General features: G+C 62.1%; 9 protein-coding genes and 1 long non-coding RNA gene across 21 annotated transcripts; 4 read left to right on the top strand and 6 right to left on the bottom strand.

Annotated features, from left to right (window-relative positions):
* Positions 1–9,820: 9,820 nt before the first annotated feature.
* CALY (calcyon neuron specific vesicular protein) lies at positions 9,821–16,625 on the bottom strand. Of its 2 annotated transcripts, none has more exons than XM_077877084.1 (6): positions 16,493–16,625; positions 12,154–12,308; positions 11,339–11,452; positions 10,710–10,823; positions 10,242–10,585; positions 9,821–9,963 (listed from the first exon to the last, which is right to left on the bottom strand). In XM_077877084.1, the coding sequence occupies exons 2-5, from the start codon at positions 12,286–12,288 to the stop codon at positions 10,265–10,267; spliced, it is 684 nt and encodes a 227-aa protein (XP_077733210.1). In that variant the 5' UTR covers positions 12,289–12,308; positions 16,493–16,625; the 3' UTR covers positions 9,821–9,963; positions 10,242–10,264. The 2 variants fall into 2 exon arrangements, with proteins under 2 accessions (XP_077733210.1, XP_077733211.1); XM_077877085.1 differs by having other exon boundaries at positions 16,388–16,541.
* A 2,292-nt stretch (positions 16,626–18,917) lies between these two features.
* Positions 18,918–22,676, top strand: PRAP1 (proline rich acidic protein 1). 2 transcript variants are annotated; one of them, XM_077877093.1, is made up of 5 exons: positions 18,918–19,127; positions 20,885–20,954; positions 21,497–21,549; positions 22,225–22,334; positions 22,413–22,676. In XM_077877093.1, the coding sequence occupies exons 1-5, from the start codon at positions 19,075–19,077 to the stop codon at positions 22,619–22,621; spliced, it is 495 nt and encodes a 164-aa protein (XP_077733219.1). In that variant the 5' UTR covers positions 18,918–19,074; the 3' UTR covers positions 22,622–22,676. The 2 variants fall into 2 exon arrangements, with proteins under 2 accessions (XP_077733219.1, XP_077733220.1); XM_077877094.1 differs by having other exon boundaries at positions 18,923–19,127; positions 22,225–22,328; positions 22,413–22,675.
* Positions 22,677–24,459: 1,783 nt separating this feature from the next.
* Positions 24,460–28,047, bottom strand: FUOM (fucose mutarotase). Of its 6 annotated transcripts, none has more exons than XM_077877090.1 (6): positions 27,910–28,047; positions 27,454–27,522; positions 25,811–25,951; positions 25,553–25,651; positions 24,919–24,992; positions 24,460–24,701 (listed from the first exon to the last, which is right to left on the bottom strand). In XM_077877090.1, exons 1-5 carry the CDS (start codon positions 27,992–27,994, stop codon positions 24,955–24,957), a joined length of 432 nt encoding a protein of 143 aa, XP_077733216.1. In that variant the 5' UTR covers positions 27,995–28,047; the 3' UTR covers positions 24,460–24,701; positions 24,919–24,954. The 6 variants fall into 6 exon arrangements, with proteins under 6 accessions (XP_077733216.1, XP_077733214.1, XP_077733213.1 ...); XM_077877088.1 differs by having other exon boundaries at positions 25,881–25,951; XM_077877087.1 differs by lacking the exon at positions 24,919–24,992.
* A 2,964-nt stretch (positions 28,048–31,011) lies between these two features.
* Positions 31,012–39,344, bottom strand: ECHS1 (enoyl-CoA hydratase, short chain 1). The gene is made up of 8 exons (XM_077877075.1): positions 39,200–39,344; positions 36,980–37,177; positions 36,466–36,593; positions 35,714–35,813; positions 34,571–34,675; positions 34,008–34,127; positions 32,393–32,460; positions 31,012–31,516 (listed from the first exon to the last, which is right to left on the bottom strand). Exons 1-8 carry the CDS (start codon positions 39,285–39,287, stop codon positions 31,451–31,453), a joined length of 873 nt encoding a protein of 290 aa, XP_077733201.1. The 5' UTR covers positions 39,288–39,344; the 3' UTR covers positions 31,012–31,450.
* A 9,162-nt stretch (positions 39,345–48,506) lies between these two features.
* PAOX (polyamine oxidase) lies at positions 48,507–59,267 on the top strand. Of its 4 annotated transcripts, XM_077877069.1 has the most exons (8): positions 48,514–48,740; positions 49,083–49,569; positions 50,662–50,861; positions 53,045–53,297; positions 54,669–54,781; positions 55,165–55,322; positions 56,095–56,166; positions 57,431–57,719. In XM_077877069.1, the coding sequence occupies exons 1-8, from the start codon at positions 48,548–48,550 to the stop codon at positions 57,572–57,574; spliced, it is 1,620 nt and encodes a 539-aa protein (XP_077733195.1). In that variant the 5' UTR covers positions 48,514–48,547; the 3' UTR covers positions 57,575–57,719. The 4 variants fall into 4 exon arrangements, with proteins under 4 accessions (XP_077733198.1, XP_077733195.1, XP_077733196.1 ...); XM_077877072.1 differs by lacking the exon at positions 54,669–54,781 and having other exon boundaries at positions 48,507–48,740; positions 57,431–57,572; XM_077877070.1 differs by lacking the exon at positions 56,095–56,166 and having other exon boundaries at positions 48,520–48,740.
* A 1,363-nt stretch (positions 59,268–60,630) lies between these two features.
* Positions 60,631–74,984, top strand: MTG1 (mitochondrial ribosome associated GTPase 1). 2 transcript variants are annotated; one of them, XR_013367624.1, is made up of 11 exons: positions 60,631–60,833; positions 61,553–61,619; positions 64,084–64,186; positions 66,950–67,030; positions 67,443–67,499; positions 68,053–68,143; positions 69,671–69,732; positions 70,209–70,305; positions 70,583–70,690; positions 74,149–74,261; positions 74,546–74,676. XR_013367624.1 is itself a non-coding variant. In XM_077877074.1 (11 exons), the coding sequence occupies exons 1-11, from the start codon at positions 60,722–60,724 to the stop codon at positions 74,677–74,679; spliced, it is 999 nt and encodes a 332-aa protein (XP_077733200.1). In that variant the 5' UTR covers positions 60,643–60,721; the 3' UTR covers positions 74,680–74,984. The 2 variants fall into 2 exon arrangements, 1 of the variants encoding a protein (XP_077733200.1); XM_077877074.1 differs by having other exon boundaries at positions 60,643–60,833; positions 70,609–70,690; positions 74,546–74,984.
* Positions 69,883–77,078, bottom strand: LOC144300891 (uncharacterized). The gene is made up of 2 exons (XR_013367625.1): positions 71,732–77,078; positions 69,883–71,508 (listed from the first exon to the last, which is right to left on the bottom strand). It is a non-coding gene; the product is annotated as an uncharacterized LOC144300891 (long non-coding RNA).
* A 32-nt stretch (positions 77,079–77,110) lies between these two features.
* On the bottom strand, positions 77,111–78,885 carry SPRN (shadow of prion protein). The gene is made up of 2 exons (XM_077877068.1): positions 78,728–78,885; positions 77,111–77,597 (listed from the first exon to the last, which is right to left on the bottom strand). Exon 2 carries the CDS (start codon positions 77,580–77,582, stop codon positions 77,139–77,141), a length of 444 nt encoding a protein of 147 aa, XP_077733194.1. The 5' UTR covers positions 77,583–77,597; positions 78,728–78,885; the 3' UTR covers positions 77,111–77,138.
* Positions 78,886–82,841: 3,956 nt separating this feature from the next.
* Positions 82,842–85,920, bottom strand: LOC144300750 (olfactory receptor 226-like). The gene is made up of 2 exons (XM_077877014.1): positions 85,693–85,920; positions 82,842–84,060 (listed from the first exon to the last, which is right to left on the bottom strand). The coding sequence occupies exon 2, from the start codon at positions 84,024–84,026 to the stop codon at positions 83,091–83,093; it is 936 nt and encodes a 311-aa protein (XP_077733140.1). The 5' UTR covers positions 84,027–84,060; positions 85,693–85,920; the 3' UTR covers positions 82,842–83,090.
* A 14,503-nt stretch (positions 85,921–100,423) lies between these two features.
* On the top strand, positions 100,424–101,845 carry LOC144300749 (olfactory receptor 287-like). The gene has a single exon (XM_077877013.1). The coding sequence runs from the start codon at positions 100,424–100,426 to the stop codon at positions 101,357–101,359; it is 936 nt and encodes a 311-aa protein (XP_077733139.1). The 3' UTR covers positions 101,360–101,845.
* The last annotated feature ends 543 nt before the right edge of the window (positions 101,846–102,388 follow it).

Genomic DNA, 102,388 nt, shown 5'->3' with positions numbered 1-102,388 from the left:
CGCCCTGCCTTGACCCCGGGCTCCACGTGGCCTCTCCAGCCCTGCGGACCCGTCCTCAGGACACGCGAGCAACAAACTTCTCCATTTCAACTTCTCGTGTGAAAGAACAGCAGGGCCTGCGGTCTGTTGCTGAACCAAAGCCGGCCACCCGGCGGCCTGTGCCCACTTAACCTGGGGTGATTGAACACAGGCTGGCCCGCTCGCCTCCCTCCTGGGGCCAGGACTGCCCGGGGAGGCCCCCACAGGGGCAGGAGGGGGGCTCTGGGCAAGGGGACGGCGTGAGCACAGGCCCTGGGCAGGGCCAGGTCACAGGAGGAGCTGCCGAGTAGGGGAGGTCCTGTGAACCCCAGGGCTCACTGAGCGGCTTTGGGTGCCAGAACTTTCCTGGGGGCAGTGCTTGGTACCAGGATCCTCCCCGAGGGGCCCCAGCACCCGGTCTCTGAGCTATCCAAAACAGGGGCCATGGTCTGGGCCCCAGGCTGAGGAGCAGTAGGGACGCCGGCCCCCACAATTGTACCATGGGGTGAGGACTCAACAGGCTCACCCGTACCTGCCCTGGGCTAGAGCCACGCTCCCGGGGGCACACAGGGCCCTGGAGAACCCTCGGGGCCTGGCAGGCTATACCCTGGCTGTGCCAGAGAGCCCGGGAGCCCACGCCGAGCTGGGTGAGCAGCCAGGCCTTTTAGGCCCTGGACTCCTGGCTGCGGCCCGGGAACCCCGGGGGCAGTAATGGGGGCCCATGGGCTGAGGCCTCTGGTGTGCAGGGGCGCCCACGTGCACACGCAGCCCCTCCACTCCCTGGCAAACCACGGGCTGACTGTGGTGTTCCTGCCCTGAGCACCGTGCCACGTGGCCCAGAGGCAGCACACGGATGAAAGACAGATGACAGTCTTGTCACTTCAGAAGGCCGTGATTTTTCAGGTCACGGAAGAGCACAGCGGCGCACAATAAAGAGAAAACATCCAGGCGAACCATCTACAGGACCGTTGATGTACTCGGGCTGTGGGAGGCCCAGACGCCTCACAGGTCCTGCGGGCCCGGGGATGCCAAGGAGACTGAGCCCGTGGGGCTGCCCCAAGTCCCTTCTCTGCTCCCCGCACTGTGTCCAGTTAGCTCCCCAGTGCTTGCACGAAGCCCCCTACCGGGCCGGGCAGGCTGAGGCTGGGGGGATGCTAGGCCCCAGGGGGTGGTGCCCCCGGTGCCCTCGCGGAGCAGGGTCTGGAGCTGGCTGTACTCAGTGCCCACACTCCCAGCCAGTGCTTCTCCCCAGGGCGGTGTGACCCCGGCTACCTCCCCGCAGCCTGGACACAGGGGACACAGGGCTGCCCCAAGTCCCCCTGCCTGCCTTGACCCTGTCCTGACGCACACCCGGTCGGTGCTCCGGAGGTCTAATGGGGCCCGGTCCCCCCGCCCCCAGGCACGCCTGCTGCGCCCAGGAGCCTGGCCCCCCGCAGAGGGAGAAGCCGCTGCATGCCCGACCTCCACTGTCCACCTGCGGGGCACCCGAATGCACCCCCCTGGGCAGGTGAGGCAGGAGGCAGGGGGTTTCCTGGGACCTGCATCTCCTGCAGATGCCTCAGAAGTGCCTCAGTCAGTCCTGGCCTGGTTCTCGGGCGGGGTGGGGGCGGGAGGGGCTGAGGCTCTAAGCAGTCCTGGGGGCACCTCACTGGGCTGCCGGTCACTAGGGCCCCAGCTGCTGTCCTGGCCAGCGCTGAGTCTTGCTGTGCCAGCCACTGGGGTGCACCCCATGGGGCCACTGCACAGGCGGCCTGAGGCCTCCGCGGCAGCACCAGGGCTCACTGTGAGACGGGAGATGAAGGCCTCCAAGACCAGCTGATCCCCCACTGCAGCTCGGGCCTGGCTGCTGCAGGTGACTGGGGCCCTCGGTGCCCCGTGAGGCCCTGCAGGTCCTTCCAGGACTCCCCAGGTTCCCTAGCCACCCCGCTGCCACTGCCGCTCCACCTGGCTGGCCTCTGCCCTGTGGGTTCTGGAGACCACTTCTGGGGGAAATCTATTCAAAACACGCATCAGGGGCAGCCCGAGTGGCTCAGTGGTTTGGCGCTGCCTTGGGCCCGGGGTGTGATCCTGGAGACCTGGGATCGAGTCCCACGTCGGGCTCCCTGCATGGAGCCTGCTCCTCCCTCTGCCTGTGTCTCTGCCTCTCTCTCTCTCTCTCTCTGTGTGTCTCATGAGTAAATAAATAAAATCTTAAAAAAAAAAAAAAAAACACGCATGAGGGGCAGCCTGAGTGGCTCAGCGGTTTAGGGCCACCTTCAGCCCAGGGCGTGATCCTGGAGACCCAGGATCGAGTCCCACGTCGGGCTCCCTGCATGGACCCCGCTTCCCTCTCTGCCTGTGTCTCTGCCTCTCTCTCTGTGTCTCTCATGAATAAATGAATGGAATCTTAAACACACACACACACACACACACACACACATCAGGTCAAACTCTGGCCTATTGAACCCCCAGGGGCGCTGCCACCTTCTGCTTGCCCCCACCCACCGCCCCAGCCTGGGGAATGGTGTCTGCCCAAGAGAACGTGCCCGTGCATCTGTGTGTGGGGACATCTGCGGAGAGGAGACAGTGAGAGGACACGTTTGCATGCATGTGTGAGTGTGCATGTTTGTGCACGTGCAGCTCGTGTGCGTACGTGTATATGAGTGTGGGCACGTGTGTGCAAAGTGGGCACATTGTAGGGCACGGAGGGAGGAAGAGTGTGTTCTGGCTGCTGTGTTGCACTGTCCTCCTCAAGCTGCAGCCCTCAGGTCACGCCGTGGGCCCCACATCAGGGTCACCCCCGGGGGTCACACCTCGGGTCAGAGCGGGGGTCCCACTACAAGCCACCCAGGCACCTGCAGTTGTAAGAGGTGCCAGGGTGCTGCAGCCCACCGCAGTGTGGAGCCACCCCCGCCCCCCGCCCCTGTGAGCTGGGCCTCCCTCCCAGCCGGCCCCTGCGCACGCTCCCGTTTCCTCTCGGCAGCAGCTGGCAGGTGCGTGGCAGGCGGACGAGCTCTGTGCTCTGTGCTCAGGGCCCGGAGTGACAGGCTGCTGTGCCTCGTCTCGGGTGGGGACCAGCGGCGCTGCTGAAGGTAATGATGATGGAGCAGAGGCCTCCCACCTGCTGGGGCGGTGCTGGCCTAATGGGGAAGGCGGTGAGCCTTGAGATGACCTTGAGGACGGCCACGACCTAGGAGGAGGTGATAGGAAGCGGGGGGGGGGGGGGCGTGGGGGGGGGGGTGACCGCTGTGTGCGTCCTCAGGAGGTGCCCTGTGGGCGGGCGCTTCTCACTGTGGAAACCACGTCCAGCCAAACAAAATTCCCCTCCTCCTTAAGCTGCACCGAGTGTGCCCCCCACGGTGGGACGGGCCCCCAAGGACGAGGCTGAGCCTGTGTCTGCCGGCTCGGGCGACTTGGGGTTGACTCGCAGAGGACACGTGAGGCGCACAGCGAGCCCCACTGACGGCCGGCGGCGCCCTGTGCTGACCTGCAGCGGGGCGGGACCTCTGGCGGGGCCTAGGACTTCTTGTCCCGCATCCGGGAGCCCAAGAACTCGGGACACGTTCTGTGTTTGGGTAAGAATTGTTTTAACTGTTGGACAGTGTATCTGACGCTGTCGACACCGTGGGGCTCTCCTCCGGCACCCGTGGCTCGTGAAAGACTTTTTGCAAGGTTTCTATAAACTTTGGGTAAGAACAAGACCTCCAGGGCACCCAGAGGGTGTGTGGGACCCTGAGAAAGCGGGGCCTGGCGGGGGCCTGCAGAGCCCTGGGCCTGGCCCCCGGGGGCTGTGGGTGCTCCGGGAGATGGTCTGGAGCTGGCTCTGCAGCCGGGTTGGGATTGCCCAGAAGCCCCGGGCCATCGTAGAGACCTGTTGGTTCCCGTCTGATGGCGCCTTAGCAACTGGCTCTGTTTAGTTTGAAGGCTACGGGTTACCTCAGTGCCCCTGAGTTTTAGTTCTAAGATGTGTGAGAGAATTTCCATTAAGATCCGGTGACAGGGATCCCCGGGTGCCTCAGCGGTTTGGCGCCTGCCTTTGGCCCAGGGCGCGATCCTGGAGACCCGGGATCGAATCCCACGTCGGGCTCCCGGTGCATGGAGCCTGCTTCTCCCTCTGCCTGTGTCTCTGCCCCTCTCTCTCTCTCTCTCTCTGTGACTATCATAAATAAATAAAAATTAAAAATAAATAAATAAAAACATTAAAAAAATTAAAAATGAGAGACTGAATATATATCAAATGTATAAGTTAATAGAATAATAAGTACAGAATAAGGGAAGACACACCAACACAAGAGTAACTAGATTCAGAAGTAAGGTACTTTTCTTTTATTTATTTATTATTTTTTAAGATTTTTAATTTATTTATTCATGAGAGACACACACACACACAGAGGCAGACACAGGCAGAAGGAGAAGCAGGCTCCATGTGGGGGAGCCGGACGTGGGGCTGGATCCCGGGACCCCAGGATCACGCCCCGGGCCCAAGGCGGCGCTAAACCGCTGGGCCGCAGGGGCTGCCTGCTTTTTTCTTTAAAAAAAAAAAAAAAAATTTATTTGACAGAGAGAGAGCATAGGCAGGGGGGCTGCAGGCCGAGGGAGAGGGAGAAGCAGATTCCCTGCTGAGCAGGGAGCCCAAGGCAGGACTCAGTCCCAGGACCCCGAGATCATGACCTGAGCCAAAGGCCGTGCTTCACCCACTGAGCCCCCGAGGCGTCCCCGTTAGTAAGCTTTTAAATGGAGCTTTAAAGGCTGGGAAGCCAAGGAAGCCAGTGGAGAGACCTCCCCAGAATGTGCCACGTGGATCATTCTAAGCTGAACGCACTGGGACCCTGCAGACTCCAGAGAAACTTCCACCTCCCTCTTGACTATGCAGGAGAATCTAAATTGGGGGACCTTCCCAGAATAGGGGTGGTTAACAGATCAGTTCCCTCTGAGTGACCCCTCTGTGAGGCAGGACAGACATGTGTGCCTCATCACCCTCCCGGGAGCCCCAGGCCCCACCGCCTTCTCCTTAGTTCCCGACGACACACGGCCCGCACCTTGTCTGACTCAGAATTTCCACGCCTGCATGGGGTCCCTGTCCCGACCCCATTAAATTGGATTTTCTCCTGCTAATCTGTCTCATCTGATTCTTACCCAAGCTAGAAGGACCTTTGAGAGGACAAGACTTCCTGCTCTCTGACGCTGGTTTAAATTTATAATCGTAAATCATAACATTTTATAAGTCAAAAGCATTTTTCTTTTTTTTTTTCAGATTTCATTTATTTATTCATGAGAGACACAGAGACACAGAGAGGCAGAGACACAGGCAGTGGGAGAAGCAGGCTCCATGTGGGGAGCCCGACACGGGACTGGATCCCAGGACCCCGGGGTCATGCCCTGAGCCCAAGGCAGACGCCCAACCGCTGAGCCGCCAAGGGTCCCCTCAAAGGCAGGTTTAACTCAGCAAGACCACTCCCCGGAGCTTGCCAGGCAGGTAAATCTCCAACAATACAAAGCACATATGCATAAATTATTCATCGAGCATTGTGTTGCAAAATGTTGTAAAGCACCTGGAAAGCCCCGGGTGGGGGGACGCCGCGGGAACGAGGGGGTCTTGGGTCCGATCACACCTTGTGCACTGGCTTCCCGTGGGTTAAGTCCATGTGCTGCAATAAAAAATGCATTTGCAAAAAAAAAAAAAAAATGCATTTGCTCCCGTCCTGGGGTCCCGGGGTCCCGGGGTCCCGGGGAGCAGCTCCCCAGCCCTGGGCACTTCCTGTGAGGCAGGGCCTCTGCTCTCAGGGCACACCTGGCTACGCTGCTGAAGAGGTCGGGCCGGGGTGCAGGCTGCTTGGGGCCGGGGCGGGAGCCAGGCTAGGCGGCGGGTGCCCGCGGGGCTGTGCCCGTGCACCCCCGGCCCCCCCCCCCCGGCCCTGACTTGTAGTCAAGGTGGACAGAGAGGGTGGCCGGGGGGCCCCGATATGGTCTGAACCAGGAGGCAGGCTCCCCAGACCAGGCCCTTCCCTGGCGGGGTCTGTGTCTCTTCCGGGGAATAGGGTTGAATGTGGGACACCCGGTGGTGCACAGAATTGGAGAATTGATTGTCACTTGTGTGGGGGAAAAAAAATCATTACAGAGAAAAAAGTCAAACGGGAGGGGAAAAAGGCAGATGTATGTGCTTGTTTGTGCAGAAAGACGCACAGACAGCTGAGCTAGAAACTCAGAAGACGGGGACGCCTGGGGGGCTCAGCGGTTTGGCGCCGCGGCCTGCAGCCCAGGGCGTGACCCCCGGTCTCGGGATGGAGTCCCGCGTCGGGCTCCCGGCGTGGAGCCTGCCTCTCCCTCTGCCTGGGTCTCTGTCTCTCTGTGTCCCTCATGAATAAATAAATAACTAACCTTAAAAAAAGAAAGAAACTAAGAAGACTGATTTCCCTCAGGGGTGGGAGGGAGTCGGCTCCTTAGGAATCCTGTTAATGTTTTACTTATTACAAAATAATAGGATGTGAGGTGGCTGGGTGACGGCCCGTGATGGGATGAGCCCTGGGTGTGATCACTGACCTCTACTTCTGAAACCAATAGCACATTATGTCAATGAATGGAATTTAAATTTTTTAAAATGTGAATTAAGGGCACCCGGGTGGCTCAGCCGATGAGTGCCTGTATTCAGCTCAGGGCGTGACCCTCGGGGTCCTGGGATCGAGTCCCACATTGACTCTCCGCATGGAGCCTGCTTCTCCCTCTGGCTGTGTCTCTGCCTCTCTGTGTCTCTTATGAATAAATAGATAACATCTTTAAAAATAAATTGTGATTTCAAAAAAAAAGAAAAAAGGAAAAAACAAAACTAATGGATAATATCAATGAAAATGGGGGAAGGACCCAAAACCAGAGTGTGAGCAGTAATAAGTGACTCCACCATATATGAAAGGAATAGAGAGGGCAGCCCGGGCGGCTCAGCAGTTGAGCAGCTGCCTCTGGCTCAGAGCATGACCCCAGGGTCCTGGGATCGAGTCTTGCGTTGGGCTCCCTGCATGGAGCCTGCTTCTCCCTCTGCCTGTGTCTCTGCCTTTCTCTCTCTGTCTCTCATGAATAAATAAATAAAATCTTAAAAAAAAAAAAAGCAACGTGAACAACAAACGCAAATATCCTGCGCACAGCATTTTGACTATCGACCCGCACGTTCCAGACAGAACCCTGAATAAGCAGCAGGCGCTTGTTTGGGCCCTGGCGTGGGTTACCAATGCCGAAAAGGACTCCAGTGGATTCTAAGACGAAGCAAATAAATATATTGAGAGTCACAGGAACCAGCTTTCCGCTGTTGGAGGGCAGTTCTCACACCAAGGGCAGGGGAGCGAGAACCGCGGAGCCGCTGGGACCTTGCGGAGATCCTGGGTACCCCGCATACACCCGCAGTCTAGACGCCGCGTGGATGTACCGCATAGATTACTGTGGGCTGTGTCTACACGTGTGTACATACTCGCACACACATGCACGTGTGTCTGTGCACACACAGGAGGGAGATACGGAGCGTGTGTGCACGAACGGGTGTGTTACAGATCACACGCGCAGTTCCATGCGCAGAGCGCCCAAAGCAACACCCGTAAGCAGCACCCAGATCCTGGTGGCACCTCTGTTGTTGTTGGTTTTTCTTTTTTTTAAGATCTAATTTATTCATGAGAGACACAAAGAGAGAGAGAGGCAGAGACACAGGCAGAGGGAGAAGCAGGCTCCATGCAGGGAGCCCGACGACGTGAGACTCGATCCCAGGACCCTGGGGTCATGCCCTGAGCCAGAGGCAGACGCTCAACCGCTGAGCCGCCCGGGCACCCCTGGTGGCACCTTTGTGCCAGGAAGTTAGGAAGTGCCCAGAGGCTGATGGAGACGTGTCCCCAGGACGACTTCTACTAGCCAGGTACAAAGCAACGTGACCATAAAAATAAATAACGAGAGCACGGATTCCAGCCTCTTGAACGACATGGGAATCGGCGGGTCCTGCTGACGCAAACAAATGAAAGGGGAGACGGGAGAGCTTTTCTTTCCAGTAAACTAGTGGAAGATCAACTAATAAGTGTAGAAAACGTGCCGAATTTAGGCAATTGTCACTTGGAAAATACAGTAGCTGGATTCAGACCAGACTGAGTGCTCTGAGCAGGGAGGGCTGAGGACCAAGGTGTTTCGTAGTCTCAGAGCAGCGTCCCCCGGAACGTGTATTAACTTACAGAGGCAAAGGATAACGTCACGGGGTGCAACCCATCGGAAGCCACCCGAGCCGAGGATCTGTCCCCTTGGGGCGCACAGCCGGACCTCGGTGCCTTCCGGCGGGACACCGACACGGACTCAGCCTCTCCCCGGGATGCGTCCCGCGGCTCATCAGGACAACACGCCTCACACGTGCGAGCTGAGGCCCCTCTAAGGTGACCTGAGAACGGGGAAGGAGGTGGTGGCTGGGCTCCCGGACCGCCTCCCAGCCAGGCTTTTCTTTTTGCTAGGAAGGACGTTATTGAGACAGTTGGGGAAATATTAATAAGGTATATTGATTAAATAAGAGTATTTGTATCTAAGCTAAATTCCTGATTTTGGTCTGTAAAGAAAGTGCCCCTAGGAAATCCGCAGTGAGGTATTTAAGGGTAAAGAGGCAACTTCCTCTCCAAAGGCTCAGAAACCCTTCAGCAGAGGACAGTCACGGGGATGGTGGCTGCTAGAGACAGCTGGCAGGTCACGCCTGGCAGATCCACAGACGGATGGACGGCTGGCTGGACAGACAGGAGCCCAGCGATGATGGAGACAGCCTCAGACCCAGCCCCCCCCGCCCCCCCGCCCCCCCTCAACTGGCCTTGTGTGTCCACGGAACATCTCAAACACCTGCCTCACCCACTTCCTGCTATTCCAAAGCTGCTCAGACCCCTCACCTTGCCTCCCTGGCCTGGAGGCCAGATGGTCCCACATTGTCTGAGCGCCCAGCCCTGTGCCCCCACGCAGGACCCCACTAGGGCCCAGGGACTCTGACCCACGGCATCGGTCGCTGGGCCACGCACTGAAAACGCCTCTTTCCTGTCTGTTTCCTTGGCCTGAGCACCCAGCCCTTGGTGCTGGGGTCTGAGCTCCCCCCTCACCAGGGTGGGCGTCTGGGCCTGGGATCAAAGCCCTCAGGGGAAGACAGGAGCTGGAGTGGGGTCCTGGTCAGGCCTAGCCAGGTGGGAGCAGACTTGAGCCACCCAGCGCTGAAGCGGAGGGGGAGATGGGGGTGCTGTGGGCTGCGCGGAGACTCCTCAGACCTCCCACCGCCCCTGTACTTCCAAGGGAATGGGAGATGGGGTGCTCTGGACGCGGGGAGCCCCCTCGGGCCCCAGGAGTGGGCTCACATCCCCTCTCCAGAGGCCCAGGGCCGCTTGGATCCACGCATTGGCTCACTTCTTCAGTGATGTGTGCCCGTGGGCCAGGCAGTGGGGGCGGGCACCACGTGTGGATGCTGCCGGGAACAGGGGGCTCCAGATGCTCGGTCCATCGGGGTGGGGGGTGGGGAGCACGCACAGCACAGCACGGGAGATGGACCAGCTCCGCTGGAGGTGGGGCTGGGGGAACTCAGGGACAGAGCCAAGGTCCCAAAGGCTCCCCTGAACATCGCAGTCAGCCTCCGAGGGCGAGGCCGCGTCCACGCTGCCCCCCCCCCCCCCCCGGCGTGCACAGGTGCACCCCGCTTCCCAGGGCGGCTCGCTGCCCCCCCACCGCGGCTCTTCAGAATCCTGCAGGGCCCCTCCCGGCAGGAGGGGGAGGCACGCGGGGGTGGGGGGAGGCAGGAGCAAGGAGCGGGACCAGGATGCGCAGGAGAAACAGGAGACGCAGCTGGATGTGAATCTTTACTTAGAGAAAAGCAGCAGAGCTGGAAGCTCAGGGGGCAGGGGCATCAGCGAGGGGTCCCGGAGGCGGGGCACGACCACAGGAGGGGAGCGCGTCGGGCGAGGGCGGTCACGGGTGCCGCCGGGGGCGCTGCCGAGACAGAGGGGAGGCGGGGCGAGAGCGGGCGCTCGAGGCGGGCACACGACCCCCACCGCCCAGGTGCGCGGGAAGGACCGCGCGGCGGAGCCCCGCCCTCCCGCCCACGCCCCGCCCACTCCCGTCCAGGCCCCGCCCACTCCCGTCCAGGCCCCCGCCCTCCCGTCCAGGCCCCGCCCACTCCCATCCAGGCCCCGCCCCTCCCGTCCAGGCCCCGCCCATTCCCATCCAGGCCCCGCCCATCCACCCCACGCCCCGCCCCTCCCACCTACCCGGGCCGCAGGTGCGGGCGCCGTCACTGGGGGGCCGGGGCCGGGGGCGGGGCGCTGCCCGCTGCCTTCCGCGGCGCCTCCTTCTCTCCCGGGGCCGAGGGCTTTCCCGGGGGCTCGGTGGCCGCCGCCCCCGCCGCGCCCGCCCCCGCCGCCGCGCCCGCCTGGGTGGGCGCCTTGGGCCCCTCCTTGACGGCGCGGTAGCTCTCCCCCCAGGCCGAGGGCGTCTCGGTGCCGTGCTTGCGGCTCAGCGGGTAGGCCCCGATGGCGGCCAGGATGCTTCGGTGGCGCTCGGGGTCCATCTCCGTGTAGTACATCTCCAGGGTCAGCGGGGTGCAGATCTTGTGCTGCGGGGGGCGGGGGGTCAGGGCGGCCCGAGGGGTCCTCCCTGGGGCGGGCAGCCCACCCGCCAGGCTTCCGCGGGGACATGGGGGCCCTGCCCACCCCGCCCCCCAGCGGGCCAGGGCTTACCCGGAGCAGGAAGCCGTCGGGGCAGGTGAACTGGTCATACCAGATGGCCTTGTACATGATGAGGACACAGCCCAGGAGCGCCATGGCAAAGGCGATCATCCGCGCGGTGGGCAGCTGGGGGGCCGGGGACAGAGAGGGGCGCCGGGGAGGGTCAGCGCGCTCGGGGCAGGGGCTGCGCTCACCGCCTCTGCTGGGGGGTCCCTTCCAGCTCCCAGACGCCCCCCAGAGAGGGCAGATTTCACAGGGCTTTAGACGCGGCATGCTAAAACTGGCAAAGCCATCATTTAGGGGACTTGAGGGCGAATAAACACGGTGGGAAAAAATATTAGGCACATACACAGCAGAAGTACATACAAAGCCCAGGTCACTCAGGAAGAGACACGTGACCCCGGGAGATGGGCGCAGCAGGAGCCCTGGGCCAGAGGAGCCCCGCGGAGCCGCAGGGTGAGGGCCCCGAGGGGGGGATCCCTGCCCACCTGGCTCCCTGACCACAGGCGAGGGGGCGAGGGGCCCAGCCCACCTGGCTCAGAGCACGGGCTCCCCTGCCTCAGCTGCCTGCTCCCCATCTTCCCTGCCCCCAATCCCCTGGGATCAATCCCTGGGCAGAGTGGCACCGGGAGGGGGGTTACCCTGCGCCCTTCCTCTGGGTGGTTACAGGCCAGCTTCTGGGCCTCCAGGTCGGGGAACTTCTTTGGCTGGTCCGGGGAGGACAGCTGGTATTCCGTCTGTGTCTTGATAACCACCTGCAGGAAGAGGGGAGCCAGGACCACACTGAAATGGGGGACTGGGAGGGGCCCCAGGTCGGTTGCCCTGAGGCTGGGTGCTGAGCAGCTGCCGCACCGTCTAGTGGCAAGGCTGCGCTGGCTACAAGGGCCAGCTGGGGGCAGGCAGGTGGTGCCCCCAGGTGCCACAGGGTCCCCTGAGCCCAGGGCTGCCTCTAACCCCGAGCCCCAGGGCCCCAGGCCGACTGATGCAGGCCCGGAAGGTGGCCCCCGCTCCGCTGCAGCGCCTGCCGCAGGTCCTGCTCCAGGGCACACGGGGGGGGGGGGGGGCGCAGCTGTGCCTCAGCAGATTCCTCCAGAAAGCTGCCCTCCATCAGACCTTGCCCAAGGACCCTGTCTCGCCCACAGGGAAGGTGGAAATTTTTGCTCGGAGCGCCTGCTGGGCACCCCTGCCAGGCACCGTCTGCCAGATGGCGTGGGACTCCCGACGGTCACCCCGCGGTCAGTTTACACAGTTCACAGATGAGGAAAGGGTGACTCCAGGTGACGGGACAGCTGATCAGGTCACAGACTGCCTGGCCAACTAGGGTTGTGGCCCAGACCAGCCCTTCCCCTGCTTGCTCTCCTGCCTGTTGGGGGAGTCCACATGGAAGCGACCCTTGCCCCTCCCCTCTGTTCCGGGCGGGCTGAGAAGAGCCCTCCTTGCTGGCCCAGGCGCTCACCTGGTCAGGGAACGGTGGCTGGAGCTGGCTGACATCCAGGGGGCTGATGAGAGGGACGCTGTCTGTGGTGGCCCCGTCCTGATCCCCTGGGTCTTTGCCCGGCTTCCCGGAGAAGCTGCAGCCCAGCTTCACCATGGTGAGCAGTGGTCCTCGGCCTGTTCGGAGGAGACACCGGTCACTGCCCACTCACCACCCGACCATGGCACCCCTGGGAGAGGGCGAGGGGGCCCCAGCCTGGACCCGGTTCCTCACACCGGAGCCAGGACAGCCAACATCCCAGGACAAACCGGGCATGTTCAGCCATAGGTCTCCTGGCCCCTGGGCCCCAGAGCCATGCGGGGTGTGCCCAGGCACACATGCGGGCCTGCCCCAGCGCACTTCGGAGGGCAGATGTTGTGCTCAACAGAAACCGATCCCGATCCCGCCTGGGGGGCTCGGTGGGTTCAGCATCCGACTCTTGATTTCCGCTCAGGTCGTGGTCTCAGGGTCCTGGGATCAAGCCTGTGTCAGGCTCCCTGCTCAGTGGGGAGCCGGCTTGAGATTCCCTCTCCCTCTGCCCCTCCCCCACCTGTCTCTCTAAAATAAACAAAATCTTTCTAAAAAATCATGATTAATTTCAATAATATCTGGAAAAGTATTTGAGACTATCCAACAATTGTTTATTACTTTAAATACCTATTAGCAGACTAAGGGTAGAGAAAAACATCCTTAACCTGATAAAGGCTACCCACAAAAATCCCCACAGCATCGGGTATGAACTAAACAGTGAAAGCTTTGCCTTTAAGATGAAGGAGCAAAAACGGCCTTTTACTATCAGTTCCATAAGTCATGGCGCTGCAGGTCTTACATCAATGACAAAAAATTATCCCTCAATGTGGGAAATAAGCACTGACCGTAAAAGGGCTACATTAGAATTAAGAACTTCCGCTTATCAAAACGTAGCCTTCAGAGAGTGGCAGCAAAGCGAGACCGGAGAAGGCATGTGCAACGCGCCGACGGCGAGGGACTCGGGCCCATCAGCGAGAGATGTTCAGGTCCCTCTGCCCGAGTGTAACCTTCCTAGGAAATCGGGTCTTTGCAGACGTGACCGCGTGAAGATGACATCATGGTGGATCACAGGAGCCCTACCCCAGTGCTTGGGGTCCTACGTTTGGGGGCACACAGGGAGGCAGAGGTCGGAGGGATGCATTCACAAGCCACTGAACACTGGGGTCCCCAGAAGCAGGGAGAGGCCGGAAGGCTCCTTCCCTAGAGCCCCAAAGGCGCACAGCCCTCCCTAATTCTGGATTCTTGTCTCCAAAGAATCCTGGATTCTCCCACACACATGCCTGTTGTTTTAAGCCACCCGCTGGGTGATTCGTTGGCCGCGAGGAAGCTAACGTTTGGGCAAAACAGCTCAGGTTGATGAAGAAAAATATTAGAAAAACCTCATAGAAAAATGCAGGAAGGAAGATTTCAAAAGGCCACGGATACTAAGCAGGCGCTCGCCTCATTAGCCCACGAGGGGGCCAATCAGAACCGGCTCGGGGAGATGCGCTGAAGCCCCCCCAAACCCAGGAGAGCTCGAGGAGCCCAGGAGCCAAAGCCCTGCAGGGGGTGTGGACTCACGTAAGCCACACACGCCGAACCCTGAGCGGCCCTCACTCCGGGGTGGACGCCCCGCAGGACGAGCGTCCGCTAACGTGGATGGCAGGGCCGGTCCCACGGACACACAACCGCACGCCAGAAAACAAGCCGTAAATGAGGCGTTCCTGCCACCGAGTCCTTATAGCAATGGGGTGAACGGTGTAGCCGCGGGCAGGACCGGCCCAACCCCACGGGAGGAGGCTGGCCCCGAAAGCAGCCGCCGGAGGAACCAGGCTCGGCACTTAGGGACCCGCACTGCGCGGCTCCAGACCAATTAATGCTCCTGCGTCTGGGGAGTCTGGGGGGCCTTGGGGGAGGGGAGCAGCTTCAGGGCCCTGCAGGGATTTCCAGTCTTCACTGGCTGGTGGATGACTGGGGTGCACTTACCTTCAATCATCAGGTTGCACGTTTGTTTTACGTCATCTTCTGAATATTTGTTATATTTCACAACAAAGAGTTCAAAATAAATGAGACCAACAACCAAAGGACAGCAGGCTGGGGGCAGAGGCCCGGCCACCCCACCCCTCCCCAGGCTTTGGGCCCTGGCGTGCGCCTGCGCAGAGATGGGAGTCTCGTGGCACCTGTGCCGGGCTGTCTGCCTACCTCCTCCTTGTAGGACCGGGGTCAGACCCCGGGGGGCTGTGCTTCCGGCCCCGGCCACTGCCTGCACCCGTCCTATAGACTGCTGTCCCGGGCGACCTCACTATCCCCAGACGCCTCCCCCGCAGCAGCCCCACCAGGCCCATGGGGGACTGCCTCACACCCCAGAGGCCAGGCCCTGCTGTGGGTTCCTGGTGTGGGCAGGCAGGGTGGGAATACCGAGGAGCTCCGGCCCGGAGGCCCAGGGGTGCTGGGACGGAGAGTGTGCAGGTGCTGGGCAGGGAGGTCCTTGTAGGACAAAGGGGGGTGGCCAGGAGCCGCATCGTCGGGCCGCAAAGAGGCAGCCGGCTGGGCAGAGGGCACCCCCATGGGGGACTTCCTGGGCGCTCCAGGGAGGAAGGTCCCCTTAGGGCCCTGAGTGGGGGCTCATCCTTGGATCTACGCCCCGGGCGCCGGGCCCTTACGGGCCAGCAAAGCGCCCCCGACTGCACCCCTAGGCTGGAGAGCTTCTAGGGAGTGGGGCTGGCAGGGGGGCAGCCCGGGGAGGACGCAGGGCAGCCGCGGGAGGCCGAGGTGGACCAGCACCCGTGGGAACATCCCAGTGCTGGGGAGAACAGAGGGCCCGGAAGCCCCGGGAGGGGACCCCGGAGGGAGGGCCTGACGGGCTGCGGAGGAGGGGGAGGCCGGGGCAGCAAGTGCGCAGCGCTGCAGGGGCGGGAGGGCGGCGGGGCCCTGCGGCTTGCAGAGGGGGGCGGGGGGCGGGGGGGCGCGAGGTCGCCCTTAGCCCCAACCTCCGGCTGGCGGCCGGCCCCGGGACAGGTAGCTCCGTCTCTGGGGTCCTCTAGGAGCCAAGCCTCCTCCGACAGAGCGTGACGTCCGTGTGACGTCATCACGGGTTTCCATGGCAACGGAGGCCGGGAATGACACATCTTCTCCAAGGGAAGGAGCCATTTGGGGCCTTCGGGCCTCTCCGCGTCGGGTTCCAGGCCTCACGCCCGAGGCGCAATGCTGGGGCAGGGGCGGGCTGCATGTGGGACCCCCCCCCACATCCATTTCCCTCGCTGAGTCGTGGGGCCCCCTGGGCAGGCGGGCTGGGCTCATTCCCAGGACAGGCTCGGAGGTCGCCCTGCGCCTCCCGCCCCCCCCCTTCTGCCGTCGTCCGCTCCCCACTGCGGGCTGCTGGGCGGCGTCTGCGGAGGCGGCGCGGGATGAGCGGGGCGCGGGGAGGGGGGCGAGGGGCCCTGGCGGAACAGCCCGCAGGAGCCGGGCCGCGGGTGCTCGCCCTCCCGCCCCCGCCCGCCCCCGCCCGCCCCCGCCCGGCTGCATCTGCGTCACGCGGAGGGCTGCGCACCTGCGCGGGCTCCTGCGGGCCGGGCGCGTGTCGGGCGCGCATGTGACTGCGGAGCGCGGGGCGGCGCGTGCCGAGCGGACACCCCGCAGGGCGCAAGCCCCCGCCCCCGCGCCCGCCGCCCCCGGCCTGGCTCTCGGCTCCCGCACAGCCCCGGAGGCCCAGGTGGGGGCGGCTCGTCTCTGCACCCGCCCCGGCTTCCCGCGCGCCCGCCACCTGTGGCCCGAGCCCGGGGTCTGCGGCAGGTGCTGCTGGAGCGATGGCGCGGGGCCCCGGCGCTCCTCGGTCCGGCCGTCCGCTCCCCCCGCGCCCCCCGCGCCCCCCGCCCTCGCACAGAGCCGGACCTTCTGGAACGGGCCGCCCCCCCGCAGCCCCCAGGGCTCTCCGGCCCCCGCGACGCCGCTGATGCTGGCCCCGACCCCCGCCCGCGCTGCGCCGCGCGGCCGAGACGGGGTCGGGGCGGCACGTCGGGTCTGCGCGCGGCTGGACACCGGCGGTTCCTCGGGGGTCCGGGCAGCGGCTCGCCCCGCGGAGGCCCCGGCCGTCGGGGGGGCCTGCGGACAGCATCCCGCTGCGGCCACCGGAGACCCCAAGGAGGGACCCCGGCTCCCCCCGGCCGCCATCGGGTCGGCCGCGGTGCCCCCGTCCCTGCACACGCACCTGCACGCGCACCTGCACGCGCACCTCGCGCGGCCGTGCACACGCCCCTGCACACTCGGCCCCCCTCGCCCCCGCTCCACAAGGAGAAATGTGGAAATGGCTCACAGGCGGCTCCGACGGGCAGCTGCTGCACGGCGCGGCCGCAGGACGAGGATGCGGAGGAAGGATGCGGTTCCAGACGCTTCGCAGCCGGGGCGGGGCGGGGGAGGGGCCGAGCCGAGACCGAGGCTGCTGTCGCCTGGGAGACGCGGGCGGAGGGAGGGAGCGCTTGCGTCTGCGGCCACCGCTCCACCCCGAGCCCCCCCTGTGGGAGCTGCGCAGGGGCAGGGGGTGCAGGGGGTGCAGGGGGCTCCCACCCGGACAGCACACCGCCTGCCTCACTGCGTGGGGGGCAGCTGAGCCCTGCCTGCCCCCCGGCCTGCCCCCCACGACCCTGTCCGGGGCTCAGACTGCCTTCTTGCCCCCCTTGGTGTGCCGACGCCTGAAGCCCCAGGCCAGCCCCTGCCCCTGGAGCAAGCCTGTCGCTCGTTCCCCATTGGGCCACCAGGGAGGGGTGCTGGGGTGCGAGCGCAGCTGAGGGGGCTCGGGCTGCTGCCAGCTGGTGGTGGACGGGCCCGAACGTGTGTTTGTGCAGACTGAGGCCTCCCTCCTCTGGGCAGGTGCGAGGACCAGTCGCTAGGGTCCGTGGTCATTCACGGGGCACTTACGGTCAGCTTTGTCAGCTAGACGTTTCCCAAAAGGCCTGCACCGTCTGAGGCCAGAAAAGAGCAGTGACACGGTCCATCCACCTGCCGCCGATGCTTGCTGTCATCTGTTTGGTCACCTGGGGCCACAGGCTGCACAGCGCAGCCACCGGGATTTGGCTCCTTAGATGCTGGAGGTTCCAAGCCGGGGTCAAGGCGAGGGCAGACTTGGTTTCCACAGGCTCCTCTCCTTGGCTGGTGGCTCCTGACAGTCCCCCCATCTGCCTTGTCTTTTCTTAGAAGGACACTCAGCAGAACTGATTGGGCCCCCGAGACGACCTCTTTTTTTTTTTTTTTTTTCCAGCACACACCCAGCTCCGGGATCAAGAGCTGCATGCTCCAGGCCCGAGCCACCCAGGTGCCCCTAGAACGATGCGTTTTGAATTAACTTTGGTGTGCAGTGGGGTCCCGTCACGACTCGCGTGGAGTTGGCTTGCGGGTCTGGGAGACCCGAAAATTGAGAGTTTCTGCGCGCCCCGACAGCGGCTCCCCACGGCTCCGAGGCGGCACCAGACCACAAAACGAATACACTGAGTCACGCCAGAAGCGCTACGGCTGTCGTTTGGATTTCCAGGAGAAAAAGATTAAGAAAGAAGGTCGAGAGGCTCAGGAACGTTCAAAGAAAGCGAAAAAGATGATTGGTCTGAAAACTAAGCTGTACCTGGAACAGCGGCGTGCTGAAAAAATACCAAAAGGACTCTCCAGAGGCAGGAGACGAGAAAGGGCAAACCAAAGAGTGAGGAGAAGACGCCCCCCGAGCAGGGCCTGCAGGTGTCCCGGCCCGAGGGGCAGCCCCCGCTTAAGTCCTTTCCAATGTGACTGAACAGAGGAACAGAGCAAGCCGGGAAGTGGGGAGTTCCTTTACCCGGATTCGCGCTCCGGGAGACACAGAAGCACTAAAAGTCATTCTCAGGGAAGAGAAAGAGGAAAGCATGGAAGGGGACGGTCACTAGTCTGCTTTGCCGGAGTCGCTCTCCTCGGAAACCACCTGCGCGCAAAGGTTCATTGGCCAACGGGCTTACCTGTCACAAAGGCCCAGTAACAGCCTAAATTGAAAGCCACCTTCTGGGGATACCCAGGGGCTCAGCGGGTGAGCGTCTGCCTTGGGCCCAGGGCGTGACCCCGGGGTCCCGGGATCGAGTCCCGTGTCGGGTTCCCCGCAGGGAGCCTGCTTCTCCCTCTGCCTGTGTCTCAGTCTCTCTCTCTGTGTCTCGCATCAATAAATAAGTAAAATGTTTTTAAAAATTCTGTTTATTGAAATTGCTTAAGACATTTCATCACCCTCCCCTTTATTTCTTTTTTAAAAAGATTATTTATTTATTCATAAATAAAGCTGGGAGCACGCAGGACCGTGGGGCCCCTGTAGCAGCACCCTGGAGTTGGGGCAGGGGGGCCCTGCGGGGAGGCCCCGTTCCCACCCAAGCCTCGGCCGCAGGTGCGCGCCCTTCTCTAGGCGCCTGTGCCAGGGTCCGTGTCCATGCCAGGGCCCCGACGTGGCTCCCCCTAAGGATGCCCAGTCCGACTGGGGGGAGCCCCACCCCTTGCCCGTGGCTCCGGGCAAACCCGCTCCAGGAGGAGGCCTGTGCCAGGAGCACAAGGGGTGGGGTGGGAGGTCGGGACGGTTTTCCAGCTTCTGGACCACCCGTCAGCCCAGTTTCAGCTCCAATCCTCCAGGTCACAAAGTAACATCTGGACATTCTGCTGGTGGCGGCCAGGGGGTGTGGGCCCGGGCGTGCGGGTCCCCCGTGGGGGTCGAAGCACCTCGGGTGGGTCCTCAGGGGGAGGGGGGAGCCAGCTGGGGAGCACCAGCCGCCACTGCTGCTGGGATCCCTGGTCTCTGACCTCTGTCCAGATCCGCCCACGTTGGGGCCATAAAGCCCGAGGAACCGGCGGGAGGAGCAGAGCAGATCTGAGTCACTGGATCCAGTTACTTGGATCTGAACTATGGGTCCCCGAGAGCACCGTCTACACTGGGAAGAGGACCTCATCATGAGGAGGTAATGCCCAACGCCCCTAAGCCAGACCCCCCACCCAAACCGGGCGGTCTGCTTGGGTCCGGGAGCCCCAGGCAACCACGTCCTGGCTCAGGCTGGCTCCGGGGAGGGAGCCGGCGGGGGAGGAAGGGGTGGCCTCTGTCCCCAGGCCGGGGTTTGGCTGCGGGCCCCAGGGCGGCTAGAACTGCCCATCCCGTGTCTACCTTGGGACCAGCTTGGAGGGCCTCGCCCGGGACCCCCTGACAGGGCACCCTGTCCCCTGGGGCCCCTTAGCGCCTGGAAGGGGAGGCAGGAGGCGCTGGGTCAGGAGGAGAGGTGGGGGTCAGATGCTGCCAGAGGGGACAGTCCCCTGGAAGCTGGGCCGGGGGTCAGAGGCTGTCCTCCCCCCCGGGGCGTCCCCTCCTTCCTTCATCTCCTGGGGACCCCCTCCCCTCCTCCCATGAGCCTGAGCGCTCCCCTCGCCCTCCTGGTCTGGGGGCTTCTCCTGGGGCCCCCCCCCCCCCCCCCCCCCGGGCTCAAACCAGAGGCCATGCCTCCCCTGCAGGGAGGCGGGTCGCGGCAGGGCTTGGGGTCCCTGGGCCCCCTTGGGAGTCCAAGCTGCCTTCCTGGGGAGAGGCCACGGGTTCCGGAGCCATGGCCACACCCCCACGCTGGGGACCCAGCCGCGACCTCACCCATGAGGTGCTTTCCTGGGCTTAGCTGGACAGCGAGGTGGGGGTGTGGAGTCCGGACACGTCGGCGCGGGGCACAGTTCAGCCTCTGTGGGTGGGTGCCCGAGGGGCAGGGGCCCTCCCGAGCAGCCCGCCCCCGGCACGCCCCCGCCCTTTGGCCCCAGCGTCTGGAGAGGGAGCCAAGGGTTCCTGCGAGGGCCCCGCGCTGGGCCCAGACCGAGGAGCAGGACGGAGGCCCATCGGGCATTTGAGTTTCTTTGAGCAAAACCAGTTAGGCCCGGGCGGCTGCATCCTGCAGACAGGAGGGCGTCGGGGGGCGGGGGGGAGCGGGAACAGGGGGTGAGGGTCATCGCCGATGGCCTCCAGGCTGCCCCGGCCGCTCCCGCCTCACTGCCCTCAGGATCTGTTTCTGGGGGAGCCGAACCCGTATTTAGGGTCCAGGTGGGTGATCTGGGGCTTGGGGTGGCGAGTCCGTCGGGTGCACACTGCGCCCCGCTCAGTCTCCCGTCCTGGCCCCTGGCCGCCCTGGGTGAGGCTCCCAGGACCTTCTAGCTGGGTCCACGGTCGCCTGTCCGGCGTGCATGTGTCTCCTCCATTTGGCCGTTGCTCCCTGACTCCCTGCTCGGGGCCTGGAGCTTGACGCCTCTCCCCGTGCGCCCTCCTGGGCACCCTCAGGGCTTCCTGCGGGGGCGCCCGCACCACCCCGCTGTCCACCCGCAGCTGCAACAGGCCAGGTGCCGACTGGCCGTGCGGGAGCCGCCGTGCCGGGCTTTGGGGGGCAGGACGCGGTGCTCTGAGCACCACCAGCGCCCTGTTCTGTGCCAGGAGGGGAGGGGAGGCCCAGCCAGCATCTCCCCCGGAGGCCGGCAGTGTGGGGCTGTTGCGGCTGCTGGGGGCAGCGGGGCAGAGGCCGTGGCCGGAGGGGCCTGGGGGCTAGTGTGGGCCTGGGGCCCCCGCGCCTGGGCATCCTCGGGGAGAGAACACCACGCGGACGAGGCCAGGCCACGGCAGGGGCGTCCCGGCGGGAGCTCCGTGGGCTGGGCGGCCCGGCATCTCCCCATCCTCTCTGGTTCTCTCTGGTCCCCTCAGGCTCTTCCTGGTCGCCTGGCTGGCGGCTCTGCTGCTGCTGCAGGAGGTGGGCTCGGCTTCCTTGGCCCAGGTATGTGCAGGCCCTGAGCCCGGCCCCCAGGAAGGGAGGTGAAGAAGACAGAGCACGAGGTGGAGCCCCGACGGCAAGGGCCCGTGGGTGCTGGGGGGGGGGGACTGAGCAGGGGCGTCCGCTGGGCAAGGAGGCCCAGGTGGAGCAGGGCCCTGATGCCTCGCGCCCCGCCGGCCAGTGCAGGGCTCATCCTGTCCTCGTGCCCTGCGGCCGGGGGCCCTCTGTGCAGATGACCGTGTGCCCCCACCCGTCTCGCCCCACCCCGCCCTGCACACCTGGGAGAGACCAGGTCAGGGGAAGCCCCCCCTCCCGGCAGCAGACAGCAGGTCGCTCCCCGTGGCACCGCTTCGTCGCCCGCCCTGTGCTCAGCCTGCTGCACGGAGGCTCAAGAGCAGGGCCCTCCTCGGGCCACCGGGGTCCAGACTCAGCCCCAGGGGTTGCCCAGTCTCCCCGTCGAGCCCCCAGCAGGTGGGGTGCCCTGGCCGGTGTGGTCCTCTGCCCTGTGCAGGCCACGGAGCACACACCTGCCAACTCGCTTCCAGGGCCTCGTCAGGACCGACGGCAAAGTCGGGGCCCCTGAACAGGACCCAGAGGGGTGAGTGCCCCCAGCACCCCTTCCACACCCCCTGCTCTGGCCCCGCCTGGGAGCTCCCTTAGCTAAGGGCATTGGTGGGTGAAGGGGGAGGGGGCAATGCTCCAGCCAGTAGGGCCCCCTGGGATCTGTCAGCGACCTACAGGGGCACAGGACGGGGTGGGGGGCCTTCCTGCAGCCCCCAGACCCCCACACCCCGGGCCACAGCCACAGCTGAAGGCGCTGTAGGTCGCACCCCCTCCCCACCCTCGCAGGAGGCATTTCTCCCCAGGGGGCCCCAGCCTGTGAGGGCCTGGCCTTGGAGCAGGGGCTCCTGCCCAGCTCTCGGGGTCTCCAGGGCCTGGAGGTTTGCTCAGGGGACGCCCTTGGAGACCCAGCTCAGGGATGCGGTGGGGACGCCTGGGCTGTGGGTCTGGGTCCCCTGGGGGTGGTCTGGCCGTAGCTCCCCGCGGGGGGACACGGGGGGGTGGGGAGCAGTGGTGCTTGTGCTGGGCCCTGGGGCAGCTGGCCAGCGACCGAACCGAGCCGCCGAGGACCCTGGAGCCGCCGAGGACCCCGGTGCAGAGCAACCGGCCTCGAGCCAGGGCCCCCGGCTGCTCACCGGGTGGTGGGCCCCCGGGTGGGGCGGCCCGGCTGCCTCCCGGGGCGCAAGCAGACCTGACCCAGCTGTGCTCCCAGGGCCCGGGGAGCCCACATGCTGGAGACGCTGAAACACGACAACCAGCCCACGGGTCTCCTCGTGGCCCCAAAGCTGGCAGCTGTCACGTGGGCGACATGGCAAGGTCAAGGTGGGCACCCCTGGGGGGCAGGGTCCCGGCAGGGGAGCCGCATGGGGCCTACTTCCCTCACCCCCGTCTTGTCTGCAGGCTCCGAGGCCCAGGCGGGGGCGGAGGGCACCTGGGGCCGTGCCCCCAGCTGGGACCCTGAGCCGGACCGCGACAGCCTGTACCACCCCCCGCCCGAGGAGGCCCAGGGCCCGGCGCAGCTCTGGCCGTGGGTGCTTCCACCTCAGCAGGTGCTTCAAGGGCCGGAGGAGGACCGAGACCACATCTACCACCCCAGGGAGGCCTCCTAGGGGCCCTGACCCTCCCCAGCTAGAAAAATAAAGCTGCAGAGGCCATGAGTGTCTTTGGGAGGCGCGTCCGTGGTCAGAGCCCACCGTCAGGGGAGGAAGGCCCTGGTCGTCGCAGCTCGGGAGCCCCGGAGGCCCCCAGCCCCGCGGCCCTGCTCCTTGAAGGGCCTGTGCCCTCGGCGCTCCCCGGGCCTGGCGGAGGTCAGCCCCCCCACAGACGGGCTGCCGGTGCGGGCAGGACTCAGGCCCCGACTCCCGGTCCTCACTCTCTGGGTGCTTGTTGGGCGCCCTCTGAGGCCCGGGGCTCCGCACCCCGCCCTTGGGGCCGCGGGCTGGGGCTCGGGCGCAGGGACCGAGCGGGAGGGGCTGAGCCGCACGTGCCCGGGGCTCCCGCGTGGCGGTCACGGCCCCGCCGGAGGGAGGGAAGCACTTGGCGCCCCCGCTCCGCACGCGGGACACAGGGTGAAACATCAGGCAGAGGCCACCAAGCTCTCGCCACTGCCCGGGGACGGTGAGCTCGTGAGGGTGACCTCACGCCCCAGGGCTGGGTGTCCGCCCGTGGGTCCCCTCTGAGGACTTGGACGGCAGCCCACACCCGAAGCTCTGCGTGAGGGCCCATGTGCCTCACCGCCCGGCGTCACCCCGTGTTCCTGATGGAGGGACCCCAGACGGACGGTGACCTCACAGGGCAGCCGGGCGGCGTGAGCACTGGGACCCCGCGCGGGCTCTGAGGCCCGCACAGCCGAGGGCTCACGGTCCCTCCCGTCCCTCCCGTCCCTCCTGTCGGTCAAGGACTGCATCTCTGAGCCGTGTGGGTTCGGGCGGCGCCCGGCTCGGATGGAAGGGCAGGGGTGCCCCGGCCCTGGGCAGCCCGGGGAGTCTGTGGCCAGGTCACGCGGCCGGGAGCCCCTGCAGAGGCCGGGCCAGCTGGGGGCCCGAGTGTGCGAGCCGCGTGAGCAGGAGACAGCGCAGAGGCAGGAGACTCCCACGTGTATAGTTTAGAACACGTCACTCAAGCCTCAGTAAGGCCGTTCAGAGGCGTCTGTGTGGCGGAAGTGGCCGTGGGCTCAGGGTGCCGAGGGTAGGCCCTGCAGGGACCAGGGCACGGTCCCCTCCCCAGGCTGAGCCCCAAGCTCAGCCCAGCGGGCCTGTCTGCCCCCCACGACCTCCGGGACACCAGGACACCAGCCCTGGTCCCAAACACGGGAGCCAGCGGCCCGGGAGCCCCGTTCACGCCCGCGCCAGCACCCACGAGGCCGGAGGAAGGCCTGGAGGGGAGGGGAGGCTTGGGGGAGACCCTGGGGTCCAGAGTAGGGGTGGCGGGTGCTCCCACCCAAGACCAGCCCAAGCCCCAGCCCACTGCCACCCTCGTGCCACCTTCAGGCGGGCTGGCCTGCGCCTATGGGGTCGGGGGGCCCCCCCGGGCCGGTACCACCCCCTCCCCCTGCCATTTCCCAGGACCCGGAGGCTCCTGGTGTTGAGGAGGCAAGAGCCCCGCAGACGGAGCAGAGCCCGGCCCCCAGGGGAGCGGCCCCCTCGCCACCATCTGCCACCACCTGCCCTCCCGCCTGGTCTCCTCCAGGACAACCCGAGCATCCCCAGCCCGGGGGCTCCACCCGCTGCCAGGGCTCCCGAGGGGGCAGTCACGCCCCCCCCCCCCGCCCCCCGGCCTCTGTGGGGGCTGCAGGCCCGTGAGCTCTCGCTCCAAACCCAGGGGCCTGCTCAGAGTCAGGCCACCCAAACCTGCAGGGCGGGGGTGGGGGGAGGCCTCCTTCCCCCCTGGTGATGGGGGGGTCGTCGGAGGGGCCAACGGCTCCCCTGTGCGCAGCACCACACAGGCCTTTGTGAGGATGCGGCTGTTGTTGAAACCTTCATCTCACTGCCGTAAATCGGGTGACCCGGGTCCCCGGCGGTCCCCCCACCCCCGCCCGGCCCCCTGGACCGTGCAGCTAGGCGGGGGCGGGGCCAGTGCTCTGTGGTCCGGCTCAGGCATCCAGCCGCGTCTCTGGGCCCGGTGGTCTAGGGCGCATCCAGGGCCAGCACCCCCTTCCTGAGGATGAGGTTTCCGTAGAGAGCCGTCTCCCTGCGGGAGGGGCGGAGCTGAGCACCACGGCCGGCCCCCCCACGACCACTCCTGCCCCCCGCCACGGGGGTAGTCCAGGAACTAGTCCTCAGGCAAATCCCTTGACAACCCCGTTCCCAGTGGGGCCTCTAGTGTCAGCTGGGGCAGGGGCCGAGGGGGGCAGGGGAGCGCCCCAATCCACCCTGACCCGCAGGACCCCGCAGGACCCCGCACTCACCCAGTTGCTACCACGGCAAAAGCCTTCTTGGCGCGCTCATAAAACGCAAACCTCTCTACCGTGGCCAGGGCGCCCTGGAGGCACAAGGGGTGCGAGGGCCTTGCTCAGAGGACCTCGGGGCCCAGCGGGCGCAGGCGCACGAGAGGCAGGGCCGCTCAGGGCCTCCCTTCTCAGTCTCCCGGCTGGGGTCCCAAGGGTGCTCAGCCTGTGAGCGGGGGGGACTGGACGGGCAGGGACACGGGGGGCGGTGGTGGCCAGCGGCCTGGGGCCCCGTGTCCCTCGGAGTTGGCGCGAGGGCCCCTCCTGCCCCCCTGCCCTTCAGGTGGGTCCTGCCCGAGATGTGCCAGTGGGAGGTCCCGGGAGGGCAAGTGCATCCCCTCGCACAGCCTCGGGCCAGGGATACCCCGCAGCCCCTGGCCCCGCTCGGTCACCTGGGCCGGGCGAGGGACCTCAGGCAAGGACCGGATTGCAACCCGAGAGGGCAGGAGGCTGGGGGCAGCCCCATCCCCAGGGTTACTCTTCCGGGAAGGCTGGGACAAGTGCAGGGGGGTGTGGGGCCCCGCCTTTGGCTCCTCCCAGCCTCAGAGGAGGGGCAGAGGGTCCCGAGGGCCTTCCCGGCGGGGCTGCACCTCACCCCGCAGCCGGCCCCCGACAGGATGGACTGGTAGGTCCCCCACACGGGAGTCTGAAGGCCCCTCTTCCTGTCGCTGGGCACCAGCTCCATGACGGCAGCCTAGGGAAGGAGGGGGCGGCTCTGGCCTATGCATCCGGCTGCCCTGGGCACTTCCAGCCCCCACCCCGCTGGGTGACAGCTCAGGGCTCCTCTGACCGGGACAGGGCCCTCTGGGGACACATGCCCCCCCTCGCCCCGCCACCCTTCAAGCAAGTGGACCTTCTGGGGCCTGAGGAAGCAGAGACCGAGGCCCAGACCGGGGAGGGGCGGTGGGGTGACGGGCGCTCACTGGGCTCTCCACGTAGGTGTCCAGGGGCAGCAGCTGCAGCACGGCCTCCAGCAGCGGTGGGATGCCCAGGCCTGAGGGCGGAGTGTCACCTCAGGTCACGCAGCCGTCCCTGCCCGCCAGCAGTGCACCCGCCCTCCCGGGCGGCGCATGCCCTTTGCCCCAGGCCCCAAGCCCCAAGCCAGCCAGCAGGGATGGACTTGGGCCGGGACAGAGCAGGGGCTGCCGGCCTGACGACACTTGCCGGGGTCGCACTGGCACCACCCTGCCCTGGCCACAGCGCCTGAGGCCGCGCTGCCTGTGGGCTCGCCCTTCCACCCCCCTCACCGGGCAAACCTCAACACTCGCCAGCAAGGGCACCTGGGCCCCTTCCCTGACCCCAGGACTCCCCCCGTGACCCCTGAGCTGCCACCTGTACCCTGGGGCTCTGGGAAGAGGCTGTTCTTGCCCCAGTCTGCCCCCAGACCCGTCCCACTGGTCCCCAAGGTCCCTGCTCCCCGGTAAAGCGGGTTTCTGACTGTTGAAGGAACTTCCGCTGCTTGTGCAACGCTGACAACTGCTTGTGCAGAGCTGGTGACAGCCCGTTGGGATCTCACGAGCCTGCCGCCCTGAGCGCGTTCTCTTCTGCCTTTTTTCCGGCTTTTCTCTGCGGTCAGGCTCGTACCTGGCTCCAACTCCTACCGGCTTGTTTCCCTCTAACACGCAGGGCGTGTGGGTCACGTGGCAGCTGGGCCGTCCCCTGTCCCCCAGCATTCCGGCCTTTCCCTTGTCCCCTCCTCCTTGGGGAGGAAAGCATGTTGGGGCACCTGGCCCCCAGCGTAAGCTGAGGCCCGGCTGGCTCTTCTTCCGCAGGGAGTGGAAGCCATGGCCACTGGGTCGGGGGCCAGCAGCCGGCGAACGGGCCTCAGACCACTGGCCGGCTCTGCCCACAGGGGCTGCTTGACTCTACACCTCACATCTCCGTGCCTCAGTGGCCTCAGTTTTGCAGGGAGGGTCGTGTCGCGGCTCCTGGCACCGCTGAGGGCGGGGAGCCAGCCAGGCCCGGCCTTAGCCCACTGCAGCCAGGTAGGAAGGACAGGGCAGGACAGGTGCTCTCACGCCAGCCCCTACTCCTGGTACTCACTCTGCTACTGCCTTCTTGGTGGAGACCCGGCCCCAGGCCCCCCAGCCAAGCCTTCTGCGCTCCCCCCCCCCCCCCGCCCCCCCGTCCCCGCCGGGTCTCCCCAGGGCCAGAGGGTCTCAGACACAGAGCACGTGGGCACCTGGAGCCTGGGAGGTGAGGTCACCAGTACTGGGATTTCTACAGCAGAGCAAAAGCCGAACACGTGACCTGGGGCGTGGGGGCCAGGGGTGCACCTGTGCTCAGCCAGCCAACAGGCCTCTGGGCCTCAGTTTCCCCACTTGCAAGAAGTTACCGAGAGGTGTCTGAGCCGGAGCAGGAGGCCCAAGGTCACCCCTCCTCGGGCCCGCACTGGGATGCCCTGCCCTGGGTCGCTGAGGGTGCGGGGCCGCGGCTGGGGTGGGGGCAGGGCGGGGCACCTGGGGAGCCGGGACCGCCGCGCCCCGGGGCGCTCACCGTCAGCGCGGAGCTCCTCGGGGCCGCACTTGCATATGGAGGACGTGGGGAAGTTCACATCTGCGAGCACTGAAGGGCCGGCCGGGCCGTGAGACGCCCCCCGGGCCCCCAGCCCCTCCCACCGCGGGCCGCAGACCACGCCCCCGCCCCTCCCCCTCCCTCAGGGCGGAGGGAGTCTCCAGGGCGGGAGGAGCTGCAGGTGTCCCCAGGGCGCGGGTGGAGAGAGCCCCCCCCAGGGATCCGCCCCCGGGGGCCGCCGTCCTGACCGCGGGGCTGACCTCGGCCAGGGCGGGGCTGGGGGTGGGGCAGCAGGGGGAGCCCGGGGCGGCCAGAGCAAGGCCTCCACCCCGGACCCGGCTCCTCCCGGACCCCAGCGGGGCGTGGGGCGGTGGGGGCCCGCGCGCGGCTCGCCGGGTCTGCCCGGGGGTGGGGTCCCGAGGCCCGGTCCCCGCTCACCGATCTCGTCTCCGTGCCCCATGCGCGCCAGGGCGTAGAGCAGCTCCGGGGAGAGCAGCGCGGGGACGCCCTTTAGCACCACCATGGTCCCGGGGCCTGGCGGGGCGGGGCCTCGGGAAGGGGGCGGGGCCTGCGCTCGGGGCGGGGCCAGGCTCGCCGGGAGGCGGGGCCTCGGGAAGGGGCGGGGCCTGCACTCGGGGGCGTGGCCTCGGGAAGGGGCGGGGCCTGCGGCCGGGGGCGGGGCGGCGGAGTAGAGGGTCCCCCCGCCGCTCCCGGAGGACTGGACGCCCCGAGGACCGCGGCCGCGACTCGCAGGCTGACCAGGGCTGGGGCGACCACCGGCCCGGCCTCTCCGGCATCTTCCTGGGCCCCGCGTCCCTCGCCGGGTCCAAGACCGCAGCGCCCCGAGCTCCCCGCTCCCGTCCCCGCCCCCCCTCACTGCCGCCCCAGCCCGCCGGGTCCCCGGTCGCTGGGTGAGGGTGGCCAGACCCCGACTTCTTCGGCCAGCACTGTTCGCAGGACACCCGTGGGCCTGCTCTGGGGGACAGGCAGGAGCGTCCTCTGGGCCAGGCAGGTGTGCCAGGAGCACCTGGTGGGGGGTCTCCACCTGGTCTCCCAGGCGCCGGGACCCCTCGGTGCAGAGTGGGGTGCAGCTTCCCAGCGCGGGACGGCAGTGACCTGACTGCCCTTCCTCCTCAGGACCGGATCTTCCCATCCCCCACCCACCAAGATGGGGTGTCTGGCGGGGAGGGGGGGGAGGGAGGGTGTGGTGGGCCTGGATCCACCCCACTTTCCCTTGAACAGGGGGAGCACCTTGCCTCCAGCTGCCAGGGTCTCTGCCGGCTTGGCCCTTGTCCCTGGAGACTGGACTCTGGGTGCCCGGCTCCCTCCTTAAGCTCTTCAGAGCCAGGCCCCGGGCACACGGGCACACTGCTCTCCTGGTCAGGTGCCACCACCATCCACTGCACTCCCTGCGGGAAGATGCCCACCCTGGGCTGCACTGCACAGCGCCCCTGTTCAGGCCCCGATCCTGGTTGAGTGTAGCAGATTCTCCGGAAGCCGTGGGCAGCCCTGTCGGGGCACCGGGCACTGAGATGGGGCCTGTTCCCTTCCCTTGAACCAGGTGGGCCTTCGCTGGGAATGGTGCTGCCTGGCTTCTGAGTTAGGTCATAAGGGCAGCACGGCTTCCTCCTCATCTTCTCCCTCCTCAGGACTTGTCCCGGGAACCCGGGCGCGGCATTGGCAGGAAGCCCAGGGCACAGAGCCTCCCTGTGCACGTGGTGGCCTTGGCCCCAGGTAGGCCCCACTGGTGCAGCACCAAGCACCAAACGAATGAGCGAGGTCCCGGACATAGCGCAGTGACGAGCTGACCCACTGTGGTGCGTCTGGGTTCCTGACCCACACAGCCTGCCCGATGCCAGAGGCTCCTGGGCCCTGCCGACACTGCCCTTGGCCTTCCAATCCCTCTCGCACACTCAGGCTGGAGGCAGACAGCGGTGCGGGTACCCACGCGTGTGCTCACCCGTGCAGGGGACAGTCCCACCCAGAGCCGTGGCCGGGCTGTCTCCCTCTGGAGCCCGCCTTCCTCCGCTTCCTTCCCGAATGGACTCATGGCCGGTGGTCGGTGCTGTTGTTGTGACCCCCAGCCCTGCGCTGACATGAGATGCTGGGTGGCCTGGCCACTCCTGGGAAGGTTTTTTTTTTTCTTCCTGGTAAGGTTTTATACACCAAAGACAACAAAGCCACACCAAAACCTGATGAGAATCAAGATGCCCGTTTTACTGCTGGGCCTTGAGGAGCCCTGCTGGCCGAGGGAGCCAGCTGGGAGCCAGCCTGGGATCTAGCAGGGCCGGGAACACAGGGCCTTGGGCTGGCCCCGCTGGGCAAGATGGGGCCAGGAGCTGTGCAGGGAACGGGGAGGGAAGGCCAGCAGGCCCTGCACCTGGGCCACCCAGGCAGCATAGGTGAGAAGGCGAGGTTTCGGCTCTAAAAACAAATCAGAATCCCAAACAACATGGAGCCAGCGGTCCATTAACTCCGAGGGGGTGGAGCTTCCATATGGGGCTGTGGCCCTCGGGACAGTCCTGCTCAGGGTTGTCAGCAATGCCATCTGTCTCCCGCAGCAAATGGCACTGAGCCTCTTGGCCGTCCTGCTGGGCACCAGGGCCCACCCAATGCCTTGGAGACTGTGCGTTCCAGGGTCTGCCCTGGTTCTGATCCAGGTCTCGGCATTTAAGCAAACACCCTGGGGGCCCCCTGGGTGGCTCAGCAGTTGAGTGTCGCCTTTGGTTCAGGGCGTGACTCCAGAGTCCCAGGACTGAGTCTCACGACGGGCTCCCCGCATGGAGCCTGCTTTTCCCTCTGCCTGTGTCTCTGCCTCATTCTCTATCATAAATGAATACATCTTCAAATATAAAAAAAAAAAAGGAAGGGGATCCCTGGGTGGCTCAGAGGTTCAGCGCCTGCCTTTGGCCTGGGGAGCGATCCCGGAGTCCCGGGATCGGGTCTCGCATCAGGCTCCCTGCATGGAGCCTGCAGACTGTGTCTGCCTGTGTCTCTGCCTCTCTCTCTATCATAAATGAATAAATCTTTAAAAAAAAAAAAAAAAAAAAAAGGAAAAAGGTAAAAGAAATGCAGATGCGCAATTCTGTTTTCATAAAAAGAGCACTGAGCCATGTCGGTGTATGCAGGTGCGTGTGTGTGCATGTGTATACACAGAAGCACCTAGAAAGCTACGTTCCAGTTAACGGCGGTTACCCTAGGAGTGTGCTGGGTGACTTACTTTCTGGACTTCCCTTCCGTTTGACCGTTGTCACACAATGACAAAAGTCTGAAGAGCGACGTGGCGTCTGCTTACGAGGAGAGGCACAGCGTGATTTCCGTCCGCTGCATGCCAGTGGCGCCCTCCTCCGAGTTTCACATTCACGGGCTGCGAAGCTGCACAGCGACCGGGGGGGACGCGCGTCCATCTCAACACGGCAGGCTGTACGGAGTGAGTCTGGCATCGAAATATCTCAGTCCCTAAAGTCAAGTGAAAACTTACACACACCACTGAGGGCTCACCAGCAGGATTTTTTTTTAGGGTTATTTATTTGACAGAGAGAGAGAGAGAGAGAGAGAGCGCTCAAGTGTGCACACGAGTGTGGGGAGGAGCAGACGGAGGGTCTGAAGCCGACTCCCCACCAAGCAGGGAGCCCGATGCAGGGCTCAGCCCCACGACCCTGAGATCATGACCTGGGCTCAGTGCCGGCCACGTAACCAACTGCGCTGCCCAAGCTCCCCTCGTAAGAATTTGTGTGTGTGTGTGTGTGTGAGAATTTTTGATTAAGAATCTGCTCAGTCAGAATGAGAACAGGCTCCAGACACGGAGTCTCAGGACCGCCGGGTGAAGACCGCCCCCACTCAGGAGAGCGAGAGCCCCGTGCGTCAGAGACTGCGTGCCGCCTACAGGGCCCTTTACTAGAGAATTTATTTGCTTCTAAGACCGTCAGACCGTAATTCCTGTCTTCGAGTCGAGGGTTCAAGGCAGAGGCGGAGGCGCTCACTGGTCTTTGAAGCTGGCCTTTCTCTTTTCCACAAACGCGGTCATCCCTTCCTTCCGGTCTTCCTGGTGGGAGAAGGAAAATAGGCAGAGATGGACGTTCCCGGTTTCCTACGGGCGGAGGCGCGGGCTCGGCCCGTTCTGGGTTTGCTCTCGGTCTGCTGGGCTCCTCTGACAGATTCCCAGGGTGGGGAGGGTCCTGCCCCGGGACTGCCTGCGCACCTGCACACGGCCTGGAACCCCGGCCACCGGAGCCCCCAGGGGTGATCATCCAAGAACCACCGCTTCGTGTGTCAAACTCTCACCCAGGGAGCCTCAGACGCACTTGTTTGGGCCGTTCACTAATTCGCTCCCTGGGTTTAGTGGCGGTCCGCGTGGAGGACCATCCTGAGCGCCACGGAGCAGGACACAGGCGTGCAAGCCCTAGCCCTACACCTTCCCTGCGCGCACGCACGAGCGTGCACATGGTCACACGCACGCCTTCACTTCCTCGAGGGCCACGGCCGTTTCCAAGCTCCCATAAAACACACCTGTCTAGGACTCTAATCGCGGCAGGTGGGTTTCAACACCTGTTACTAGAAGGACTGCCTCTCGCTTACTGTCAAATCCTGCAGGACACTGTTCTGAAGCCTCAGAACACAGCATTAGATACATTCCAACTCCACGCCAAGTCGTTGGAACGATCTAGAAAATTACGGCAGATGGATTGCCTTTAAATACAGGAGGCTGCCGTTTAAGGGCGCGATTCCTGATTCCTGAGACCTTGGTCAAGGATGTAACGCTTCATACTTTGGGCAGTTATTTGCTAATTGTGCTCGTGGGCAGGACGCATCTGATCCAGCTGCGGGGCGGCAGACAACTCATTTACCGCAGCCCTACGGGGACCTCCCCGGCGCGCTCTCTGGCTGGGCCCCGCGTCCATCCACCCCGACGCTCACTCACAGTAGCGAAAGTCGCGTAGAAGAGCTTCTTCTCCAGCCTGTTTCCCTCCGTTAGCGTCATTTCAAAAGCTGAAAAGAAATCCCTTAGGTTATGACCCAGGGGCAGATGTGGGAACAGACAACTCTTCATGGGGACAGGAAACACTCCCCACTGACCCAATCAGCCTCGATTTTGTCATGATATTGTGACCTACACGGTCGCCTACGAAGACCCCCCCCGCCCGCCCCCTGCCCCCGGCTTCCCGCCGGCGGCCCCACAGGAGAGGAACAAGGAATGGAGTCAAGAGTGCGACGGCCAACTCTGTGCAAGCACAAGAGGACTGGAGGGCCAAGAGAATCACATACTACTTATTAGTTTTTAAAATGTTATGTTGAGAGAAACTGTGAGCATGTACAAGCAGGCGCAGGGGCAGCGCGAGGGGCACAGTCACAAGCAGACCCCCGCTGAGCACGGAGCTGGAGCTGGAGCTCGGCTCCCGACCTGACATCACGACCTGAGCCAGGAGTCAGATGCTCTGTGGGCTGAGCCACCCAGGTGCCCCCCCAGAATTACATATATTTTAAAAAGCATTAAAAAATGAGAATGAAGGGGCAGCCCGGGGGGCTCAGCAGTTTAGCGCTGCCTTCAGCCCAGGGCGTGATCCTGGAGACCTGAGATCGAGTCCTGCGTCAGGCTCCCTGCATGGAGCCCGCTTCTCCCTCTGCCTGTGTCTCTGCCTGTCTTTCTTCTCATGAATAAATAAATAAAATTAAAAAGAAAATGAGAATGAAGGATGAAAACCGTAAAAAACGTTGTGCCATAACAGAGTCCTGGGCAGGCAGGGCACTGTAGCCCCGGGAAGGCGAAGTGGTGTCCCTGGCTGAGCACCTGGACGGACAGCAGGCGCCTGGACAGCACAAGCAGCGGGGGCCGCCTCCGCGTGAGCTAACTGCTCATTCTGTGGGGACGCATCACCCACGGCGGCTCAGCCAAGGCCAGCAGCCCGGGGGGCCCGCCCGCCTCCCTGCAGAGGAGCCGCAGACCCGAGCGCCCGGCTCACAGCCCCCCAGCTCGCAGCCCCCCGGCAGGCAGTGGCGAGCAAGCCGGCAGCTGACCCCAGTGCCGAGGACAGCAGGCTCCGTGAAGACACAAGGATGCTCAGTGGGGCCAGAGCTGCCCTGCTGGTAGGGCGGATGGAGAGTCCGGGGCAACAAGGAGCAGCCTGCACTGTCCGCGGTCACCCGGGTGTCCCATGAGCCTGTGCCGCCCGCCAGGCTGCCCCACGGCAGGCACAGCCATTGGCCGAGGACGGGGTATCGTCTGCCAGGTCCCGGGACGTGCACTGGGTTTCCTGGGAGCCCGGCTGGCTTTCCTTCAGGGACCGTCCTGGCCTCCCGGCCATTTCCCTGCACCCCTGCACCCCTGTCCCTCTGCCCCGCAGGCTGGCTCCTTCCCTGGGTCCTGATACCAAGGACGCTCGGAACATTTCAGGACAACGTGTGACGCAGCAAACAAAACCCAGGACTCCACCAAGAGCCAGAACCCCACCATCAAGAGTCCAGGGCCAGTTAGGACGCGAATCTGGACTCCCGGCTGTGGGGCTCCTGTGCCGTCGGGCCCTCGGAGCTTCTCCTACCTGCGTTCACGGACTCCTTGGCCATTGCTGTTACGATCTTAGAATTGCTGGCAATTTTCTCCGCACACCGGATGGCTTCTTCAACCAAGGTCTCCACGGGAAAAATTTTGCTCACGAGACCTAAAACACACACAGGCGGGCGCCAAGAGGAAGCAGCACTGGTGGTGCCCGAGTCACGGTGCGGCTCTAGAGCTGGGGCTGTGCGGTGCTAACAAGGGGCCGCAGAGTCCCCGAGTGGGGCCACCAGGCTCCTACAGACACGTCAACAGGGAGGAAGGGCGGTCAGCCAGGGGCTGGGAAAGGGTATGTGGGCGGAGGGTCTTGGGGATCCCCCACCACTGACCTGGGTGGGGAACCGGGATGGTTTTATCAGGACTCTAAGCACACGTCTACTTTAGCTGCTCTCGTGTCTGTGCGGTGTCCCAAGTAAAACACAGTCAGCCATCCCTGGGTTCTCAGGACACCTGAGATCACCGTGCTCGTTGCCTGTGGGTGTAGCCCCCCACCCCTGCCTCCACTCGGCTCCCCGTGAGGGTGGCTCGTGGGGTGGCCCTGGCCCGCACCTGCTTGCTTGGCATCCTGGGCAGAGATCCGGTCACCGGTGAGGACCATCTCCATGGCCAGCGACTTTCCAACAGCGCGGGTCAGTCTCTGGGTGCCCCCTGCACCTGCAGAGGTAGACGGCCACAGGTCACAGTCAGCTCCCGGCCAGCGCATGCCAAGATGACACGGACACACCTGCAGCCAGCTCCGAGGGGCAGGAGGGGCCCGCTGGGTGGGGCAGGCGGGCAGCAAGGAGGCAGCCCACGAAACCTCAGGGGGGCTCCTTTCCACAGGGAGGGCTGGCACATCGGGGCCCGGCAGCTCAGAGCCTGGCCCGGCCCAGCCTGGGGGGCAGCAAGGGCTCTGCCCCCCGGCCGCCCTGGGCGTGGCCTGTCCCCGAGCTCCCGTCCTTGCTGCCCCCGCCTCCTGCGGACCCGACGCCCTGTGGCAGGAACACCAGCAGTCTGCCCTGTCATCTGCCCCACGGTGAAGCCTGGGCCGCCCCGTGAGCTAAGGGACCACCTGAGGGGGACCCACAATCCAACAGACCCAGGTGCTGCCTCAAGGAGGAGGAGGCCGTGCGCACGGACGGGAAGAGCCCAGCACCCAGCAGAGCTCATGCAGGGCTTTGCTCACCCTCAGCCGACCCCAGACGCCCCTCCTGACCTCACCGCGCTCAGCAGATGTCCTGGGCCCCGGGCTCCACATGCAGGCCAGAGACCCAGGAGCCAGAAGCCTGGAGTCCTCATCAGTGGCCCCATTTGCCCACAGCTCCCCTCACCCGCCTCGTGGGGATGGGATTCCCTGCTCTGCGGAACCCCAGGTCACCAGCAGGAATCACTGCAGTTGTAATGCAGTGGGTGGCCCAGCCCTTCCCAACAGCGTCCGATAAGGGAACAGGCGGTCATCAGGGAGCCCGCACAGCCCCAAGGCCCCGGGGCCACTCTCGGAGCGTTGTGTCCCCTGGGGCTTAGTGTGCTGGTCAGCTCAAGGGGCAGAGGGCACAGCCAGGTGGCCGCCTGGCCGGCGCTCAGGGGACAGCCCAGGTCCCTCGCCAGGTGCAAGCTGCAGACTTCTGTCTATTACCGGAAACGCCCAAAAGCTCCCAAGGCTCTGGAGAATGGACCTGGAAACCTTACGCCAGAGACGTCGTCACTCTTTACCTGGGATGGTTCCTAGCAGGATCTCCGGCTGTGCAAACTGGGCTTTCTCTCCAGCATAAATAATGTCACACATCATAGCGAGTTCACAGCCGCCACCAAGCTGCAAAACACGAGGGCCCGCCAGGCGCCAGTCAGAAATTCAGTCCATTTGCTTACTTGAATTTGCAGTTAAGATGGACACGGCCCAGAGCGTAGCAGAGATTAGCACGGAGACGCGAGGTGAGTTAGCCACGAGGGCCGACGCTGACGCTTCCCTCTGTGAAGCGCCCATGTCACATTCTTTGAGCTCTGGGGTCCCGCAGTCTCTGCGGGGCCGTGGGGCTCGACGGCAGCCAGAGTCCGTGAACCAGCAGGCACCACTGTGGTCCAGTGAACCTGACGGGCTGGCCTCGCCTCACCCCCACGGAGCTTCATTAAAGGATCAGGAGCTGAGCTGCCCTCGGCTTCACTACGATCGACCCAGGGCCTCTGAGGGTCCATGAGCCCAGAGACCCTGACGCCACACAGAGCACTCGATGGCAGCAGAAGAGGTGAGCCTGCGGGTGCGGCGGCCTACAGCCTAGCGGAGGGGAGACGTTCCCAGGAGTCATGGAGGCTGTGGGGAGGGGCTTTCCCAACAACGGAGTGGGAAGCCAGCAGCGGGACAGCCGCCACGAAAGCTGTGCCACAGCGTGTCCTCCCTGCACTTCCGGGGTTTGCAGTGACACTCGGCAGGAGCGGCGTGCGGAGAGGGGACTTGGTCTGACACTCACAGCGTAGCCGTTGACGGCAGCTATGACCGGCTTCTTGACCTGGGCAAGTTGGTCCCAGTGGCTCAAGAACTTGCTCGAGTAACAGTCCTGGAACGTTTGGTTCTGCATTTCCTTGATATCGGCTCCAGCTGGAGAGAGGAAAGGAGGTCCCGGTTGCCAGAGAGCAGAGACCCCGCTACAGCTGCACCCCCGGCCCGCAGGGAGCCATGAGTGTGCAGTGTGTAGGCTCCGGGGGCCGCTGGGAACGGCCACCTGCACGGAGCTCGACAGCCGGGACAGCAGGACAGGGCCTGGACTCGGACGGCGAGGCTTATTCACCAGGCACGGACCGAGCGTCAAGGACCCGAATCCTCTGGACGCACTGACTTTGCTGGCACAGCACACGTTAGACGGGCAGAGCGGCTCTCCGAGCGGGACCTGGCTCCGTTTACACTTCAGGTTTAAACTCCAGGCTGCTCACGCCGCCGCCCGCCCCTCGCACGCCTGGGTGACCAGCGCCACGCCGCCCACGCACCTGCAAACGCCTTCTCCCCGCCCGTGAGGACGATGGCCCCCACGGCCGGGTCCTTCTCAAAGGCCTCCAGGGCCTGGTTGAGCTCCATCATCAGCCCATTGCAGAGCGCGTTGAGTGCTTTGGGGCGGTTCAGCTGGATCAACCCCACGTTGCTGTTCTTCCCCTTCTTCTCCGTGATGATGTACTGGAAGTCAGCACCTGGGGGAAGAAAGCATTTCCACCCGTGTAGGCATCGGAGCAGTGGAATTTACCCGTCAGCAGACAGAGTGACCCCGACCCCAGTCCTCGGGGAGCAGTGCACAGCTCTCAGCCTCGTGGGTGGCCTTTGCCCCAGCACCTACTTCCACACAAATGTGAGCAAGTCTACCCTGTGACTCAGCAGGAACGAGGGATGGGGACATAGGTTCCTTCCCCCTGGGAGGAATGGCAGCTGGGGGAGAGGACGGAGTGGGAGGCGCACACCGCTGAAGGGTGACTGCCTCGGCCCGGACAGGAGGGGTGACCTGCGAGGCCGCAGGTGGGTGTCTGCCCGGTGGCCTGAGGAGCACAGCGCCCCCCTGGGGGCCTGGTGGGGAGGGACTCAGCAGAAGGGCTAAGCAGGCGCGCTCCGAGCCCAGGAAACGATTGCTGACCGCAGGTCAGGACCCACAAAGCAGCTCATCACAGGAACTGAGGGTAACGCCAACATGCCCTGGTAGCCGGGCAGCGAGTGGGTGCCTGGGTGAGGGAAGGAGCTGCAGGGACACCCCTACCCCAGCTCAGGGAGGGCCGAGTCCCCAAGGAGCACTTCGGCCCTGGCCTGAGGGCTGAGTGGACAGGTCCGGCCAGCTGGGGCAGGGAGAGTCTGAACAGACTCGGGAACAGCAGCAGGCGGGAGGGACGCGCTGCGCACAGAGCACAGGACCTCTGCCAGCTCCCAGGCCCCACCTGCACCGCCTCCGTCAGTCCCGTAAGTCCTGCAGGATTTTACCAACAACCAGACTGAAACGACCAGAGCACTTGGTCCTAGCACTTGGTTGTGAGTCCCCCAGAGCTTGGCAGAGTGAGGCAGCAGGTGCTGGCAGGGGTGCCCAGCGGGACAGCAGAGGGGCGGGGCGGGCCCTGGGAGGAGCCTGGGCGCTGATGGGCTCGGGCTGGAGGAGGGCGAGGTGGGGGCGGGTGGAGGAGGAGTGAGGTCCAGGGGTGGGGGTGGAGGAGGGGCGAGGTCCCGGGGTCCAGCAGGAGGAGGGGCGATGTCCGGGGGGGTCCGGGGGTCGGGGTGGAGAAAGGGGTGAGGTCCTGGGGGTCGGAGTGGAGGAGGGCGAGGTCCAGGGGTTGGGGTGGAGGAGGGGTGAGGTCGGGGGGTCTGGCCGGAGGAGGGGTGAGGTCGGGGGTCCGGCAGGAGGAGGGGTGAGGTCGGGGGGGGTTGGGGTGGAGGAGGGGTGAGGTCGGGGGTCCGGCAGGAGGAGGGGTGAGGTCGGGGGGTCGGGGTGGAGGAGGGGTGAGGTCGGGGGTCCGGCAGGAGGAGGGGTGAGGTCGGGGGGTCGGGGTGGAGGAGGGGTGAGGTCGGGGGTCCGGCAGGAGGAGGGGTGAGGTCGGGGGGTCGGGGTGGAGGAGGGGTGAGGTCGGGGGTCCGGCAGGAGGAGGGGTGAGGTCGGGGGGTCGGGGTGGAGGAGGGGTGAGGTCGGGGGTCCGGCAGGAGGAGGGGTGAGGTCGGGGGGTCGGGGTGGAGGAGGGGTGAGGTCGGGGGTCTGGCCGGAGGAGGGGTGAGGTCGGGGGTCGGGGTGGAGGAGAGGTGAGGTCCGGGGTCGGGGTGGAGGAGGGGTGAGGTCGGGGGTCGGGGTGGAGGAGAGGTGAGGTCCGGGGTCGGGGTGGAGGAGGGGTGAGGTCGGGGGTCCGGCCGGAGGAGGGGCGAGGTCCGGGGTCGGGGTGGAGGAGGGGTGAGGTCGGGGGTCCGGCAGGAGGAGGGATGAGGTCGGGGGGTCGCGGTGGAGGAGGGGTGAGGTCGGGGGTCGCGGTGGAGGAGGGGTGAGGTGGGGGGGTTCAGGGTGGAGGAGGGGTGAGGTCGGGGGGTCTGGCCGGAGGAGGGGTGAGGTCGGGGGTCCGGCAGGAGGAGGGATGAGGTCGGGGGGTCGCGGTGGAGGAGGGGTGAGGTCGGGGGTCCGGCCGGCGGAGGGGTGGGGTCCGGGGCGGGGGCGCGGCGGCGGCGTCAGCCCCCAGCGGCCTCAGCCCCCCGCTCACCCGAGGCGAAGCGGCGCAGGGCGGCGCAGCGGGGCTGGGGGCGCAGCGGGCCGCGGACGAGGGGCAGCAGGACGCGCAGGGCAGCCATGATCCGCGAGGACTGCTCGCCCGCCCCGCCCCGCCCCGCCCCGCGGAGCCGCCCCCGGCAGCGCCAGTCAGGGCCCGGCCCGCCTCCCGGCTGGCGTCGCGAGAAGGCGCAGGCATCGCGAGACCAGGGGGCGGCGGAGGGGGGCGTGGCGACGTGGGGGCGGGGCCGAGGCCCGGGAGCGGAAGGGGCGGGGCCGGGGCCGGAGCGGGGCGGGGCCTCTGGCTCCCGCTGCGACCCGCGGGCCTGCCGGCGCCTCCCCCTGACCTCGGGTCCCTGCCCCCAAGCCCCGGGCTCGTTCCCCCACTTCCCGGGCGGCCCTGCGGGCAGGAGGCGGGGCGGGGAGCCGGACGTCGGGGCGCTGCTCGGGAACGCGGAGCCCGCGACGCCCCGGGACGCGCTCCCCGCCGCGGAGGTGTGCGGAGGAATCCGGGGCTGGTGACCCAGGTCGCCCCTCCCCTGCGCCCTGCGCCTGTGGGCCTGGCCGTGCAGTGGCCGCGGACGCCCGTGATCCAGGCCGTGGGCAGTTTAATTAAAGGAAGATCAATTAAAAAAAATAGGGAAGATCAATTTTAACGACGGTTTAGTCTTGGCGATGACACTGAAGCGTGGAGACCGTGTCCCCAGGCCCCCGTCCAGCTCGTGCAGCCCGTGCACGCGGGAGACCGCCCCTCTACTAATGAAAAGTAAATCCCACGCTTTTAAATAATAAAATTCAAGCCAGAATCGAATACTCAGCAACGTGTGTCTCCAGGTTGAGGGTCGAAGGAAGACATTCTCCTGCAACGAGAAACACCCCTGGCCTGTGCTAAAGGGTGTGGGTGAGGGCTGGGGGCTGGGGTCCGGGCGGCGGCGTCCTCCACTGAGGGACCGCGGCAGAGAAATGTATTTGCATTGACCTTCAAAATAAAATTGGCTTATTTTACCAGCAAAAGTAGTTTTTTTCAGGAAAAGCGGAGAATTGCAATTAAGGACATGCAAGCTCTAGGAGAACCGTGGCCAGTGCAGCGGAGCAGCCGGGCTTGGGAGGGGTTGCTCTGACCTCCACTGGACACCAGCAGGAGGTCAAGCTGGGTTGCAGGGGGGTCTGCGTCGTGTGGACCTGGCAATGTTCACCTTTCCTGTTGGGGCCTGCAGTTGGCTCCTGTTGAGGATTCTTCCCTTGGGGTCTGTCATTCACAGATCTGTAATCAGCAGGGAGTGCTGGCGCTCCCCTTTTGACCTCCCAACTCCATTTTGGTCAGGTTTCCCTTCCCTTTTTTTTTTTTTTAATTTTTATTTATTTATGACAGTCACAGAGAGAGAGAGAGGCAGAGACACAGGCAGAGGGAGAAGCAGGCTCCATGCACCGGGAGCCCGACGTGGGATTCGATCCCGGGTCTCCAGGATCGCGCCCTGGGCCAAAGGCAGGTGCCAAACCGCTGCGCCACCCAGGGATCCCAAGTTTCCCTTTCTTAATTGTCATATCTATATATCTGTATTTAGGTAAATTGGGCTTCGGCAAAATTAAGAACTTTTGTGTTTCAAAGGATAGCATGAAGAAGGTGAAAAGACAACCCACAGAATGGAAGGAAAGTTTTACAAATCGTATCTGGTAAGGGTGTTCTATCTAGAATATATAAAGACACTTTATAACCCTGTAAAAAAAAGACAAACCATTAAGAAGTGGGCAAAAGAAGGGAGCCTGGCTGGCTCACTTGGAAGGACATGCTGCTCTTGATCTCGGGGTACTGAGCTTGAGCCCCATGCTGGGTATAGAGATTAAAAAAAAAAAAACAACTTAAAAAAATGGGCAAAGGACTGAACAGAAATTTCTCCAGTAAAGTTACACAAATGGGGGGCAGCCCGGGTGGCTCAGGGGTTAAGCATCTGCCTTTGGCCCAGGGCATGACCCTGGAGACCGGGGATCGGGCTCCCTGCATGGAGCCTGCTTCTGCCTCTGCCTCTCTCTCTCTCTCTCTCTTTCTCTAATGAGTAAATAAATAAAATCTTAAAAAAAAAACTTAAAAAAAAAAAGATACACAAATGGGGCAGCCTTGGTGGCACAGTGGTTTAGCGCCACCTTCAGCCCGGAGCGTGATCCTGGGGTCCTGGGATCAAGTCCCACATTGGGCTCCCTGCATGGAGCCTGCTTCTCCCTCTGCCTGTGTCTCCACCTCTCTCTGTGTCTCTCATGAATAAATAAAATCTTAAAAAAAAAAAAGATACACAAGTGGCCAACGCACACACACAAAGGTGCTCAATATCATCAGTCACTAGGGAAATGCAAATCAAAACCACAATGAGATACCGCTTGGTACATAGTAGAGTGGCTATAACCAAAAAGGCAGTAAGTATTGGCGAGAATGTGGAGAAATGGGAAGACTTATTTATCGCTGGTAGGAATGTAAAATGATGCAGTCACTTTGGAAGATGATCTGGCAGTTCTTCGAAAGGTTAAACAGCGTGACCACGTGACCCAGCAATGCCATCCCTAGGTATGTACCCAAGGGAAATGAAAACACGGCTCTACACGAAAACTTGTTCATGAGTGTTCATAGCATCATCCTTCACCATAGTCAAAACAGTGGGAAAAGCCCAGATGTCTATCAGCGTGAATGGATGAGCAAAATGTGGGGTGTCTGTACGATGGATGCGCTATAATGGATTCAAATACACAATGTTATTTGGCAATAAAAAGAAATGAGGTGTGCTGATTCATGCTACACGGGTGAACCATGAAACTATGCTGAGCGCGAGAAGCCGCACTGAAGGCCGCATTCTACTGTTGAGCCCACTTCTGTAAATATGGACAAATCCACAGACACAGAAAATTGCCAGGGGCGGCAGAGGGGGCGTGGGGGTACTGCTAAAGAGCGAGAGGTCACTTTTCGGAGTGATGAAATATTCTAGCCTGGGTTGTGCTGATGGTTTCACAACATACTGTAAACCAGGAACCTGTGCACTTTAAGTCGGTGAAATGTACGGCATGTGAGATGTAATCAGTAAAGCTGTTTACAAAACCCAGAAAACCTGGTTTCCTTAAGCTACACGGGCAATAACACTGAGTAGTTGCAGCCTCGATGGCCTTGGGCGACCCTCCGGTATCACCGGAGAGCATCATCAAAACCAGGCATGTCCTGCCTGTGTTGGAGCCGCTGCCGGTGGCCTCAGACACCACAGAGGAGTCCAGTGCTGGTCGTGGCCGTGCCAGTTTTGTTTCCAAGAATGTGGGACAGCGATGATAGACCCAGCTACAGGCCAGTGTTGGTTGCAGCTATGGTTTGATTTAGGCAGTGGTGTCACAGTGAAGGGACACAAGCAGTATGAAATGTCCTCTCCTACACCCTGGGGTGCTAAGGTGCTCCCTCCCCCAGGTGTCAGACTCCCTGGTTGTTGTTTTTTTTTTTTTTTTTTAAAGATTTTATTTATTCATGAGAGACACAAAGAGAGAGATAGAGAGGCAGAGACCCAAGCAGAGGGAGAAGCAGGCTCCCTGCAGGGAGCCCTGAGGTGGGACTCGATCCTGGGTCTCTAGGATCACAACCCAAGCCGAAGGCAGGCGCTCAACTGCTAAGCCTCCCTGGTGTCCTATCTCTGCAACCTCTTATGATCCTGATCCTACCAGTGTCGACCGATGAAACAGGTAGAGTTGAAATAAAACAAAAGCATTATCTGGGGTCTCAGAACTGCAATTTAGGGAGCAGAGATTTGGGTTGCAACAAAAGTCAAGTTTTTGTTGTTGTTGTTGTTGTTGTTTTAAAGACCAAAGGGAATGCATGTATGCAGTGTTTACTAAGAATTTTGACTGGTGTTGCCGATAGGAAACTATTGTCTGCTCACTACAAGTGACCGCGAGGGCTGTCACTCTCACTAAGTTCAGGCAGTCCTGGTTTGGACCAGTTCAAAGTTCATGGTTTCGTCCAGTGAGGGTGTGAATAGGCCAGGCCCGTCTCCTTAATGGCCTCCCGGCTCCATTTGAAAACTCCTTGACATACGTGACTCCATTCCATTTTATCTTTTGCACCAGGAAAAGGCTGGCTGGTGGAGAGAAGATGATGGACCAGGAGGAGAAAGGCAGAACTGGAAATCTTCCAGGCTGTCCCAACTCATGGGATACCAGACAGCATGCTAACCCTCTAGATGGCCTCGCGATCATTACCATATAATTATAATAACAAAAAACACCCACTGGTGCCCTGACAGATCCAACTGTGCCCAGTTAAGGGAAAAAAGAGGTGGCAGTCTGATTCCAGCAGAACCTCCCCCACTTCCCTAAAAAACCTCCCAGTCAGCTTGCTTACCAGCCTTTTTTTTACCCTAACCCCAGATAACCCCGAAAGAAGGTGCCTCTGGAGCATGATCTCTTCTTCTCCATTCTCTGGTCATCGAATACGTTGCCGGCTTGCTATGATCCTGTTGGGCTATTTGGTGAGCAGTATTGAGTAGGAAGAGAAATGGCCACTTTGGGTGGCTCAGGCTCTGCCACCAGCTTGATATCAGGGGTCACCAGGGGCCTCACCATGGGTCTGCCTGTGAGAGACCCAGAGACCAGTGGCCACTTTACCAAGTTTGGGACCTCAGAGAACCTTTAATCTGTGGGCTGAAGTGTCCCCACTGATAGACCAGACGTCCGGGACATTGACTGCAGCCCAGTGACCCTGCTCAGTTGAGCCCTGGGGATCCAGATGGAGGAGGAAGCCCCCCAAACCAGCAGTGTTGCTTCAAGTGCCACAGTGGGGGAGGGTTGAGTTTCCCCCAAAGAGAGAGCTGTTCCTCACAGCAAACAGGTGACACTAGGGTCAGGGTGACTGCACCCCAAACAAATCGGACTCATCAGATCGCCTGGGATGTCAGGCTGAGTGACAAGACCCCGGGCCAGGTGGTCAGCTCTGTGAACTGGTCCTGGGCCCAGTGCTGCAGCCTGCTTCTGGTCCCCAGGACCTCTGGTTTCCTCCTGGGCTTTGTGTCACCCCCCTGCCCTCCCCGCCCTCCCCTCCCCCCCGCAGCCTTGCGGCAGTCGGGTGTGCCTTCTGACCCAGGGTGCATCTTCCCAGCGTACTGCCATCTGTGCAGCTGTGACGCGCGCCGGGGTGTGGGGGGTGGTGTACCAGCTGTCAGCGACCCTGTCCAGGAGCAGGGATGGGGTACAGAGGAAGGAGAGCAGGGGCGGCCCAGGGCTGTCCACCCAGCAAGCGGCCGCACAAAAGCTGCTCTCCACCGATGCGGTCCCCAGGGCAGCAGGCTGCTCCTGCAGTGGCTCGTGGGTGCCTTGACCTGCTTGGTTGCCTATGTGACGGAAACTGCTGGGTGACAGGAGGGGTCACCCTGTGGTCTGGGTGCTCTGCTTCCCGCCTACGGCAGCGACTCTTCCAGCAGCATTCTTTTAAAGTGCCTGCGTCCTTCGTACCTACGTTTCATTGAGTCACATATGTACATATATTCCTTTTTTTTAAATTTTTTATTTATTTATGATAGTCACACAGAGAGAGAGAGAGAGAGAGAGGCAGAGACACAGGCAGAGGGAGGAGCAGGCTCCATGCACCGGGAGCCCGATGTAGGATTCGATCCCGGGTCTCCAGGATCGCGCCCTGGGCCAAAGACAGCGCTAAACCGCTGCGCCACCCAGGGATCCCTGTACATATATTCCTATGTCCACTTTCTGAATTCCGTGGCGGCTGGGATTTGTCTCTTATTCTGGGATGAGTCCTCAGCACCTCCAATTATCTGAATAGGTCTTCTCATGTTTAAGAAGCCGTTAGATTGGGGCCCCTGGGTGGCTCAGCGGTTGAGTGTCTACCTTTGGCTCAGGGCGTGACCCCGGGGTCCTGGGATCGAGTCCCACATCGGGCTCCCTGCCTGGAGCCTGCTTCTCCCTCTGCCTGGGTCTCTGTCTCTCTCTCTCTGTGTCTCTCATGAATAAATAAATAAATCTTTAAAAAAAAAAAAAGAGAGAGAGAGAGAGAGAAGCTGTTAGAATCCAGGCAGTGGCCCTGGGGCCATCCTGGCAGCGGGCTGGATGCCTGTTTTTGCACAGAGGGATTCCAGAAGGAGAGACAGTTGGGGGTGAGTCTCTGGTACCCAGAATGCTGACCACCCCCTCATCCTATCCACTCTTTGGTTTCAAAAATACTGGCAAGTAGACCTGTATGCTGCAGGAAGGACACTGGAAGACTCTTAATGGGGAGCCTGGGCAGCCCAGCAGGAGGACTCAGGGGATCTCAGGGGGGAGGTTGCCCAGTTAACAGCCCCCCCCCCGCCCCCAAACTCCCCAGTGTCAAGCTCTCATTAGATGAGTCCCGCTTACAAACCTGGTATTTCCAAATACCCCTCTGGCCTGTTCCTCCTCATGAGCAAACAAACAGTACCTGCCGGCACGAAAAGTTCCTGGAAGATGGAAACAGAAGAAACAGGGAAGAGACCATCTGGGGCAAACCCCCCAAGCAGGAGAACACTTCCGCATGCACATCCTCAGACACTGCTCCCTTGAAGCAGGAACAGAACGTTTCTCTTCTCTGAAAAGAGACGTGGGTGGACGAAGAGCTCTTGGAAATTCAGCACAGTGGCAGCGGAACAAGCTCCCTGGGGAGAAATCCTCCAGAAGGCAGAGCGAAAGGCCAGGATGGAAAACAGGAGACAAGTTGAACACACAAGCTTCAGTCTCAAACCTCGGCCATCTTTTTTTTTTTTTTTTTTCTTTTTAAGATTTTATCTATTTATTCATGAGACACAGGGAGACACAGAGAGGCACAGAAGCACAGGCAGAGGGAGAAACAGGCTCCATGCAGGGAGCCCGATGTGGGACCCGATCCCCGGTCTCCAGGATCACGCCCCGGGCCGAAGGCGGCGCTAAACCACTGAGCCCCCCCTCCCGGCTGCCCAACCTCTGACATCTTAAAACAAGAATTTTAGACAGAGGCAACAGCGAAGGGGGGGACGAGTCATTGGTGGAAAGAAATGATTAGTGAAATAACCTATGAAGGAAGTTCCCAGGTCTGAAGCACAGGAGTTTCCAGACTGAGGGAGCTTTGAGTTCCCAAAATAATGAGAGAACGTCCAGGCACAAGGACGCAGCACATTGTGAAATTTCCACAGAGGATCCTAAATATTTGTAGGGAGGAGCAGCCTCCACTGTGGTAAAGGATCATACGTTCAAATGCCTGTGAATTTCTTACGGGCACTCCTGGGCCGGAGACAGGCCTGCACAGTCCGAAGGTCTCTAACCTAGAGTTCTTTTTAATTGTTTTTTTTTTTTTAATTTTTATTTATTTTATGATAGTCACACAGAGAGAGAGAGAGGCAGAGACACAGGCAGAGGGAGAAGCAGGCTCCATGCACCAGGAGCCCGATGTGGGATTCGATCCCGGGTCTCCAGGATCGCGCCCTGGGCCAAAGGCAGGCGCCAAACCGCTGCGCCACCCAGGGATCCCTAATTGTTTTTTTAAAGACTTATTTACTCATGAGTGACAGAGAGAGAGACACAGAGAGAGGCAGAGACACAGGCAGAGGGAGAAGCAGGCTCCACGCCGGGAGCTTGACGCAGAACTCGATCCCAGGTCTCCAGGGGAAGGCAGGCACTCAACTGCTGAGCCCCCCGCCCCGCCCCTGCCCCGGGCCTCCCTAACCTGGAGTTCTATGCTTAGGCAAACTACAAATCAAGTGTGAAGGTGAAACCAAGACATTTTCCGGTTTCCATTATCATTAAATAAATGACCTCCCAGTGTGTATGCCCGGCTTCACCCAAACAGGCGAGGAACCAAGAAAAGACAAGAGCTGGGGGAGGAGGCCCAGCCCCCCCGGGAAGGAGGGAGTCCTCTGGGCAACGGGGTGGGGGTGGGGGCAGACGGAAGGACCACCTGCCCAGGCTGCGGCTGACTTAGGGGTGGTCCTGAGGCCTGCAGACCTCCTGTCCCGGCCACGGAAAGTCCACGGAAGCCTCCTGCTGGGCGAGAGTGGCCAGATCTGGACGTGGCCGGCAAGGAATGACACGCCCTGGGTGATGTCCCAGGAAAGCCTTTGGCAGAAGCTCTGTAATCCCTGCAAGACAGTAGAGACCAGACCTTCCCGAATCAGGAGGATATGTGCTAAATGCTTCTGGACCAGGGGCGGGGCGTGTGTGAGAAAGTTCTCCCCTCACCTCTTCTCTTGAATTTTGTACTTTATGGGGATTACACGTGTGTGCATGGAGAAGGGCGTCCCCACCGAGAGGTGTCCCTCAGCCCCACTTTGGACGGGCCAGGCTGTCCCCGTGCCACCCTGGGCCGCCCGGGGCCCCACGAGGCCCCAAGGTGCTGCTCTCCTGGGGCAGGAGCGAGGCCCGCCCTCCACCTTCTGGGCGCCTTTCCACGCCTGCTTCGTGGCCTCCGTCCGCGGGGGCAGCTGCCCGGACTGCCCAGCAGCGGGGCTGCGGCTCGGGCCCCTTCCTGCGCGCAGGCCGACAGCCGGGACACCCCCGCCAAGCGCGCTGGCCTTCACCCTGTCCTGCAGCCCGCACCCCTGCGCCACTCACGGGGCCGCAACTCCAGGACAAGAGGTCACGTGGCACGGCCGCCACCCGGGCCTGGCCTCGCCCCGCGCTCCTCCGTCCTCCTACTGCCCTGCACCTGCCGCCTCGCGCCCCAGCCCCACTCCTGCGGCCGGTGGTCCCACCAGCACCCCCCATCACCCCGCCCCCTCCCTCCCCTCCCCTGCCCCTGGGCTTCCCGTGCCCCCACCCACCCCTCCCGTCCCCTATGCAGCCCCGCCCCCTCCCATCCCCCTCCTGTGCCTCCTGGCCCCGCGCCCCCATCCGGTTGCTGGCCGCTCCGTGCCCCCCCGCCCCTCCCCTCCCCTGCCCCTGGCCTTCCTGTGCCCCCACCCGCCCCTCCCTTATCCAGCCGCGACCCACTCCCATCCCCCTCTAGTCCCTCCCCGCGCGCCCATCCGGCTGCCGGCGGCCCCGTTCCAACCCCGTCCCTCCCGCCCCCGCCTCCCTTCCCCTCCCCGCCCCCCCTCCTTTCCCCTCCCCTCCCCTATCACCCTACTTCCAGTCCCTCCCCGCGCCCGCCTCCGGCTGCTGGAGGCCCTGTGCCCACCCCTCCCCTCCCCTTCCTTCCCCTCCCCATCGCCCCGCCCCCAGCCCGCCCCCACTGCCTCCCACCTCCAGTCCCTCCCCGCGCCCCGCTCCGGCTGCCGGCGGCCCCGTGCCCCGTCGCTCCCCGCCCCTCCCCATCGCCCCGCCTCCCGCCCCGCCCCGGTCCCCTCGGGGCTCTCCGCACCTCGCGGCGGCAGGACGCACGGAGTGGATGGGCGCGATGGAGTGGAGCGGAGGCCAGGCGGAGCGGCCGGGCCGCGGGCGGCGGGTGCTGGTGGTGGGCGGCGGCATCGCGGGGCTGGGCGCCGCGCAGAGGCTCCGCGCGCACCCGGCCTTCTCGCAGCTGCGGGTCCTGGAGGCCACGGACCGCGCCGGCGGCCGCATCCGCTCGGAGCGCGGCTTCGGTAACCGCCTCCCGCAGCCCCTCCCCGAGCCCAGCCCCGGAGCCCCACGGGCGCTGCCCGCCTGCGCCCGGGCTCAGCGACCCCGAGCCCCCCGAGGGCCCGTGCGCCCCACCCCGCGCCTCGGGTCAAGGTCGCGGTCCCCAATCCCCGCCGAGCCGGGCCCCGCGGCCGCCCCCTCGGGCACCCCTGCTGCCCCTGCCCGCTCCGCGGGGGCCCTCCGAGGGCGGGGGCGGGCCCTCAAGGCCTAAGGGGCCCCTTGAACGAGGCCTGGGGCTGGGGAAGGCGGCCCGGGCGGCCCGGGAGGAGCGCTCGGCGCAGGCCCGGCCGTCTGCTGCCCCGCAGGTGGCGTGCTGGAGCTGGGCGCGCACTGGATCCACGGGCCCTCCCGCGGCAACCCCGTCTTTGAGCTGGCGGCCGAGCACCGGCTGCTGCGGGAGAAGGACTTGTCGGAGGAGAACCAGCGGATGGAGACGGGCGGGCACGTGGGCCTGCCCTCGGTGACCTACGCCAGCTCCGGGGTCAGCGTGAGCCGCGAGCTGGTGGTGGAGACGGCGAGTCTGTTCCACAGCCTCATAGACCAGGCCCGCGAGTTCGTGCGTGGGGCCGCCGCGCCCGCGCCCAGCGTGGGGGAGTACGTGAGGGGCGCGCTCAGGGCGCTGGCGGCCGGCTGGACGGACCGCGAGGATGCCAGGAGGCTGCGGCTCGCCCTGATGCACAACTTCCTCAACGTGGAGTGCTGCGTGAGTGGAACCCACAGCATGGACCTCGTGGCCCTGGCGCCCTTCGGGGAGTACACCGTGCTGCCCGGGCTGGACTGCACCTTTCCTGGGTAGGTGCTCACCCCCCCATGCACCCAGGCCCCTCCTGTACCCTGGGCCCCCCATGCACCCGGGCCCCTCCTGTACCCTGGGACCCCCCCATGCACCTGGGCCCCTCCTGTACCCTGGGCCTCCCATGCACCCGGGCCCCTCCTGTAGCCTGGGCCCCCCAAGCACCCAGGTCCCTCCTGTACCCTGGGACCCCCATGCACCCAGGCCCCTCCTGTACCCTGGGCCCCCCATGCACCCGGGCCCCTCCTGTACCCTGGGACCCCCCCATGCACCTGGGCCCCTCCTGTACCCTGGGCCTCCCATGCACCCGGGCCCCTCCTGTAGCCTGGGCCCCCCAAGCACCCAGGCCCCTCCTGTACCCTGGGACCCCCATGCACCCAGGACCCTCCTGTACCCTGGGCCCCCCATGCACCCGGGCCCCTCCTGTACCCTGGGACCCCCATGCACCCGGGCCCCTCCTGTACCCTGGGCCCCCCATGCACCCGGGCCCCTCCTGTACCCTGGGCCCCCCATGCACCCGGGCCCCTCCTGTACCCTGGGCCCCCCATGCACCCGGGCCCCTCCTGTACCCTGGGCCCCCCATGCACCCGGGCCCCTCCTGTACCCTGGGCCCCCATGCACCCGGGCCCCTCCTGTACCCTGGGCCCCCCATGCACCCGGGCCCCTCCTGTACCCAGGGACCCCCATGCACCCGGGCCCCTCCTGTATCCTGGGACCCCCCATGCACCCGGGCCCCTCCTGTACCCTGGGCCCCCCATCCATGCACTCGGGCCCCTCCTGTACCCTGGGACCCCCCATCCATGCACTCGGGCCCCTTCTGTATCCTGGGACCCGCCACCCATGCACCCAGGCAGGGCGGTCCTGCTGGGCTTCCCAGCATCACCCCAAGGCTCCTTGATCATTTGTGATCAGAAGTAGGATTCCAGGCGGGGGAGAGGGGGGCTCCTTCTCTCACAGCTCCGTTGGCTCGTGCTCCCGTGAGCCTCTTTAGCTGGGGCAGTGGTACCGGTGTTCGAGGCGGCCTGGAGACCCGTGGGGGGCCCGTGCGTTCCTCCGACAACACCGCCCCCCCCGCCCCCGGTCTCTTCTAGGGGTTATCAGGGCCTCACAAACCACATAATGGCCTCCTTGCCAGAGGATATGATCATTTTTAACAAGCCTGTGAAGACCATTCACTGGAACGGGTCCTTCCAGGAGGCCGCGTCTCCTGGGGAGACGTTTCCCGTGTTGGTGGAGTGTGAGGATGGAGGCTGCTTCCCTGCGCATCATGTCATCGTCACCGTGCCCTTAGGTAAAGCGCGTCCTCCCGGCGGGTTTCCCCACGGGTTTCCCCGAGGCCACCGTCCCCCGGCGGCCCCGGCCTCCGGCTCTGCCCCGGCCCGGCAGGCTCCGCAGTGTTGGTTCGGGGCCTGGCTCCTGTTTTCATCTAGTGTCACACGGATTGCTCTGCTGCGGTTTGTAGCGGTTGCTACTTGGGAGTTGAGTTTCCCATTAAGAGAACGTGCGTGTCTTGCTCCTCCCGAGGTCATTTCTGGAAAGGCTGGGACTGCCTGCAGGCGCTCACCAAGCCGTGCTTTCTGGGAGTCGGAGCAGGCTGTGAGAGCCGGATCTCAGGTTCAGCCCTGCCGTAGCTGAGGAAGGGGCACGCGTGTGCTTCTGTTTAATCCGAGATCTGACGCCGGAGAGAGAGGCTTTTTGACAATTTGACAAAAGGTGGACGGGGTTGAGAGCCAGGCCGTGCTGTGCCAGCTCATTTACCCTCAGGCAGCTGGGGACGTGTATGTCCCACCCTGTTTGACAGATGCAAACAGAAATAAGTCACTTAATCGTGCAAGGTCACAAAGCCAGCAGGGGCCAGAGCCGATGTGAGGTGCAGAGCGAGGGTCTGCCCACCCCTGGTGGCTGCAGCCTGCGTTCTGGGGTCCCTTCAGGACGCGCTGGCTGGGGGCGAGCTTGCTCAGCACCCACGTCCTTTCTCCCACACGCGGAATCCTACCGGACGTGTTAACACAGTCCTCTGCTGTTCTGTTTGCCACTCCCTCTTTTTTTTTTTTTTCTCCACTCCCTCTTTTTTTTAGTGAATAAGACTTTTGTCAGTCCTTCCAGACAAGCACATAGAAATCTGTCGGTCTTTTTTTTTTTTTTTTGGCACCCATATCGGTGTCATTTGCAGCTGGAGTGCGTGCTTGCTGAGGCCCTGCTGTGATCTGCAGGTGCATTGCCGCCTGTTGGTTTTGTTCACAAGGAGCCAGGACACCTGTCACATTTATTCCTTATAGGCAGCGTTTTCTTCCATGTAGGAGTCATTGCTTAATATTACTTAAAGTTGATGGAAATTGAGGTTTTCACTCTTTCCTGTTTTATGTAGCATTTCCATGTGTATTTTTTTTTTTTTAAGATTTTATTTATTCATGAGACACACACACAGACACACAGAGGCAGAAACTCAGGCAGAGGGAGAAGCAGGCTCCATGCAGGGAGCCCAACGTGGGACTCGATCCCGGGTCTCCAGGATCACGCCCTGGGCTGCAGGCGGCGCTAAGCCGCTGGGCCACCCGGGCTGCCCTCCATGTGCATTTAAATGCACTCGCGTGAATATATCTGAGGCACAAATTGCAGTAGCGGGAGCTGCCCGGTTGAGGGTCTCCGATGGGCCTGTGGAGGGCACGGAGACCCCTCCGTGGGTCTCTGCGGCCTCTGCGGGTCTGTTCCCTGTTGGGCTGTTTGTCCTTTACTCACTGACTTGCACACTATCTGTGTCCTAAAGCCAGTGGCTTGTGCCATAAATATTCCATCTCCTGGCTTCACTCTGGCCCAGAACTGTTTCTGCCATGCAGATAATTTTTCACGTAACTTCTGGAAAAAGCCCGTAGGTTGTGATGCTGCTCCCAACTAATCCAGAGCAGCACGGTTTGCAGACATTGAGAGGCAGATGGGTTTATTTTTTATTTTTATTTTTTTTAATTTTTATTTATTTTATGATAGTCACAGAGAGAGAGAGAGAGAGGCAGAGACACAGGCAGAGGGAGAAGCAGGCTCCATGCACCAGGAGCCTGACGTGGGATTCGATCCCGGGTCTCCAGGATCGCGCCCTGGGCCAAAGGCAGGCGCTAAACCACTGCGCCACCCAGGGATCCCGGCAGATGGGTTTAGAAGTGAGAAATTGTCCTACAGGGTCATGGCAGCGGGGTGGGGGGGGGGGGCATGCCGACTGTCCCTGGCTGACCCGGTGGCCATGGGGCCTTCCGTGTCCCTCCACGGTGTGTTGCTCCTGAGGCTGAGTCCCGAGGGCCGGGGCCAGCCCGATTCCTGGGAGCCCAGTCGAGCTGGGGCTGGCGTGGGTCTCTGCAGACGTGGTCTCGGGCAGCCTCCCTGCCTGACCCCTCTGATGGGCCTCCGGGCGGGTTCCTGTGGCTGGCGATTCCAGCTTGAGAGATTTGTGGGGTGTAAGGTGAGTGCACCTGTGAATTCCAGGTTTTCTTAAGGAACACGTGGACACCTTCTTTGAGCCACCACTGCCCACGGAGAAGGCCGACGCAATCAGGAAACTGGGCTTTGGGACGAACAATAAAATCTTCCTGGAGTTCGAGGAGCCCTTCTGGGAGCCAGGCTGCCAGCACATCCAGGTGGTGTGGGAGGACATGTCGCCCCTGGAGGACGTCGCCTCTCAGCTGCAGGACGTCTGGTTCAAGAAGCTCATTGGCTTTTGGGTCCTGCCTTCCTTTGAGTATGTACGCTCCTTGGGGTTGTCTGCGGAGGCTTCAGCTGTGGGCCCCGGGGGGCTGGCTCGTGGGTGGGGGCTCGGCTGAGGGTCCAGCAGTGTTGATCCCTGGGAGGCGTTTGTGGAGGATTTCCGGGTGGGATGTGGAGGGCCCCGGAGCGCCGAGGGGGCCCGGGGCTGCAGCCGCTGTGGGGCACCAGGAGCCTCCCGCGGGCAGCCGGTCGGGGCCTCGGCCTGGAGTGTGCCTGCGGCACGGAGGGAGCCCCCCAGCCGCCCCCAAATAACTGTATCTCTAAAACAAACTTTAGTGAGGAGAGTGGCGATGCTGCGCTTTTCTCCTGCTGTCTTTACGGCCTGGCTCAATAGCAGAGGCTCTGTTGTCCCGCTGCTGGCACGCGGTGGTGCTGAGCTTCGTTCCACGTGAAGTCGACGACAGTCTCCGCTCAGACACGTAGTTGGGAAGGGGAGCCGCGTCAAGAGCCCCAGACGACTGTGGGTATGGGCACCACAGCTCAGGCGGGGGGGGGGAGCTCCCTGGGCGCCGTGCAGGGTCTGAACCCTCGGCCAGGCGTGCGCGGGACGCTAGGACCCACTGTCTGCCCTGCACCGCGCAGGGATCTCAGCCGAGCACCCCGTCTTCCGAATGTTGCAACATTTCACTGTACGATATCAAGCAATGGGATTTATTGACGTCACCGTGAATCTCAGAAACGTCTCTTGGTGTTGGAACCTTTCGAGCGGCTGGCGGCAGATAGACGTTTTCTAAAATGTGATGTTCGTGTGAGCGCTTCAGTTTCATCGTTGGCAGGAAACACTTGCAGTTGTTTTCCTCGTGACAGACACGCTGCTCGGTGTCAAGAAAACGTCGGCCAGACACCCGAGCTTGAATACTAACCACGTTCTTTCCGGTAAAGACGGAGCAGCGACTCAGCAGGCGGCTCAGCCCTCGGCGCAAGGCCGTCCCGACGGCTGCCCCGAGTCAGGTGCTGCCCAAGGGCCGCCCGCCCACATCTTGTTTGGTCATTAGAGACGTGCGCTCGAGAGCCGAGGTTTGATACGGTTCATCACTTCCACTGCTTCGTGGAGGACGTTCTCAGGTGCATCTGGCGTTGTTTCCACCGTGTGTGCGGTGGGAAGAGCTCCGGGCCTGCTAGTCCGGGTTGCATGGCGGCCCCGCGTCTGCAAAGGGCGGGCCCGTTCACGGGCCGTGGCCCTTGCACGTCAGCGTGTGTGTGTGTGGACGGAGTAGAAGCAGCAAACAGCTCGGTGCTGGAACCCCGGGGATCTGCGGCCGCACTTGCAGAGCTGCCCCGGGCACTGTGGGTGCCCCGTCCAGGGCCCGGCCGCAGGCCGTCTCAGGGCTGTCTCCCCACACAGGTCTGTCCACGTCCTCTGCGGGTTCATTGCCGGGCTGGAGTCTGAGTTCATGGAGACTCTGACCGACGAGGAGGTGCTTCTGTCTCTGACCCAAGTCCTCCGCAGGGTGACAGGTACTGAGCACGGGTGGCCGGGCCGCCGCCAGGGCCCTCGTGGGCTGATCTCTGGACGGGCACCCAGCTTCGAGAGCTGCCTGGAACTGAGCTTGGTGCTCTGGCCCTCCAGGGACAGGCCTTCCTGAGCTTAGCGGGTCCCTCGGAGGTCTCCTCTCAAGGGACTGAAACAGCTTTGTGAACGCTTTCCACTTCTTTTTTCTGTTGCTGGGAGTCCTGAGCTAGGCGCAGCCGTCAGACACGCAGAGCCTCTGGTGATACGCTCGGGGCTGGGTCTTCTTCCCGGGTGGTTTCCTTCGTTTTAAGCTGCTGAGTCCTGAAGGGAAGCGGCCCTGGGGCCAGGCGGGCGGCAGTGTGGCGCTGACACGCGTCTCTGGGCACAGGAAACGCCAGGCTCCCCGCGCCCAGGAGCGTGCTGCGCTCCCGCTGGCACAGCGCCCCGTACACCAGGGGCTCCTACAGCTACGTGGCCGTGGGCAGCACCGGGGAGGACATCGACCGGCTGGCACGGCCCCTGCCCGAGGATGGCGCGGAGGCTCAGGTGAGGCGGGCGAGGGGGGGCCGGGACCCCTGGGGCTGGGTCCCTGTGCTGTTCGAAATTAGGAATCTTTTTTTTTTAAAATATTTTATTTATTTATTCATGAGAGACACAGAGAGAGGCAGAGACACGGGCAGAGGGGAAGCAGGCTCCCTGCAGGGAGCCCAGGGCAGGACTCGATCCCAGGACCCAGGATCACGACCTGAGCCGAAGGCGTTGCTAAACTGCTGAGCCCCCCCACCTCCGAAATTAGGAATCTTGAAACATACTATTTTATCAGAGTTTTACATGCATGTAGCCTAAGCATGGGAGGATGCTGGTAACAAAGTAACCAAAGAGCTGGTAACAAAGTAACCAAACCCAGCAGGCTGGGGTGCCCAGCATCCCCCGCCCAGACTGTTCCCATATCTCCGGCATCTCCAACATGCTCCTGCTGCCACTTTTCACAAAACACTCGGCTGTGGGAAGCTTGCACGTGTGCACCAGCAGGCTGGCCCTGTGGGTCCCCGCCTGCGGCTCCAGGGCCGCGGTGCTGGCCGTGGCCTGCAGCCCACCTGATAAGGGTCCCGCAGATAAGGGACGCCCTCTGACATGTGCGACTACCGCGAAGTCATCACCGTTTCTTTACGGTGTGCTCGTTCGATAACGTTGCTCCTTGGATTGTCGGTTTTCGGCATCACAGGGTGACTGCCTGCGGCAGAGAAGGCGTTAGTCGCTTGCAGCCCCCCCCGCCCCCCCAGCACTTAGCGCTGCGCCCCCGTGTGCCCTGCCCCAGGCCCTGTGGACTCCTGTCCTGCGAGGACGCTGTGCTTCCTCCTCCTGTGTGCATCTACGTGAGAACTTACGGGTCCGTGAGTGGGCTGTGGAGGTGGAGCCTGTGCAAGTGAGCATGAGTGTGAGTGCACGAGTGAGAGAGTGCACGGGGCTTGGTTTCAGCCTCGTTTGCCTGGATTCTTCAGTGTCAGCTTCAGCCTAGCCTGTCCAGCGCCCTGTACCCCCCTTCCCTGTGCACTTACTTCATCGGAGCACTTATTCCAGAAGCTCCCTGAGGAGGGGGTACTCGGCAGGGGGAATTATTAGAGAAAGTGTGCATGTGCGAACTCGTCCTCTGTCTCCCCTTCTACTCCAGGCGTCTGGACCTGTCTATGTAACAAGCCCCTAAAGGCCCGTGGTGGAAGCCACCAATTTATAACGCCGACAGATCCCGTAGGCAGCTCGGGGGACCCTGTGTCTTCACCCGTGTTGTCTGGGGTCTCAGCCGGGGTCACTCAGGGCTGGGCTGGGGGTCTTCTGGGGCTGCTTCTCCTGCACAGTGGCCCTGGGCTGGGACCCTGACTTCAGTGTGGCCTGTGGCCTCTGCAGGGCTCAGGCTTACTCAGGGCCCCTGTGCTGCCCACGTGGCAGCCCACAGCCCGGCACAGATGTTCCAGTGGAGCAGGACGCAGCTCACTTCCCGGGGCCATGCGCCCCTGGCCGAGTGGTCACGGCTGCCCAGATTCAAGAGGGCAGGACACAGACCCTGCCTTTCTATGGGAGGCGTCTCCCCAAGAGCTTGTAGCCCGAGAGCCGCACACGGGGTGTAAATCCCAGCTTGAGAGGCACTTCCCTCTGCATGGAAGACGTTAGGGACCCACCGTCCCCGAGTGCTCCTGGGGCTCCGGGCTCACGGCACCGAGCCCCTCGCCTCCTCGCACCCTGCGCTTCCGTCCTGGGAGCGAGTGTGCGGCCAGCTGGGAGCGCCTCTGCAATTCTCTTCTCTTCCTCCTCCCGCCCTCCTCTTCCTCCCGCTTTTCTGGGATTTTTGTTGTTTGGGTGGTGGACTGGTCCTCAAATTTTCTTACTTCCTTTCCTCCTAATTCCTGTGCCTTTGTTTTTTTTCCCTCTGTGTTTTGGGTGAAGTTCTCAACGTTGCACCCCGTTTTGCAGTCACATTTGATTGCAGGAGTGCCTGCTGTCCGTGTGTCCGCTTCTGATTCCTGACCATCTCAGGGCTCCGTGGGACTAGTGAGCAATGAAGCCACACACTTGCCGTCAACTCTGTAGCCAGTGAGAGGCTTGCGGCTGCGGCCTGATTCCTGGCACCCTGTGCTAACCCCGGCTTCTCCTTGCAGCTCCAGATACTGTTTGCAGGGGAAGCCACGCATCGGACGTTTTACTCCACCACACACGGGGCTCTGCTGTCTGGCTGGAGGGAGGCCGACCGGCTCATCGCTCTGCAGGATCCCCAGGCCCAGCTGCCCGGGCCCCAGCTCTGAGCCCTGCTCTGCCCCTCCTGTGCCAGGGGGAGGCTGACACCATCCTTTCCTCTGACAGCATCTGGCCGGGCTTGAGATTCGGGGATGTCAATGACAGCCTGCCTTTTGTGGTGACTGGGGGCAGCTCTCGTTTCTCACGTCTATCACTGAGTCTGGCCAGGGCCGAGCTTGAGCCGAGTGCAAGGTCTTCTTGGAGAAATGAGACCCAGGATGCCACTGCTGCTGCTGAGGGCATGCATATAAAGTGTGTTAAAGCGTCCGTGTCTCCTCGTCCTTAAACTTCAGGCCTGAGTCACCGCAGGGCTGGTGTCCCCTCCCCTGGGCTGTGGGTGCTGTGGGTGCTGTGGTTGCCCCTCATCATGGGCATCTTCAGGTGCTCCTGAGCTCTCACTGGTGGTGCTCAGGCCTGGCTGACTGTGTGGGCTGGGTGAGGGCCAGAGAGTGTGGAGACATGAGTACACAGGGGCACTCTGTCCTGACCTGGGGCAAGAGGTTTTCTAGAGGATGCGAATAAAAAATGAGGCCTCCAGAGTGCAGAGGGGGTGGGATAGCTCTGTGTGAGGGTGAACGGGCAGTGTTGGGTGTGTTGGATGCCATGGGTGCTGACCAGTGTGTTGGGTGCCCTGCTCAGCTGACCCCATCTTCCCTTGCTGCATCCTCAAAGTGTCCCAGCGAATGGACCAAAGTGCCACTGTTTCCCAGTTGAAGAAAGGACAAAATGCCTAGAGGTCAATGTAGGTCAAGGTCAATAACTGCCCAGTCTCTGAAGGAAGGTCCAGGAGCAACAGAGGCTGGGACCCTGTGCTGCAGGGGGTGGGGCTGTCAGTGTCTCCTGCCCCTCCTCACACCTCGGGTTCCAGCCTGTGACCTGCTCCAGGGGACTGGCGGGGGCGCTGGCTCCAGGGTGAGTGTACACGTGTGGGGAAGAGGGGTCTTGGGGCCAGGCCCGTATGGGCTCTTCTGCAGTCCCAGATGGTGCTGGACATGCCCTGGGCCCCAGCACGCTCCCTGTGGGCCCTTCTCTTCCTCCCCTCCAAGGGGGCAGATGGCCCCTGCCCCAGTGTTCTGGACGTATGTCCACTGCTTTGTGTCACTCGAGTGGTGTTGCGTGGACACCTGTGTTTGTGGTCCCAGGGCTGTGAGAGATTGCCGCTTCCCTCAGGGACAGTCATCTGTCCTGCTGGCATCGAGCCTAGAGCCGAATCTGGGTGACAAAGATGAGCAGGGTGGCCGCTGCCTCTCAGTGGTGGTGGTGGGGCTGCGTTGTCCTCCCCCTGGAGCGCTCACCTCCTGGTCCCTGCGATGTTCAGTGCTGACAACTGGCAGGTGTCAGACCATCACAGCAGAGTTGTTTCTGTGTTGAGAACCAGGAGTGGTTGGAATTCGAGGAGCTCGTTTCCCAAATTCCAGAACGTGATCCTGCCCTGTGTTCAAGCTGAAACCTGACCTTGTTTATGTCTGTGCAGGGGGCTCAGGACGGAGCAGTCTAGGGAGCAGGACTGCTGTCAGCATCGGCAAAGACTTCGTTTAAGACCTAGAGCACTTGGCCCCCAGAGCCTGGAGGAACAGGGGTTTTAGATCTGCCAGTGTGTGTGTGTGTGTGTGCACGCTGCGCACGTGTGTGGTGCTGATGGTGGTGGTGTTTGTGGTGTGGGTGAAGTTTTTTACAGGTGAATAAAGAAAATCCGAGAAACGTTAAAAAAAAAAAAAAAAAGAGACCTAGAGCACTTGAGGGCCAGCCGCGGTGGCGCAGCAGTTTAGCGCCACCTGCAGCCCGGGTTTTGATCCTGGGGACCCTGGATGGAGTCCGACGAGTGGCTCCCTGCATGGAGCCTGCTTCTCCCTCTGCCTGTGCCTCTGCCCCCCCCCCCCCGTGTCTCAATGAATAAATAAAATCTTAAAAAAAAAAAAGACCTAGAGCACTTGAAAAAGGGGGGGATATTAGATAATGTAGGCTACATGTAAAATACTTGAAAATTATAACCAAGTTTGTAAAAAGGGGTCAAACAGTGGCAGGGGACGACTGAGGCATGCTACACTTAGAATACACCTAGGGACAAACTGGAAGATTTTATTTATTTATTAAAGATTTTATTCCTTCATGAGAATACACAGGAGAGAGAGAGAGGCAGAAGCAGGCTCCATGCAGGGAGCCCGATGTGGGACTCGTTGTGGGACTCGACCCTGGGTCTCCATCCTGGGTCTGGATCCTGGGTCTCCCTGGCTGAAGGGGGCGCTAAACCGCGGAGCCACCCGGGCTGCCCGATTTTATTTATTTATTCATGAGAGACCCAGTGAGAAAGGCAGAGGGAGAAGCAGGGTTCCTGCAGGGAGCTGGATGCGGGACTAGATCCCGGGACCCCGGGGTCATGCCCAGGGCCTAAGGCAGATGCTCAACCACTGAGCCACCTGGGCATCCCGAATTAGAAGATTTATTTTATTTTATTTTAATTAATTGATTAATTAATTTTGTAAAGATTTTATTTATTCATGAGAGACACACAGAGAAAGAGGCAGAGACCCAGGCAGAGGGAGAAGCAGGCTCTATGCAGGGAGCCCGACATGGGACTTGATCCCGGGTCCCCAGTATCATGCCCTGGGCCGAAGGCAGGCAGCAAACCGCTAAGCCACCCAGGGATCCCCCCGAATTAGAAGATTTTAAATGGGGGCAGCCCTGGTGGCTCAGCGGTTTGGCGCCACCTTCAGCCCGGGCGTGACCCTGGACACCTGGATCGAGTCCCAGGTCGGGCTCCTGCGTGGAGCCTGCTTCTCCCTCTGCCTGTGTCTCTGCCTCTCTCTCTCTCTCTGTGTCTCTCATGAGGAAATAAAATCTTAAAAAAAAAAAAAGAATTTAAATGTAAAGAGCGTTAATGTATCTGAATTCCTTAAAAGAACGCATAAACCAAGACTCGGCAGCGCAGGCCGCAGGTCGGCTGGTAGCCCCGCCCCTCCCCAGGCCCCGCCCCTTCCCAGGCCCCGCCCCCGCCCCGCCCCGCGCGTCCCCAAGGCGCCGTAGTGCGCACGCGCGAGCCGCGCGGCGGTGTCTGGAGGCCCCGGAACCGCGGAGTCGGGTCAGGTCGGGCCGGGTCGGGGCCGCGGAGAGTCCGTCCGGGAGCGGTTCCGCCGCCGCGCTCGGCACACGGCGCCATGAGGCTGGCCTCTCGCGCGCTCTGCGGCGTCGCCGGGGCCGCCTGGCGGGAGAGCTTCCCCCTGGGCGGGCGCGACGTGGCGCGCTGGTTCCCGGGGCACATGGCCAAGGGTGAGGCGGGGGGCGCCGGGCCGGGTCTGCGTCTGCTCCGTGCGCGCCCCGCCCCGCCCCCGGCCCGCTGCTCCCCGCTGCCCCCCCCGCTGCCCCCCGCCCGGCGCCCCCGCTGCCCCAGGCCTGGCCCCCCCACCCCGCCGCGCTCCGACCCCGCGGCCCCTCCCCCTCTCCCAGCCCGGTACCCCCCAGCCCAGTCCCCTTCCCGCCCCCCGGCCTGGTTTTGCCCCCCCAGCTGCCCCCCCAGCTGCCCCCCCAGCTGCGCCCCCGCCCCCCCGGCTGTCCCAGGCCCCGCCCCCGGCCCTCTGCTCCCGGCTGCACCCCCCCCCCGCCCCCAGCCCGTCCCCCTCCCCCCGCTCCCTGCCTGTTCCCCCCCCCGCCGCCCTCCCCCGCTGCCCCCGCCTCTCCTCGTCCTTGTCCGCGCCCGGGGCGACCCGAGTCCCAGCAAGTCCCAGCAAGTCCCTTGTGCCCCTTCACTCCCCTCTGCGCGCGGCGACCCGAGGGCGCGGAGTGGGCGCCGTGGGCTGCGGGAGGCCGCGCTGCGCGCCGGGCGTGGCGGGTGAGGGGCGCCCCGTGGGTCGGGCCCTGGGTGCTGCCCCGTGGCCAGACCGCGAGCGGCTCCCGGGGCCCCGGGCTGGACTCGCGGAGGCCCTCGCAGGCCCCGGCACGCGCGGCGTGGCATCCTGCACGCGGGGCTCACGCGCCCCCCTGTCGCCCAGGGCTGAAGAAGATGCAGGGCAGCCTGAGGCTGGTGGACTGCGTCATCGAGGTGCACGACGCCCGGATATCCTTCCGTGACTCGGGGCAGAGGGGGACCGGGTCTGCCTCGTCCCTGGTTGGGAAACCCGGGGCATTTCTTGGGTGTGAGAGTGTCGGCGGTGGGTGTGGCGCGGAGGCGACTTTGGGGAGGCCCTAAGTCTCCCAAGTTTGAGGGCTGCTTGCCAGGTGCAACCACCTGCCCGAGGTGGAACCGGTTGCCAGTGGCCAGTGATTTATTAGTCAGGCCTATATAATGAAGCCTCAATAAAAAGCTAAAAAGACAGGGTTTGGAGAGCTTCTGGGTTGGCAAAATGTGGATTTGGAGGGAGAGTGGCACTTTGTTTTTGATGATTTTGATTGATTGGAGTTGGGAGGGACACCCATGCAAGGGCTGGAGGAGGGTGGAGGAGTGAGGATCTCAAGCAGGGCTCCACCTCCTGACCCTGACATCGCCACCTGAACTGAAATCCAGAGTTGGATGCTTGGGACGCCTGCGGAGCTCAGGGGTGCAGCGTGTGCCTCCGTCTCAGGCCGTGACCCCCGGGGTCCTGGGATCGAGTCCTGCATGGGGCTCCTGCAGGGAGTGCTTCTCCCTCTGCCTGTGTCTCTGCCTCCCTCTGTGTGTCTCTCATGAATAAATCAATAAAATCTTTTTTTAAAAGATGCTGGGCTCCCTCGGCCCCAGCGCCATTGGGATTGGGTGCAGGGTTAGAGTCGTCCAGGGCCTTCTCCCTGACCGGGCTCGGGATGGCGGGAGGCATCCCTGACCGCGGCCTGGTCTCCATCCTCCTGGGTCTGCTGTCCGCTCTGGGTCCGCTACCCCGGGGGCCGAGACCCCTCTCAGTTACTGGCATTACACGCAGTGGTTCTCAGCCCTCATTACACGAGAGTTTCTCTGGAGGTTTAAAAACCCTCTGGCCTGGGCCCCTTTCCAGACCAGTTCATCGGAGTGTGTGGTATGGGGTCCAGGCCCTGTGTTTTCTGAAGTGCCCACTGCTACCAGGTGGCATCTTTGTCTCCAGCCCCTACCTGGCGGGCCCTGGCCATCTAGTCCAGTCCAGTCCAGTCCAGTGCAGTCCAGCAGCGGGTCCTCTAGGTGGGGTCTGCAGCCGCCCGAACGTGCCGGCCCGCAGCCCGCAGCCCGCGGCCTTCCTCCAGGCCTGAGGCCTGCTGCTCTTGTTCCTCGATGAGTTTCCTTCTCGGACTTGGTTTTCACCGTGCTTGAGCCATGCTTGCTCAGATTCTCTGATGATGGCATTGTGCTGACGGTTGTTACGAGCTCAAGGGTCGCGGAAGAGGGGCCGGGTTCACAGCTTCAAGGCTCTGGAACTTTTGGACTAATGTACCAAGTTTACTTACCGTAGGCTCCGCACGTCAGTTTGCCGGCTAGCCCTGCTGGTCAGTGTTTGCTGGCGCTCGTGTGTTGGATGATCAAAAAGGATAAACCTGTGGTTAGTGCACAGTGAGCGGACATCTGTCCTTTGGTTTCTAGACCGCTGCGCTTCTCTCCAGGCTTGGGGAGCCCTAGGCTGGGCAGGGACCCTGGGAGGAGGTCTGAGGCTTTGCTCTTCTGAGCTACACAGGATTGGTTAACCCTTGAGGGGACGGTGAGATTTGTAGAAAGTCCTTTCGTGTGGGTGAGGGCACGGCCTGTAACTGGCGTCTGGACCTGGGGTGTGCCGGAGGCTCGGGAGCTGCACACCAGGCCTCCACGAGGTGCAGCACCAGCGGGGGCTGAGTGTTCAGGAGACTAAAGCAAGGGCCTCTCCTGCCTGTGTTAGGGTCCCATCCAGTGGGACCTGTCCTGACCCCAAGGGTCCCTGGCTGAGGGTGGAGGGGCCTCACGGTGCCGAAGGAGGCAGAGCCTCCGGGAAGCTTGCATGGGGGACTGGCCGCTCCTAGGCGTGACCAGCGGGTAGCAGTAGTTTGAGATACACTAGTCAGGGCTTTACCGGATGCGCTTTTTTTTTTTTTTTTAAAGATTTTATTTATTCATGAGAGACACAGGCAGAGGGAGAAGTGGGCTCCATGCAGGGACTCGATCCTGGGTCTCCAGGGTCACGCCCGGGGCTGAAGGCGGCACTAAACCGCTGAGCCACCCAGGGATCCAGACGCGCTTTTTTGAGTGCTATCATTCATTTTGAACTTGATGTGCCTTGGCAAGTAAACAAAGAGCAGCTAGAAAACCTTCCACCGAGCTTTGTGTTTTGTTTTTGCACTGTCGTTCCTGTTTGAGAAGGCACATGGAGCCCTGCCCTGCGTGTCTGCGGGGGTCCGTCCTGTCCCCCCCCCCCCCCCCCCCCGGGAGGGCAGGGCCAGGGCTGCTGTCCTAGCGCCTGGAGAGAGGCTGGCTGGGGGCATGCCCCTGCGTGGATACCGGGCTTCCTTCGGCTCGGTCCCTCCCGAGGCCGTGGGCAGTCTGCGTAACGAGACAGACGAAGTTTGTGGGCTGGTGAAGCGCTGAAGGAGTTTTCCCTTAACTCTGCCACATCCCACTTTCAGGCCGCAACCCCCTGTTTCAGGAAGCTCTCGGGCTTAAGCCTCACGTGTTGGTCCTCAACAAAATGGACTTGGCGGATCTGAAGGAGCAGCAGGTGAGGGTCCCCGTCCCTGATGCTGGCAGCACTCGGGCTGCTGCGCCCGGACTGCAAGCCGTCTCGCTGGTGGCCCACCTGGGCAGGCTTGCTTTGGCAAACAGCCCGTTGTTTGCGGAGGTATTCTCACATGGCCCCTCAGGATGACAGGCTTGCCTCCAATGTTTAATTTATGGTCCCAGTCAAATGGGCATCTCCCATGGGAAGTGGCCAGGCTGTAAGGCGGAGCCCAGTGTCCCACAGTGTGGACTCTGTCCCCGTGTGGCCGTGAGCACTTGGAACGTGGAATGATGCAGGAATGATGTTTATATCATATTTCAGTTTAATGATTTGCATTTCAGAAGTTCTGTGGGGCTGGTGGCCGCGTGTGCCCCAGGTGCCCTCACTGGCCAGTCCTGCACATCCAGTGATTTGGACGCTAGAAGGGTGGGGAGGCCCGAAGTAACTCCACAGCTCAGGGCCTTCCCAGGTGTCACAGAGGTACAAGAAACCTGAAGGTCTGGACCCGCTGTTTTCGAGCACGCAGCTCTGCTCTTCCTGCTGTGGGGGTCAAAGCCCTCCCAGAGGGCAGGTCCCAGACCTCGAGGATTCCGGCCAGGCTGCGTTCAGGCTGTTGGTGCAGTTTTATTTTTTTTCCGAGAATGCAATTTGGGCTTCTTTTTCTTTTTAAAAAGCTTTATTTTATTCATTTTAGAGAGAGTGTGCTAGAGAGAACGCAGGGGACAGGGGGGTGGGGGGAGAGGCAGACTCCCTGCTGACCATGGAGAGACACACACACACACACACACACACATGCACACGCACACACAACACATGGATGCTGAACCGACTGAGCCACCAGCGCCCACAGCTCAGATTTCTTAGTTGATTAGGTCTGAGCTACTTAAACCCCAGCCACGGGCAGCCCCGGTGGCACAGCGGTTTGGTGCCGCCTGCAGCCCAGGGCGTGATCCTGGAGACCCTGGATTGAGTTCCACGTCGGGCTCCCTGCATGGAGCCTGCTTCTGACTCTGCCTCTCTCTCTCTCTCTCTCTGTGTCTATATGAATAAATAAATAAAATCTTAAAAAAAAATTAAAAAAAATTAAACCCCAGCCACAAGCCTCTGTCTCAAGGTTTCCAGGGAAACATCAAATCCTGAAGCCACAGGAGTCCTTTGTTCATTGAGAGTCCACAGGCCGGCACCTGGGGTCATTTAAAGCCATCCTGCTGTGCAGATTTGTCCCAACCTCTGCTTTTACTGGCTGAGACTTGAGTCATAATCAGTGATTGCTTCTGCCCTTAAATGCTAATTTTCATAGAATGCTGGGTACTGAGGTAACCTACCCTGGGGACCTAGCTCTGTCTCCCCACATTGGGAGGTGCTCTCAGGTGCTGCTGGGGCAGAAGTCCCGCAGAGGAGAGGCAAGGCCCCCAGCAGCGGCCCCATGTCTGCCTCTGGGTGCCGGCTCGGGACATCCATCGTGGATTGATGCACTTCAGAGTGAGGCTCCAAACGTCTTTGTTGTGTGGCCTGTACCTTGATCTGCATCATCTAATGAATAATTAAAATATATAAGCAGACATGGGTCATCTTTTTAGGTCGGTAGCTGATCAAACAATATCATACTGGTTTTATTTTTATTTGTTTATTTATATATTTTATTTATGCACTCATGAGAGACACAGAGAGCGGCAGAGACACTGGCACAGAGAGAAGCAGGCTCCATGTGGGGAGCCTGATGCAGGACTCGATCCCGGGACTCTGGAATCATGCCCTGGGCCGAAGGCAGACACTCAACCGCTGAGCCACCCAGGTGTCCCCATACTGGTTTTAAAAAGTAGGGTTCCGGATCCCTGGGTGGCGCAGCGGTTTGGCGCCTGCCTTTGGCTCAGGGCGCGATCCTGGAGACCCGGGATCGAATCCCACATCGGGCTTCCGGTGCATGGAGCCTGCTTCTCCCTCTGCCTATGTCTCTGCCTCTCTCTCTCTCTCTCTGTACAACTATCATAAATAAATAAATAAATAAATAAATAAATAAATAAATAAATAAATAAAAATTAAAAAAAAAAATAAAAAGTAGGGTTCCTGCACTGCATTTGCTTCATGTTAAGACCAGTGAATTCAGGGACGTGTGGGTGGCTCAGTGGTTGAGCATTTGCCTTCCGCCCAGGGCGTGATCCTGGCGTCCTGGGATCGAGGCCGCATTGGGCTCCACGCAGGGAGCCTGCTTCTCCCTTTGTCTGTCTCTGTGTCTTTCATGAATAAATAAAATCTTAAAAAAAAAAAAAAAGACCAGTGAATTCATACTTGCCTTAGTTTACATTTGGGCTTTCAAAACACTACATATACTTTGTGACTGGATTAGGTTCAAGCCTCAGCGTGCAGGGGAGCTAGGGTGTAACAAGATCAGCAATGGAGACCAGAGCTGTAGCACTTCACATTGGAGGGGGCTCCTAGTACATGGGGGTAGCCTGAGCCTGGAGAGGCCCTCATCCCCGCTGGAGCCTGGAGTGCATGGGGCCGGGCCAGGGCACTTCCCTCCTGCCCTCACCGGGGAGCCAGGGACTCCTGTGCTCTGTGCTGCACACCCGCCCGCCTACTCCCTGCCTGCACCCCCCCCTCCCCGCCCCCCCACAGCCTGGCTCTTCTCCATCCTGCTGCTGTGGCCCTGAGCGCGCCTGGCCCTGTGGGGGTGGGGACCTCCCTCTCAGATCCTTGATTTTAGCATATCACACCACCCGTATTTGCATTTGGTATTTAAAATGGAAATCTCTCTTTCAGAAAATTATACAACACCTAGAAGAAGAGGGCCTGAAAAATGTTGTTTTCACCAACTGTGTAAGGGATGAGAATATCCAGCAGGTAGGCGCCCCTCCGTTTCACACTCTAATGCTTTTGCTTAAATACAGGTCAGAAATCCCAGAGATTATCTCATGCTCTCACAAGAAGCAGAGTTTTGGAGAGGATCCGTGGGTTCGCTGGGGGTCCTGGGGCGCCGGGCCAGTGTGCACTCAGGGGCCCGAGCTTCCACGAGCTGCTGGACGCTCTGGGGCCACATTTTCTGCAGTGATTCTGGGGACTATTTCACTGGCTGACCTGCCTCTTTGTGGAAGGTGGCTGTGGTCACAGCTGCCCCCCTCTGGGGGATGGCCTGCTCTCTGATGATGGGTGTAGGTGCACCCCCCCCCCCCGCCCCGCCCCAGCTGGACCTGGGAGGCCACCGCCTCCAGAAGCTCAGGAAGTAGCCCGATTCCGTGTGGTTTGTCCCTTGCAGGTCATCCCGATGGTCAGAGGGCTGGTGGAGAGCAGCCACCGCTATCACCGCCAGGAGGTTGGTCGTGGGCCCCGTGCTGTGGGATGGCCCCTCGCGGTGGAGCAGGCCCCCTGCGGGGCGCGACTGGCCCAGAACTCCTCGCCTGGGCCTGGGGCTCCCTGTCTAGGCGCTGGGGGGGGCGGCCCTGCTTCCACCCGCCTGTGCTGGCGGCAAGAAGGGTCGGGGTGGCCCTGCCGAGGTGGGCGGGGCCTCCACGAGGGTGACCTTCCCCTGCGGGGCGGGGCACGGGCCGAGGAGGCTCTGGGAGGGGCCGTGTGGGCGGGGCCAGGGCCGTGTGGGCGGGGCCAGGGCCGTGTGGGCGGGGTTTTGGACGCTCTGGGCGGGGCGTGGGTGGAGTGGGCGGGGCTGTGGGCAGGGTCTGGGCGGGGTCACGGGCGGTGTGGGTGGGGCTGTGGCCGGGGTAGGGCCGGTCTGGGCGGGGCGTGGTCAGACCAGTGGGCGGGGCGTGGCCAGGACTGGGCGGGGCCAAGGGTGCTGTGGGCGGGGCGTGGTCGGTGTGGGCGGGGCCGCGGGCGGACCGTGACCCTGCGCGGCCGCTGCGCCCCTGCAGAACCTGGAGTACTGCGCCCTGGTGATCGGGATCCCCAACGTGGGCAAGTCCTCCCTCATCAACGCGCTCAGGAGACAGCACCTCAGGAAAGGTACTGCGGCCGCGCAGCTGGTGCGTGGGCCCTTCGTGTCCCCGGCGAGCAGCCCCCTTCCTGCGGCCGCGGGCAGGACGCCCAGAGCCACGCCCCCCGGCCCGAAGGGACCACCTGACCGCCTGGCGCCAGGTTGAACGCTGAGGCCGGGCCATCCTGCGGCGCGCTTAGTCGCACCTGTCTTCTCTCCTGGACGTGAAGCGTTAAGGGGTTTCCCGCGCAGGTGACCTTCGTGCTCTTTGGCGGTTGCCTCCTCCATCACCGAGGCGCCTGACACCTGTCCTCAGGTGCCGCAGCGTAGACCGACCTGGTGTCAGGCGGGAGGTGCGGGATGACCTGGGGGGCAGGCAGCTGGGGTGGCCTCCTCCCAGGCCGCCCTGACTGCAGCCGCTCTACTCCCCCCGTGCCTTTCCCTCTTCCAATAAGCGCCACAGGTCAGCACCAAGCGCAGGTCGGCTCCGCTGCACACCAGCGACGCGCGGTCTGTTCACTCACCCGGACCCAGCGCACACCCGGACCATTTTTTTTTTTTAAATATTTATTTATTTATTTATTTATTTATGATCGTCACAGAGAGAGAGAGAGGCAGAGACACAGGCAGAGGGAGAAGCAGGCTCCATGCACCGGGAGCCCGATGTGGGATTCGATCCCGGGTCTCCAGGATCGCGCCCTGGGCCAAAGGCAGGCACCAAACCGCTGCGCCACCCGGGGATCCCGGACCATTGTTTTAGACGGTGTTTTGGTGCTCGTTGCCGACTTGTCAAATCGCTTATTTTTTTAAGTTTATTTTTCTTTAATCATGGCTTTAAAAAAGATTGTGGCTTTAAAAAAATTGTGGTATTAAGTATATTCAGGGCTGTGCATCCACCGCACTATTTCTAGACTTTCCTGCTGCGTCCAACTGGAAGTCTTTAAACAATGACTGACGCCCTCTCCCCGGCCCCAGCCCCTCCGAGTCTGCTTGTCGGCAGCCGTGACGATCTGGTGCCTCACATGAGTGCATCACACAGTGTCTGTCCTTTGGTGTTGGATATTTTTCGCTGAGCGTAACGTTCTCAGGGCCCATCCACGCTGCGGGCAGTGCCAGGATTTCCTTCCTTTTCAAGGCTGAAGAATATTTCGTTGGGTTTATAAACCAGCTTTGGCTTCTTTGTGTGTCCACTGATGGACATGTGTATCTCTTTACTCTTGAGTTGCTCTGGGCCCTCGGGGGCAGGTTTACAGGGTGCAGGGTTGGCGTCAGGGCCACAGGGTCAAGGCCTGTGGGGAGGCGGCTGGTGTGCTGAAAGGAGCAGCTCCATTGGGACCTCCACGGTCAGGCACTTGCCTGCCTGTCCCTCGGCAGGTCTCGGAGACGAGGTTTGGTTCCTGGCTTGAAGCGTCACTGCCGTGACCTACTTTGGAGCCAAATTGAATCAAGCTCACGTGGGCCTCTGTCGGTTTCCATGTGTCTCACTTCTCATCCTGCAGCTTGTCTGCCAGGCTTTGTGTGTTGACTGCATGTGACAGCCGCGTTTCATCCTGCAGGAAAAGCTACCAGGGTGGGCGGGGAGCCCGGGATCACCAGAGCTGTGATGTCCAGAATTCAGGTACAGTCCTTGGCTGCTGGGTGTAGAGCTCCGCGTGCACACGCCTGGCGCCTCCTGAGGGCTGTGGGTGGCCTGCCTGCCTCGTCCCGCTCCATTCCCCGAGTGCTTGCCACGTGCCGGGCACCGCAGCACCCTTACCACAAACCTGTGGGAGGGCGTGCTCTCACCCTGGTGAATGCATGGGGGAGCCTGAGGCCTGCCCACGGTCACACCGAGGCACACTGTCTCGGGCTCTGCTCAGCCTGTCCACGCTTGCTCTTTTCGCCCTGGGAGGGGAAGACGGGGGCTGTTGGCGCCTGTTGCTTTGATTTATTCTCCAAACTCAATGGGAACTGATCTTGTGGGGAAGCCGAGAGCTTCCTGTAAGGGAGGAACCCATCAGGACGGGGCCCCAGGGCCTCCTCGGAGCCTCAGTGCAGGGCCCGCCCTACAACGCCTGGGCGGAGCGGCTGCCCGACCGCCCACTGTGTGCACAGGTCTGTGAGCGGCCCCTCATGTTCCTGCTGGACACTCCTGGGGTGCTGGCCCCTCGCATCCAAAGTGTGGAGATGGGCCTGAAGCTGGCCCTATGTGGTAAGTGGGGGGGTTTTGAGGGGGGCCGCCAGGCCTGGCGTGGGGGGCCTCCCTTTCTGGATGTGGCCGTTGCAGATGCTTCAGGGCTGTGCTGGGCGAGCAGGCCAAGCAGCCTGTGCGGCCCTAGCTCCCAGCTGTCGCTGGCCCGCCACCGCCCTGGCTCCCGCTCCCCACGGCCTGGGGAGCACCTGCCTTCCTCGGTGTACTGCCGAGGCAGAGCCAAGGCAGAGCCGTCAGGCCCGGGGCCTTGGAGAGCCGATGCCGGGCTGGTTTTCAGAGCTCACACTGGCCTCCTGGTCCCAGGAACCGTGTTGGACCACCTTGTCGGGGAGGAGACCCTGGCCGACTACCTTCTCTACACCCTCAACAGGCACCAGCTCTTTGGGTGAGTGCAGGGTGTGGGGCGGCGGCCGGTCCTCTCTCTTTCCTCCCGTGCAAACATAATTAGGGGACGTAGCAGCCTAAGGCGTTTAGACGAACTCTGCACATCACGTACGGCCTGACACGTTTGAGTGTCACACAGTCAAGAAAACCCTGCAGTGTCCTGTGTGTGGGGCGATCGCTCCTTCTTGCCCCTTCCTTCCCCCATTTTGCAGAGGGGTCCCCAGACCCCGCACGCCACACCCTGGTGACCACCCGCCTTTGGTCTGTCGCTCGAGTTCTGTGAATGGAGTCACACGGCCTGGACGCTCTTGTTGGGTTCCCTGCGCTCAACGTGACTGCTTTGGGGTTCCTGCGCATTGTGACGCGGGTGGCTCCTGGTGGCTGGCACGTGCTGTCCGCGGTACAGACCGACACGTCCGTTTGTCGTCACTAGGATGAGCTGGATGTTTCCAGGACGTCCTGCTAGAGGTTCATCAGTTTTGCGGATTTCCACCAAGAACCAGCTCTCCCTTTCATTGATGATGACCGTTCGATCTTTATCATGCTCCTTTGCCGCCTTTCCTTCTGTTTCTGCCGTCAGTCGTTGACAGGGGGTACCGAGGTGTCCACTTGTGACTGGTCAGTCTGTCCCTGCGGCCACGTCCGTCCGCTTCGTGTATTCAAAGCTCCGTTGCAAGGCGCGCGGGTCATCGTGTCCCCGATTTGATGCCGTGGTCGTTCAGAACGGCCTTGACCCTCCCCGTGCTCTGTTCTGACGTCTGCCTCGGCTGGTAGGTGCCCAGTGACTCCGGCTTTGGATGGTGTCCAAGCACTACATCTCTTTTTAACCTTTTGCTTTAAGCATATTTGTGTCTTTCTTTTTTTTTTTTTTATTTTTTTTAATTTTTATTTATTATTTGTGATAGTCACAGAGAGAGAGAGAGAGAGAATGAGGCAGAGACCCAGGCAGAGGGAGAAGCAGGCTCCATGCACCGGGAGCCTGACGTGGGATTCGACCCCGGGTCTCCAGGATCGCACCCTGGGCCAAAGGCAGGCGCCAAACCGCTGCGCCACCCAGGGATCCCTATTTGTGTCTTTCTATTGAAAGTGTCTTTCTCACGTACAGACGGCGAGGTCTTGTTTTTCATCTAATCTGACCATTTCTGTCTTTTATTTCAGGTCTTTGGGCCGTTTACACGTAATGGGATGATTGACGCCGGGGTTAAATTTGTCGTCTTTCGGGAAGGGCACCAGGTGGCTCCGTCAGTGGAGCGTGTGCCCTCAGCTCGGGTCGTGGTCCCAGGCCCTGGGGTCAAGCCCTGTGTCGGGCTCCCTGCCCCTCGCTCAGGCTCCCCCCTCCCTGCCCCGCCGTCCTGCTGTCTGGGCCTCCTGTCCCCGCTCCTTCCGTCTCCTCTGCGTCTGCCTGCCAGTCTCCCTCCCCTGCCCCTCCGTGTCTCTCTTTGGCCTCTGGTGCACTGAGTGGACACTCACGATGTCCCCGCGTCCCGTCTCCCGGCTCGTCATCTGTGGCTTCTGGAGGCCGTTGCCTCAGCGTTTGAGGAACAGCCGTGAGCGCCAGCCCCTTACGGTGGCGCGTCTCCATTCTTCTCCGGGTCTTCGGGCTTTTATTGTTCAGTGTCTTTTTAGGTATTTTGTAAACCTGAGGGAGACAGAGACTTCAGGTCTAATAAACCTCCGCCCTTTCCCCATCACCTTAGCGTTGGTGGGCGCGCCCGTTCCGTGTGCGTCCCCTGGGATGTCCTGGGATGTTTGTCGTGGGGCGGGGATGCTGCTGCTGAATTCTTTCCGATTGGGGTGGTTTGCAGGAGCCTTTAGTTCACGTTTGTGTTGCAAAGCTGCCCCGCACCGGAGGTTCTAGATGGACCGCGGTTTTCTGGAAGGATGTCATGGCATCGCGTTGTCACCCCGTGGTCACTGACGGGTCATCAGTCATGTTCGTCTCTGTTCCTCCTGCTGCTTTAAGAGTTTCTCATCAGGCTTCTGAGCCATTTATGACAACAGGCCCGCGATGGTTTCCTTGGTGTTTTCCTCGGGTTACGGTTTGTGGGGTTCTTAGGACTGTGGCGTTGTAGCTTTTATCAGATTTCCAGCCGTGATTTCTCTGTTTTCGGTTCCCGCCTCCTCCATCCTCCGGAGTGTTGGCCCCGGCTGCTGCCCCGCGTGGGCCCACCCCTGCGCCCCTGCGTGTCGACCTGCCCGTGTCTCCCGGCGCGGCTCCGCAGTCCGACTGGGACCGTGTTCCCATCGTCTCTCCACTTGGCCTCCTAACCACGTGGAACGTGGCCGCAAGAAGCGGTCTGGCGTCTCTTCCGCTAACCTCCCCCCTCCCGCCTGCCGGGACTTTGAGCACCAGGTCTCGTCCTCACGATGGTCCTGCTGTGTGCTGGGTGGAGTTTGCCCGATGCCAGGCTCCTGGAGTTCTGTCTGGGGGCGGCGGGATCTCTAAGCTCCTGCACAAGCTCTCGGGCTTTGCTTGGGACGGTCGTCTGCCTGCGCCCCGTCCACCTGCTCGCGGCGCTGCGTGAGCACTGGCCGTGGCCCCTCCTGGCCTCTGGCTTCAGAGAATGGCCTCCCTGGCTGGCGAGGCTGGCAGACTTCTGGAACCCTTCCCTGGGGCCCGCAGCCTGATGACCCTGCGGCTCCAGGGTCTCCAGGTGCCACGTGGGCAGTGGCGGGGGCCTGTCCACATTCTCCACGGCTTTGATGTGTGGGGCTGAGTCTGCTCAGGCCTCTGCGGCCCTGCAGCGTTTCTGGAGTTTGCAGAGTCTCAGCTGTGTGTGAGTGCGGTGCTGACCCGGAGGCAGCCCCCCGCTCGCCAGGACAGAGCACCCTGGGGCCGCCGGCCACCCTTGGCCTTGGGGTTCCCACGCCCTGACACAGGCTCCCCGAGGCCCGCGGGGGGCTGGGCCAGGTCTTACTTTCTGCGTGGCTGTGCCTGCCCTCCCCGGTACACCCCGAGATGGGTGACAGCACCTCCCCTGCCTGTCGGGAGGTCCAGGCTGCAGTGATCCGGCAGGGGTGTGGGTGCAGCTCCCGGGGCTTGGGGAGCGGCTTGGACAAGGCTGGTCTCCTTCAGCCCTGCGGGGTCGGACGCATCCGGCCGGGTGTTGGGCCTCTCCTATCCAGCCGAGGGCCCGTGACCCGTGGCACGGGGAGGGTGCGAGAGCCCCCGGCCGTCCTCAGCCGTGGGGGGTGCTGTCATCCTGTGCTGCTCTGGGGGCTGCAGACGTGCCAGGCCGACCTGTTCAGGCCCTGGAGGAGCGGGTGCTGCTGACGCTGGCGCTCACTCCTGACTGTGGGTGGCTGTCTGGAGGCCGTGGGCCTGCTCGGGACTGGGGTGGACGATGCAGCCTGAGGGCGGCTTGGGACAGGTGGTCATGGCCAAGTGGGAGGGTGCATGTCGGCGGCTCTGGGGGGCGTCCTGGCCCGGCTCCCTGCCCTGAGCCCTGGTCTCTGTAGGTACGTGCAGCATTACGGCCTGGACGGAGCCTGTGATGACATCACCCGTGTGCTGAAGCACGTGGCGGTGAGGCTGGGGAAGACCCACAAGGTGAAGGTGCTCACGGGCACAGGTGAGCCGCGGAGGCCCCCCGGGGCTGCAGCTGTGGGGACATGGTGGGCACAGCTGGCTGCTCTGGGAACGGGGTTTCTGCAGAGGAGGGGGCCGGGCGGCCCTACCTTGTACTGGGTACACCCTGCACCCCCTCCTCCGGGGAGGCCTCCCGAGGTCCAGGCACCTCTGCCCGGGCTCCGTAGTGCCCACCACCAGTCCTTGGGGCCGCGCCGGGAGGGGTGCATGTGAACCCTGGGCTTGCGCTGCAGGACGGCCCTCCTCACGACCCTCTCGTCTCCCCAGGAGACGTCAATGTCATCCAGCCCAACTACCCCGCGGCAGCCCGCGACTTCCTCCGGACCTTCCGCCACGGGCTGCTGGGCCCAGTGATGCTGGATAGGGACGTCCTGCGGAGCTCGTCCCGTGCAGACCCCTGAACTGGTCCCGCTGGCGGGGGCCTCGTGCCCGCCTGGCCCTTGGCACCCGAGATGTGGGACGTCCCAGAGCTTCACAGCCAAGGACTGGGCGCTGGGATCCCAGGAGCTCTGCGTGGTCGTTGTAGAGTCCACGCGGGGCCCCACCCAGGAGGGGGCCGGGCCAGCTGCCGCCCACAGGGCCTGCGCCCAGGGCGGCTGACCTCAGGGCTGTCCCTGCCTCGCACACGCCAGGGATCCCTTCAGGAGACGCTGACGCTTTCTTAGGAGGTCAAAGTACAATCTGTAATCTAAACATTTAAAAGGTCTCTGTGCTGGCGGCTCATTCGTGCGCCTCGCACCAAGAGGCACGGGAGGTGAACGGCTTAGTAAGTGGGGCTCCTGCATCAGGTCCTTGGGTGTTAGTGTCCTGGGCCCTCAGGAAACCAGAGTCTGTTTGCCAGCAGGGTGTTTATTTTACGACACGACTGACACATGGACACGAATGGACAGGAGGTCCCCAAGTGGCTGTGGCGCTGGTGCGGTTGGCGGGGACTCCCGAGCTGCTCCCCACCGCCTGTGAGCACCTTCCACCCGATAGGCTCGTGGGGCGCCTCCCCGGGAGCTGCACCTGCCGGCCTGCACCCAGGACGGCGCCCAGGCTGGGCCCAGTCAGGGCTCTGCCCCTTGTGTCCAGCCAGGCGTGGCCTCCTGGAAACCCCGGGGTCTCCGCCGAGCACCCCCCGATGCCGCCCACCCCGCGTGCACACACTAACCTCTCCTGAGGGTCCCCGGCCCAGGTGCCGCCTGCCTCCTGCTGGGGCCCTGGCCAGTAGAGTGCAAAGCGTCCACACTTGCGGCTTTGCCCAATGCCAGGCACTCCCTGACTCCGCGCATCTCCACGTGGTGCGTGCGGCCTGCCAGGGCGCCCGGAGGCTGGGCCCACGCTCCTGCCCTCAGGTGGAACCAAGTGCGCCCAGGGAGCAGCCCCGATGGGTGTCCTGCCCGCAGGTACGGTGGCTCAGTGGACACACTGCCCCCAGGCCCTGGGCAGGGCTTGGCCATGGCCTGCGGGTCTTTGGTAGCATCACGTTTGGTCTGGAGTGGATGGAGGCGTGTCTGGGCTTGCTGTCCCCCGGAATGCTGGCAGTGTGGACGCGGGCGGCTGCGGGGAACTGCGTCCTGGTCTTTGGAGAAAAATGCTTGGTCCGCGATTCTGCTGGTAGCTTGGAGACCCCCCCCCCAACCAGACCTGTGAGTCAGCTGTGGGGCCCCTGCAGGTGCTGGCGTCTGAGTCCCGAGGCCCCGGGTCTGGGGCGCAGCCCAGCAGCTGCTGAGGACTACAGTGAGCACCAGAGGAGGAGATTGGAGGACCCGGCGGGGACGCCGTCCTGCCGTGGGCTATGGGCTGGAGGGTGTGAAGAGCTGAGGGCCGCGGGGCTGAGCTCAGGGACGGTGACCCAGGCCCGAGGCTTGAGGGAAACGGGCCTCCTGGCGCCTGAGAAGCCGAGGGCTGGCCTCCTGCACAGGGCTGCTGGGGTGCCGGAGGCGCATCTTGCAGGGCCCGCCTGGCATCTCCTCAGAGGCTCCCCGGCTCTGTCCTGCCCTCGGAATGGCGGGGGCTCAGCCTCTGCGGGCTTTCTTGGCCTGAGCCGGAGTCCTCAGGCCCTCGGTGCCGCCTGCTGGTTCTGACCCGGGGTCTGGCCCGTGCCGGTCACACGTCCCCTTCCCGGGAGGTGCTGCGGGGAGGTGCTGCTGTGGGCTACAGGGCGGCCTCACGCACCTGGCTGCCCCGGGAGGGCCCAGCGCCAGGGCAGTTTGCATCCCTGGGTGCCCACGGGCACTGATTCCAGAAGGTGAACCTGAAGCTCAAAGGAAACGGAGAGCTCTTGAAATTTAAACAGAACCTTTGTGTTTTTTTTTTCCCTCCCAAAATAGGTCTCAAGAAAAGTGGAATGATTTGTTTCAAGTTGGGCCAGAGTGGCTCCAAGGGGCCCCTGGTCTGAGTGTGGCCCAGGGAGGGACCGGCCGCTGTGCCCGGGGGTGAGCTGGGGAGGCTGTGGCCGGGTGCTCTGGGGGTTGTGCGGAGGCCCGTGCTGGGCGCGCCTGGGCTCCGGGACCCGCAGGCGGTGGCAGGCACACCGCAGCCCGGGAGTGGGGCCTCTGGTCGGTTGGGCGCTTCTGTGAGGGAGGCCGCGGGGTCCTCGGGTCCCGGCCGGGTCAGCACCGCCCGCAGCCCTCGCGTCCAGGGCGGGGTCGGGGGAGCTGCCGAGGCCTCAGCGGCCGCGTGGCCCCTCTGGGCGCCTGGCCAGGTCGGTGCAGGAGGCACAGGGCACCTGCCTCTCTGGGGAGCCGGCGACGCGCGGGCAGTGGGCCGGGCATCCCCCAGCGGGCGCCGGGCTCTGGGCGGCGGGGAGGGGGCCGGGCAGGGCGGGGGAGGGGGCCGGGGGCCGGGGCCGGGAGCCCGGAGCCCGGAGCCGGGCCTAGGGCGGCAGCAGCCCCCGCGCGCCCAGGGCGCCGCCCAGCAGCAGGCAGAGGCGCGGGCTGCCCGTGGGTCCGGCGCCCGAGGTCCACGCGCGGAAGCCGTACACGCCTCGGCCCGTCCCGTTGCCGCCCGGGGCCGCGTCCTCGCCGTCGTCGGGGTCGCGCTCCCCCAGGCCCGGGGCCCTCCGCCAGCTGGACCCCGCCGCCAGGCCCGCGGCCGCCCCCGCCCCCGCCGCCGCCCCCGCCGCCGCCACGCGCAGCGAGGAGCCCCCGTAGCGCGGCGCCGGCCTCACGCGCACCCGCGGGGCCCCCCGCGCGCCCCCGCGCAGCCCTCCCCGGGCGCTGCCGCGAGCCCCCCCACGGCCGCCCTTGGCCGCGCCGCCGTCGCAGAGGAAGGTGGCGGCCAGCAGCAGCGCCCAGCACGTCGCGGCCGTCCAGTTCATCGCTGCGGAGCAGACCTGCGGCGGAAGGGGAAAGGGCTCAGCTTCCCGGGGCGGGGTGCCGCGGCTGGGGCCAGGGGGGCCAGGGGTCGGGGGGCCAGGGGTCAGGGGCTCAGGGGGTCAGGGCCTGGGGCCAGAGGGTCGGGGGCTCGGAGACCAGGGCCAGGGAGTCAGGGGGCCAGGGGCTGGGCACAGGGGGCTCGAGGGGCCAGGGGTCCAGGGCCTGGGTCCAGGGGTCAGGGGGCCGGGGCTGGGGACAGGGGTCAGGGCCTCAGGAACCAGGGGGGCCAGGGAGTCGGGGGGCCAGGGGCTGGGCACAGGGGGCTCGGGGGGGCCAGGGTGTCAGGGTCTGGGGAGGCTCAGGGACCAGGAGCTCAGGGCCCAGGGGGCCAGGGCCTAGGGACAGGGGGCTCAGGAGCTCAGGGACTGGGGAGGCTCAGGGACAGGGGGCTCAGGGTCCAGGAGGCTCAGGGCCCTGGGGGGCCCAGGGCCTGGGACGCGGGGCTTAGGGACCAGGGGGGCCAGGCCTGGGGACAGGGGGCTCAGGGTCTGGGGGCTCAGGGCCGGGGAGCCATGGCCGGGGCTCAGCGTTGGGCGCTCCGCGGCCACCAGCATCTTGAGCTCAGGGTGGGACGGCTGGGGCCCGCGGGTGGGGGAGGGTTAGGCGGTCAGGCCTGGGGAGAGGGTGGGGTCCCGTTCAGGAAGGAGGAAGGGGTGAGTTGGAGAATGACAGGGGTTATTCTGTGCCCGGGGGTGGAGCGGGAGCAAAGAATGGGGGGGGGGGTGAACACCTGCGCTGGGCCCCGCCGCCTGGGCCGCCCCGGGACCACCCACCCAGGCCCCGCAGGACCCGAGGCCACAGTGGCGGAGACCAGGTGTGCGTCTCCCCCGGACCCTCCGGGGCGGAGCAGGGCGTTCTGGCCTCGCAGGCGGCGCGGACACGCGCGCCGTGACCCGGTGCAGGCCCCGCCCCGCAGCCCGGGACCCGGGGGCCGTCCGCTCCCCCCACCGCCGCGGAGCCCGGGGCCGGGCCGGGCCGCTCGCTGGGCCCCATCGGGCCGCGGGGACCGGCGGCGGCGCGACCCTCCCCGACCCTCCGCCACCCTCCCCGGGCCCCGGGCCCTCGCGCCGCCTCCGCCCCGCCTTACCCGCCTCGGGCTTGCTGCGGACCGCGGGCCGGAGACGCCGCTGCAGGGGCGCGGGAGGGAGGGAGCGGCGGCGGCCGAGACCCCGCTGCGGGCGGGCGGAGCCGGCTGCCGAGGCCTCGGAGGGCGGGGGCGGGCGGGCCCGAGGCTCGTGCCCGGGAGGGGAGGCGGCGGCGGCGGCGGCGGCGGCGGAGGAGAGCGGCCCGGCGGCGGGGAGCGCGCGGCCCCTCGGCACCCGCCCCCCCGCGCCCCCGCCCCTGCCCCGCCATCCCCGCTCCGCGCCCCCGCCCCGCCCCTCCCCCTGCTTCCCCCGCCCCCCTCCTCGCCATCCCCGCCACCTGCTTCCCCCCTGCCCCCGTCCCCGTCCCCCTGCCCCCATCCTCGCCATCCCCCCCACCGCCTGCTTCCCCCTCCCCTCCCCCCTGCTTCCCCCTCCCCTGCCCCCCATCCTCACAACCCCCCGCGCCCGCTGCACCCTGCACCCCCGCCCCGCCATCCCCGCCCCGCGCCCCTGCCCCGCGCCCCGCCGCCTGTTCCCCCCACCCCTCCTCCTCCCCCCTCCTCGCCATCCCCACCACCTGCTTCCCCTCTGCCCCCGCCCCCCCCCCCGTCATCCCCGCCCCGCGCCCCGCCGCCTGTTCCCCCTCCCCCTGCTTCCTCTTCCTCCCTCTCCTGCCCCCCCCACCATCCCCGCCCGGCCCCCCCCCCCCCCCCCCGCCATCCCCGCCCCTTGCCCCACTGCCTGTTCCCCCTCCCCCTGCCCCATCCCCCTCCCGTCCCCCTGCGCACCCCCATCCTCATCATCCCCGCCCCCCCTGCGCCCCTGCCCCCGCTTCCCCCTCCCTCTTCCCCCCTCCTCCCCTCCTCCCCTGCCTCCCTCGAACCATGTGCCCCAGACGCCCTCAGAATGCCCCAGCGGCCCGGTTCTAGGTCCCGGCGGCGTCCAGGGCCCGCAGGAGGCCCCGGGAGGAGGGGGTGGCTCTTCCAAGGCCGCGGAGCAAAGGAGCCATGGCTGACCTTGGCTCCCGGCCTGTGCAGCCCCTGCCTGGAAGCCGAAGCCGCTGCCCCAGCCAACCACTCCTCCCTGTCCCGCTGCATCCATCACACTTCCCTGCTACCCGGCTTTGAGGTCTCCTCCCTTGCGCCCTGGCCAGTCGGCCTGGGGACACCACGCTCCCCTGATGGCTTCAGGAGTGCACCCCACGGCCTCCTAACCTGTGACATGACTGACCCCTCTCGATGCCCAGAGGCTCAGAGCTGCTGCTCCACACACAATCCTGTGATGGCGCGACCCCTACAACCTCAGAATGGGTCTGTATTTGGAGATGGGGTCTTTACAGAGGTAATCAAGGTAAAATGAGGTCCATAAGGCAGGCCCTGATCCAGTCCACCTGGTGTCCTTATAAGGAGAGATCAGGACACAGGCAGGCACAGGACCAGCAGGTGAGGACACGGAGAGGGGATGGCCATCTGTGAGCCCAGGAGAGCGGCCTCAGGAGGAACCAGCCCTACCGCACCCTGTGTCAGACTTCCAGCCCCCAGAACCGTGGGAAAACGTGTGGAGGTTCCTCAAAGAGTTAGAAATAGAGCTGCCCTACACCCAGCAATTGCACTGCTGGGGATTGACCCCAAAGATACAGATGCAGTGAAACGCCAGGACACCTGCACCCCGATGTTCATAGCAGCAATGTCCACAATAGCCACACTGGGGAAGGAGCCTCGGTGTCCTGGGACAGATGATAGATAAAGAGGATGTGGTCTCCGTATACAGTGGGATATTCCTCAGCCATCAGAAAGGACAAATACCCACCATGTGCTTCGACGTGGATGGAACTGGAGGGTGTGATGCTGAGTGAAGTAAGTCAGTCGGAGAAGGACAAACATTATATAGTCTCATTCATTTGGGGAATATAAAAAGTAGTGAAAGGGAACAAAGGGCAAAGGAGAGAAAATGAGTGGGAAATATCAGAGAGGGAGACAGAACATGAGAGACTGACGTCTAACTCTGGGAAACGAACTAGGGGTGGTGGAAGGGGAGGTGGGGGGGTGACTGGGTGACGGGCACTGAGGGGGGCACTTGCTGGGATGAGCACCGGGTGATATGCTATATGTTGGCAAATAGAACTCCAATGAAAGAATATACAAAAAAAAAAAAAAAAAAAAAAGAAAGAAAAAGCTCAGGTGACAAGTGAAATTGAGGGAGAAGGATAGGATCTCAAGAGTTACGACAACAACAAAAAAGGAAAATGAACTTCTGGTGTTTAAGCCACCCCATGGGTGGTACTTGGTTGTGCCGTCCTGAGCAAGTAACAGAGAACCCAAGGGTTTCTAGTCCATATGGGAAAGTGAAAAAAGTACTAATGTAACTCATTTTGATAAACAAGATCAAGGAAGGACTCAGTGTGTCAGACATTGTTATAAAAGGTCACGGGGATAAAGCAACCTGGTCTTGGCGAGGATCACACAGAGCAGTGCAGGCAAAGTGAGTGTTGCTAAGGGACACACGGAGCAACTTCACACGCGCCTACACGAGTAGGACGGGGGCGAGAGCGTGACGCAGCCGGAACCTCAAAGAATCAAACGGAAATTCTAGAACTGAAAAGAATACACTTAAAAACGCGGATTAGATGTGGCCAGGGAGAATTAGTAGCCTGGAAGAGGAGAAGGAAATTTCCAGAAGAAAGCACAGAGAGGAAGCCAGTGTACACAGCAGGCTGCCGGGGCTGCGGGGCCACACGCAGAGCTGGGTGAAGGGGGGACGTGGCAGGTGCAGTGTCTAGGGGCACAAGCCGACCATTTCCAAAAGCCGATGAGACAAGGCACACATTCTAGAAGCATCACAAGCTCCAAGCATGGCAAGTACAGAGAAGAGCATGCCCTGGAAGCCAAACACCAAACTTCTTGTTAGAAGACCTTGAAAGCTTCTGGCAACGGGGAAAACCCAGTAACCTAAAGGGACTGAAGACAAGCTGACGTCTCCACAGACACGGGGGGCAGCTGAGACACAAGGTGCGGTTTGCAGAGCTGAGAGGCCCAGACAGAAGTCCTGTGTCACACAAGCTCCCACGAGTGACCCGGGGGCGCGCACGGCTCTGTGGACGTCAGACCCGAGCCTCAGGGTCGAGGCGGGAAGCCTTACGGGAGACAGAGGAGCGCTTCTTCAAGACCTAAGGTTAGATTCACCAAGGTGACAAAACAGTTCGGAATTTCGTGTGTGTAATGACATAACCTCAAAATAATAAAGCAAAACTGTAGGAAATCACGTCTGTGCATTTAACAGTCTCACATGCAAAGCAGTGGCACAGGTTTGTGGGTACGTGCCGCCGGCGGGGGGACACAAAACACCTCGCTGGGGCCGCGGCAGGGGAAGCAATGAGGTCACCCTGACCAGTGACGACAGCACACTAAGAAGGAGAGTGCTGGGCCAACCCAGTTTCTGCCCCTAAGTGCCAGGGAACAAAGAAAAGGCAGAAATACCACATATGGGCTTGCCGTCTATCTCTTAGACCAGCCAGGTAGTTTTTTTATTTTCAAGATTTTATGTATTTATTCATGAGAGACACAGAGAGAGGCAGAGACACAGGCAGAGGGAGAAGCGGGCTCCATGTGGGGAGCTTGACGTGGGACTCGATCCCGGGACCCCGGGGTCACGCCCCAAGCTGAAGGTGGGGCTTAACCACTGGGCCACCCAGAGATCCCCAAGACCCACCAAGTTTTAGGTAAAGTGACATTCTTGTTTCTGAGGAAAGATGGCAAGTGTGTGGCCTATGACACTGTCTGGACGTGCCGGGACACTTGGCCCACCGTCCAGCCAGCTGAGGTTGGTGGCAAGGAGGTCTGCTCTAAGGCCTGGGGCCGTCGGGCCTGGAGGCCATCCAGGGGGGCTGAGGGACAGGGCAGCAGGGCCCAGGAGGGCCAGGAAGAGGGGCTGGCCACCCCCGGGGGGTGAGGGGAAAGGAGCCTTCCTGTGAGGGGTGGTGGGGAGGGAAGGGGGAGTGGGGGAGGGGAGGGGAAGGAGCGTGGGAGGGGATGGGGATGGGAGGGGGCTGCGTAGGGGGAATGGCGGAGGGGAAGGGGCCTGGGAGAGGGAGGGGGGACAGGGGAGGGGATGGGGAAGGGGACAGGGAGGGGAGGGGGCCGCCCTCCTGGGCTGAGGCCCTGCCGGGAGCTGTCCACGCTCGGGTGCTGACGCTCTGGAGCGTGGGTGGCCGGGAGCTCTGGTCTCCCCGCTTGTTCGGTAGCCCCCTGGCACCGGGTCCCTGGCAGCTGAGGCTCAGGGCACCAGGCTGTGGCCTGTCCGGGCTGAGCTGGGGCTGTGAGCAGGGGGAGGAGGGCTTTGGGGAGTCCTTCCTCCTGCAGCTGGTGGTCAGCAGGGCCCAGGGGCGTGGAGGAGTTTGGCCAGAGCCGCCCTGATGTCCCGGTTGCGCAGGCAGTAGATGACGGGGTTGAGCAGCGGGGTCACGAGTGAGTAGACCACGGACACCCGCTTGTTGAGGTCGATGGAGCTGGCGGCGCGAGGCCGGGCGTACATGAAGATGGTGGTGCTGTAGAAGACGGCCACCACCAGCAGGTGGGAGGCGCAGGTGGAGAAGGCTCTCCGGCGTCTGGCCCACCCCGGGATCCTCAGCACGGTGGCCAGGATGTGCACGTAGGACACCGTGGTCACCAGCAGGGAGGTGGCGAGCACAGCCAGGGCTGCCACGAAGTCTAGAACTTCCACGGCAGTGGTGTCAGAGCACGAGAGCTGCAGCAGGGGTGAGACGTCGCAGAAGAAGTGGTTGAGGACGTTGGGGCCACAGAACCTGAGGCGCGAGATGAGAGCCACGGACACGAACGAGGCCAGGAAGCCGCCCAGCCAGGCGCCCAGGGCCAGCCACAGGCAGAGCCCCCGGTTCATGGTGGCCGGGTAGCGCAGCGGGCGACAGATGGCCAGGTACCGGTCACAGGCCATGGTGGTCAGGAGGAAGCACTCGGAGGAGCCGAGCGAGAGGAAGAGAAACAGCTGCGTGAGGCACCCTGCGAAGGAGATGGTCCTCGCCCGCGCCAGGAGGCCCGCCAGCAGCTTGGGGACGGTGACCGAGATGTAGAGGGTCTCCAGCACTGACAGGTTGGCCAGGAAGAAGTACATGGGCGTGTGCAGTTGGCGGCTGGCTCGGATGGTCACCACGATGACCAGGTTCTCCAGGATGGTCACCAGGTAGGTGGCGAGGAATAACCCGAAAAGCAGTCCCCGAAGGTGGCACAGCTCTGGGAAGCCCAGCAGGATGAACTCCGTTCGCAGGGCGTCGGTGGAGTTGCCCATGGCCCTGGCTGCCGGGGCGGGCCCTTCGGAGCACCTGGAACGGTGGGGGGACGTGGTGGTGAGTGGCCGCTGGGGCCGGTGGCTGTGCCGTCACCCCTCCCAAGAGGGGTCCCCACGGTGCTGCCCCCCTGGGTGTCACCCCCACCCCACCCCCGCGCCGTTACCCGGGTGGCCCCTGCAAAGAGGCGTTGGGCCCCACAGGCCAGCGATCTACTGGGGAAGCCGCCAGGTGTGTGCCCTTCCTGCTCCAGTGCACCGGTGCCCGCCAGGGGTGTGTGCACACGAATGCACACCCACCCACCCACCCCGGGGCACCCTCCGCCTGTGTGCACCCCCCACATCTCCAGGTGTACACATGCCCCCCACACCTGGTGTGCACAGCACCCGGAGCAAGAGGAAGACCCCTTCTGTCTTTCGGGCGTGTCCCTGGGCATCATCCTGGCCTCGGCCAGAATGCTCAGGGGCCCTCAAGCCTGGGGACGGACACCACGTCCGTGGGACGGCCAGGGGGCTCTCGGGGCCCAGCAGCCACCAGAGTGTTTGCGGAAGGGGGGGCTCCTGTCCAGGTCGGCGGTGGCTGAGCCCCTGAGGCCTTTATCCTGAGCTTTCTGAGCAGCAAAGTGGCTGTTTGGGGGCTGGGAGCCGCAAGGGGTAGGACACCCCTGCCCTAGGTGTCTCAGGGTGAGGGATCCCCCCCCCCGGCCCTGGGAGTCTGGGGAGCTGGCCAGGCTCGCGCTGCCCCGTGGACAGGGGTGCACCGGGCGTTCCCGCAGCACTACGGTCCCTGGGATACCACCGCCACTCACCCAGGGAAGGGACTGTGCTCCCGGCAACCCGCTTGGCCCTGGACGGGGGGCAGGCGGGGGGGGAGAGGGGGGCTGGCTAGGGGCTGGGGGGTGCGTGCATGGGCGGGTGCGGATGGATGAGGCCTGCCCCCCAGTTCTTGGCAGAGTGTTTGCAGACGGAGGGCGCACTCGGTCAGTGGGACCCGCTTGGACCCCAGGCCCAGGGCCCCTCGCCCTCCCCAGCCTATGCCTCAGGAACAGCCTCCCCCGAGGAGGTTCGGCCTCCCTGGGTCCTCGCAGGGCTCTGAGGGTCGGGGTCGGGGTCCGGGGTCCGGCCTGTTCGCCGCCTCTCCCTGGGTCCTGGCCACCAGCCCCACAGCAGACGCCGAGGCAGATCCTCACCTGGGCAGGGGTGCAGAGCCACTAGTGTGGGGCCCGGGGGAGGGGGCGGCCCGGCCCCTGACCTGAGTGACAGTGGGGTCACGCCCGCCGCCCTGGGGCGCCCAGGCTGGGGAGCCGGCCCGAGCCGTCTGGCCTTCCCCGGCAGCCCCCCGACACCCACTGTCGTCGGCCCTGCGGGAGCGCGGCCGCCAGCGAGCCTGTGCCCGGGGACCGTCGCTGCTCCCGGCGGCCTAATCAAGGGTGATGCATGGTGGCTCGATGCCAACTGTGCGGGAGGCTGTCCCACATGTTGTCCCTCGGGTCTTGCCTTTCCGCGTCACTGCCATTGCTGCTCCCTGTGGCGGCTGTGCTGGGTGTGTGATGTTCACCCCATCTCCGCCCGGGGCCCGTCTGGTGGCTTGAAGCCCCCGAGCCCTTAATAAGCCGGGTCGGCCGACGCCCCACCTCCTCGTCCCCGTCCCTCAGCGTCACTCTCTTGCCTTCATGTTCCGGGTCTTGAAAAACCACAATTTTCATGTGTTTGTTTCCTTTTAGGCGGGAGGTTCAGTCTGCGTCTGGCTTCCGTGCTGGCGGCAGGCGGGACCCCAAGTCCAGTCACCCCGTCCGCAACCTGCTGCGGCCCCTGAGCTCCTCCCTTTGCAGAGACCAGCAGTCCTGGCCCGGGCCCTGGTCGCGCAGCTGCCGTCCAGCCCGGCCCCACTGCTCCCGGGGTCACTGCTCCGCACTGCCCCTGCCCGGCATCTGGAAACAGCTATTAAAGACTAACGTGACAGCACCCAGATAATCATATTACGGGTCGTGTTTAACCCCGTCACTGCGGTGGAGGTGGCCCTGACGCGAGCTCGCTCCGTGCAGCTGGAGGCCGCCTCACACATATATCCTCAAAATGGATGTAGTCTATGTGTTGCAGTAGCTTCCCTCAGTTTTTAACGTATTTTTTAACTTTCTTTAAGGTGTCTTTTATTTTATTTTATTTTTTTAAAGATTTAATTTATTCATGAGAGACACAGAGAGAGAGAGAGAGAGAGAGAGAGGGGCAGAGACCGAGGCAGAGGGAGAAGCAGGCTCCATGCGGGAGCCCAACGCAGGACTCGATCCCGGGACCCCAGGGTCAGGCCCTGGACTGAAGGCAGCGCTAAACCGCTGAGCCACCCGGGCTGCCCTAAGGTGTCTTTTAATGAACAGATGTTCTTAGGTATTTTCATGTTCTCTTTATTAAGGTATCATACAGCAAAACCTACTCTCTCGGGTGTACAGTTCTGCAATTTTAGCAAATGCACATAGTCGTATAAGCACCACCGCAATAAAAATATACAAAGGTTCCATCTTCCAAGTTTCCCTCCCTGCTGCCCGCCCCTTGGTGAATAAACCTCCCCGTCCCTGGTGCCTGGCAAATCTGTTTTCTGTTCCTGTAATTTTGACTTTTCCAGAATGTTATATAAATAGGATCAAAAGAGCGTGTCCCATTTTGAGCCTGGCTCCCTTAGTGCGCTCCCTTCGTGGCTCAGCCAGGCTGCTGCGTGCGTCCCCTGCGTGGAAGACCAGCCGAGGTACCTGGGCCGTTTCCAGTTTTTGCTGATTACGAACTAAGTCACTATAAACAGTTGCTTACATTTTCCTGTGCGAATGTAAGTGTGGGTTACATGAGAGTGTGTTCAGCTCTGTGAGGAGCTGCCAGGCTGGTCCAACGTGGCCACACCGCCTTGCACTGGGTACAGACTTTGAGAAACTGTTGCTCTAAAAAGTTTTTTCTGGTGTCTCCTTGTGTTGTTGGTTTTTTATTTATTTATTTATCTATTTATTTATTTAGATTTTATTTATTTATTCATGAGACACACAGAGAAAGGCAGAGACACACACAGAGGGAGAAGCAGGCTCCATGCAGGGAGCCCGACGTAGGACTCGATTCCGGGACCCCAGGGTCACGCCCTGAGCCAAAGGCAGACGCTCAACTGCTGAGCCCCCCAGACATCCCAAAAACATTTTATTTATTCATTCATTCATTCATGAAAATAGGGAGAGACAGAGAGAGAGAGAGAGAGAGAGAGAGGCAGAGACACAGGCAGAGGGAGAAGCAGGCTCCATGCAGGGAGCCCGACATGGGACTTGATCCCGGGACTCCAGGATCATGCCCTGGGCTGAAGGCGGCGCTAAACTAGTGAGCCACCCGGGCTGCCCTGATTCTTACAAAATTTACATACATCAAAATTCACTTCTTGTGTGGTAAAGTGTAATGGGTTTCAGCAAGCATCACGTACCCACCATTACACTAGGGTATGGAATAGTCTCCCTGCCCTGAAAGTCCTCCGAGCTTTACCTACTAAACACTCTCCTTCCCCTGAACTGATCATTACACCGTCCTCATAGTTTTGACTTTGGAAAAGTCATATAATCGGAATCGTACAGTATACAGACTTTCCAGACTATCCATTCACCTATTAAAGGACATGCTGGTTGCTTCTAGCTTTGAGTGATTATGGATAAAGCTGCTATCAACATCCATGTGCAGTTTTTTGTGTGGGCGTAAGTGTTCAAATCAGCTGGGTAAGTATCTGAGAATGTGATTATTGGATCTTATGACAAGAGTATGTTTAGCTGCATAAGAAGCTGCCGAACCATCCCCCAAAGTGGCTTTAGGGTTTTGCCTTCCTACCAGCAATGTTGCTCTGTATCCTTACCAGCACTTTGCATTGTCAGGTTTTTGAATTTTAGCCATTCTTATAGGCATGTAGTCATATCTCGTTGTTTTAATTGTGCAATATTTTAGTTGTGCAATATTCTAGCAACATCTTTGTTGACCATCTTTTCATATGCTTTTCTTCCATCTGTGTATCTTCTTTGGTCAGGTTTTTTTTTTTTTTAATTTTTATTTATTTATTTATGATAGTCACAGAGAGAGAGAGAGAGGCAGAGACATAGGCAGAGGGAGAAGCAGGCTCCATGCACCGGGAGCCCGATGTGGGATTCGATCCTGGGTCTCCAGGATCACGCCCTGGGCCAAAGGCAGGCGCCAAACCGCTGCACCACCCAGGGATCCCCTTTGGTCAGGTTTTAAAGGTTTTTTGTTCTTTGAGGGAGGAGAGAGAGAGAGAGAGAGAGAGAGCCTTAAGCAGGCTCCAAGTCCAGCACGGAGCCTGACACTGGACTTGACCCCAAGACCTTGAGGTCATGACCCGAGCCAATATCAAGAGTTGGACGCTTAGCCAACTGAGCCACCCAGGTTCCCCTTAAATAAAGGCCTTAATTTTAACAAATTTTCAGAAATTAAAAAATTTCCTTTTACGATTTGTCTTCTTGCTCAATAATAATAGCTAACATTTGTCGAGGGCTGGACTATAAGCCAGGCATTGTAAACGGTATCTGTGATGCATTCTCATTTTATTTCTGCAACCATCTGGTGAGGTAAATAGGGTTATCATCCCTAATTTTAGAGATGGAACTGAGGCCATCCACCCATGGTGACACAGGGGCTAGGCAGTGAATGGGAATTAGAATCAGCTTTTCTGATTCCAGAGTCCGAGCTCTTACCCACTACATGAGACTGTCTCCTTTGTAGACCTGCTTTCATACAGATGCCTCATCAATCCACTTGCCAGTGGGTATGCTCTCTGGGCTATACCCGAGATGTTCTAAGAAATGGAAATTGATAAAGCATTCTCCCTGTGTCTTAAAGTGTAGAATGAAGTTAATAAATAATGATTGTTGTCAATTAAAAATGTTTTCTTTGGGGATCCCTGGGTGGCTCTGCAGTTTATTTATTTTTTTATTTTTTTATTTTTTGGCTCAGCAGTTTAGCGCCGTCTTCGGCCCAGGGCGTGATCCTGGAGTCCCGGGATGGAGTCCTACGTCGGGCTCCCTGCGTGGAGCCTGCTTCTCCCTCTGCCTGTGTCCCTACCTCTCTCTCTATCTCTCTCTGTGTCTCTCATGAATAAGTAAATAAAATCTTTTAAAAAAATAAAAGTTTTTTCTTTTTTGATTCACATTCTTTAAAAAAATTTTTTAAAAAATACACATTCTTTTTTAAGGACATTCTTGACTACTCTGGGGTTAGAATAGTTGCGTCTATACCTTCATGGAAATGTTTTAAGATTTCCTTGTTTGTGGCATCTTTTTCTTTTTCATTTTTTTTTTTCCTGAAGTGAAATTCACACAGCATAACATGAACTACTGAGAACGTGCGGTCCAGCAGGATTTGGTGATGTTGTGCCACTGTTGTCTCTGTCTGACTTCAGCATGTTCTCATCACCCCCAGAGGAAGCTCTGTGCCCCATTCCTCCTTCCTCCTGCTCCGGCCTGGCTGTCACCAATTTGCTTTGTATCCTAGATATTTCATATAAGTGGAATCATACAGTATGTAGCGTTTTGTGTCTGGCATCTTTCCTTTAGCTCTGTTTTCCAAGTTTGTTCGCGTTGTAGCATGGACCAGTACTTCACTCCTTTTTATGACTGGATAATATTCCATGGCAAGTATTTTTTTTTAAGATTTTATTTATTTATTCATAAGAGACACACAGAGAGAGGCAGAGACACAGGCAGAGGGAGAAGCAGGCTCCCTGCAGGGAGCCGGATGTGGGACTCGATCCCAGAACCCTGGGATCACGCCCTGGGCTGAAGGCGGCGCTAAACCGCTGAGCCACCTGGGCTGCCCCCTTTGCCCATTTTTAAGTTAAATTGTTTGTCTTTTAGGTTTTGAGTTGTAAGAGGGTTTTTTTTTTTTTAATGTATTCTGGATACTAGACCCTTATTGGACATAGATTTGTAAATATTTCACCCCGTTTTGTGAGTTATCATTTCAATTTCTTGAGAGTATTCTCTGATGCACAAAAGTTTTAAATTTTTATGAACTCCTTTTGCTCTTGGTGTCATATCTAAGAGTCCTTTTGCAAACTCAAGGTCATAAAGATTTACTCATATTTTCTTCAATGAGTTTTATAGTTTTAACTAATATATTTTCATCATTGATCCTTTTTGAGTTAATTTTGATATATGGTGTGAGGTAGGGTTCCAACCTCATTCTTCTGCAGGTAGATGTTCAGTTGTGCCAGCCCTTTTGTTGGCGAGGCTATTCTTTCCCTATGGAATGGTCTTGATACTTTTGTCAAAAATTGGTTGATCGTAGATGTGTGGGGTTATTTTTTATCTCTTGAATCTATTCCATTGGTCTGTGTGTCTATCCTTATGCCAATACCACACTCTTGATTACTATAGCTTTGTAGTAAGTTTTGAAATTAAGAGTTGTAAGTCCTACAATTTTTTTTTTTTTCAAGATTGCTGGGGCTATTCTGGACCATTGCTAATCCATTTGATTTGGGAATCAGTTTTCTCAATTTTGGAAAAAAAAAAAAGAAAAAGGATATTGCTATTCTTTAAAAAAATTATTTATTTAAATTCAATTTAGTTAACATATACTGTATTATTAGTTTCAGGAGTAGAATTTAGTGATTCATCAGTTGCATATAAAACCCGGTGCTTATCCCATCAAGTGCCCTCCTTAATGTCCATCACCCAGTTACCCCATCCCCCCACCTCCCGTCCAGCAACCCTCAGTTTGTTTCCTAGAGTTGAGTCTCCTCCAGTTTGTCTCCCTCTTTAATTTCATCTTATCTTATTTTTCCTTCCCTTCCCTATGTTCATCTGTTTTGTTTCTTAAATTCCATATATGAGTGAAATCAGATGGTATTTGTTTTTCTCTGATTGACTCATTTCACTTAGCATAATGCCTTCTAGTTCCATCCATGTCATTGAAAATGGCAAGATTTTTTTCTTTTTGATAACTGGATAATATTTCATCGTATGTATGTATACCATGTCTTCTTTATCCATTCATCTGTCGATGGACATCTGGGCTCCTCCCAGTTTGGCTATTGTGGACATGGCTGCTGTGAACACGGGGGTGCAGGTGCCCCTGTGAATCATTGTATCCTTTGGGCAAATACCCAGTAGTGCAATTGCTGGGATGTAGGGTAGCTCTATTTTTAACTTCATAAGGAACCTTCATACTGTTTTCCAGAGTGGCTGCACCAAATTGCATTCCTACCAACAGCGTAAGACAGTGCCCCTCTCTCTGCATCCTCACCTGCCGTTTCTTGGGTTGTTAATTTTAGACATTCTGACAGGTGTGAGGTGGGATCTCATTGTGGTTTTGGTTCATATTTCCCTGATATTGAGCAATGTTGGACATTTTTTCATGTGTCTGTTGTCCACTTATATGTCTTCTTTGGAGAAATGCCTTGTCATATCTTCTGCCCATTTCTTGACTGGATTTTTTTTGGTGGGTGTTGAGTTTGATAAGTTCTTTATAGATTTTGGATACTAGCCCTTTATCCGATAAGACATTTGCATATATCTTCTCCCATTCCATAGGTTGCCATTAAGTTTTGTTGATTGTTTCCTTTGCTGTGCAAAAGCCTTTTATCTTGATGAAGTTCCAAAACCAGACCAAGACCCCACCAAAAAGGAGAATTACAGACCAATATCCCAGATGAACACGGATGCGAAAATTCTCAGCAAGATACTAGCCAATAGGATCCAATAGTACATTAAGAGGATTATTCACCATGACCAAGTGGGATTTATCCCCGGGATGCAAGGCTGGTTCAACACTCGTAAAACAATCAACGTGATAGATCACATCAACAAGAGAAAAAACAAGAACCATAGGATCCTCTCAATAGATACAGAGAAAGCATTTGACAAAATACAGCATCCATTCCTGATCAAAACTCTTCAGAGTGTCAGGATAGAGGGAACATTCCTCAGCATCTTAAAAGCCATCTATGAAAAGCCCACAGCAAATATCCTTCTCAATGGGGAAGCACTGGGAGCCTTTCCCCTAAGATCAGGAGCAAGACAGGGATGTCCACTCTCACCACTGCTAGTCAACATAGTACTAGAAGTCCCAGCCTCAGCAATCAGGCAACTAAAAGAAATAAAAGGCATTCAAATGGGCAAAGAAGAAGTCAAACTTCCACTCTTCACAGATAACATGATACTCTATATTTAAAACCCAAAAGACTCCAGGATAAAATTGCTAGAGCTGATATGGGAATTCAACAAAGTGGCAGGATACAAAATCAATACACAGAAATCAGTTACATTTCTATACACTAATGAGACAGAAACAAGAGAGATGAAGGCATCTATCCCATCACCAAAAACCACAACATAGCTAGGAATAAACCTAACCAAAGAGGTAAAGGATCTGTACTCTGAAAATTACAGAACACTTATGAAGGAGATTGAAGAAGACACAAGGTGATGGAAAAACATTCCATGCTCATGGGTTGGAAGAACAAATATTGTGAAAATGTCTATGTTACAGGGCAATCTACACAGTCGATGCAACCCCTATCAAAATACCACCAACATTTTTCACAGAGCTGGGACAAACAAACCTAAAATTTATATGGAAGCAGACAAGACCCCAAATAGCCAAAGGAATGTTGAAAAAGAAAACCAATGCCAGGGGCATCACAATTGTGGACATCAAGCTGTGTTAGGAAGCTGTGATCATCAAGATTGTGTGGTCCTGGCACAAAAAACAGACACAGCGATCAATGGAACAGAATAGAGAACCCAGACGTGGACCCCCAACTCTGTGGTCAACTCATCTTTGACAAAGCAGAAAGACTCTCCCCTGGAAGGACAGTCTCTTCAACAAATGGTGCTGGGAAGACTGGGCAGCCACATGCAGGAGAATGAAACTGGACCATTTCCTCACACCACACACAAAGATAGACTCAAAATGGGTGAAAGACCTAAACGTGATAAAAGAATCAGTCAAAATCCTAGAGGAGAACACAGGCAGCAACCTTTGGCTACAGACTTTGTCCTCAGCAGCTCCTTGCTAGACACGTCTCCAAGGGCGAGGGAAACAAAAGCGAAAATGAACTACTGGGACTTAACAATCTGTCATTGTTATTCTGATAGGGATTGCATTGAGTCTGTAGGTCACTTTGGGTGGCACTGGCAAGATCAACACTCTTGAGTCATCTGCTCCACGAATATGGGTTGTCTTTCTATGTATTCACATTTATTTATTTATTCTAGAGAAAGAGAGAGAGCATACAAGAGGAGGGGCAGAGGGAGAGGGAGAGAGAAACCCAAGCAGACTCTGTGCTGAGAGTGGAGCCCTGTGTGGGCCTTGATCCCACGACCCTGAGGTCACAACCTGAGCTGAAACCAAAACTCTGTTGCTTAACCAACTGCGCCGCCTGGGCACCCCCGTATTTGGGTCTTCATTAATTTCTTGCCACAATGGTGCAGCGGTTTAGCGCTGCCTTCAGCCCGGGGTGTGATCCTGGAGACCCGGGATCGAGTCCCCCGTCAGGCTCCCTGCATGGAGCCTGCTTCTCCCTCTGCCTGTGTCTCTGCCTCTCTCTCTCTCTCTATGTGTGTCTTTCATGAATAAATAAATAAAATCTTAAAAAAAAAAGTCTTCCATCTTTCCTAAAAAAATTTGCATCTGGAGTTGATTACTGTGCCTGGTTTGATGCTCGCAGGCATATTTGTCTCAGGTCACCTTCCAGCGCTGAGCGGGGTCTCCTTCCCCGGGCATCTGCTGCGCCCACTGTCATGCGTCACAGTTGGCTGCTCCCCAGAGCCTGTTTCAGAGACCGTGCTCTGAGCGTGTCCTTCAGGAGCGGACGCCCCCGCACCAGGCAGACCTTTGTCACCAAGTGTGATCAGTTTTTGTTTTTAACATATTGTGGTTGACGAAGAGGGGGATCTCCTCCTGCCGGCCGCAGGGCACTCCTGTCCCCACCTCTGCCCGGGTCTCCCAGCCATCGCTCTGCCAACCGCGCAGCGTCTCGGGATCTTGGTGCAGGCGGTGGGAGGTCTCAGGTGAGGTTCACGCTCTCTGAGGTTCTCGGGCAAGAGGTGCGGAGAAGGTGGGCTGGGCCTGAGGGGCTTTGGTCGGACCAGGCTCAGCAGCTGCGGGGGGAGCTTTGTTTGGGGCTCCCTGGTGTGAGGTCCCGGGAGGCCAGTGCGCTCTGGGCTTCCCCGGGCAGGGCCAGTGCTGTGTGGGTCCTGAGGGTGGGGCCGGGAGGCGTCTGCGTGGTGCTGGTCAGAGGGCTGCCAGCACCCTGGACGGTGTCCCCCCCCGGCCCACGGGGCTCCCTGGCACGGGGCCGCTGGGTCTGGGAAGCTCCGACCCTCCGGGGTGTGCGCTCTGCAGCCTCCGTCGCTCACCAGCACTCACGTATCTGACGCCGAGACGCCCAAGTACAGACGTGGAAACCCAGACACACAGACACGTACACAAGCACGCACGGGCCGGACCCAGGCACGGTCATGGAAGGACGATGTCAGCAGCTCACGCAGACAGGCCTGCACCGGTTCATGATAAACCACTTCACTTAAAAGGAGTTTTCCCGTAGGACGCCTGCGTGGCCCAGGGGTCACGTGTCTGACTTGATTTGGGCTCAGGTCGTGATGTCAGGGCTGTGACATCCAGCCCTATGTCGGTCCCGCGCGGAGCCTGCTTGGGAGTCTCTCCCTGTGCTCCTGCCGTGCTCGCTCTGTCTCCAGAAAAAAACCCCAAAAAGCAAAAAACCGCAAGGATTTCCTGTAACAAACTAACATGCTGAACCACACACGCACACACACATACTCATCTAAGTCACGTTTGTCCAAACGGGATTAATGCCAGTCACGCTGGTGACCGACGTGCCCCCGAGCGGTGACCTCGGAACGGTGGGTCACAAGCAGCGCACAGAGCGTGAGCAGTGGGGGTGCGTGTTTTCCCTGTTTTGCCTCCTTCAGGGAATCTCAAGGATTATCCACTTAGAGCCGGCGGTGGCGTCGCAACAGTGGTGTTTCCGGCATCTTATTAGCAGCGATTCTCCTGTTTTGTCTACTCTTGGGCATTTTTTTAAAAAAAATCTTACTTATGTATTCATGAGATGCAGAGAGAGGAGAGACCCAGGCAGAGGGAGAAGCAGGCTCCCTGCAGGGACCCGACGGGGGCTCGATCCCAGGACCTGGGGTCACGCCATTCAGGCCGGTTCCTGTGGTCCCCGCACCTGCACTTGGCAGCTGCATGTTTGCACTTGGTGCACGTGACCGGTTGCCCGCGTCCCTGCTCTGCAGTGTCTGGGGGCCCTCTGGACGCGCACCCACCTTCCGGGAAGGGACTGCGGATTTGCCGGTGAGAGCAAAGGGGTGCGGGCTTCTGCTCAACTCTGAGGACGTCACAACTGGGAGGAGATACTGTGTGCAGAGCTTCCGAGGGCAGCAGGGGGTGTCATTGTTTTGTCCCCCAAATCCGTCTTCATGGCCTCCCCAGGGGACATTTACAACCACCCCAGAGCGGCCCTGTTGGTGGCCAGACAACCGGTGGCCCAGCACCCGTGGGATCCAGGAGCCGGTCGTGATGTGGCGGGTGGGGTGGAGGCAGGTCGGGGTGCAGGAGCTGGGGGGCTGCCCCTGGGCTGCAGGGGAGGGCTGGGTGCCGTGAGCACCTCCACGAGGAGGGGGGAGGCTTGCAGGGGTGACTCCGGGCTGGACAGCTGCGGGGCTACAGGCCCACAAAGAGTGCGTTGATCACCTTAAACAATAAAACCAACAGTCGCGGAGGACCTGGGACCGTAAGCCGCCCACTGGGGTTTTTGCACGACTGCCGAAGGACAGGTCACTCTCATCACAACTCGGCCGTCGTTCAATCATGGCTGCTTTGTCTCCGACGGTTCCTTTCACGTGTCCGGACACGAAACTTCTTTCCGAGCTGTCAACGCCTCCGGCAACGGCCGGGGTCTCGGGCGCCCACGGGTCCCCAGGAGACCCGCCAGGCCGGCCTCCCCACAGGCCCGGTGGGGCTTTCTGTGCCCCGCGGGGAAGCACGGCCCTCCCCGCACACGGGCGTGTCACTCCCTGGGCCGGTGCGCTGTGTCCGCGGCATGGCTGCTGGGGCAGGGCCGTCAGCCGACCCAGGGGGTGCCGGTCCTGGGGGGTCCTCGGAGTGGGGCCCGGGGCAGGCGGTCAGTCGGAGGAGGTGTGGCCGTGGGGGGGGTCAGGGCCGCGGGGGGTGGGGGTGGGGACAGCCTAGCAGACAGACTGCCCGGGGCGAAGCTGCTCCTGCTCACACCCTGCCCAGCGCGCGGCATCGGGGCCAAGCTGCTAACCCGCCCTGAGGTCACAGGTGTGTGTTGCTCTCAGTCGCCCACGGAGTTTGTGGAACCGCCTCAGGGGCCCCAGCAAACTCCCCACTGGGCCCGGGGCCGCGGGTGGGGCCTGCTGCACTCGCAGTCGCGCTCACACTCGCAGTCGCGCTCACACTCGCACTCGCAGGGCCAGGGACGCTCAGCCACCCGCCTGCTGCAGGGCGTGAAGGAAGCTCGAGTGGGCGGCCCCTCCGTCTCGCCTGCAGGCCCCTCCTGACCCTGTGCCACCCCGGCGGGTGACCGGCGCCCTTGGAAGTCCGCGTCTGCTGTGCTGGTCACAGCCCCCGCCCTCCGGGCCTCCGGGTCTCGGTGTCAGGACGGGCCCGTTTCATGCCGCCGCCGGGTTCGCATCCTGTGAGGGCGTCCTCATGGCCCCCGATGGCTCGTCCTCGCCGCGACCCCCGCAGAGCAAATGGAGGAGAGTGTGGCCCCTCGCGGAGAAGGCAGTCGAGGGGGGCCGGGGAAGGGGCTCTCCAGGCGTAGGCCCCCGGGCCTCGTCACCTCTCAGGGTCCTGTCGCGGGGGGTGGGGGGATCACAGATTTCCTCTCTGGTTGGGACCTTGTTGGAAATAGGAAAAAAGCCGCTGGTGACGGCAGGTCGGTAACAGCCCAGCTGTCCCCGCGGGCTCGCGCGTGGGGGAGGCTCAGCTGATGGCGACCTCACGGCCACCGCGGGCTCTCCGGTCCGTCGACAGCACCGTAATAATGACACGAGACGCGGGCGCTGACAAGGGTCCGGATGCGGCGGGCGCTCCGCCCTCCCCGCCCCGCGCAGTCCCGGCCTTGGCGCCAGCTGATGAGGCAACGCGGCTGCCTCCAGGGAGCCCCTCCGCCAACTTTTAACGAGCTCCCAATTAGGGGAGCCCAGACACCTGTGTGGCAGTGCCCGCAGTGGCCCCGAGTCCCCGGGGCAGTGTGACACGCCATGCCAGGGCAGGTCGGCGGGGTCAGTGGGCCCTGTGTCCCTGGGGCCTCGTCAGGCCCCGCCCCGGCTGGTGCTGGTGAGGGCAGCAGGCTGAGGCTCGGGGGAGCACGCTCCCCCCACCGCCCGGGGTGCCCGCCCTGATCCCGGGCCCGAGTGACTGCAGGCAGCCGGATGCAGCCCTGAGCGCGCCCCCCGGGGTGCGGCCCAGCCACAGGCCTTTGCTCCAGGCCACCTTGCTGACAGCAGCCCTTCCCCCCGTGTCATAGTTTCCTCCCGGCCTCGCGGGGCAGCGGGTGTGGGGACACCGGGGAGGCTGCCTGGCAGCAAACAGCCCCAGCTTGGCTCTTGCTGAGGCAGCTCTTTCCAGAAAGCTCCGTGGGGGCAGGGAGTGGGGCAGCCGCCCTTTGCTTATCAGCCTGCAGCCAACTCCCTGTTTACAGAGGGGGAAACTGAGGCACAGCTTACAGACGGGGAACCAGGCACAGAGCACCTGCCATGAGTACCCGGTGTGTAGTGCACGGCTGGGTCATGCCCCGGGGCGCCGGGGGCCACCAGTGTTCCCGTAGCGTGGGCGCTCCGTGTAGACAGGCCAGGTGCGCCGCTGGGCCCGGGGGAGAGGCTTGAGCTGCGGGTGAGAAACGGGCGCCAGGCAAAGCCCAGGGACCTCGCCGGCCCCTAGGGCCCCGCGGCAGCTGCGTGATTATCGGGAGGGTCCTTACAGGCCTGAGCCCGGGGGAGGCCGGGGGAGGGCAGAAGTAATCCGGTGTTGGAGGGCTGCCCTCTGCTCTCCCCACTAGCGGGCAGGTGGGGGCTCCAGGGAGGGGGTCCCCTTGCCGCCCGCCTCAGATGCGTGTGCAGCCCGGACCGTGTGCCTAAGCACGGTGGCAGGTGGGAGCTGACGGTCACCTGGGCCTTGGGGGGCGTCCCCGTCGGAGGAGAAGCCGGGAGGGGGCACTGCAGCCTCAGCTGGGGGTGAGGGCGGCTCGGCACGGGCACCTCGGGCCTCGTCCCGGAGGCAGGGGCGCTGGGGCTCTGGCCAGTGTGAATGAGCAGAGTCGGGGTCCCCGGGCAGCGCCGTCCTGCAGGCTCGGGACCCACGATGGGCTGGGGGCCGCCCCCGGGGGTGTTGTTGGGGGACCAGGCCATTTCTTGGGCGGCCAGAGCTGCCTCCCGGCCCCGCCCTGGATGAGCCGGGCTGCGTGGGGCCGCTCTCGAGCCCCCCGCTCTGTTCCTCCTCGCTGCGTGTCAGGAGGTCGGCGGTGGACAGCAAGGGGCCCCCACTGGCAAGTCAGAGGGTCTGTGGGCCCCAGGCAGCGCTCCCGCCCGACAGTCCCTGGGCCTTCCCACGCTCACCCTCCTTCGGGGGCTCCTGGAACTGCTCAGACCTCGGGTGAGTGACCCCGACCGTGCTGAGCCCCCCAAGCTGACCTGGGCAGGTGGGTTCCCCAGCCCTGTCGTCCCTCACGAGGGGTGTCCCGAGTCGGACTCGTGAGGGACCCCGTGTGAGATGCGCACGCTTCCGGGGCCTGGCGCTCCTCCACGGTGGCCTTGGCCTGCTGTCCTCGCTCGGGGACGTGGGAGGAACGGCCACTGGGGCCTGCAGAACCGGGGTGCCCTGGCTGGCAGGATGAGCCGACGCCTCCTGTCCACGCGGGCACCCTCAGCAGCGAAGACGGTTCCTAGCTGAGGCCCGACCTGGCGTCGAGGCAGAGGAAACAGCCCCGGTTCCCGCGTCAGGACCCAGCGCCCCGGTCGAGCGCGAGGCTGGCCGGCCTGCCCTCCGGGGCCGCGGTGCCCAGGGCTTGGGTCGCCCCTCTGAGTCCTGGGGGCGGCACTGAGAGGCACTCCAGCCCCCCGAAATGGAGTCATGGGGGCCCTGCCGGAAAGACGGCTTCTTCCAGGACAGGACCCGCCGGGCGCCCCGCTGGGCCTGGGGACAGGCGACCTGGGGTTTGGCCTTCGCGGGACCTCGCTGCCCGAGCTGCTGAGCATGGGCTGCTGCTGGGGGGGCTTTGCTGATGCGCCGTGGGGGGATGCAGCAGGGGACCCCCGGCCCACCCGGAGCCAGGGGGAGTGTTCCAGGGCCGGTCGGTAGCGGGTGTGCACACATGTGTGAGCCCAGGCCCGTGGGTGTGCCCGCCCACCCTCTAGGTACGTGGTGTGTGCACCTGCTCCTGGGGGGGGGGGGTGACTGGGTGGGGAGGCAGGTGCTTGCACGGGGGAGGAGGGTGCCTGTGGGAGAGGGGGACGCCTGATGCGGGGGGAGGGGGACGGGCGCCTGCGTGCCGGCTCCCAGAGTGCGCCCAGCCTCCGCCGCCTGGGAACCCTTGCCCGCGGCCCTCCTGCTCGCAGCCGGCTCTGCCCCCTCGATGCTCACCGGGGCTGCCCGCGGGGTGGGGGCCCCGGCCCTTGTGCAGAGGCGTCGGGCACCCCGGGAGGCAGCTCAGCTCCCAACGAGCCCCCCGACAGGTGCCACAGCCCCGCGCCCTCCCCTGCGGGCACCACCCTCAGGCACCCCCCCTTCCAGCAAGTGCCCCCCAAGTGCCCCCCCAGCATCCAGCCAGGAGGGGGCGCTCGTGAGGCAGCTGCAATTTCACACTTGGGGCCTCGGGCCCGGTAGTGGGGGTGACAGCCCCAGGGGAGGGGAGCGGGGCCCCTGGGTGACCTCGGACGGTTGTGTTGGGTGTGGCCGGGGTGGGGGCTACTGGGCACAGGTAAGGATGTCTCACCAGGAATCAATCTGCTTTATTGGATGCAAATGCTAAAAATTGGGCCACACATAATTTCATTTGTGAAAACTTGACAATTCGTGTCCTTTCCCAGGCTTCTTGAGTCTAGAGTGAGGACCCCCAGGTGAGAAGGGTCTGGAACGAGGCGCTGTCCCCCCAGGTGGGAAGCCCTGATAACCTGGGTCCAGTGTCCTCGTGAGCAGTGTCCCCGCAGAGGGGAGGTCCGTGGCCCCGTCGCCCCCACGGGGACCCAGGTCTGGCCGCAGTCCTGGGACCATAGACAAGGTGAGTAGACCCCAAAGAGAAGGGACCGGCCCGGCCCCGGCTCTCACCTCTGGGCTCGGGGTGGGCGGTCCCTGGCCCCGGCGGGAGGGTCCCTGTCCCCACGGTGCCCATGGCCTGGGGCCGCAGCCAGAACCAGTCTGCGCAGGAGCCCTTCATCCTGCTGGGCTTCCCGGGGCCGCTGGGGCTGCACGTGGGGCTCTTCGTCCTCTTCCTGCTCATGTACGTGCTGGCGGTGGCGGGCAACCTGGCCATCATCGGCCTGGTCGGGGCGCACCCGCGCCTCCGGACGCCCATGTACTTCTTCCTCTGCCACCTGGCCTTCCTGGAGGTCTGGTTCACCACGGCCTGCGTGCCCAAGGCCCTGGCCACGCTCGCCTCCCGCCGCGGAGCCATCTCCCCGGCCGGCTGCGCGGCGCAGATGTACTTCGTGTTCTCGCTGGGCTGCACGGAGTACTTCCTGCTGGCCGCGATGGCCTACGACCGCTACCTGGCCATCTGCCGGCCGCTGCGCTATGGCAGCGTCATGACGCCCGGCCTGTGCGCCCGCCTGGCGCTCGGCTGCTGGCTGTGCGGCTTCTCGGCCATCGCCGTGCCCGCCGCCCTCATCGCCCGCCTCTCCTTCTGCGGCGCCCGCGTCATCAACCACTTCTTCTGCGACATCGCGCCCTGGATCGCGCTGTCCTGCAGCGACACGCGCGTGGTGGAGCTGGCGTCCTTCGGCATCGCCTTCTGCGTCATCCTGGGCTCCTGCTCCGTCACGCTGCTCTCCTACGCCTGCATCATCGCCACCGTCGTCAGGATCCCAGCCGGCGAGGGGCGGCGCAGGGCCTTCTCCACCTGCTCCTCCCACCTCACTGTGGTCCTCGTCTGGTACGGCTCCACCATCTTCCTGCACGTGAGGACGTCGGCGGAGAGCTCGCTGGACCTCACCAAGGCCGTCACCGTGCTCAACACCGCTGTGACCCCGGTGCTGAACCCCTTCATTTACACCCTGAGGAACAGGGAGGTCAGGGAGGCCCTGTGGGGCTGGGTGCAGGGCAAGTGAGCCCCCTTCCCTGGCCCACCGGCCCTTGGAGTGGGCCTCACCAAGTGCCGCACCGTTCCCCTGCACCCCGATGTCACGGTGCCGCCAGGGGCTCCCGGGGGCGGGGGGCGGGGGCTGTGGGCTGGAGCTCCCACCCCATCTTGGCCTCACGGAGTTTCCACCACTCTCAGCCCCGGAGTCCCAAACGCAGGTTCTGGAACAGAAAGGGGGACACGGGCCCCCGACGAGCCCTCCACGCATGAGCACATACCCGCTGCCCCCCGCGGCCTGGGGCCGGGCGCTGATGGTTCGACACCTTGGTCTCCTGAGTCTTCCCTCCCGGGGGGGCCGTGACCACCAAGGAGGCGACCCAGAGAAATGCATGTGCAGAGCTTGCAAGGAGGCGTGCAGACGTTGAGGCCACAGGAGTCCGTGCGTGGTTTGCCCAGAGCTCGGCCCGCGGGGCTCACCTTGTCCTAGGCCCGCAGTGCGGGGTCCACACGCTCCGGAACCCCCGTGAGAGGCCCCGACAGCCCTCACGGCGCGGGGTCCCTGGCGGGTGGCGTGGACCTGGGCCACAGGCTGACTGAGCGGCTGCGTCATGTTCGACGGAGACGGGCGCGTGCGCTCTCGGGGCCCGAGGTCGGCGGCAGCAAGGGCTCGGCACGTGCCGGTGTTGGCGCTGGCCCCACATGCGGCAGGGACGGTCGTCCCCCTTGTCCACCTCGCATGGGGCCGATGGTCACCACCCGGGGGTGCTGGGGCCGCCTCCCGCTGGGCTTGGGGTCCTGGGGCCGCACCCAGAGCCTGCCCTCTGGCGTGGACTCCTGGTCGCCTGCGGCCCGCAGTGCTCGTGCCGTCTGTGCTTCTGTGAAGTCATTTTCCAGATGTCGAGTCAAACTGCGTCCTCGTGGGATCTGCTGGCGTCCTGGCCGGAGGGAGAGGACCCTGGGAGGTGCTCTCCGTCCTCCCAAGAGTCAGCGGAGCTCGCGGCAGGCCGGCTCTTGGTCACGCCTGGGGAGAGGCCGGCCTGGGCTCCCGTAAGGACGC

This window comes from Canis aureus, chromosome 29, assembly GCF_053574225.1.
Source record: "Canis aureus isolate CA01 chromosome 29, VMU_Caureus_v.1.0, whole genome shotgun sequence".
In the NCBI taxonomy this organism is placed as follows: Eukaryota; Metazoa; Chordata; class Mammalia; order Carnivora; family Canidae; genus Canis; species Canis aureus.
This window is presented reverse-complemented; position numbering and strand designations above follow the sequence as displayed.

Coding starts and splice junctions, on each gene's coding strand:
- CALY (XM_077877084.1), bottom strand. CDS start 12,288: ATGGTGAAGCTGGGCTGCAGCTTCTCCGGGAAGCCGGGCAAAGACCCA. Junction 11,453..12,153: donor AGCCACCGTTCCCTGACCAG/GTGAGCGCCTGG, acceptor CTCTTCCTGCAG/GTGGTTATCAAGACACAGAC. Junction 10,824..11,338: donor ACCCAGAGGAAGGGCGCAGG/GTAACCCCCCTC, acceptor CCGGCCCCCCAG/CTGCCCACCGCGCGGATGAT.
- PRAP1 (XM_077877093.1), top strand. CDS start 19,075: ATGGGTCCCCGAGAGCACCGTCTACACTGGGAAGAGGACCTCATCATG. Junction 20,955..21,496: donor GCTCGGCTTCCTTGGCCCAG/GTATGTGCAGGC, acceptor ACTCGCTTCCAG/GGCCTCGTCAGGACCGACGG. Junction 21,550..22,224: donor CCTGAACAGGACCCAGAGGG/GTGAGTGCCCCC, acceptor CTGTGCTCCCAG/GGCCCGGGGAGCCCACATGC.
- FUOM (XM_077877086.1), bottom strand. CDS start 27,994: ATGGTGGTGCTAAAGGGCGTCCCCGCGCTGCTCTCCCCGGAGCTGCTC. Junction 27,523..27,909: donor GGGGCACGGAGACGAGATCG/GTGAGCGGGGAC, acceptor CCGGCCCTTCAG/TGCTCGCAGATGTGAACTTC. Junction 25,652..25,880: donor ACACCTACGTGGAGAGCCCA/GTGAGCGCCCGT, acceptor CTCCTTCCCTAG/GCTGCCGTCATGGAGCTGGT.
- ECHS1 (XM_077877075.1), bottom strand. CDS start 39,287: ATGGCTGCCCTGCGCGTCCTGCTGCCCCTCGTCCGCGGCCCGCTGCGC. Junction 34,676..35,713: donor CCTGCTAGGAACCATCCCAG/GTAAAGAGTGAC, acceptor CTACCTCTGCAG/GTGCAGGGGGCACCCAGAGA. Junction 32,461..34,007: donor CAAGGAGTCCGTGAACGCAG/GTAGGAGAAGCT, acceptor ATTTCTTTTCAG/CTTTTGAAATGACGCTAACG.
- PAOX (XM_077877069.1), top strand. CDS start 48,548: ATGGGCGCGATGGAGTGGAGCGGAGGCCAGGCGGAGCGGCCGGGCCGC. Junction 48,741..49,082: donor CCGCTCGGAGCGCGGCTTCG/GTAACCGCCTCC, acceptor GCTGCCCCGCAG/GTGGCGTGCTGGAGCTGGGC. Junction 56,167..57,430: donor ATCTACGTGAGAACTTACGG/GTCCGTGAGTGG, acceptor TTCTCCTTGCAG/CTCCAGATACTGTTTGCAGG.
- MTG1 (XM_077877074.1), top strand. CDS start 60,722: ATGAGGCTGGCCTCTCGCGCGCTCTGCGGCGTCGCCGGGGCCGCCTGG. Junction 67,500..68,052: donor ACCGCTATCACCGCCAGGAG/GTTGGTCGTGGG, acceptor GCGCCCCTGCAG/AACCTGGAGTACTGCGCCCT. Junction 70,691..74,148: donor AACAGGCACCAGCTCTTTGG/GTGAGTGCAGGG, acceptor TGGTCTCTGTAG/GTACGTGCAGCATTACGGCC.
- SPRN (XM_077877068.1), bottom strand. CDS start 77,582: ATGAACTGGACGGCCGCGACGTGCTGGGCGCTGCTGCTGGCCGCCACC.
- LOC144300750 (XM_077877014.1), bottom strand. CDS start 84,026: ATGGGCAACTCCACCGACGCCCTGCGAACGGAGTTCATCCTGCTGGGC.
- LOC144300749 (XM_077877013.1), top strand. CDS start 100,424: ATGGCCTGGGGCCGCAGCCAGAACCAGTCTGCGCAGGAGCCCTTCATC.